The sequence below is a fragment of the Cyclospora cayetanensis genome, unplaced genomic scaffold (assembly GCF_002999335.1).
Source record: "Cyclospora cayetanensis isolate NF1_C8 unplaced genomic scaffold, CcayRef3 CcayRef3_contig_52, whole genome shotgun sequence".
NCBI classification, from domain to species: domain Eukaryota; phylum Apicomplexa; class Conoidasida; order Eucoccidiorida; family Eimeriidae; genus Cyclospora; species Cyclospora cayetanensis.
Window position 1 is genome coordinate 1 of NW_020312503.1, and position 134,281 is coordinate 134,281.

The 134,281-nt window shown below is 51.2% G+C and overlaps 17 protein-coding genes and 2 non-coding genes across 19 annotated transcripts; 9 read left to right on the plus strand and 10 right to left on the minus strand.

Annotated features, from left to right (window-relative positions):
- Positions 1–318: 318 nt before the first annotated feature.
- Positions 319–1,649, minus strand: LOC113146717 (RNA polymerase II degradation factor 1-like; the record flags this gene model as incomplete). Its single annotated transcript, XM_026334908.1, has 3 exons — positions 1,502–1,649; positions 937–1,165; positions 319–509 (listed from the first exon to the last, which is right to left on the minus strand). Coding segments are annotated over exons 1-3 (568 nt in total), but the record flags the coding sequence as incomplete, so codon positions are not given.
- Positions 1,650–2,819: 1,170 nt separating this feature from the next.
- Positions 2,820–8,867, plus strand: LOC34619627. The gene is made up of 17 exons (XM_026334874.1): positions 2,820–2,971; positions 3,082–3,215; positions 3,318–3,565; positions 3,836–4,012; positions 4,122–4,327; positions 4,467–4,857; positions 4,918–5,155; positions 5,372–5,493; positions 5,695–5,885; positions 6,056–6,164; positions 6,287–6,508; positions 6,619–7,010; positions 7,294–7,632; positions 7,771–7,852; positions 8,059–8,248; positions 8,432–8,570; positions 8,666–8,867. Exons 1-17 carry the CDS (start codon positions 2,820–2,822, stop codon positions 8,865–8,867), a joined length of 3,534 nt encoding a protein of 1,177 aa, XP_026190659.1.
- Positions 8,868–13,060: 4,193 nt separating this feature from the next.
- Positions 13,061–16,991, minus strand: LOC34619628 (centrosomal protein of 131 kDa). The gene is made up of 10 exons (XM_026334875.1): positions 16,593–16,991; positions 16,136–16,342; positions 15,722–15,976; positions 15,544–15,678; positions 15,286–15,389; positions 14,909–15,133; positions 14,478–14,640; positions 14,220–14,345; positions 13,638–13,844; positions 13,061–13,330 (listed from the first exon to the last, which is right to left on the minus strand). The coding sequence occupies exons 1-10, from the start codon at positions 16,989–16,991 to the stop codon at positions 13,061–13,063; spliced, it is 2,091 nt and encodes a 696-aa protein (XP_026190660.1).
- Positions 16,992–17,715: 724 nt separating this feature from the next.
- LOC113146716 lies at positions 17,716–19,203 on the minus strand. The gene is made up of 9 exons (XM_026334906.1): positions 19,050–19,203; positions 18,770–18,992; positions 18,607–18,709; positions 18,502–18,547; positions 18,384–18,443; positions 18,149–18,324; positions 17,998–18,089; positions 17,897–17,943; positions 17,716–17,840 (listed from the first exon to the last, which is right to left on the minus strand). The coding sequence occupies exons 1-9, from the start codon at positions 19,201–19,203 to the stop codon at positions 17,716–17,718; spliced, it is 1,026 nt and encodes a 341-aa protein (XP_026190691.1).
- A 1,452-nt stretch (positions 19,204–20,655) lies between these two features.
- LOC34619629 lies at positions 20,656–24,602 on the plus strand. The gene is made up of 7 exons (XM_026334876.1): positions 20,656–21,351; positions 21,480–21,765; positions 21,964–22,349; positions 22,754–23,038; positions 23,284–23,519; positions 23,841–24,108; positions 24,333–24,602. The coding sequence occupies exons 1-7, from the start codon at positions 20,656–20,658 to the stop codon at positions 24,600–24,602; spliced, it is 2,427 nt and encodes an 808-aa protein (XP_026190661.1).
- Positions 24,603–25,977: 1,375 nt separating this feature from the next.
- On the plus strand, positions 25,978–29,773 carry LOC113146707. Its single transcript, XM_026334877.1, has 6 exons — positions 25,978–26,272; positions 26,512–26,947; positions 28,476–28,545; positions 28,661–29,072; positions 29,220–29,292; positions 29,704–29,773. Exons 1-6 carry the CDS (start codon positions 25,978–25,980, stop codon positions 29,771–29,773), a joined length of 1,356 nt encoding a protein of 451 aa, XP_026190662.1.
- Positions 29,774–30,895: 1,122 nt separating this feature from the next.
- Positions 30,896–34,837, plus strand: LOC34619630 (ATP-dependent DNA helicase Q-like 3). Its single transcript, XM_026334878.1, has 7 exons — positions 30,896–31,448; positions 31,655–31,749; positions 31,912–32,246; positions 32,463–32,603; positions 33,008–33,197; positions 33,378–33,477; positions 33,915–34,837. The coding sequence occupies exons 1-7, from the start codon at positions 30,896–30,898 to the stop codon at positions 34,835–34,837; spliced, it is 2,337 nt and encodes a 778-aa protein (XP_026190663.1).
- A 2,959-nt stretch (positions 34,838–37,796) lies between these two features.
- On the minus strand, positions 37,797–42,542 carry LOC34619632 (lipoamide acyltransferase component of branched-chain alpha-keto acid dehydrogenase complex, mitochondrial). The gene is made up of 12 exons (XM_026334879.1): positions 42,393–42,542; positions 41,646–41,712; positions 41,400–41,458; positions 41,082–41,171; positions 40,628–40,783; positions 40,191–40,364; positions 39,872–39,949; positions 39,356–39,571; positions 38,801–38,935; positions 38,496–38,571; positions 38,130–38,331; positions 37,797–37,848 (listed from the first exon to the last, which is right to left on the minus strand). Exons 1-12 carry the CDS (start codon positions 42,540–42,542, stop codon positions 37,797–37,799), a joined length of 1,455 nt encoding a protein of 484 aa, XP_026190664.1.
- A 5,835-nt stretch (positions 42,543–48,377) lies between these two features.
- Positions 48,378–63,627, plus strand: LOC34619633. The gene is given in 9 exon segments (XM_026334880.1): positions 48,378–48,565; positions 48,737–48,797; positions 50,416–52,246; positions 57,972–58,084; positions 58,507–59,353; positions 59,507–60,786; positions 61,522–61,728; positions 62,091–62,621; positions 63,025–63,627. Coding segments are annotated over 9 exon segments (5,661 nt in total).
- Positions 63,628–71,183: 7,556 nt separating this feature from the next.
- Positions 71,184–79,423, plus strand: LOC34619635 (protein transport protein SEC23). The gene is made up of 16 exons (XM_026334905.1): positions 71,184–71,398; positions 71,677–71,755; positions 72,279–72,464; positions 72,844–72,984; positions 73,583–73,776; positions 74,094–74,217; positions 74,635–74,802; positions 75,136–75,259; positions 75,658–75,744; positions 75,990–76,136; positions 76,454–76,573; positions 77,101–77,229; positions 77,703–77,838; positions 78,294–78,417; positions 78,801–78,929; positions 79,172–79,423. The coding sequence occupies exons 1-16, from the start codon at positions 71,184–71,186 to the stop codon at positions 79,421–79,423; spliced, it is 2,355 nt and encodes a 784-aa protein (XP_026190690.1).
- A 954-nt stretch (positions 79,424–80,377) lies between these two features.
- On the minus strand, positions 80,378–80,461 carry Trnal-uaa. The gene has a single exon. It is a non-coding gene; the product is annotated as a tRNA-Leu (tRNA).
- A 417-nt stretch (positions 80,462–80,878) lies between these two features.
- On the minus strand, positions 80,879–81,870 carry LOC113146708 (general transcription and DNA repair factor IIH subunit rtf-1-like). Its single transcript, XM_026334882.1, has 3 exons — positions 81,836–81,870; positions 81,299–81,413; positions 80,879–80,980 (listed from the first exon to the last, which is right to left on the minus strand). Exons 1-3 carry the CDS (start codon positions 81,868–81,870, stop codon positions 80,879–80,881), a joined length of 252 nt encoding a protein of 83 aa, XP_026190667.1.
- Positions 81,871–88,785: 6,915 nt separating this feature from the next.
- On the plus strand, positions 88,786–90,588 carry LOC34619637 (DNA repair protein RAD51 homolog A). Its single transcript, XM_026334907.1, is given in 5 exon segments — positions 88,786–88,842; positions 89,002–89,089; positions 89,195–89,487; positions 89,784–90,039; positions 90,122–90,588. Coding segments are annotated over 5 exon segments (1,161 nt in total).
- Positions 90,589–97,471: 6,883 nt separating this feature from the next.
- LOC34619638 (glycylpeptide N-tetradecanoyltransferase 1) lies at positions 97,472–99,996 on the plus strand. Its single transcript, XM_026334883.1, has 8 exons — positions 97,472–97,567; positions 97,725–97,772; positions 97,905–97,976; positions 98,132–98,281; positions 98,685–98,804; positions 99,490–99,556; positions 99,742–99,815; positions 99,934–99,996. Exons 1-8 carry the CDS (start codon positions 97,472–97,474, stop codon positions 99,994–99,996), a joined length of 690 nt encoding a protein of 229 aa, XP_026190668.1.
- Positions 99,997–102,937: 2,941 nt separating this feature from the next.
- On the minus strand, positions 102,938–104,657 carry LOC34619639 (CDK-activating kinase assembly factor MAT1). The gene is made up of 5 exons (XM_026334884.1): positions 104,389–104,657; positions 104,151–104,224; positions 103,676–103,941; positions 103,252–103,494; positions 102,938–103,111 (listed from the first exon to the last, which is right to left on the minus strand). Exons 1-5 carry the CDS (start codon positions 104,655–104,657, stop codon positions 102,938–102,940), a joined length of 1,026 nt encoding a protein of 341 aa, XP_026190669.1.
- A 1,163-nt stretch (positions 104,658–105,820) lies between these two features.
- Positions 105,821–108,400, minus strand: LOC34619640. Its single transcript, XM_026334885.1, has one exon. It carries the CDS (start codon positions 108,398–108,400, stop codon positions 105,821–105,823), a length of 2,580 nt encoding a protein of 859 aa, XP_026190670.1.
- Positions 108,401–109,660: 1,260 nt separating this feature from the next.
- Trnaq-cug lies at positions 109,661–109,732 on the minus strand. Its single transcript has one exon. It is a non-coding gene; the product is annotated as a tRNA-Gln (tRNA).
- Positions 109,733–120,558: 10,826 nt separating this feature from the next.
- On the minus strand, positions 120,559–123,185 carry LOC34618674. The gene is made up of 8 exons (XM_026334886.1): positions 123,026–123,185; positions 122,974–122,987; positions 122,575–122,797; positions 122,341–122,431; positions 122,041–122,305; positions 121,870–121,924; positions 121,438–121,694; positions 120,559–120,996 (listed from the first exon to the last, which is right to left on the minus strand). The coding sequence occupies exons 1-8, from the start codon at positions 123,183–123,185 to the stop codon at positions 120,559–120,561; spliced, it is 1,503 nt and encodes a 500-aa protein (XP_026190671.1).
- Positions 123,186–125,818: 2,633 nt separating this feature from the next.
- Positions 125,819–127,074, plus strand: LOC113146709 (probable peptide methionine sulfoxide reductase). The gene is made up of 2 exons (XM_026334887.1): positions 125,819–126,138; positions 126,828–127,074. The coding sequence occupies exons 1-2, from the start codon at positions 125,819–125,821 to the stop codon at positions 127,072–127,074; spliced, it is 567 nt and encodes a 188-aa protein (XP_026190672.1).
- Positions 127,075–134,281: the final 7,207 nt, after the last annotated feature.

The window sequence follows — 134,281 nt, forward strand, 5'->3', positions numbered from 1 at the left end:
ACTCACTCCACATCTCCACGACTCACTACCCGACCAAGACACAACAACAACAAAAATTAACAACCACTCAACACGAACACTATCAGTTGTGACACGACGCAGCAACAGACAGACATACACAGAAACACGACGTCAGACGCGTGAACTGGCCTACTCTGATAAAGAAAGAGAGGAAAGCACACAACCGAAACGAAAGACACAGACACACACAAACACAAACACACACAGACACAGACACACACACACATATACACACACAGACACAGCCACACACACACATAGACACACACATAGACACACACACACACACACACATGCCAGCTCTGCCGGCAAGGCCTCCCGCCTCCGCCTGCTTCCCCCTTGATTCTTCCGAAGCTGCTCTGGTATTGCAAAACGCAGCTGCGCGCGTCCTGCTTGCCTCCTCTGGCCTTGTCATGACAGCACCACGGGAGGGCACCCATAAGGCGGCAGTGGCAGCAGAGAGTGCGCTTTTGTCGCATATATAACCGCTTCCAAAGAAGGTGTAGTATCACACTACAGCGTGCCCAATATCCTCCTTCTTCCCCCTTCCCTCCTTGTGCCCCTCCTTCTTCCCCTTCTTTCCCCCTTAACGCTCTCAACGGCAGCCACACCCCCGTCAGTAGCGTCACAGGCAACTCGACACACTGCGCGACCCACCAACGCCTCCCCTGGCAGCTACAGCAAGAGCACTGCCAGCAGGGCAGACAGCAGCACCTGGATTAGACGTACAGCAGCACCGCGCGTGTGTCTGTGCAGGGGAAGCATACCATGCTTGAAAGGTGGCCAAGATCCTTTTGCAGCTCGCTGTCAAAGTCGTCGCTGACCCCTACCCCGAGGCTTCCAGTGCCAGACAGCAGCAACAACTCCCGTTGCTGTTGTTGTCGCTGGTGTTGCTGCTGCTGCTGCGCAAGCGACTGCAGAGGTGTGCGTTGCTGTTGCTGCTGTTGCTGTTGCTGCTGTTGCTGCTGTTGCTGCTGTTGCTGCTGCTGCTGTTGGCGGCTTGCGGAGTTAAAGGACGCCCTGGGAGCTGAGAATATCTGCGCAAACCCCCCCCACCAGCTTTTAAGTCCCTTCAGGAGATAGGCTGAAGCCTCTAGGTTGCCACTGATTTCTTCTGTAGTTTCGGCGATGCGAGTCAGTTGCTCTGCAGCAAACAGCCGCATGCAGAAATCGAACTTCCTGCAGCTTGGCAGTAATCCCTAGACCTTCGAGCCAGCAGCCGCCTCTGCCTCACCTGCCCGGCGAGCAACAGCTAGCCAAGCCTCAGACGGCGACAGTCGAGAGGACAGTCGCGGAAGCCTCGAGGCTCGGCAGAGAAGGCAGCTAGCGTTCACGCGCAGCGGCCTTCTCTGCTGCGCCTTCCTCCGATACACGAGCCGTGCTTTCGCCGTAAAACGACCAAAGCGACGGACTGCAGACAACCGCCGCTTCTCTAGGGCGTCGTGACGAGGAGAAGGATTCAAAAACAGTTTAGACTAACCAGATTGCGCCGCGAGTTGCTCCGCAGTCGCCTGGGAAGTCTGGTTCGTCTCATCCACGATTCGAAGAGAAGCTCGCAGAGACTCCTTGCACTGCTGCTGCAGCTCCTCTATCTCCGAGCCTTTGCGCAGTAGCTGCTGCTGGGGCATTGGCTCCTGCGCCAGCAGCAGCTGCTGATGAGGATTCTGCTGCTGATACTGATGCTGCTGCTGCTGATGATGATACTGCTGATGAGGATTCTGCTGCTGATACTGATGCTGCTGCTGCTGATGATGATGCTGTTGCTGAGAGCCCGTACAGCTCCCCTCCTGCCCAAAGGGTTGCTGGACGACACCGCCACACCCCCCTCCTGAGGTGGAAGCATAGGGAGCCAAGGCTAGGGGTGTGCAATGCCTTTGACGAAGGGGGCTAGAGGCCTCTTGGCGACTATTCCCGAAAGATCCCGTAGAGGCTGCCCCCTCAACACTTTGTCTCTGCGAAGCCTCTTGACAGGGCCCCTCACGGGAGGCCCTTTGCTGTTGCCAGTCGAAAGGCGGCATCCCCGGCTCTAGAAAAGTGCATGCAGCACACAGCCATCCCGTAAGCCTGGCTTTCCTGGATGCCGTGTCATAGCAGCCCCTGAGCTCCCCATACAGTTGAAGGGAGAGGCCTCCTAGAGGTTCTTCAAGAGCCACTCGACGTCCTCGGATGTCGGAGGAAGGCACAAGCAGGCCTTTGGAGGCTTTCCGCACGGATCTTCCTTGCCACGGCGTGGCGCTTCAAGAGAAGCTGAGGCGGCCAAGGCGCAGCGAGCGAGGGAAACTTCGCGCTTTTTTCCCCAAATACGCCACTCACAACAGTTTTTGCGTCCACAATGCAGCAATCAGAGACCACAAAGAGGCCTTGTAAACGGTATGCGCTTCCAGAGCAGCCTATATATGCAGCCGCCGTCGGGCTGCGGCTGAGGGCCCCCCGCTGCTGCTGCAGCCGGGGGCCCCCCCCTTTTCCGAGGGCCCCTGAGATCGCGTGGCTGGGGGCCCCCCGTGTGGGGTTGGCAGCTTCGGCTCCTGTCGCTTCACTCCGAATGGCATTTGTCTTTCAAAGGCCTGCGCTGCGATGTGGCGCTGTTGTCTTTGTTGGAGTCGTTCGTGTGTAGGCGAACTCAGTCTGCCTGCCTTCGCTCCTGAAACACACACGCATCATTCCGAAGATCCAGCAAGCCACGTCCTCACGACTTCGCGACTCTCTTCAAGACTTTGTCGAGGAGGTTTCAGTCAGGGAAGGAGAGAGAACGCCGCCTGCAGAAAGCCTCCGAAAGGTGGTAGCTCCCTCCTCATTGCATGGAGGGGCCCCCCGTTCCCCCTCAGTGGGGGGGGCCCCCAAGGAGCAGATCTCCGACCTGGTCCAGTGGACGGCGGGCCGCACGGCGCTTTGTGGCTTTTGAATTTGCAACACTGCCGCCTCCCCCACCCTCGCCTCCTCTTAGCGAAACGTAAGCACCCTTAGGGCTATGAAGACGTGTCTCCGCTCTACGGCTTTGACCTTACGGTTCAGGTTCAGAAGGAGGGTGTGAATATATGTATATGCGCACGCTGCATGCAGAGATGGCTTAAAGGCGTTTTTGCTGAGTCTCGCCGCGGATGAGGAGCTCGAGAACGGCCTTGAATCGTGTGCGGCAGGGGATGAATGGGCGCCTACAGCATCAGCTCCAGCCTCAGCAGTCGACCGCAACTGTTGCGAGACTGCGTCTATAGAGCCCCCCGCGCAGACTGCGGCAGCAGCAGCGGCAAGGTCGCTGCTGCTGCCGCAGTCTGGTGCCTCGTCTGTGCTGCCCGCAGCCCCTTCCCCTGCACAAGTTCCCCACACTCTGCTACTCCGGAAACAGAACCAACAACAAGCGCAAGGGGAAGGAGTCGACCCTGGAAGTCTTTCACTGGAAAAGCAGCTCGAGCGTCTGCGGCGCTTGGCGAAAGCGAAGGGCCTTATGGCTCCTCTTCCGCAGCATGGAGTGCCTTCTAGCGGCCACCAGGCAGATATCCGTGCCTATATGGGCCCCACTTGGAGGGGCCCCCTGCAGCAGCAGCAGCAGCAGCCTTTGCAGCAGGAGGCGGAAGCAGACGCAGACTCAGACTGGCCGGATTGCCTTCCTGCGGAGGGAAACGGAGGTTTTCCTGGCGCTGCTGTGCACGCAGAGGCCCCTAGGGGGCCCCCAGGGGGGCCCCCTGAGGGGCCTCCGGAGGCGGCGGCGCACGTGGTGTGCCGCTGTGCATCGGAAGACGAGCATCCTGAGGGGGGGCCCTCCAACGCTGCAGCGACGCTACAGCTGCTGCCTTCTCCGGGAGCAGGAAATCCACAGTGTTTCGTAGCAGCTGCTGCCCCGTCGCTGCATGGCCTTAGTGTTTCTTCGATCACTGCGCCTTCTACGCCTGGAGGAGACTCAGCGGGGGATTTTCGAGAGGCGCCTTGTTCCCCGTCAGCCTCCGACAACAGCCCGCAAGAGGCCTTCAACAAAGATCGCAGAGGCGGCCTTAGCGCGAGCTGGGGGGGGGCCCCCTCGGGGGCCCCCCGAGAGACGCCGCCTCCTCTTGGAGAGCTGCCCGCCCCTCAGAGGCCTCCCCCCTCTGTGCTGCGTCGCTCTACAGCGCGAGGCAGCTCTCACGGAGACGAAAAAACAAGGAACTCTTGCGCGGCGGCACTGCCGAGCAAACCTGACAACGGGAGTCGCACGCGGAAAAAAAAAGCCACCCCCGCAAAAGCCAAGGCGAACACCCCCAAAAGAGGCCCTAGTAGGGGTCAAGTCATGTTTAACCCTCTTCTCGCATGGGAGGCCGTCTGTGGGGGCTGGCAAGCTCGCAGAGTGAGCCTGCATGACTCCCGAAAAAGCGCAGATGCCGCCTTTGCGACTTCGGACTGAAAGCGTAAGGGCCATCTTTTTTTCCGAGGGTGTGTATGTGCTCGCAGGACGTGACATTCATAACCTCGCTCAGCGCCTTTGAAACATTTGTTGGCGAGAACTTTCCTGTAGAGGGCGCATCAGTGGAATCCTCGACTTCCTCAGCGACTCCTTCGCAGCACAGCGCCTCGGGAGGCCCCCCTTGCTGGGTATTTTCGGTGTTGTTCGAGGACGGCTCCTCTTCGTCAATGTGCAGCAAGAAACTCGATGCAGCGCGATTCAAGCAAAAGACCTTGCGTGCCCGCTTCCCTCGTCCTGTTGCGATTGTGCTTTCCAGGGGTTCTATGGTTGCCTGCCTGGAAGGCCCTTATCTCGCGTCGAGGAGCTCCGAGGCTTCCACCGAAGAGGCCCTCCAAAGACTCACACAAGGAACTCCAAAGGACTGGCAACACTTTGTCATGCCCGTGGCTGAGTTTGCGTTGAATGTACTAACGCAGCAGCAACAGCAAGAGCAACAACAACAGCAAGAGCAACAACGAAAGCAGCAAGAGCAACAACAACAGCAAGAGCAACAACAACAGCAAGAGCAACAACTACAGCAGCAAGAGCAACAACTACAGCAGCAAGAGCAACAACAGCAGCAAGTATCTCCAGAGGGGGTGTGGGGCTTTGTGCGGGACGTGTTTATTTCGAGGAAGAGGAGTTGCCATTCAGGGGGTCTCTTGCTGATGTGGAGTTGCCAGGAGGCGCTCAGGCCTCTCTTAGCAGAAGAACTTGCGATTCGTCGGCAATCCAACCCTAACCTTAAGCTCTAACTGTGTAGCTTCGAAAGGGAAGCCTCGGGCAAGGCGCAAGAAGCGAGCCGCATTCATGCCTTAGTTGTCTAGCCTTGCACACGAGCGCGTTCGAGAGGCCCCGCTGAAAAGGAGCTTGTGTTTTCCGAGGCGTGTCTCGACCTCCTCGTGCTTTGAACTGTCGGACTTGTGTGTGTTTTTGCAGCGCTCGGGAAGGTGTGCTTCCTGGATGTGTCTCTGATGGTGTGGCTGGCAGCCCCCGACGACTCCCAGAGTGCAGGGGCCCTCAGTGCAGCGGCAGCGCGACTCAAGTTGCCGTATTCCTTGGTAGGCTAGGCTGCTGCATGAAGCTGCTGCATGTTGTGGCACGATTTAGGAGGGGAAAGAAGGGGAGGGAGGCTTGAAGCTTGTCTTTGCGAGGCGGCCATTCTTAATGGCTATAAGCGCAAAGGCTTGCGTTGATCCGCAACCACGCGTTTATTCGCCACCTCGCAGCTCGGGGCGACGCCCTCGTGTTTTTCCGAGGAGTTTCGCGATCAAAGGCCGCCTCGTGGGGATGAAGGCATGTGCATGCGCATGCAGGGGAATTTGTCGAGCACAGACTTGGGGGTGTCTGAGGAGGCAAGCGTGCTGTGGACCTCCTCTATGGAGGGTGCCGCGGCAACGGCTGCGATTGCGAGCATCTTGGGGCAGTCGATCCTCTCGCAAGGCCTTTGCAGGTACTGGAGCTGCGCTGCGCATCCGCAAAGGCTGCAGCGAGCGGCATCAAAGGCAGATTACTCCTTGCATGCACGCAGCCGCATGCGGGGAGTCATTATCCGCAGAGCCTCCCGTCTGTAGCCCCTTGTATCAAGGACGATAAAGCCTATCGTCACGGCTGTGCATGCAGGATTCTGGAGGCGCAGGAGGGGCCTATTGCCTTGCTGCTCGCTGTCATTGAGACTACGGGCATCGCATGCGATCTTTCGCTCATTGAGCCCCTGAAATCCCAACTGCAGGTTCGACTGGACAGCCGTAGCAGTCTGATTGCACAGGCATACAGCTCCTGCGGCCCGTAGGGCTTTTCTGCTTGCAGCTTTGAGAATCCGCATGCCTTGCCTGTGCACGCCTTCCTTGTCAGGAAGTAATGGCGCGACTGACGGCTGCTTGCTCGGAAGCAGCAGGCTTCTCGTTTACGCCGTCCTCCGTGAAGCAGGTCGCCTACGTCCTGTACACCCATCTGAAACTTGGAGTGCCTCCCGCGGAGTCTCCTGGGAGCTTCCAGGGAGGCCCTCAGGGCACCAAAGTCGTAGGAGGAGGAGAAAGGACGAAACAGTTCTGCACGGATGACAACGTCCTTCAGGTAATCCCTAGCTCGCAGCCGCAGCTGTGGTCTAGTTGGAGCAAGGGCTGCATAAGGACCCCTAAGCGCTGAAGTCTACGTTGTGTTTGCATGCGACGTGTTGGCTGCAGGGCCTAAGGGACGCGCACCCCGTGGTTCCCCTGCTGCAGAGTTATCGCCAAATCGCCAAACTCTATTCCACCTACCTCGCCCCACTGACACCCGTAAGCTGCACTTACGCGAGGCGGCTCAAGATGCGCCTCTACGCCGCACGGGCGTGGAGGGAGGACAGCCATCCTGAGCTGTACGGCCTGGGATTGGGTGGGCTGCTGCTGGCGCTGCTGCAGCTCTCTCCAAGAGCCGAAGGATGCCCTGATGCTGTTGCAACCCCCAAAACGGAGGGCCCCGTAGGCTTCCACGTGCCTCAGGAGGGCCCCCTGTCGCTCCACAAGAAGAAGGCCAAAGGCTTTTCAACCCCGTGGGCTGCTGGTCGCAATCCGAAGCAGCCAGCGGAGCTTCCAAGGTCAGTCGCTTCCAGAGCCCCCACCTGCCTGCCTCCATCAGTTCAACTGGGAGAGCTGTTGGACGCAAGGGCTGCTGCGCCTTCCGCATGCAGCAGCAGCAGGACTGCATCTAGAAGGCTGCGGTCGAGAGGGTGGCATTGGCTGTTGGGAGGCGGCCTCTGCGCAAATTGTGCGAACCCCCCGCCGCGCAGGCCTTTGCCTGGGAGCGCTGTATAAGGCTGATTCAGCTCAGAGCTTCTCGTGCTGATCTGCGATTTCGGAGTCTGGGGTGCTGCTGTGCAGGGTATTCTGCCGGTGGAACCAGACGCACACTGTCACTGGCCGCCTTTCTGCTTCTTATTACAACATGCAGACTATCCCAAGAGAAGCCGTGCTAATGCTGCCACAGAGAGGCCCGACGGGGGCCCCCTCTGCAGCGGGAAGCCTCCTGGGGGCGCCCTCTGTTGAAGTGAAGTTGAAATGCCGGGAGGCCTTTGTGCCAACTGACCCGGCGCGACAAGAGCTTGTCTCCGCCGATTTTTCCCAAATCGAAATGCGCGTTTTGGTAAATTTCGAGTCTCTAGACAGGCGTGGGGGGCAGCGCTTGGGAGAGGGGAGAGGAGCGGGGTGGGCATTGTGTCGGTAGAGAGTGCCTTCGAGCTAGTCGCTGTGGAGGCTGTGCTGCATCTTAACATTCGGCAGCTAGATCCACTTTGTCTGATTCGAGGCTCAGGCGCACTTTTGTGCTGGTGGGCGTCTCAGCACTTTGCTGTGCCGGAGCGGTGCTGATCCTTACAAAGAAATGGCTGCGGCTGTTGCTGGGGTTTCTCTGGATGCTGTTTCCGACGAATTGAGGGCACACGTAAGGACTTGGGTGGGATAGAGGAAAATTTGGACCGGTAGTGCTTTTCCTCGTAGAGCAAAAGCCTTGGATTCGGTTGAGGTGTGCAGATGCACAAAGCACGCTTCTGCTGTCTCTTCTTGCCCGCTTGCACTCTCTCTCGCGCAAGTGTGTGCAGCCTCCAGGGTTCGAGCTTTCCATGTCTTGCGTGTCAATTGCGCACATAGGCGAAGGTGGCATGCCTCTCTCTGTTGTACGGCGGAGGTTTGCAGACGGTGGCGCAGCAGTTGGGTATGGGTCTTGAGGCCGCGGTAAAGTGCCGTCAGCAATTCTTGGAGGCTTTTCCGGAAGTCGCTCAGTTCGCGAAGGATTCAACTGCCTTTGCGCAACAGCATGGATACGTTACTACACTGGCAGGTCAGTCGTTCAGTAATGAGCTAGGATTCTAAGATCTGGGGGGCTAGCGACTAGGCCATATTTGCGAGGGCGAGCTCGATTTCGCAGCGTCGCATGTGCACTTTACGGTGCAGCATTCTTTTAGCACTGCTGGGTAGAGGTTCGTAACATGAGGAGACCGTACTGTGGGTGGGTGGCCTTCAGGAAGACGTCGACCTTTGAAATTGGAAAATATGGACAGCGCCGCCCTTTCTCGGCAGGCGGTAAATTCGCGGATCCAAGGCAGTGCAAGCGATATCATCAAGCAAGCAATGCTTGCAGTTCAACGAGCGCTGCAGACGAGGTAAAACCCCCATGATTTTGGCTCTCGATTCGAGGTTTGTAGACTTAGGGGTTGCTGAGACAGTGAAGAACCTTTGGAGTGTGCTGGCCTTGCAGGAAGTTCAAAGGGAGCTTGCCCCCTCGCTTGCTGCTATCGCTGCACGACGAACTGCTCGTAGAGTGCTGCAGGGAAGACACGGAAGCACTGATCTCATTGATGAAAGAGGAAATGCAAGGCGCAGCAACGCTCGCCGTGCCGCTCGTGGTGGTTATTAGGAAAGGAGCTTCCTGGGGCGATCTCGTTGAAACGCGCCACTAATCCCCAATCACTCTGGCAAGACTTTGATCCTCGTGCTTACAGGCCTAAGAGCCCCTCTCAACAGAGGGAAGAGCTGTCACAGTGTGCTCATCTGAATTGCTTAACTTGCAAAGCTCGTCGCAGAGGCTGTAACTGGGCAAAATGCTCCCCGTGGGGTTAGTGTGAATGCCCTAAGGAATTGCACGGTATCCTAAACCACAAAGGCTCACACTTATGGAGGTACTGAAACCTAGAAATGGAGGACTGTTAGGGCCGCTTTTGTGCCTCTTTGGTCCACATAAGATGTAGGGAGTTCTAAGCGCTTCTTAGTGTTGAGGACCCTATATTGGTTCGATAGGGTTTCACTTGGGCAATCGCTTTTTTCTGTTCTGAGGAAGCTGCAGGCGCAACTGGACGTAGCAGGGCGAATTTTTCAGCACAAATTGCCAAAAAGTTCGTGTTTTTCCCCACGTTTTGTTGAGTTCAGCTGCTTCGATATCTGGGATATACAGGACTCGCTACCCGACCCAACCAATCCACACAGAAAGGAGGGTATATGGCGAGTACCAAGAAACTAAGGAAAGGCTCACACCTGCAGGCATCCCTGAAGGTCGGTAGGGTTATCAAGAGCGAAGCGAAGCGAGCAGAAACAAATCCGGAAATCGCCGCTACTTGGCAGTATAATAAAGGAAAGGATATTAGGGGGGCAGTGTAAAAAGAAGAGCAAACGAGTAGATCGTACCGAAACAAGCGTTGTGTTTGCCCTTTAGGTGCACGTTAATACAGTTGCTTGGCCGTGTTTAAGATGCAGCATAGTTTCATGCTAGGCGTGACTGTTCACACTTTATACTCATTAAAGGGCGCTCCAAACGTAGACTTGACGCTTATCCTAGAACATTCTGCTCTGCAGCATGGTAAACCTTCGTAAGCATTGGACTCTGCAGTCTTCGGACATGGTCCAATGCCGACGGAGGCACGTCTTTGGAAGAATGTAGCAGCAACGCTTCTCCCAGGTTTTAGCTCACCGTTAAAGTTGATGCCACGTTTTACTCGAAATCCCCCGAAGGCGTGGACGGACACGACCGAGGACAAAAGAAAGAAGCACCAAGTTTGCCGGGCCGTGCTCCAGCCAGATAGTGAGCTCCTTTTATATCAACTGATGTGTCGAAGATTCATGCAAACCTGCAGGCCCAGTTGTCGAAGGAATACTGCGCTGAGCAACATCGAGACAGACGTGCAAGCAGCTCGTTCCAGTAGTAAATGCTGTTGGCCTCATCTTTTAATTTTCAAAGGCATACTTGCTTATATTTGCAATTATTCCGTAATTGTCAATAGGCTTTCTTTTGATGCGCCAACTTATCCTCAGCAACAAATTCTTATGCTTCATTCGTGCCCGTGCGGTCCATTCTTCCAAATTCTGCGCAAGCTTCTGCTAGGGGGGATGACTCTGGATGCAACGCATAATATTTACTTTCTTGAACGGATGTAAATGCACAAATAGCTAAAGATGAGTGTGAGGCCTACATATTTTGCTAACTAGGAGATCTGGTTATGCATTTCGAGGGGAGGACAACAGCAAAAAACGCAGCACTCGCGACTGCTCAGATTAATCTTGACAGATTCGGATGGAAATTCGGCTGATTCAAGTGGCTAAAATTGAACTTGCAAGTGGTTGCGCCAGTGAGTACATGCGTGTCTGCTGATGTATTCGCTGGACTCAGGAAATTCCCTGTTGTAGGAGCAGTTTCTACTAAAAGTGAGAACCTTGAAACTGCCAAACCGTAGTCATGCTGCATAGAAGGCGGAAGAAACATCTCATATACCCCACCCTTTCCATGTTTCGAAGCGTTCCGGTCCCCTCTGTGTAGGCTTTCTTCTTCTGCTCTGCTATACTCTTATCCGTCTTTTTTCGAATTCAGCATGCTCATGTCTTTGCATCTGTTTAGTGGCTCTGACCGCTGATGGCTGATGGTAGGACGAAAAACGTAAGCACATTTAAAAACCTTTCCTTTACAGACATTAGTGCCTTGCGACTCCCCACGAAGACGAAAGTAGCACACGACTCGATTCACCTTACCTATGCCCCGAAAGTTAAGCTGTAATCTGTCAGAGCACTTCAGGGGACCTATATAAGTCCTTGGTCAGAAGGAGAAGTAAATGTAGAAGTATCATGGTGAGTGACCGAGTGAGGCATGCGGGAGGGAAGTTTATTCATTCACGCACCCAACGGTTAAGCGTAAGAGGGCCAGGCCGGATTGATATTATTCCATGTGGCAGCAGTAGAATGTGGACGTTTATACTTATACGTGCGTGACAATTTAGACTATCGCTGCACTCTGGCCTTTGTGGCTTTTTGTCTCACCCAGTACACCGGTAGTTTCGTAGAGGCGCCACGCGCGCTAAAACTGGATTCGCACAGCTGGATGCTCCGTGCGAGCATTGTCTGTTCTCTTTTTTTCTGATAACGATGTTGTTTCTCAATCCACGTTAAGGCTCGTACTTTGCGTTTCTCATAGCGTGCAAAGGCGATGTTCTCAAAGGGTGTACCGCGTTTCTCACTTTTCCTCTTTCACCGCGATGAATCATTTGATTCTTACACATGACTGCATCCATCTTGGAACGGTTTTAAACAGAAAATTCGCTTGGATGTATGAGTGGCATGCTGCGTGGCCCCTACTTATTTCCGCTATGCAAAAGAATGCTTGACCCTTTATTCGTTCCACGTGTGGAATAAGCCATTTACCGTGAACAGGTCTGCTCGTGTTGTGTATGGTATGCTTTATTTGTTCGTGTACATTTTTGTTTCGTTTTTTTCGTCTATCTGTTGGTTATTGTTTTGGCAGGAAGATCACATATACGGAACCGGCTTCTTAATTGCTTGACTCAATGAGAGAACACCAGACGAAGCTCGCATTACTAGCTGGCGTACTGGGGATTCAGTCGATCTTTCATTTCAACAGGACTGTTACGGAAATCGCTAGACACCAGACGGTACTTGACTTGATTTATGCAAACAAAATAGAAGGCGGGGCTCTGTTGAGAGGAGGCATGTTCAGAAATTCTGGGCTACAGGTTTCACGACAACACTGCATTTGCCCTTCTGGACTTCACTCCATCTAATTTAAGTGCGGGCAGCCTTGAGAACATATATCTCCTGATGTTTGCAACCGCCTAAAGGATCCCCATTGTACATATAACAGCAAATAGCCAACAAAAGTGGATACTAGATGACGAAAAGTTGTCAAGTTCGACTCGATTTCTAGGCCAGTGGCTTACTCCCACACTGCGATTTACTGACGTGGTCCTTGTTGTGCGCGTGTGCTTTTCTCTCTCTCGTCTGTTTTTTGTGGAGCTTAAGTGTCTTTTGTTTTCTCTCCGTGACCGCGTCAAGCTCTATTCCACCCGTTTTACCAACCTGTCCGCTGAAAGTATTCACTTGCATGTATAAGTGCTGATACGATAAGAAAGCACTATATTAGCTGAAGTTTGGTGGTTTTGTGCTGCAGGCCGGAAAATGCTTGCAAAAGAAACATGAGGGACCTAGGTGACCAAAACAATAATGGCGCTTGCTTCTGATCATTCAATTCTTGCTAGGTTATCTATTATTTAGCATGCATAGCTCTGGTCACGCATTTTTCTGATAATAGACAGCTTTTGCCTTCCTTCCTAAAGGGTGACTTTAGACGCTGTCCATAGCCGCTCAAATGCACTTGAGCGCCAGCAATCTGACTCTTGCAGCTGCAGTGTATTGCAACTAATCAACCATTACTGTGTTTCGTATGGTGGTTTGGCGGGGGTCTGCAGTGCCCGATGTAGGTGTTGCTTGTGTGATCATTTTGATTTTATCATTCCGTATTCCACTATTTTCGCCCAACCCTAGCATGTCCCGTCAATGTACTTTCTATGTCGATTATTTGAGCATCGAAAATTTTCTTCCGAAGTGTGAGTATCCACCTAAGTTTTTGTGACATGCAACAACACACACACAGCTGCATAATTTCCAGCTTTTAGTCTATCGTAGATAAGTCACCTTGCTGCTTCGATAAAACAAGCGGTTTTGTTCCAATGTTCGTTGCATCTTTTCCCCACTTAGGAAGCAGAGAAGCTGAGGTGGAAACTGCCGAATATATTGGTTTTGTAAATATATGCAGGAAAATGAGAGGAATTCTTGGTTAGGGTGGGCTTGCTTGGTGAATTGTGCACAAGCCCCTCAATTAGTGAGAGACATTCTTTTTAACTTTTTTCTGCTCTTGAATGATCTTTGCTCCAGATTGACCTCTAATGCATCGTGATCTAAGCTGTACACCTTGCTGCTTAGATAAAACAAGCGATTTTGCACCAATTTCCGTATCCACTTTTTCCAATGAAGGCAGAAGAGAAGCTGAGGTGGAAACCGTCGAGTCTAATGAAAAGGAATCGCACCGAGAAGCCCCCGTAGTCAACTCTGATCGCTGTCTATTCATGAGATCCTTTAGATGCTTCACCTAAGCAGAACACAGGCACTGTAGTATTTTGTGTATTCACCAAGAACACCTAAAACGTTCTGGGTCACTGTTCAGACTCAGATTGCATGGCTGCTTTGACTTGAACACAATGCGCCAAAAACGCTTGACCGTTTCAAACAGTCTAACTCGATGTGGAGCTGTAAATAACGATGTACGACATCGTTAGAGCAAAAAAGCACCAAAATAGTACTTTAACGTCAGTCCGTTCCTAGATACGTTCCCTCGCAGCTCCCCTCCAGTCTGTCGTGCACGTGTTATGCAGTAAAAGCCTCTATTTTTTGCGTACTCTTGTGTTACTGGCTGAGAGCTCATCTTGAAGTCGTTGTATGGATTGATCCTTTGCAAAGAGAGCCTCTTTAACTTTCGCTTCGATGGTCTCGAGCATCAATCCCTCTTTTTGCCTTATTTCCTCCATTTTTGTTTTTGCTTCGCTCAGCTGGGCGCTCATAGACTCAATCAACTCCTTTTGGGCAGCTAAGTCGTGCCGGTGTTGCTATGGATACAGGCAGAAACACAGAGAGGGATAAATTCAGTATAAATGGGTTCCACACAGGTACACAGCAGCATATGGTTGGGAAAGGCAGTGACATAGGAAAAATGTCAAAGAGTTGGGTAATGAAAGACATCGGTACTTCGCATTGCAGTTTTTCTCGTTCCCACTGAGACTTAAGGGCCTGATCTCTTTGGTCTCTCTGAGATATCAACGCCTGTTGTAACCAGGGATCAAAATGGCAAACAAGTACTTGCGCGCAAGCAATTGGGTGTATTGTCTTTTGCGCAGTGCCTCTGTATCGCGCGTGAATAGCGCAGTGCCTACTGCTTCCGCCTTCTATTGTATGCACAGCTGGTCTATTGAGAAGCTTCGCACCTTTGTCCTGCCGCTCACTTCATCGAGGGCCATTTGAAGCTCGGCCCTCACCTTCTCTCTAAGCTCTGCCTCTGTTTCCAACCGCGACACTAGCCTCTCCAGATCCAGCCGTTTTTCGTGAGCGACCTGAATCGCGTTTCACTCGCACCTACGTTCCCTTCTGTGTCATGAGGAGCTTGACTCTGAAGAGATATGTAGGCAGTTAGCAGGCTGAAACCTTGATCCTACACTTGAGCATCAGGGAATAAAAGAAAATACCTTAAGCTCTGATTCCAGCTTGTTGCGTTCCTTAGTAAATTCCTGCCTCAGCCGATCGGCACTGTCTTGAGACGCGGCCACTGCTTCGTTACATTGCCGCTCGAATCGCGTCTGGGCCTCCAGCTGCTCTTGACTTAAACGCTTTAATAGATGATCCAATTTCCTTTATTAAATACACCGGCAGATAGCTCGTAGACCAATGAACTCTGAAATGGTGAGATGCTTTTGAGATAAACTCTGTTTAAACCAGTAGCCAATCCACTCCAGCTCTACAAGTATATGCTCTACAAACGGCTTTGTAAAGCTCTTGCATGACAAAAACAGCTAGCACGGCAAATGAGGACATTTTGCACTATGTCCGTCTATGCGCCACTGCATCCTTTGTCACTTATTTGTTTCATCCAGGACCAGCTGGGTTTTAGCGTACAAACCTGTGGCACTCTTCCTCAACCTCCTTTTTTGTTGCTGCTACGGCTTCCTGTATCGCTGCTGCCTTCGCTGCCTCCATGGCAATGATGGTCTCATTTTGATTTGCTTTTGCTGCTGCGGTAGCCTGACGAAGTTCGGCTTCGTGGGCCTGTCGCATACGCTCAATTTCCGTTATTAGCTCGCTGGTTGCCTCTTTGCAGCGCATTTGCTCCTCCTCACGGGCTTTCCTGCATTTATCACGAATCAGAGGGAACGCATTAGAGCTGACTACAAGATATGAATCGGGGTCTGTGGTGTAAATATGGCTGCCAAACAGGTAACTGAGCAGCCTTTCCAGTGATGCTTTCGTAGATATGCAAAGTAGATGAACACCCCTCACGTGGTAGCAGCCTCCGCCGACATCTTCTCATCTCTCATCTGGGATTCCCACCTAGCCGCCTCTTCTTGATGTTTTGCTTGCAGTATGTGCTTCTCATTCTCCAGCTGAAGCACAAAATGATTTGAACGTGCCCTTAGCGACGAAGCGCGAACCGGTAGGAAAAAGGAACTGCTTCGTAGGTCAGTACTACCGCATTTGCTAGTTTTCCCTCCACGCATAAGCATTGTTTCTCTGACCCACAGTAATGACGCAAATTACCTGAGCCCCAAAGTTTTCCTGCAACAGGCGTATCTCTTGCTTATGCTGGTCCCGTTCGACTTGTAGAGCTTCCTCCATCTGTCGCGTCACAATTGCTTTCTGTGATGAAACCTCTCGCTCTAGTTGTTTCTTCATCTAGTAGCATTCCTCCACACACTCATAGACTATTCCATTAGACATGGTCAGGCTGTATATGCCATACCACGCAGAGCAGAGCTTTTTGTACGAGGGCAAAGAACGACTGACACATGGACGTTTTACAAACCGGTGCAATAGGGCGAACCTCATTCGCTATTCCTTTTAGTTTCTCTTCTAAGCAACGCTTTTCATTACGATGCTTTTCGATCAGCCTCTGTATTTCAGGTTCTAGCCCTCTTATAGTGATTTCCTTGATTTCCTGGGCTCGATCGCGCTCCCAAGCCTCTCGTCGTGCCTGAACGCAAGAGGCTGCTTCTTTGTGAATATAAAGAGGGATTTCGTTTCGAGCAAGGAGCTGTGGTCGGCACTCTCGTAGGGTAGACGCTTGCCTCGATGGCATATATAGGCTCATACATGAGTACTTCAGCTATTAGTCGAACGCAAGTTTTTGTACCTTTTCTCCACAAAGGAACGCCTTTCTCTGCCTCTCCAACTCCCGCCCGTACTGCTTGTGCAGTTCAGCAGTCTTGGCCCCAAACTTTCTTTCTAGTTCCCGCATTTCATCTGCAAGTCTTTGATATCGAGATGCCATGTCTTTCTTCTCATCTTGTAGCTGAACTAGGAGTTGCTGCTGACTCCTGGAGTGTTGCTCGTACTTTTCCTGCGAGAGTCACGAACCCGAGTTTGCACCCTTTGCTAGCGGTTTCTGTAGATTTCACGTTTTACACGCGTTAAGGAAGAATCAAAGCTTCTCAATTTTTGTAAAAAGTGTTGTTCATGGATACTAAGTAGGAAACCCTGACGGCAGCATTTCCACGTTGACAACCATATTATTTACAGTAGTCCACGTGTTGTTTCGCTTGAATGGCGAGCGCAAGTTGTGTTTATTTGCTTGAAATTTAGCTGCGTACAGTAGTTTTTGTTAAGTCATCTCGCAATTGCAGTTGTAGCTGCTTCCTAATGTGTTCCTCTTTAAGCTTTTCTCTCTCTCGTAGCTCTCGTAAGGCTTTCAGGTTATGCTCCTTGTCTTCTAGCTCAACTTCAAGGGCAGATATTCTGGACAATAAATTCGCATTGCTTGCGGTGTTTGCCGGGGGATGAAATGGTGTGTGCGCTGTACTATCGCACATTACAGAACCTGATGTGCTCCGATCCAGGAATGAGAGAAAGTCACGCATTCGGTCTCCCGAGGGCTCTATTGAAGAGGCCTTGTCGTGAAAATGCTTTGGTTTCTGGTGATCCAAGCTTTGTGGCATGCCTGCTGTTGAAACCCCACATGTTGCCGCAGATACAGCTTGAGTGAGGGTCATGGTTCGCAAGGGTGACTAGGAAAGAATCGCCTCTTTTCACCTACCATACCTTGTGAAGTAGTGGCTTAAAGCATTGTGATATTCCCATCGCAATGTATATTTCAATTTTTACGCCCTTCAGTTTCACCGAAGAGTCCTGCAGTCAAATGGCACAGGAAAGAAGCCCCGGAAGACGCACACACGCGGACGGAGATCTAATAGTAAAAAATTCGTAGAACATAGATATAGAGCGCTAATTGCGATAGAATAAATATCTGCCTAATGATTTCGCTCCTTTCTAGCTCGATCTTTAGCTTCTGCTGCGAATGTATTCTGGCGACCCGTATGGTTGAACCGCACGGCATGCCATAAATGTTACTCGGAACTATAGTGATGCAGCCGAAACTGTGCATACATTGCAAGCATTTCGCTTCTTCGTTGAAGGCTTATCCTGTTTGGGGATCAAGCTTAGCGGGGTTTTTCCTCTACCGGCTAGTGACCCTGTAGACGGGGGTTGGTCTTCGTTCCACACAAGAATCACTGCATATCTATGCCTAGTATTTCAGTGCTTGCCATAGTATGATATTCCTATCAAAGCATCAGTACGATTGCTATCTTCCGCAGAAGCGCAAAAACTCAGCGACTTGTGACAGGCTGTGTGTAGTCGATACAAGGTGAGGTTTTCGCGGTATGTTATAAAAAGGAGTCATTGATGTCACACCAGTCAAAAGCTAGCACTTTCGTCTTATGCATCGGTACAGCACAGACCAGTGCCCCTCACTGGAGTCGCGGATCCTGCAGCAACAAGCGCTGCGCCAAGAGATAATTTGCGCGCTACGTGGTAGCCACCATTGTACAGCTCCAATTTGTCTGATGACGCAAAATAGCTCTTCCCCCACTGAGGCGCATATTTGGAAATTACTCACTGCATAGGTGGTATCCATCAGCACATGATTCGGCTGCTTCGTCCTTGCTAAATCATGTGTGTGGACAGAATGTCAAAAGAAGACGACTTAGCTCGACTCACTTGCAGTTGGTGCAACCGATATGAAGGTATGAAGGCTCAATCCCACCCAGGGCGATAGATGCCTCAGCTTGAATATAATCACGGCCGACAGCCTTCGAGGGGATTACTTGCTATATTCGAAGGTTATGGAATCTGTTGGACTGTGGCTCACGTATGAATACATGCGGAATTCATCCAAGAGCATTGGCATATCGCAAACATTTTCTGAGTAGGGGGCGCCGCCAATGAATAGAGGAAGATCATTTGTCTTGGTCGATCCTTCAGTAACAAGAGAGGAGTCGAGAATTCCATCAACGTAGAGTCTCATGCGATTCTGATGCCGGACCACTGTAAGACGATATCAACTAACTGCTGATTCTGAATACTTTCCCCATCAGGACACTTACTGGCAAGGTGGTACCACTGATGAGGACGAAGTCTTGAGTTGCTTTGCATCTCTTGGCCAGCTGTATAGTGACAATGTGCTTCTATTACTAAAGAAGTATTTCTTTATTTGAGCCGTACGTGCTGCAGTGCCAGTTGTACCAAGGACGACTTTGATACGTCCATCCTATTGTAAAGATACGTATTGGAGCTGGCCACAAGTATATTTTATGCAGTATTACTTACACGAGGATTTACAAGGACGGCGGGGGAAGCTTCTTGCACATCTTCACGCATGATGCCCTTATGGATGATAGGGCAGTACTGGTCATGCATATCATTGGTAGATCTGTTCCAGGGAGCGCTAATCCATCTGCTTCTTCTGTAAAAGCACACCAATAGCACTAACCTTGATTTTGAATCCTCGAGTAGGTACAGAAAGAATGTGTACGAGAAGTCGGCAGACTTGAAGCTGTCTGAACTCGGTATATAGACATAGTTGTTACGGAATAAGGCTGAACTGCCTGCACCGCCAACGCCAGATGCTGCCATCACTTCTCCAGAGCCGTGGTTTTTCTTTCCACTTGTGTCTAGGGGACGGGATTCATCAAAGGTCAGGTGGACCTCCATGCCTTCGATCAGAGTGTTTTGAACATTAGGAAATCAAGGTGCAACGGTTACTAGTTTACCATAGGGCCTTGCATCCGGCATTAATATTTTCTCTGCATTGTGCAGACACAACGCAGTCTCGACGGCAACGTCGCAAACTGGGCTGTTGGTTAGCAGAGGCTCAGCATGGACTCCTATCAGGGAAAAACAGACAACTGGTATAAAGTGCCTCATCTGTTTTCGGGATTCGTCAGAATACGAGGCAATTCGCTATGATGTTTCCTTAAGAACGAGGATTCGCACAGCAGGAATGCAACTCATTTCGTTATGATGCGCCTGGTGCGTATGTACACTTCAGTGCACTCCTTCCACCTGCAGGTGTATTGCCAGTACCACTTTCATAATTGAAAAGGAGGCCTTTTCGTACTCCTTAGTTTTCAAAATTTGCCAACGCTGGAGCATGATGAATGCAGGTAGCAAAGGTGGAATGCTTTAATTGTGAAATAGTTGGCGAATGGTGACTTCTACCGTTAGCACTCCAAATAGACCAATTTGATCCCTCAATGACTGCTCGCCATGAAACGGATGGTTTCGAAAGCCACTTCTTCCTAATATCTGTGTGAGTATCGACAAGATTTTGTTTATTAACAAATTTCGGTATCTGCTTACCTGTCACGACGTATTGTGGAGGTGGCGCGACTCTATTGCATACTGGATGACTGTGCATTGCCGAGGTCCAAGTGCAATTGAACGGCTACAGTAAACAAAGTTGGACATTAGTTTTTGCACCTGGCGCTATTCCCGCCGAGTGGTAACAAAAGCTTGCGAATGAGCGTGTGTACTGGTCTATCTTCTATTGCATTGCACAGCACCCAACGTGATGCAGGAGCTTCAGATTGAGAGTTCCAAATCAAAGAGAGTAGTGGACTCGCTGCCTAGACAGACCTCTGTGTGCCTGGAACGCATTATGTCTCCCCAGAAGCTTTGAGTGCAGAATGGAGCGGGCAGATAGTTTCGAGGAAATTACTTCACACGGAGGCGCTCGCATGATGCAGCTCGGTGTTAAAATTTTCATGCTTATGCTGACTGTCTGCTTTGGCGTGCGTGTTAAAGTAAACAGGCATAAAGCTAGAAATGTTACCACTATTTGCGCGTGCAATGGCTGGAGGTGTAGTTGGCAAAACACTTTACCACCCCCACAGCTCTGGATGGGGCTCAGCAGTGAGTTGACACATTCAAGTTCAAAGGATTCTTTCAGGGTCTGTGTCTAGCTCAGCATTTCTACATTTATTATTCCTTCTTTTCCGGCTTATCACAGAGGGAAGACACTTTTCTCCTTTCGTCGTTGTGTTGCGTCTTCGCGCGCATGCTCGAGGACTTAGGAGACTACCAGCTGTTTCCACATATCAATGAGCTTCGAATTTGACTTATTTCCACGCCGCAAAATGTCTTTATAGTCATATGGGCGGGTCGAGGAGGCCCAGCTAACGAGGCGGCCTCCGCTATCTGAGTGCTTCATGCCCTAGCTACACCGGCTTGCACATGGCACCCCGTTGTCTTCAGCCGTCTGGAATACGCAAACAACGGAAGCTGATGCTACGTCGGGTCTTTAGGTACAATTTTTGATAATTGAGTGCTTGGACACGTTTGATTCATCCGGGGACACACGGACCTGGTTCAATAAAGATGGATCCCGTAACAGCAGAAGGAATGAAGCCTGAAGTACCTGAGGTGTCGCACTCAGGATCTCGGCCTTCTGAGGAACCAGTTGGGCCATCGGAGTCACCGCCTGGAGGCAGCGACTCTACACCTGTGAAGGCGGAGGCGGCGCAGGGTGCCCCGCCTCCCGCCCCAGCAGATCAAGCGACGTGTGATGATTTTCACTTGATGTGGAGTGAGCTAGAGGCTTACTTGACGAAACGTTTTTCAGGGTCTCCACGAAACCTGGTTTCTCTGTGTCGAGTGCTGGATCACGTCAAACGCCAGAGACTGCGTGTGGAGGAGCTAGCTTTTCTGATCGGAAATTCGTTTCCAGACGCCCCAGACGTGTCACTTTGTATGTCGCTCTTTCTCCCGGACAGAACGCTGATTCATGCTGGTAGCTCAGCAGCCGCCATGTGCGTCCTAATTCAGAACATGGCTCCTGATAAGTATGCTATTTTCAACAGCATCCTCAAGAGCTGTATGGCACAGAAGACTCAGCGCGGAAGTCGGGACATTCTGCTGCATCGTATGCAGCTCCTATTCAGAGGTCATCCGCTGCTTATACGAGCCATCAGGAAACTACTGGTGCAGCAGTTTTGCATCGAGAAGAACGGTGGAGTTATTCGCAAGGATCAAGCAGTGGAATTGGCGAAGCCCTTTGACGATGAGCCTTTCCAGGTGTTTACCGCACCGTCGTCATCCCTGTTAGACTCCAAGAACATTGTAAAAATTGCACTGCTACCCCTGTGCCATTTTGCACAGCTGTTGACACATAAGCTTTCCTACTATTTTTGATGCGTTCCCAGGTTCACTCCGTGTTTCGTCTGGCTTACCAAGTCGGTCGTTCTGGAGGCTGTGTAGAGCGCGCCAGGGTACTTGCATCGAGTGTATTACATTTGGTGCGGATGCTTATGAAGAAACGGCTGGCCTTTTCTTCCTTCAGCTCTGAACTGGACCGTGCCTTTTCTTCCTTCCCATCATGGTTTCACGTCGCAGGCGACATAAAACGTCTGATTCTTACAGTCGGAGAGGACGATATCCGAATGGCAAAGGAGCTCGAGACGGCCGTCAAACTTATCGCAGGAAGAAACGGTAAGTTGATACAGGAATCTCTACGTCGGTGTGTGTTATCATGAGCCAAAGACCTTTTGGCTCAGTCTCCTTTCCCCCAAGCCAGTGCCTTAAGAGCAGCGACCAACGGAAACTTTAGAAAGCTTATGCCTGTTTACGTACCTCTGTTTATTGGTGAGAATGCTGCTGCACCACGTGCGTGTTACCTTTTGCTTTCAGCGGCGGCCTGTCAAGACCGGGCCGTGTGCCTTCGTTACTTGTGCGACTTGTTTCTACATGGGGTTTTCAATCAGTCTGTCGCTTTGAGGATCGAAATTGATCATCTCATTTCACGAGCACGCAGCGGCGCGATCTCTGCCTCTCTGGCCATGCATCGTATTGCGTTCCTCGTTTCTCGCTTTCCTGATTGCTGCGAGAAACTAGGGATCCTGGCTCGACTGTTTAGGGACTTGGAAAAGCAAAACTGGCAAAACTTAGCCGGACACAGTGAGCCGCCTCAACTGGTAGAGCGAAGTGTCAATAATGAGGCAGGCTCCCAAGATGGCAGACACCTGGCAAGCCCAACAGCCCCTGAGTCGCCAGACGTCGCCACAGGATCCGAACAGGTAAGCAGGCTGACAACCTTTCGCAGAATGTACTGTTCATTTATTTTCGTCGAGCCTTAGTGGGTGTACGTGGATCCTCATTGCTGCTTTTCCGGTCTGTTCGAAGTTCCTCCCAGTGTAACGAACTCTCGTTATAAATGCAGTTGAACAGCGATAGTGTGGGTTACAAATACGTTAAGGGCAACGAACTGGTTTATTTGATGAAGCAAGGTAGTCTCTACTTGCTTGCGCATAAAGAGCCGCATGGGGGTCTGCCTACCGTAAGGGCGCCATATGAAGTAGCAACTCGGGCTGGTGCACAGTGCATTATGTTCCTTATTCAAGAAAAGGCGGTCGCCGTACGCTGATGGCTTAGGATGCGGGTTCTAAGGGCTTTCATGCTTTTGTGGTTTGATCTATTACAGGCGGACGACCACGTTGGTCAGTCGGTTTCACTTCCAACCGCTGCAGATTCTTCGTCATCTGCTACTGCTAGCAGTTCTGGCAAGAATTCTTCGATTGGGCCAATTGTCTGCTCTGCAGAGGCAGAATCTCTCGTGCAAACTACGGCAGACTTGTTATTGCGCCACATAGCGCCATGCCGCTTTAGGAGCCAAGATTTGATGATTCAGCTCATGGGCTGCTCCTGGGTTCAGACGATCTATAGTATCTTGGATGAATGGAATGCGGGGCGACTTTCAAAAGACGATGTACAATTTTGAACGACACGATTTGATTGAATAGCTAGTCAATTGTGATTGTCATAAAGACACTTGGGGAGCGCGCATCTATTTGGGGCTAGACATAGGTTTTCTCTCTGTATCTTGCCACATGTCTTGTAACTTGCTGCAGCCTCGTGGCTCTTCTTCTGTAGATGTGGTCCATATTTGTACACTGCTAGCGATGCTGCTATGTAATTTTTATTTGTATTTGTGCTTTTCGGGATCCTTATCAGGTCATTTCAAGCCTCCGTGCTTCCGTATCTTCATCTCCCGCCGCCGTCGAGTCTCTTCGTCGCTTAGTATTTTTGCTGGAATCCCAGCGATGTGGAGGCCAGGGCCGTTCGGTTTTGACTCGGCAACAGTACGATGCTTTGCCGAGAAACGGGTCTTACCGGAAATTGCCAGACGAATGGCCGGCTTCTGAGTGCAGCGGTAGAGACGCCCTGTCTTGGCAAGTTCTCAATGACAGGTGAGCGAGCAGTGCCTATGTGAAAAATATGGACTAAGTTAATAAGGCACTAGTTGTTTTCTTACTGCGAGTTCCTTTATTCGCGTGAATAGCGCGCAGATGAAAGTTCTCGCAAGCTAAGTTTTTCTTTCAAAAAGTACAGCCTCGATATCGTCTTGTGATGGTCGGGAAGGTGTCCAACAGCTCGTCTTGTGTTGCCTCGCACTCCTCGGTTTACTAGGGACTACTTGTCTTTAGGGTCTCCTATTCCGGTCCAGTCTTCATTGTGTCTGTTGTATATTAAACTTTTTTTCTTGCATATTCTGTTTCTCTTTGGTTCAGGTGGGCCTTGTTCCCAGACAGTTCTGAGAGTCAGGCGCGCTACATGAATCGTCATGAGGAGGCGCTCCTGAGCTTGGCGGACTCCCGCTATGACTGGGACCTTCGAATATCGCGTCTAGAGTCGGTTTTGAAAAAGCTGGAGGCTATTGGGGAGGCGATAATGAAAACACCTGAAGAAGAAAGGAAGTTTTGCACAGTCAGGCCCTCCTTCTTTAGGCAAATTCACATCGCCTGCCTGAGACGCATATTCGGGAGTAACACCGAGCAGGTAACTACCCTCGCTTGTTTCGTTATCGCTGATCGTTTATTTAATCTATGATTTATTTGTGTCTGAATTTCTGCGTGTATTTTTGCGGAGCCTCCTCTCTGTTATACTGTTTTTCTCCTGCATCATATGTACCCCAGCTAGGAATAACACATCTTTTGAGCTTGCGTGTGAAATTTGCGTCATCGCTTCTTTCTGTTTTTTGGTACTTTTGCCTTTATTCCTAGGTTCTCTCTTCCCTATGTGCTGCGCCCATGGCCTCTCTCGAGATAGTGTACAGCACACTGGAGTGCAAGTTGGTTCAATGGAAAGCCATGGGGGAGGTACTGGGCGCTTACTGGACCTCCCAGGAACAGCCGCACTACGCTGGGGCTATCGATTTCAAGAAGAGATATTTGGGGGATAAAAGGGGAGGCATCGACGTTGAGGAGCTAAGAGCTGCGGAGGGTAGAGACGGGCGCACTAAATCAGCAAGGTTTACCAGAAACGAACCCTAACGTCTAATGGTTGGATGAAAGGGGATGCCAGAAACTTTCGCGTACTGTAGATTAGCTCGCAGTATTCCCCAAAACGGAGCACAAAGAAGTTCCTCGAACCAGGGAAAGTTAGGGAATGGGTAAGAGAGACATCCCACTTCAAAAGCTCAAAATGCTGTGTTTCGTAAGTCGCCATGCTGAAGCAAATATTTAGCGACAAACCTAGGGCATAGTATTGTGGTGTGTGGATGAACTGCTGCTGGAGGCGCCCCCAAAGTTGAGCGCTTGTTGATTGCTGGGAACTTGCGGACAGAGTGCGAGGGCATCCTTTGTCTCTTTCGGCGGTGTTTAGCCGCCCATCCCAGCGACACAGCATCACCTGAAGACAGACCTTTTGCTTTTTTTCGCTCGCTTGAAACACTAATGGTTTTCGGCACAGTGGGTGTTCAAGCATTGGGCAAGCGGGAAAGTGGCATGCTAACTAGAATGTGGGTTCAGGCGCGTCCATGAGTGGGAGGCATTACGATTATTCCAGAGAGCGATCGTGCTAGCTTCTTTTGAGTGCAATAACTTAAGCCAAACCGTCCGTCGGGTCGTACAAGTTCATTGTGTTCGTCGACAGCAGGACCCAACCCCTCGAAAAATATTTTGAAGTTTACGCGACATGGTCTGGGGAATCGGCTTCCAGCAGTGACCCGCAAATGGCGAATTCACAATTGTATGCTCAGGAAGAAGCATGCTTTGCCGCATCTAGTGTAGTGTTATGAACCCTGACAAAGAAGGAGCGTTTGCTTTGCGCATCGAGTCGTCAGGGCATACTTTGTGTGTTATCAAGATAGCTAGGTGGCTATTCAACATAAATTACGAGGGGTTTGCCTACTTGCCACTTTATGCTGTACATGTGGAGCTTTGCGTTGCTGCCTATATATGTTTCATATGTGTAGGTGGCGCGCATGTGCGCTAGGAATAAGGAAGAAAGGGATGTGAATTATTGAATTACGCCCATTTCTAAGTTCCAGAGTTCTCGCTTGTTACTTAGTGAGCGTTAAATTAGCCGTGATTCCTATAGGACTGGGAAACAATACTGAATCGCTTGCAGCGAAAGAGCCACGAGGACAGGCAGGGGCCCCCCTCACCAAGAATCCAAAGACGAACAATGAAATGCGTGCACATTACTTCTTACCTTTTATTCCCCTTATTGCCTTCATACCGAATCAGAGTAGCATGTCAATACCACTTTCATGAGTGTGGTATTTGACCTCTTGCTTCTACCGTTGGTGCCTGCTCGTCGTTTCAGCCTCTCTTCTCCTCTTCCCCGTCCCTTCGTCGTCTTCTCCTATTTTGCTTCTCCTCCTTTGGATCTAACTCCGAGTTCGGGTGTACCTTTCTCCCTGCCATGAGTGGCGCTTCTGGCGAGCCATCCCGTGGGGGCTTGTGGGACACCGGCAGACCTTTACAGGCTTCAAATTCTTCCCTAGTTATCCACAGTGCCCCACCACACACCGAACCTTCGGAGGCGATGTTCGTCGAACTGGAGGGTCCTGAAGAGGAAGATCCTGAAGGAGAGGCACGCCCTCCCCCGCTGCAAGGAGATGCCCCCTCCACAAGCTCCAGTATTGAGTCGCCAACGAGTTCCTGTTACTCCCCCGATAGCTCTCTTTCCTCTGTAGCCCTTGCGCTTTATAAAGCAGGTCAGCTCCCAAGACGCAGGCTCACGTATGTCACGTGTGCCTGAGCAGTAGTGCACTACCAGTCGGGCGCAGCAGAGCCTGCGACGTCCATCCAAGGTAGCCGCATGCACCGCAATACCCCAAACTCGCGATTCATTTGGCCTAGATCCTCGGAGAGATGCGGTGACTTGGCTGTCGCGATTGTACTCAAACAAGCTCACTGGCAGAAGGGATTCCTGCTTTGTGGTTTGCCCCTACAGGACTCCGGTTTGAGAATCAGGGGCGCCTCGCTGGAGCCATCGGCCTTTACCGGCAAGCCATTAAGCTTCATCCCGGATTAGAAAAGGGTTTGGTATGTCTAGACTCAGAGGATCCTGCAAAGGAGATAGACAGGGAGGAGGAAAGAGAGACCGACTTGACGGCAGAGAGAAATGCCGGGTACTTGGAAGGGGATGTGCATGTCGATAGGCAGATGCTTCATGGAAGAAGGGCATGGGATGCGGCAAGGCAAGTTGCCGCTGCAGCTGCACACAGCGGCACAAGCCTGAGCCGGAGGAGGGCCTCTATTAAGCGCCAGGACGAGCCAGGAGGAGGGGCAGAAGACGCAGCTAGTGAAGAGACCTGCCCCTTGCTGACGGTTCCTGAGCACGTGCTTGCTAGGGTTCTTCTCTTTCTCGATACTTACGCCATCGCCAAGTAAAGATCAATGGCATACACAGCTGCTGTGGCACAGGCGTAGCTTCATCCCTAGTCTTTTCGTGGTGCATGCTGCTTAGGGTGCTTGACTATCGCAGGCGAGTTTGCAGCTGCTCTTCCCTTTTTTTGCAAATCTCTCACATTTAAGGTCATCCCCCTTCCTCGTTATATGCATTTTCCAGTACAGGCACGGGTGAGGGCTTGTAATTACGAGAGTTGTGCGTTCACGTCCTCCCTCTCTGCCTTTTGCTCTGCTCTGTTGTTCAGCACCTGTTGCAGTGCTGCCTCGACACAGCAGGCCCTCTGCTCATGCGCAGTTGCCTCTTCTCGGTTCTTCGGGGCTGTTTTGTGCTGCAGTTTCTGCATGAGCTGCAAAAGCTTGTACCGCAACCTCTGGTCCTCAGATTATGTGTGGTCGGAAAAGACAAAGGCGGCCTTCAAAGACCCTCCGGAACTGAGCCTCTACGGCGGAAGCTGGAGGCGGTGAGCCCTCATTGAATAGGGGGGGTGGAGTTCGTGTGTTATTCAATAAAGGCTGTGTGCATTACGTGGGGTTCAACGGCTTAGGGCTTGTGGTCTGTTGCATGTCTACGTTTGCATTGATGCGCAGTTATGCCTATCTGCGCAGTGCGTTTTTTCCTTTTGGCATCTTGGTCTGTATAACTTTTTGAAATCGAACTCTTTCCTGATATCCTCTCTCAAATCGGGCATGAATACCTCTTCTTGCTCGTTTCCATCTCTGCTTCCCGGTTGGCTATGCCGGGCGTTTTACGACTTTTCGGGGTGCCCTCGTGTGGGGATTTTCTCTGACTCCCGTCTTTCTTCTGTGTATCGCCACCTACTCTGACTCTTGCCCTTCTGTGGTCGTCCGCTGCTTCTGCTCCCCGCTGCATGCTGCCTTGCCCTGCCTGATTCTTTGGTGTGTACTGTCATGTCCCCTTTACACCGACTCCTTAGCGCCGCTCTTCGACTTCGTGCTTTGCTTTCCGCAGCGCCTTCTTCGAGGCCCCTCGCCTGCGTTTGGACGGGATCTACATCAGCAAGTGTGTGTACTTGCGACGGGTACGAGATGTTGGTAATATCCATTTGGATGACCGTCGCCGGCGGACGCTTCAGCAGCTGCAGCAGCAGTTGCAGCAGCAACTGCAGCAGCCGACTGGCGCCCCTATTAGCCAGGAGCTGATCAACAACCTTGCAGCGAACTCCCCAGTTATCGCCGTTACGTATTACCGATATATTCGCTTCCTACCCGGCAACAAGGTCCTCGTACTTAGGTGTGCTGCTGTGATACCCATTGTCGCTGCTGCCTCTTAAGCAACCCTGTTCGCGTGCTTATAGTTGTGTTGCTGATAGTGTACTTGCCTTTTGGGTCGGTGTCCTGGCTGGCTAGGGGTGCATGCCTGATGCATGCACGGTGCTGCGGCACTGCACGCTTTAGGGAATTGTAAGAAAGCGTTAAGCGCCGCTTTGGGCTAAGGGTCTTGGCGTTGAGAACCTTTCTGTGGAGGTTGGTCTGCGTGTACTACAGATCTGAAGCAGAAAAACATGTGGCCGTGGGAGCACTCAAATGCGTTCAGGCACACCTGGAGGGCAAGCCCGTAAGGATTCGAAGTTTGCAGTTTATGGATTGCGTTCTAGCGATGCCACCATGCGTCACCTTTGAGGACTAGAGTCCAGGTTTGCGGAGTTCAGCTTTTTTCGTGTGTATCTCAGAGTGACGCTTACAAGGCCGCAATGCAACCTGGTAGAGTGCCCGTTCTCCAGGGATCCCCCCTGCCAGATCAGGTGGTACTAGGGTCCTATGCCTTTAACCCTCTCGACAGAATTGTAACTCTTGAGTACACAGGGAAAGCAGCTGTTGTAGCAGGGCGGCCAGTTTCTTCGGGGATGGCCTCGACCCCACCAAGGGCTCGCGGGGCAGCTGGCACGCCTAGCAATGGCCGCAGCAGCAGTACACGAGGAGAGGAATCAGGCATGAGGCGAGGCGTGAGGGCAGGGCATCAACACGGATCTGTTGACGCGTCTGTAGAACCCTTTGACAGCTCTCCGACGCCGCGGCACACTGCAGTACTGCGGCTGACACACATTAAAGGCGGCAGGTGGAACTACAGGCTCAAATGGATCAGTAAGTAGCAGTAAACCCTAAATGTTGGACTCTACGCAGTAGCAGGGAACGCAGCCGCTGAACATGCCAAGCGTGCAGCTGTAGATGCCGGCGGACTCCCTGCGGAGCTGGATTGCCTAGTGCTTCCCAAGGCTTATTTGTGTGCAGGTCTCTCCGTCACGTCAAACACGAACAACGGGCCTGATGAGTCCTTCATTGATGTTGAAAATGAGAACTTCAGGTACTGAACGAACACTTTACCCTTCCTACCCAGATACGGCGTAAAAAGTCTGAAGTCCAGACCCGAGGTTGTATATTGTAAGGGTGACCGGCTTCTTCACGTGCGCGTGTGGGGCGCTCAGGCCTTTTGTATTTCACCGAGTTTTATCTTTCCGGGATTACTTTTAGCGGCTCCGGCTTCATCATAAGCAGGAGAACCCATCCGACCTTCACACAATGATCTGTTGTTTCCGTTTCTGAAATGCATCTTATGATGCGCCTCACCGAGCCATTCATGAAGGGTTGGCCCTAGGTTTGCTTTATATGAAGTCCCTTTCGGGCCCCTAACATCTTGCGGTGTCAGCAAGAAGGTGCTTGGAGTTTTCTCCTGATATTTATCTTTTGTGCATGGAAAACACTATTTAACCTCTAGGAATGTGAATGCAGCATCGAGCGACATTAATCAAAAGACAGCGTCTGAGGGGGCAGAAAGCGGGGTATGAGGTAGATCAAACGAATAGGAGAGGGTGTTCGGAGCGTAAACCAGAGAAAACTTGGCGCAGAGCCATGCAGAGAGTGCCAGATTGAAGTGAAAGGGACATTCCGAGCAAAAGCAGCACACACATTGAGTTAGCAGAGGGAAAATGGATCGTAAAATGTAGGGCAAGAGGGCTGCTAGTTGCACTCAGCAAAAGAAAGGTGACGAAATAAAATACTTAGTAATCTGGCAACTTCTCCTAGATTCATGCGTGCAAGCCTGGTATTTGAACACGAAGTGATGCTTCGATGGAGGCCCATTTTCAGCACCATCCGCCTTTCGCACCCACCCTCAGTTAAAACAGACCTCCAGATTCGGGTTTGTAGGGTTTGAATTCAGTAGCCGTTAGTAGTTCAGCAGGACAAGAGAGGCAGCACACCAAGGAAGCAGTCTCTGCACGGAGCCCACAAAGGCGTTTCCAGCGGAGAGTGTTCTGAGGGCCGGCATGCGTACCCTTCGTCCGGATTTCGGGTTAAGACATTTATAAAGGTCTAGGAAGATCCGCAATAGCTGCAAGAAGTGGCCAGGGATACCCAATACCCCAGCGCGGTCAGTCAGGTCACTTCGGTGCGGTAAGATATTTACTTTGATCTCTGGAAGACTGGCGGTTGCCCGGAAGAAACATGCCCTCGAGACAGCAGCAGGAATTACAAAATGAATAATTCACTAGTTCCTAGAAGACACGGACCGCAATGGTGGGGATGCCTCTCACTACCTCGGCGAGGGCTCCCAGCCGCTTGCCCGGCACTGAGCTTCCCTTCCCCTTCTGCTTAGAGTCGTAAGCCGAGAGGAGGCTGCCCAGAGGCCTTTATTTAAGCCACACTAAACCCAAATTTGTGCTCGCGGATCCCCGTTAGCCTCCCCGAGTCGCCGCCGGTCTGTGTGTTTCTTCACAACCACCAGGGAACCCTCGGGGGGCCTGCGGCATGTGTTGCCGAAAGCATCCTTGAGACTTCGAGGGGCACCGTAGCACAGACTGCTGCTCCCCTGGCTGCGGCAACTAAAGCAGTCGGGGGGTGGAAAACGAAGAAAACTGCAGGCGAGCGACGGCAGCGGGGACCGCAGACAGGCCACATCGACAGAGCAAATGCCCACCAGCCCTGAGGCGCTACACGCCTCATCTGGCATCCCCCTATGTAAGAGGCGAAAGAAGGCTGGGGAAGCAGGAGAGGCTCCTCTGCACGATCAAGCATCTCGCCCTGCTCTTGGCAGCAGCAACGACAGCAGATGCAGCAGCAAAACTAGCAACGCTGATATCAGCAGCTGTCATAAGACACATAGCTCTTTCGCCCCTGCTTCTACGCTGGATGCTCGAAACTGTACACCAGCGGCAGACCCCCCCGGGGAGCCTGGAGGCCCTGCAAGGTCTCAGTCGCCTACGTCTAACACTTCTGCTCCTCCGGCTGCAAAATCAGGTGCCAAGGAGGAAAACGCAGCAACCACTACCGCTCTAGCCAGTGCACCAGCAGCGGCAGCAGCAGAAGTGGTAGATTTCGATGAGGATGAGGATCAAGCGCCTCTCTCTCCCCTACGTGCAGTCCTAAAGAAGTTTTGGGGGTTCGACGGCTTCAGAGAGGGGCAGGAAGAAGCCATACAGGCAGTTCTGAAGGGGAATGACGCTCTAGTTATCATGCCGACGGGTATGCCTCGGTCTACTTAGGGCGTGGGATTCAGGGGGGCGAGTCTCAAGTTCTCATCTATTCTCCGTACATATTAAATCTAGATCTGTGGCCCTCTTCTGCACCACTCCTAGACGGCATACATGCATGCCCGCAATGTGCAAACAGTTGTGCCTAGCTGCTACGCTGTGAAGCCCAACTTTTAAGCCGTGAATGAGTGTTTTTAGGTGGAGGTAAATCGTTAACGTACATGTTGCCTGGGCTCTTATTGGAAGGCGTCGTGCTGATTATCTCGCCGCTCATCGCTCTTATCGAAGACCAAGTAAGGCGCTAGGGCATAGGGGATACGGTCTAGGGCTGAGGCATAAGGAGACTCAGGGAGATACGAACAGAGAACGAAAAGAGGAAGAACGGCCTCCAGCAAGGATATCCGTAAGCAGTTCTTCCATCTCTCGAGCTTCTCGCCTTTTTTGTTGGCTCTCAGTTGCGTCGCATGAAGACACGCGGTCTTTCCGCCTGCTCTTTCAATTCCACCCTTACAGCAAGACAACGGCAAGAGATCATAGCGCAGCTCCTCAGACTCCCCGTCGAAGGGCCGCAGCAGAAGGCCATAAAGTTTTTGTTTGTAACTCCAGAACAAATAGTAACGTCCGCCTTCCAAGGTGTCTTGCGGCAACTGCAGCAGCAAAAGCAGCCAAATGGCCAAGCACAGAGAGGACCACAGCTTCTAAAAGGGGGCGGACGAGGCGTGGCACTTATTGCTGTCGACGAGGCGCACTGCATATCTTCATGGGGTCACGACTTTAGGGCCAGTTACAGGTGCTGCACAACTCCTTCTTTGATGTGTCTATGCATGTATCTGTCTATGTATGTGTGTGTGTGTATACATGTGTGTATGTGTATACATGTGTGTGTGTGAGTTTGTGTGTTCCGCCCTACTGCGGTGGGCTGCTCTTGCATGGCTGCTGCTCTTCTTGGGGGTTTCTGGAAGCCAGCAGGAGTGCTGCTGCTTTGTGGCTGCATTTTTTTGCGCAGGCGTCTAGGCGTACTGCGGAGTTTGCTGCCGGAGACCCCCATCTTGGCTTGCACAGCGACAGCAACTGCTGCCGTCCAGCGCGATATCTGCAGCAGCCTGCTGCTTAAGGACCCCGTAATCGTCCGCCTCTCCTTCAATCGGTCAGCACAACTCCGAGATACACAGATCTGGTTGCATTCGACTGCTGCTTCGCGGCGCAGCCAGTGTGCTCTTACCCGTCTTCCTGCTGATCTGTCGTCGAACGCCACTTCCTCTTTCTGGTGCACCCTGTAGCCCCCTTCTTCTGTCTTCCTTTCTGCCTGTCCTCCCCCCTGAGCTCCGCGTCGGTCTTTCCTTCTAGCGTCTATTCTTGGACCGCCTCGCCCTTTCCCTTTGAGCGTACCAACTCCACTGCAGTTCGTGTGACTGCGTTGCGCTTTTCTCCCTCCCTCTCGCCCTGTACTTCTTGATCTGAACCTTCACCTTCAGCGTTTGAAAATGGCTCTCTCGTGCGTAGAGCCAAACGTCTGTGCTCCCCTGTACAGCTTTTCCTGGTGTGTCAAAGGCCCAACATATATTATGAAGTTCGGCTCAAGTCCCTCCTGCCCTCCTCTGAGTACACGGACGAATCAGAATGCCTTGACCGGGAAGGTGAGACTGAATTTGCTGCGGCAGACCTTGCTCGCGAGATTAAAGAGCATCATCCTAACGACTTGGGAATCGTTTACTGCCTTAAGAAGAAGGACTGCGAAACCGTGAGAGGCGCCCACCCGGAACGCTCCTTTCTTTTTTCCCCTCTGCCGCTGTACGGTTCTCGGCTTTGCCTGCATGCCTGCCTGCCGCCTTTCTGCAAAGAAGCAAGCCAGCAAGTCCTCCAGCCAAAACGCACTTGAGGTCCTCGTCTCTGGCTTCTTTTGTGCTTGCCCCCTGCTCAGCTAGCTGCTTACCTGAGCAGCGTTGGAATACCTGCTGCCGCCTACCATGCCGGTCTGCCAGAGAAGCGAAGACAGTCTCTTCAGCAGAGGTGGATGGAGGGTATAGAGTTTAGGGTTTTTGTTGCCACTGTTGCATTTGGCTTGGGAGTTGATAACTCGTGTGTTCGATTCGTGGTCCACTTCTCAATGACGAAAACCATCGAAGGTAAGTGTGGAAGTCTGCGGTCTAACGTATCGAGCGTAAAGAGCTGGGCGCGTTTGGGGTCTGTCTGTCTGTCTGTCTGACTCTCTCTCTGTCTGTCTGTCTGTCTGACTCTCTCTCTGTCTGTCTGTCCGTCTCTCTCTCTCTCTCTCTCTCTCTCTCTCTCTCTCTCTCTCTATCTATCTATCTATCTATCTATCTCTTTCTTTCTTTCTAGCCTTCTCTTTCTCGCTTTCTCTGTTGCCCTCCCTTAAAAGTGTGCAGATCTTTGTAACTTTGCTTATGGGCTGGACTGGAGAAGTGCGTGGACTTTGTATGTTGGAGTGTCTGTACAGCCTTTTACCAGGAGTCGGGGCGTGCCGGACGCGACGGGTTGCCTGCGCGAAGCATTCTGTACTTTTCAATGCATGACTTCAACTTGTTGGGGTTTGTGCTGCAACAGCAGCACGAGCAGCAGGTGGCTGCTGCTACGGCAAGCGCGACCGCCGCTGCAGGAGCAGACGGGAAGCAGCTGCAGGGCCGCCTCCAACAAATAAGGAAAGAGGCAGCAGAGCAGCACGAGCGCCAGATGGAAAAACTCAAAGCATGCGTGGCCTTCTGCCGTTTGGTTGGGTGCAGGCGCCGCTACCTTTTAGAGCAGTTTGGAGAAGTCTACGCCCCTGCCGCTGCCACCGTCGCTGGTATTCCTTCTGGTCGTTGCTGCGACAACTGCAGCGACCCGGCAGCCGCGAAGAGCAGGGCGAATGCTTTGAGGAGCAGGGAGGTGACTGCGGCCTCGGAAAGAAGGAAACAAAGCTGGCAAAAAGCCTTCGAAGCTCGACCCGCAGCCCTAGAGATAGAGACGCAAGATGTGCCTGATGGCAGCCCCTCCCGAAGCGACAGGGGGGGATCTTTTTTCGCGGGCCGGCTGCAGCGTGGAGGGCGAGTGGTTTATAAGAACACTGCATCATCGGAGAGGCAGAAAATTCCCGAAGACATTCGGAAAAAGGGCCTTTCTGCTGTTATGAGGGAACTGGAACGGAGGGAAGAGCAACAGGAGACCAGCAGCAGTAACAAGAAGCCCCACCACTCCCTTTTCGCTGAGTTTAGATCTGCCGCGAAACTCGGCGGAAGCAACTCGCGGCCTGCTACCGCAGCGTCAACACGACCGGCAGTGCGATCAGACGCGGAAGCCTTGAGGCCTGCAACGCAATCCTTTAAGAAGACGTTGGGCCTGTGTCGTCCGCTAGGGCTACAGCGAACTCGCCCCTCCCCATAACGCAGTGAGCCTTCCCCGTATTGCTGTGGGCATAGCCCTGGGTGTTTTTATACGGCTGATACTGCAGGGTACAATTTCTCTGTTCCACTCCACAACAGTATCCGCTGGTGCAGCAGTGCTGCAGGGTCCGCAGGGTGTCTCGTCCCTCATCATTTACACTCTGTACATTTCTTGGTGGGACTGCACTGTTGTCGCGATGCTCCAAGGATCAAAAATATATACGTAAAGCTGCAACTAATGCATTCAGACACACGGCCACTGTAGGGAGAAGCAGATTAAGCAGCAGCACTGGCAGGACACGCAGCTATATCACGGTAGCGGAGGCAAGTTCCGTCCCGCGACCGACCCTTGCCTTCATCTACCTTGCAGAAACCACTACTGGATCATCTGCTGAATTTCCTGCAGGGCCCTTCTGGAGCCCACTTTAGGCCAGTTGGACGGTTGAGGGCTACACAGTGCCCAGCACTTTTTAGTGTAGCTAGGTATATATCCTACTTGACCCGCAGCGCCCCGCAGAATCCTTCAGCAGACACGGCCTCCTGACCAATAGCTGTTTTAAAGCGGGTTTCACGCTCAGCCTTCATACAACTAACATTTTGGGGAGCCCCAAGCTGAAGCCCGCAAAAGGCCTCTTTCTTAATGGCGCCACTCACGAGGCATCCATATGGAAGAGGAAGATCATTGGGCACACGCGGTTGCCCCAAGGAAGCCGCCGTGGCTCCGAAGTGGAAATTAAAAAGCATACATAGCAGAAAAAGGAACGGGTAGACCCACGGCTTGCGGTTTGAGCGGGTCCCCATACAAATAGAAGCCCTCAGATTTCACTAGATGGCCACTGTCGGGCCCTCTGCGTGGACATGCATAGATTGCTGATTCTTTTTAGAGGCTTCCGGAGAGAACTACAGGACCACTCGATCAAAGTGCATGCCGCATTACCTTGCGACCCCTCAATGGCCCTTGCGCAAGCCTCCAGGGTTGTATGGGCCTCCCGATGGCGCTGTTTGAAAAAATTTAGCGTGACTTTTCAGCTGCTGCCTGCTTGTCCAGGATTTGCACGAGAGGGGGGAAAGGATCCTCCTGAAGGAGTGATGGCGAAACACAGGCGATAATCAAAAAGACAAGAAGGCGGCGAAGGAACGACGGTTTGTCGGTAAAGGGGAACTCTGGAAGAAACCGATCACCACCGCGCAGTGGCCGCGTAAGCTCCCGATGGTTGGTGCCCGTCCGTGGTAATCCGTTAACTGCACTGCCACTAGGAATGCAAGAGGAAACCCTTGGGGGCCCTGTTGCTACTGTCGGTTGCACTGCAGCGCCACCCCGAGGACGCTCTGAAGGGATCTCAGTTGTCCTGAGCGACGCTGCAATAGGTCCTGTTGGGGATCCCCTTGGGGCAAAGTAGCCCCCTGTGGGCCCTCCTCCTCCACTAGATGCGTAGAGTCCAGCTGGTCTAGCCAGTGCAGATCCGTCGGCGCTAGATAGAAAATCAGGCCTCTGAGGGCTTCCCACAGCACCCGCCTGCTTGTGGTACGCCATTACGCAGAAGATCGGTTGTTGGGTTTTAAAGCTTCCACGTTTGCAGCAGATGAAGGGAGGCGGTCGTGAAGACAAAACCGGTTCGTGAACCAGTGGCGCGTTGCTCGGGTGTATGGGCTGAATAGCTCGAGCTTTCTTAGAGTCTTTCTGAGCTGTAAAATCATAAATTGGTTTTTCTGCTCTCCCATTTGCTTCAAACGAAGGGGGATCGACACCCAAGGGGGAAATCAGCGGAAAATTGTTGTGCGCCAGCAGCTCAGCTGGGTGTGATACCCCACAGCCCATAGAGCAGAGGTGACATTTGCGGGGGCATGAATGCGCCGAAATGCAGAAGCCACCACTACAACAGATAAAATAATACGCTTTTAGTTTAGGGCTCCATTTGTTGACGTGTTTAGGCGGGAAGGCGGGTAGGGAGATCTGACTAGCCAAGTCCACCGTGTTCCTCCTTCTGAAAGGTGCTTTAACCAAGAGGAATCTCAAAGCGAATCTTCATGCCTGTACTTCTCATACACTCATTAAGCACCTGTTTCTCGTTAGAAGGCGGGGTACACGGAAAGAATGGCGAGCAGACACGGAGTACTTCCTGCGCAGTCGAGCTTTCAACATTCCAAAGTACAGATATAGGCTATTTCATGCGTCGATAAAAGTATATGCAGCATCAGCGTCCATACTAATAGGTAATCAGATGAGCTACGCGAGAAAATAGGGCCTATCAGAGAGGACGTAAGCCGCGCGCATAAGCCCCCCATGGGACAGTTGATGGCGGCGTACGCGAACGAGATAAGTACCTTTGCTCTTCATCTCTCGAGGCACTAAACCAGAAACATGCCACTTTTTGGTCTATTAGTAACCAGTAAAGCTCAAACCCAAAGCTGGTCCCTGCTACCCAGATCCGCAATAATCAGTATTCCAATCCTACTTAACACCTACGGTAACATACTCAGTGCCTCGCGTCGTCTAGAGGTTAGCCTTCTAAACGCATGTGCAGAAAGAAGGTCTAGAGGTCGAGCAGGTACTGGCCAGGAAATCGGCTTCTACTGACGCTCGACAAGCGCGCTAGCGACTGTCTTCTTTTCTTGCGTGAGAAAAGACTATTGGGGAAAGGTAAACAATTAAACGAACAGAAGGGCAATAGGATGAAGTTTTTATTCGATATGCAGTTGGTCTTCTAGAGAATATTCAAAAGTAACGCATCTGCGTCTATCTTTTGGTCGGCAGATATCGCCTGCCAGCACTTAAACACTCATGTGCTTGTATCCGACTGAATGAATGTCGCGTCTAAATACAAGGTGCGATTAGCTTTCGACATATCTATCCACAGAGATGAAGGGGTGTTTTCTATAAACATATCAACAAGTAGATTATGGGGGAGGAAACGAGGAGCAGGAGACCAAAAAGAATGCGTTGCCTCGCGGAAAGCCGTCTACTTGAGGTAGGCCAGCATCAGTTCGGGGTTCTCCAGCAAATTCTTAATGCTGCGCAAGGATGAACATGACAAGCACACAATATGATTTGGCCATTATCCCTCTGCTCTCGCCAGGCCGCCCTGCCATGGTGCTTGCCCTGGTCTTGCCTCTCTTGCAGGTCTAGGCGTGAGTATCCCCACAATTCGTTCGATTCAGATGCACGCTTCAGCCCAGTGCCTACTAATCATCCAACTAAGAGCAAACATTTCGAGATAAATACAGCGATGTGGAAGAAGAACAGTGACTGATGCACGGTGGCTCATGGTCTACGATGCGTGGTATTCCGTTACCTCTTGCTGAATTTTGTGATCGTGGCCCCATCGCAGTGTCTATGGTCTGCAGAAAAGCTGCAGTTTATGATGTCTCTGCCTTCGAGAGACGTCTCAAAGCCTTCAGAGCTCTCTCTCTCCACCAAACGAGGCAAGCGCTGCACTCTGCCGACGCCAACAATAACTGCCTGGCCGTCAAATAGCAGGGGATGAATGTAGGTGCCTGAAGGCATCGGAGAGGGGAGGATCGGTGAGGAGGCTAGATCCAAGTACCAAATGACACAAGCGTCAACACACAGAAATGCGAGAGGCAACCAAACAAAAAATGGCACCCAGAGCAGCGAGGCAAAGGTAGTGCGCCATCAAGAAATCGCTGCCGTGGCTGACCTGAGATCACACCGACATTCGACAGACTGATCGTCCCGCCAGTCAAATCGGCAGGAGAGAGGCGGTTAGCCTTTGCCTGAGTAAAACATAGAGATTAAGAAACACACACATACACAGTGCAAAAACCTCATTCTCAATGAACCCTATAAGGCCTCCGGAAGGGCTTGAATATTTGGATGCTACGGACAATTAAAGGCCTCATATCAACCCCTTAACTCCTCCACGCTCTTACTAAAGCTATACTAAGACCTAAAATTCAATCCCTCTAACCAAAATGTTCGCAAACTTTGAACCCTCGGCCTTACTAGCCCCTGCAGCCTGATCAACTCCTCTTGAATTTCTACGAGAGTAAGGTCTTGAACGTTCTTGACGCAGGGCACCACCAAGCCACTGGGCGAGTCAATGGCCACGCTGACGTTGTGGGACTCAAATTCTGTGTACTGAGGTTACACAAAGGGTGGTCAACACAGGAACGAGGCAATTGAGGGAGCACAAGCGAGCGGTGTCGTTCGGAGGGCAAAGGCTACCAGGACAGAAAAATGAAGTGAGAGGGGGACAAAAAAATGCAAAACACGGCACAACATGGGATACCTTTGCTACGTTGGTGCCCCAAGAAAAAGTGATGAAAAAGAATACATAACGCTTGGCAGCGGCTCTTCTAAATATTAAAAAAATCTACAAGAGTACTGCCGATCGTAATCCCTGCCATCTCCATCTTTGCCTTGAAATACGAAGCACAGGCTCCAAGCATTCGCTCATCGGTTATTAGCAGTGCACAAATAAGTGAACGCATGATTGAGAGGGCAAGATAGGAGGAATATGAATGGATAGTTAAGTTTGGAATGATTTCAGTAACTTACCGAGCTTTGCGTGGTGGTGTTGAACTTAGAGTTAACAATAGGATACTCATGAATAGCGATACTCATTGCCTTGATTAGGAAAGCAGTCAGAGAGACCTTTACATTCTGCTCTGCTGCAAGCTTTTTGTTCAGGACTTCGCGAACGGCAGTCAGACGTGTGACATCGTATTCGTCACCAATGTTCATGTGGGGGACCTTCAAGCTCTCATTCATCGACTAAATCACAAATACGTAAACTCACAAACCCCACGAGCTCGTAGTAATATGGCCTGCAAGCCTGCCGTCATGTATGCACTGAAAGGACCATGAAACAAGAAGAAAATGGAAGCCTCCAAGAAAGGACATTTATATGAAGGGCAAGCACAATCCCCTTTATTATACAAAACCAGGAATACAAAAACCCCGCTCCTCCAAGCCACATTTCAGATCCTCAAAATTACCCCTTTGGTTTTGCGCAGATTTTAAAATTCTGACTAAAAGATCTGAAATAAAGCATTTCATCGACATAGGCCTCACCTTAACCATGGCCTTGGAAAAGCCTTGCAGTTCAACTTCTCGGCTGCCTTGTGTGCTTCCTCCGGAGGAGGTTGAAGACTGCAGAGAGAAGAGACAAGAGGCTCCTTAGGCGGCTAATTAACTAAAAGATTAGTGGCATGAGTGTTAAATCACGCGATCCTTTTCACGCTACCTTAAGAACCTAAGGTCTGTTTGGGTGTAAATTGAGCTGCAGTTGACGATGTTGCACCACCACTAAGCAGGCCATAGTGAGCGAGAACGCTGCCCATCCCATGAAATTTCCCTAGCCCAACTATAAAGGTCTTACGAAAGTGCATACCGAGGAACGAGTTGGAGAACTTGGAGTAAACGACGTAGATGACGAACTGATATACTTCAAGACGTCGTCCTTAGTTATTGTTCCTCGCGGTCCGCTACCCTTGATATTTTCTAAATCGATTCGGTTCTCCTTCGCAAGGCGGCGCACAGCTGGAGAAACAAGGGCCTGCGCTCCCTGGGAGAAAACAAAAGCAAAATGACATTCATTAATCAAAACTCGCAACACGAGCAGCTTGACAGACGAGTGGGACGATGGGTACAAAATTGCTGTAGCGCAGTGGCTCGATGCCACATAGTTTAGCAGGGCTTTGGGGTCGTACATATATATATATATATATATATATATATACATACAGATACTGTTCCAAGCAAGAAGGCTTGCGCGTGGCTTTGGCGGCGCGCAGCTGCATGCAATATAATACAGCCATCACTGCCCACCTCGGATGAAGAACGCGTTTCCACCCTTGGTTGCACCTTTTCTGACTGCACTTCTTCTGATACAGGTTCCTCAGGAGAAGACGACGATGAGTCTGATTCCACATCCGGCGAATCTATATCCATCAGTGGCCCCCCAATCTTTACCGTGTCTCCTTCCTACACGAAAAAAAGAGCAACGAAGCGACAAAAGAGACCGGATAAAAAGCAGTGCGACTGAAGAAGTCACGAAAGATTATGTGGAATGCAGGATAAAAACGAAGATGAACCAGAAAGCACACGTATTCTTAAAGAGGTGGACAGAGCATATATATGCAACGAGAAGAGACCGATTTTTGCAAAAACCGAAACCTGTCGCGCATTTTCAGCGGGACGCATTAATGGCAGACTAGTGGAGTTTATTTATCAGAAGACAGTCAAATAAATTTTTAAAAAGCAACAAAATAGCAACAATTACCTTCGCGTAAAGCTTGACGATCTTGCCGGTGTACCGGCTAGTGATTTCGACTGCGGCCTTGTCCGACTGCACCTCGCATACCTCATCCATCTGAGAGGTATACAGCAGAAGCGTTGGAGACAAAACACACATGTGCCATCGCCAAAAGAACATCTCCAAACTGCTTTGAACGTGAACCCAGAATCAAAGCATACACAGACAGTATACAAAAAATGAAGAACCTAATCACTAAACTTCAAACGAGAAGAAAAGGAAATGTTTAACTTGTGTACTCATCGGGGAAAGAAGTGTACGGCCACCTGCTTTCTATTTCCTCACCTCCTCGACATCATCTCCCTCGGCTTTATACCACTTTGTCAGTTCAACATGCGCAATACCTAGAACAAACAATTACGTAACGGATGCCTAAGGCAAACACACTCTAGGAACTAAAGGCCCCCGTCTCCAAATCACAAGCCCCCTACCCTATGTTTTGATACCTGGCCCTATAGAAGTATTCCGAGCAGCTTAACAATGTGTTCTAGATCCATGCCCTAGGCTCTCAGCCAGATGAAGGCATTTTACCTTCTCCAATGTCAGCAAGATTAAAACGGACGATGCCTTGGCGCGGCCTGGAAAGGGTGAAGAAACCCTGAAGGAAACAGAAAAACATTATGATCAGAAATTAGCACATGGGGGAACCTACAATAGCAGTAAGCAGCAATCCCTTAGAGAGTCCACACTACAACTCTGTTTCTATTTGCATTCCAATCCTATAATTCAAAAACTGTCACGCATTCTCCTGGAAGGGAGGGCAATTCATACGCTGGAAAAAGGGAAAGCAAGCACTCTTGAATATGTGAACGCTTCGAAGTCAACCAACCCCACAGAGGGCAGCCCTCTGTTGATAATACGACTGAGTCTCCAAGAAACGAGGAGGAGCAAAGCGAATGCAAGTATTTAGTGGACGACTTGCAAGGACTCAACACCTAGATGCTACCCCAGCTCTTTCTGACAAAAATTGGTCAAACGCCTTGCCATTTTCCCACTGAAACCAAACTTAGATCCACGAATGAGCTATGTGATGTACTTTAGTTTACTCATTGCATCGTTCACATGCATATCCTAGGTGCTTCTATTAGGAAACGTAGGAGCTTGTTCTAGCTTCAAGCGAAAACCCCGGCTTAGAATATGAAGTTAATACATTCCAAGTTGCTGCCACGCATCCCAAATTCTATTTCTGTCATATAGTTCTCTTAGGTATCCCTATTCGCCATGTTTGCATTAAAGCCGCTTCTTCGTGGCGTTCATCCTTTCGGAGCTGTTGCCTACCCGACTTAGGGGCTGTACAGTCGAAGCATTCTTCTGCACAGATACTGCGCCAGCAGCCGCTGCTGAGTAAATCCAGTTGCTGCTGCTTACACCTCCAGAAGAACAACCACTGACGGCCAGGCGGCCAACATATCGAGCGAGAGACGCCATAGTTTGGGGCGTAAAGGCACAGTAAGAGGGAGAACGAATGCCCTGGGAGGTTCCAAACCCGAATAAACAATCTAAGTGTACTCGGGAGGAATAATTGAACGTAACGAGAACAATTAATGGTTTCAGGCACCCCTGGCCCTTCAATTGAGTTGCGGGGCTTTGCAACCGTACGAAGAATAAGTTGCTGCTATTCGCAGCGCGATTCCCTAGAAAGCTCTCATTGCCAAAGTACTAATTAATTAAGAAGTTATACTCTTTAATTAAAATATAATGAGAACTCGATATCCGTGGAACCCAATTTATATTCGTGGTCCATCATGCATACCCACAAGCAACGGTGAGAAGCCACTCTAAGTTACCACTCTTATATAAGAGAAAACTCTATATCAACGAAAAGACACCTGGAAGTTTCCAGGAAGATATAGCAGGACAAGAATACCCCACATGCAATAGATGCACGAGGGAGGTAGCCCCCCCTGGGGCCCAAATGTTTGGACAAAGTGCCTTTTATTTCCCTCTTTGTGCTTAGCTAAGAAGCGTGTAGGAGCTGGGCGATCGACTTGGCTGACCGCGCGTACTACTTGCGGTAGAATAAGTATCGCAATGTGCTCTTTCTGTAGCGTTCCAACATGGGCTCCGTAGAAGAACACTTAGCTCCAGGCTCAGTACAAGCTTGGGGAAAAAATCTCGAGTATTTTCCAGAATAAGTCTCTCCTTCCGTTGTGCATGTGTCCGAAAATTCCCGACATGAGGGGCTAGGGACGGCTGGGGTGCACGTCACGTCGCCCTCTGAGCACTTCAGAAAGCGTTCACTGCTACTTGCACGTGGCATCCAGGGAGTGCCCACGCAACCTTGCATCTTCTTGAAACAAGCTAGCAGCACCCTCGAGTTCATAACTTATAAGTACAGACACTGTGCTAGACGACTTTTACAGAACGAAAAGGTCGTGAGGTATTTACTAGTTGCAAAGTGCTGGATTTTAATTTAGCCCGCGAAGTTCCCCGCATTTCAATGACATACCCACGCTTTCCGTACGTGTACGTTGAGACCAACAGCGTGCAATAGAGAGCAAGTGTCTCCGTTTTATCGCCAGTCCCCATGCAGGCAGGAGGGCAAAAACAGTGCAAATGCGAGGAGCAAATGTGTGCACTGACCTCAATGGAAACTCGCTGGAGGGAAAGCACAAACATCAGCCAGCAAGGAAAGCGAGACTCCACAAGAAGGACCGCTTGGCACGTGACTCATTGCCGCCCGAGCGCTGAAATTTGTCAGCCTTGTGCCACGGTAAAAAAGGTGGCAAGCGATTTGATAGGGAATCAAAACATACCCTCGATAAGTAGTGCCTCACACCTCGTACAGTAATGTCTGCAAGCAGCTACAGCCACTGCCTGCAGTGGAATTTATTTTAAAGCTCCAAATGAGGCATAAGTGAGAATCTAGGGAAACCAAACCTAGAGTGCAAGACAGTAAGCTGACTCTACGAAGCACCGGAACAGCAAAAACCAGCAGCTTGTCAAGCAATACCTGTAGATGAGGTTAGCTATTTCAGTGTAAGTATGAGCTGGGGAACAAAAAGGGCAACGCTTAAGGGGTACCGTAATGGCAAGTCGCGTTGCTGATCAAAATAGAGTCGCAAATTCTATCGCAGGCAACGAAGCCCAAACTTGCACCTCCATCAACCACTGCGGTTGGCATTTTTCATCGAAGTTCGCTAGTGACTCCAATCTAGTCAGCTCTTGGCTTTCTACAATCCCAAAATTCAGCACTTCTGTAGTTCGGTGAAAATCGTCTGTCCCAAGACGAGTCACTCGCATGCGAGGTACGACCCGCGAAAAAATTCCGGAAGCTTTGAGACTTCTTAGAGCGCGATCGTTGATCTGTCGCACCTCCAACTTTCGTGGGAAGTCATAAAGTGAAGAAGGACATTATTTCTTTAAGGGTGGCAAGTGCGCTAGCTCCCTGGTAGCAAACTACTTGGTCGCCTTCTGGTGAACCTCGTAAAGCCAGTTGACCTACCAGGTAAAATGCTCTCTGCTCGACAGCCGACCGCCTCTCATCAAAATGCTCTATTTGTAGATCTCGGGCTTTGCGCATACAGTTGCACGCACTATTCGGCTGTTCTTTGCTCCGTGGCTGAGGGTGGCTGCTGACCTGAAGGGACTAGGTCCAGGCTTGGTTCAGACAGGCTTCTCAGTGTAGACAAGGGATGCAGGATTGCAACGGGTACGCGAGTGTACGGTGCATCATAACCTGACTCAGCACAAGGAAAAAGCTTCAGCCAAGCATTTGGATTTCTGTTCACATGGACTCGCAAACACTGCGGAAGAGTGGGGTCTGTGAGCTCTCTCTGTCCATGTGCTAGAGAGTAGTTCAAAGTGTTCATATTATATTCCATGTGCAGGTAGGTCATAAAGTCACACTAATTTGCACTAACGACCTAGGGATCATTTGACGCAGTCACACTCCTGGGGAATCCATAGAGCTCTTAGACATGATTTAAGAATGCACGAGCGACTTTCTGAGCTGACAGAGCTGAATCAAGGGATAAAATGGATACATGTGCTAATCTGGATAATAGCGACATGGATGCTATCCTGATCTTGACCTCTTGGTCTGTTGGGGTGGAGGAAGGCTTTGTAAAGGGCGGGGCTTAAGATAGCACCGCTCTAGCTGTTGCGAGTCGAGGCAGGACCGTGGAAGCGCCTCTGACTTGAGGCGGATCCTAGGTCACCAGAAAGGCTGTGCGAGTGCTTCCACTGTAGTGTGAACCTCAGCGTGAGCTAAAAAGAGCTTGATGATGTGATCTGCGTAAGACAGCACTGCGCATTGAAGGTAGCATATGCGAGCAACGGACGTGTCGTTTTGTTTGGACCACAACAGGCCATTCCCAGCATCATAGCGATCGTCCCCAACTTGCCATTATAAATTTAGTCGGCAGCAGCACATGCATGGGGGTCAAAAAAACAGGGTGCACACAAATTTTGTATAAATCGTGAAACATCACAACAACAGCGGGTGCACTGCATAGAAGCGAACTGCTAAGACGTCGCGAGAATGCATTGGAGGCCACGTTGATGATGCTCTTAACATGCTTCACTGTAGCTTTTTACTGCAGGACATGTTGAATCCAGCGAACATCACTAGAAAGTTCAGAGTTATGAAAACTTTTATGAAGGTACTGCAAGGACTGATGGTGGGTCTGGACTCTGAAATGATGCCCGTAAAAGTGGTGCCAGCATTTTTTCTTGCCCCAAGACACAGCTCAAAGTTCCTCTTTTCGCATTGCATACCGCCACATGGTTGCGGTGAAGCGATAAGAACAAGCAAAATTTCGATGCAATGGAACACCACTAGCGATAGTAGCACCCGTCGCTACTTCAGCAACATCACCTACGTGCCAGTGCGAGTACTGGAAGAGCGGTGAGGCTGCCCAGAAACGTCCTTCCTGCAGTTTCAAAGTCTTCGGTCCAGGTCATAGACTGCGTTTTCTCAGAGATACAAGTCAATGGAACAACAGTCCAAGCAAACTGCGCAAAAAAATTTAGGTAAAAGGATGCAAGCTGATAATGCTTCGGATCGTCGTAACGGGCGTAAGAGTGCAAGGGCCACGCCTTGCTTGCTTCAGTTTCAATTCTCGCTACATCTTGCTCAATTTCTAAAGCCAAAAGCCGACCAACACACCTATTCTTATACAAGCCTCACTTGCGTGACTTCACATAGGTCTGCTTGTGTCCTGCATCTGCTGGAGCGCACGCTATATGTGCTGTAGGAGGTCTTTACTGTTTGTAATAAAGACTATGACGTCGTCCCCGTACACTAACATGCATCCCTCCAAATGAGGCCTTATTAAATCCTGCGCACGTTACCGTTGAGGCTCAGCTGGGGCAATGATAAGTTCGAAGAGCGTAAAGATATTCTTGAATTTGCGAGTGCGAGTGTTGGCATAGCTTTGCGCCTGGTATTATGGTAAACGGGGATTTGTAAGAAACCGTCTGTGGAGTCAAATTTCAAGTAGGCTGGTGGTCCGCGTACTTTGTCATGTATTTCGTCAATAACACGCATCAGGAGTTCCTGCTTCATAGCAATCTTGTGCAGGAGCGTAAGACTAACGCGCATGCGTCACCTTTCTTTGTTCCTCACCAGCACCGGGTTACGCCAAAATCTGCTAGCCTACTCCTACAGCATGGTTTTTTCAACAAATCATCCTCCTGCCTGTCAATTAAATCTTCATAATGAAGGAGATTCCCATACTGCAGAGCGTAGCTCTGCAATAAAGGGGGTTTGGCACAATGTGTCGCTCTGGACGACCAACCGGTTGCCAGACTGCTTTCAACTCATCAATATGTAGCAAATCCGCGCACTCCTACTTGATACCTGCCCATCCATGTTTTTCCCAGCAAAATCTTTAATAGGATTCGGCAATATAGAACCGCTTGCAGAGCCGTTACAAGGAAGTGCATGCTCAAAATCGCCTTCCCTTTCTGCTTTGTCTAGATGCCCACATGAAGACTCTGCCTCATCCTGCTATACTTTCGATGTCAGCTCGCTCATTATAGATGAAATGAGCGTTTCAAGGGAGACCAGGATGCTTGGTTCTAGTTCTTCATGGCACACTAGCCTTCACAGCGTGCACCTGTGAACGAGGCGCGCACTTCGTTGATTCACCTATGGCATACCGGCGATTCTGTCATGGTGCATGAGTCCAGAGTAAAGGCCACAGAACATGCTGATATGCCCCAACACTGATTTGCGATAGGGATTTCCTTCCTTGCCAATGCATGCGCTCTGCTGCCGTTAGCAAACTTGAATCTAAGGGACTGCACATGGCTAAACAGGCAGACTGCACTGCTGCGCCATCTCTGCGGATAGCAGATCCAGTGCCGAGACTGCTGCTGATACTTGGCTGTTATTGCAGCGGACAACTGACCCATTATGAGTCTCCAACTGCGACTCTGCCCTCTGTAACCCCATTCATTTTGCCGCAGCCTGAGCGGGTGGCTCTGTGTTTCCGTGACGCACCTATTTTCTCGCCTCGCAGCCAGCTTTTGCTGCCACTAGTTCCCTTGCTCAAGATCTTTGGGTTTTCGTGGTGCAGTTTCAAATTAAATCTCGTTTTCTATTGTATAATCAAGTGATGCGGGGGCTCTCTGGGGCTGCCAAAGAGTGCAGGGTCCCTCTGGCTCTCCTCTTCGCCTTCGACTATAGGCTACGGCCGCTTGGCACAGATCCGACATCCATAAGTTTTAAATCCAGACTTGATTCTTCCTTTTTAATCAAACGCCCCAAAAGCACCATCCATTCGCGTTCAAATTCTTGGGTAGTTCCACCTTCGAAGAAGCCCAGTCAGTCGGTTGTTTATAGCTGAGTCGCTCTCTGCCTTGTGACCATCTGATGTAAAACTTCTGGTAGGACTGCGATAAACCACTGGCAGCCCAGCTATCCGTCTACGCTACGGGTCTTGCAAGCCAAAGCTTTGTATTTCTAGATATGCCAATACAGTGATAGAATAACCTGCCTCAGCTTTCTGAATTCCCCCAAAGCCTGCTTTCGGGAAGATTTCTGCAATAACTGAAGAGTCAGGTATTGTATATAGTAGTCCCTGCAAAGCAGACACCCGTGCTCATTGATAGTCACAATCGAACTGATTTTTCTATCAATAGTCTGCTGCAAGGAAGAATCGTTTATCTTTATCTGCTGGTAGAAGGAGATGGCGAGCTCCGACCCGGTAAATTGTTCGAGTACCCGCCCACAATATAAGCCGTCGTACTCCTCTGACCAGAATACATCAGCGTCACAACCGTACGCGAAGATCGGCTTCCAAACCATGCCTTTCTATGAGCTGTAGAGCCACTGCATTCACAGTAGCTTGCAGGCCAACCTCTGCCGCCCCAACAGGCGTGGTGCCACTGTCGGCTTTCATAGAGGGCGCATTTTCCGATACTGCTTCCCCAAACTGTATGATTATTCAATCACCAAATAGAATGATCGAAGCCAAAAAGCTTTTGTCGGAAAAGTGCAGCCAGTGGATTAGCCGGGGAGAGCTGCATCCCATTATTGCGATACTAACAACTACGACGCCCACCATAATCTTACGTAGGGAGACACTTCTCTCCAGACACATTACAAACTTGACAGAAACTTGTTGAGTGCTTTCCTAGATAATTGTGCTTTCCCCTTATTTTTTCTGTCAGAGGATTTGGCATGAGGGGAAAGAGACAGCTATGGAACACGTTTCTGCACCCTATATGCAATCGGTGTAGTCACAGCTGGCTGCACGTGGCATCTAGCCAACACATACGCTTACAACACTGCATCTTCTTGTATCAAGCTTTCAGCATTCTAGAATCAAAATGATGTGCCAACAGAGAAGTAAATTAGCAAATTCAGAATAACTTCTTAGGTAATCATAATCGGTGAAAAAGAAAGTGCTAAAGTGTAGGCTACTTGCTACAGTACTGCTTCACAACCTGCCGTGTAAAGGCTTCGAGACGTGGAAACAAAAAAAGCCCTTCAACCTCCAAGCCACACAGACAGCGTGACGCTTTACAAGCGTGTAGGGCCTGAGGTGAGTGTTTCCCCACTAAGCCTCAAGTATCCGCATTCATATGTGCATCATGTGTAGCGGTACCTGACACCGTGGCTTGCCTATGCTGAAAAGTTTTAAATGTCGTATATCCTACAAACATCTAGGACGTAATATCTTGTTGTAAAAAAGGACAATGCATGCCTTAGCCAACTTTACCAAACAGAGCATTGCGCGCAATATATTATTTTCTATTTGCACAGAGCTAATTCCTTCCATTTAGTATGGCGCTGGAGCCCACTATCAGGGATATTCACACAGGTCCATCCATTCTGCAGCAGTCAAAAGGTATAAGATGCTTAAAGAGCATAGCTAATTAGACAGCTTGCAGTTAAATCCGGGATTGTAGTATATAGTAGGCTGCACTAATTCTGTGCTAAGCGCCCTGTTCATTGGCCCCTACTTCTTGAACTGCTAGAGCTTAGAGCACGTGTGCAAAAGCCGAAAAAGTAACTGTGTGTGTGACTTCGCAAAATACAGCGTGCAATCGACGAGCAATTCGAAGCCTATTACTCTAGCTCTCAAATTAAACACTACACAAGCACACCTAATAGACAAGAACCTGCAAGTATCAAATAGCCTGAATATATCTACGGCTTCTACGGCGCTACGGTAGTATTTTGTTAATCTGCAACGAAATGGATCTCCGCCCAAATGGGTGTGACCAGGAGGATGACGATGTTTGCATTGCGACAATAGGTTTTGCAGCTGGTGGCTTCTTCTTTCAGCTGCATGATCGTTTCCCGGAGTTCTAACTTCGTGTATTTGGTGAGCCGGAGCGTAGGATGTGGGCTGGTACACACTGAGCAGCGTCCAGAGGTTAGCGTAGTTGAACCATGAAAAAAGCAACCAGAGCGTGCGACGAGGGAACGTAAGTTCCATAAAAGGATGCAAAGTGGTATGGCTGGAACACAGATTTCTGTGTTTTTTTGCTTAGAGGGCAAAATTTAGGATGAGGGCTTGAGGGTTTGTTGCTTGACTGATCGAGCGAGCCCCCCCAATCGGGGGAAGGGACACTAGGGCATCACTGATTCCCCATGAAAGTGAGGACCTAGAGATTTCTTCATTGACAACTCAAACCTCCCGCCCTCTACCTATGTTGTTTTTGAGAGGCTCCCCTTGTTGCACATATCAGAGTTTATAATTCTTCATGCAAGGTCCAGTGTAAATGGGTGTTTTTTGTTTGTACGGACGGGCCCCAGCGTCTTCCGCCGTTATCGCGGCGCCTTCGTCACGCCTACTTTGTTACGCCATTGTTTATGGCTTTTAATTTTGCGTGTGCCATATAGAGCCTATGCTTTGCTTGTGCAGCGCCCCTTATGGAGTCCACTTGCGTCTGCGGTTCCCTCAACTGTGGCCCCCTCCCTGTGGGCGACCCTGTTCTCTCGGATGCCGTGCTCCACCTAGTGTTCCTCGGCTCCGCATCTCAGGAAGCCCGCGTATTTATTCGTGAACGATCCCCTGTGGCGGCGCCTGAGGAAGCCCCGGAGGGGTCCGCAGGCAAAGATGACTCTTGGGTGTCCTCGCGCCTGGTGGCAGATGCTGTTGAATCTTTATTGAATGAGGCAGCAGCAGCGGCTACTGCCGCTTCAGAACACGCATCCACACAGAGTGTAACAGTCAACAGAAGTAATGGATTCAGTCGGCAGTGGGTACTGGACACTTGGAGGCACCATCTTCTGCAATTTTTTACCCCCGGGAAACAGGGCACTCCCTTCCTGTCATCCGACGCTTCAATAATAGTGCCACAAGGCTGCCGCATAGAGCAGCTAGCGGCTCTACAGGCCCTTGGATCCTCTTTGTTACAGGCAGCAGTGGGCCTAGCCAGGCCGCCGGCAGCACCTCCGGCGCCAAGAGTGGAAAATGATGTTTCTCTAGGAGAGACAGCAGCGCAAACTGCCTCAATACATGAGGCACGCAGATCGGGAGCAGATGCATCAATGGCCGTGGCCACACATGCAGCACTAGCGGTTTTATACGGACAGCTGTGCAGTTGGCTGCTGCAACAACTGCTGCATCAACAACAGCAGCTTCTGCTGCTCGAGCGGCAGCTAAAAGGAGTCGAGGGGCGGCTGCAGAGGCTCTGTCGTCTGCTTCAACGCGCGCTTGCTCTTCTTCAGCCCCTCGTTCGTATCGTGCGGAGTGGCCAGAGTAAGTGCAATGACAGCAGCTATGGCAGCTACACAGGAGCCACAAGTTGCTCTTCAGCCCTCTTTTGTAGCTGCTGGAAAGCCGCTTCGAAGGGAGAACGAGGGCAGCAAGATCAGCGGCAGGAGGCACACCAGCTGGAAGGCCCAGGCTTTGCTGTGGCGCTGTGCTTTGCCCGCCGCCTTCTGCGCGCCTTGGACCACCTTGTTTCTCCTGTTAGTGCAGCCTCTGAAAGCGCTGGGATACCCCTTGCAGTCAAAGGAGTGGCAGCAGAAGTCAGCAATGTAGATAGCAGGTGCACACACCGCCTGAGGCAGTTTGTCGTCTTTGCTGCCGCAGAGATGCCCTCCAAAGCTCTCCTGGACTCCATAGAGAAAGGGAGGGACGAAGATCTTCTGCTTTTAGAAGGGCCCCTGCATCATTGCATTCGCACTTTGCTGCACCCAGAAGTTGACGGTGCTGCAGCTGTAGCAGCAGCTGAGGGCCTCAGCTGGGGCCTTACCTCCCTTGGTACCCTGTTCTGGAGGCTGCCCTGCATGCAGCCGGTGCTCTCTGAGGGTATTTTGCGTAAGCAACAGCAGCAAAAACAGGACCGCCTTATGTGGCATCTGCTGCAACTGATGCAGCACTTCCCTCGTGGGGCGTTTCCCTTCTGCAACCTTTTTGTACAGCTCCTCCTAGACAGGCTCACCCTACACGAAGGGCCTTCTGAGTTTGAAGCGCCTATGGAAGGGTCCAAGCATACCCAAACGCACTTTTGCCGCTCCCAAGTGCTGACAATGCTGCTGCAACTGCTGTCGGAACCAATGCACGAGCAAGAAACAGCAGAGCTGCTGCTTCAGCGCATATGTTCAACAGTAAATACAGGAGCTAATGTCACGGTGAGCAGTTTGTTTGCGAGCCTTGACCCTGGCGCGAAGGTTGCGTTACTGCGGGCTCTACTTCTCCAGCAGCATGAAAGAGCTGCGGACTGCAGCGACAGGGGACGAAAGCGCTGTCAGGCGCAGCAGCAACCGGAACAGGAGAAGTCGTGGGAGGGAGTTTCCTGCTGCAGATACAGCTCCCCGGAGGGGCAGCTGCTGCTGCAGGAGCGCTTCTTCCGTTGCATTTTTGCGCTGCAAGAGGCTAACCCGGAGAAGGATGACCACAGCACCTTGTTAATGTTGCAGCTGTGGCTGCAACGGGCTCCCCATGCAACGCTGCTGCAGGCCCTGCGGCAGAATCAGCAGATGCTGCTTCACCGCGTAGCCAACGAAGCCATGCGCTGGTGGCAGCACCCGCGCCGCGCTGTTCACACTGCTGCTCGGGGTGTATGGGCGCTGCTGCAGCAGCGATGCTCCGAGGATTTGTCTACAGGGGCAGCCCGCAGCAGGAGTAGCATCCACGACCCTAGCGACGGGAGCGGACGCGTGGATTTGCTGGCGGCTCTTTGTAAGCACCTCTTCTGTCTGCCTACGGCGAGTCGCAAGTCCCTTTACCAGGCTTTGGCTACCATAATACGTGCACTGGGAGCGCCCCGTGTACTGCAGCTGCAGCCGCAGCTGCTGGAGCACCTTCTTTCTCAACTGCAAAACCGCCCTTTGCGTTCTGCTGCGATGCTGGCCCTCCGCGCACTCTGCGAAGATCTCAGTGAACAAGACAAGCAGTGTCAGAAGCAGAAAGAGAGCAAGCAAAAGCCTCGCTCGCGGCAAACCTGTTCCCTCGCCTCCAGCGCTCTCCGGGCATCTTTGATGGGTCCCGTACTACACGCCCTCTCTGGGAACAGCTTCCCCGACAAGTCGTCCCTCCGTACCGAGCAACAACAGCAGCAGGAGGAGAAGGTGCATCCCTGGAAGGGCCCTCGCGAGTATCCGTTGCTGGTGCGAGTAGATCTGCAGGCAGCAGGGGATGAGCCGCTTGCAGAGGCGTTGGCCGAAACATTACTTCCACTGCTGTTGAGGCTTGAGCCATCTTCTGCCGCCCCGTTGCTTCTGGCGCTCAGCATGCAGCTGTCTCTTGAGGAGGTGGAAGCAGGAACACCAACCGAACCGGAAGGAGCGCCAGCACTAACGCCCGGGGGGGCAGTACAATTGCCTCCAGTGGGTGATCATGCCGTCAATGCCTTTATTTCTCTGGACGTGACAAGGCCTTGGAGTCCTGGGGAGGCTGCTCTGCTAGCTACAGCAAGGGCTGCCGGCATCGCCACCTGGGAGCATGTAGAGGAGCCTTGCCGCTGCAGCAGCAAGAGAATGAACCCTAGCGATCATTTGACAAGCAGCTTGGGCACCGGCAGGGACTGTGTTGGCTGCAGGGCGAAGTCTTCAGGATTTGTTTGCCTTGTGGTTCGTGGGTGCAGCGGTGGAGGGGCTCCCTTGTGCTACCGGGTGTCTACGCATCGTTTGCGATCTGGTTTAAGCAGTGGTCAGCGGCACTTGAGGCTTCGGCTGCTGGAGGCCTTAACGCAGCAACAGCAGGCAACTGCAGCACCCCGCTGTGAAGAGCTGCAGCTGCTGCTGTTTGCTGCGGCGCAGCAACTGAAGCTCGGCTCGGCTGCAGAGCGGTCACAGGCAAGCATAAAATGCACTGCTGTAGTTTTACAGACACTTGGGACATATACATGTAAAGGCATGGCAATGCGGGGGAAAATAGCTGTGGTCGGAGACTGAGTGTTAAAGGAGAGGTGCAGATATGGCAAGGGGCTTCGGAGGCAGGGACTGCTTGGTAAAACGAGCTTCTCGCGTGCTAAAAATTGCTGCTTACTTCATAGCTTTTCCTGGCATCCTGTCTTCTAGTCTTCTTAATTTTCTGCATATTTCTTCTTGTGTGTCGCTTTTTCTGTATTTGGCCTTCTCCCGTCTGGAAAAACCCTAGTGTATGGCTCATCTCCGCCCTATGCATATCAATTTAGGTTCTGTGTATCTGAGTCTCCCTCGCGTGCGTCTGCCGTTTCTCCGTGTGTGTTTTCTTTGCCCACCTGCTTCTACACACTCATGGTTGTCACACTCTCGCATGTCTCCCCTTGCCCGTTCCATATGCTGTCTGCGTGGTACCGCAGGTGGTCGCAGCATTTGACCGTGTTAATCGGAGGGGGCGTACCGCCTTTCGGCAACAGCTCGCTGTAGCAACCGAAAGCCATATCAATGCACTGGCACGCAAGGGCTGCTGCGTTTGCCGACACGAACAGCACCGTTCACAACCTTGTGTTCGCCATCAGCAGCAGGAGCCGCAGGAGAAAGAGCAAGAGGCTTATGGAGGCGACCTCGCCTGTTTGCTGCTATATTTACAGCGTCTTCACAGCCGCTGCCTCGTTTCCTGTTACCCGGGGGCTCCTCCCGACCGTGTGCTGGTGGCGCTGTCTCTTCTGCTGTCCCTGCATTCTACGTGGGGACCCGATGACGTCTCTCGGCAAAGAAATAAACTGTCCACTGTAGCGAAAGGTGGTACTGCAATGCGTAGCACTAACAGGGGCGCTGAGTATACAGGCTGCACTGTAGCAGCTGCTTTGGGATGGCAGAATGCAGATGTGCGAAGGCAGCTCCTAGCTTTGCTACCTGTTGTCACTGGTCCAGCCCCGCGTACTCTTCTGCAGCGGTTGCTGCACCTGTTTCCACCTGAGAGCTTCTCCGCTGCTGCTGCTGCTCCCGTTTCCCCGCAAAGCCAGGGGGAACTGCACTACCTAGAGCAGCATCAGTGCAAGCAGGCAAAGCAGTATCTGCACTCGAAAGAACAGTCGCACCACCAGACGTTGCTGTCATGTTCTCCCATGGATTACTTAGCTCGCCTTAAGAGGTCCGTGTGGGAAGCGGTGCAAATGGTGCTATCTTTGCGGCAGGACGAAAGCGCTGCGGGGGCTGTTCACCTACAGCTGCTTCTGCAGGAGCTCTTTGCGACCCCGCTGGAGACCCTTGGTGCGGGAAACCAATGCATGCAGCCTGACTCAGCAGCCCCAGCAGCAGTTGCTGCCGCGGCTTCCTCCAGACTAGAGAACTTTGCATTGCAGCCGCAGGCCGCATTCTGCAGCGCACTTGAGGAGTCTCTGCGGGAGCACCTACCAGCAGCGTTCAGGCATCCGCCCTCTACGGCAGCACCGAACGAAGTAGTCAACGAAAGCAGCAGTAACAGTAGCAAGGATTGTAGCTGTCACCCTGCTGTATCGCTGCTTGCTGCGCTGCTCGTGGTAACAGAGGCAGCAGAAGTGCGGCTCGCTGTGATTCAGCAAAACCCTTTGGCCCTCGCTGAGCCGAAACTGGGTTTTCATAATGTTCTGGGGGTACTGGAGATTTGCTTGGCGTCTATTGAGCCCTGGATCCTGCGACTCCCTTGCTGGTGTAGCAGCAGCTGTTCAGGCGGGGTGTGCAGCAAAGCAGCGCGCTCCTGGGAAGAATGGCAGCGGCGGCTGCTTCGTTTGTTGCAGAGCACCTGCTGCTTTCTTACTTCCTTTGCTGCAGTAGAGGCAGAAGAAGACGAAGTCTTGACGCACCGTGATCATGACAGCTGTAATAAAGAGGAAAGTTCAGCACATGCAGCAGAACCGGGAGCGATTTATGAGGTGATAAAGCAGGGCAGAGAAAATCTAGACCCTTCTGGCGCTTTGGAGCGCAGCAGTGACAGCTGCAACGGAATGCAACTAGGACAGCTTAAAGTAGACTGTCGGGGCCACCCGGTGGTTTGCGGAGAAGACATGGGTGAACGAGAGCAACAGCAGCAGCTGCTTGCCTTCTGCTCCTGGAGGGCCGTCAAGGCAGCCACCGAGTGTCTAACTGCATTCTTCCGAGCTGCTGCCTTTGGTGAGGAGTCCACAGAGGCCGCAACGCCACCTTCGGGGCATTTAGACAATGGAAAGCAGGCCGTGCGTCATTATGAACCGGGGCAGCTACAGAAGTGGCAGCAACAGCCGCTGCTGCGCCTCAGCATAGAGGAAGCTACATCTCTGGGGATGAATCTCATTTCTTTCCTTCTATCTTGCAGACATATGGGTGAGCTACACCACAAGGCCCATGTCAGCTCCTTGTTGGCCGTGTTGTGTTTAGGGGCGGGTAAAGGCCAGGGCTAGGGGAGGGAAAGCAATACCACAGTGTAGCAGGGAGTTTACTAGACCTCTCGTCCCGTTCCTACTGTTGCCTCGCTTTTGTTAGAGTCTGGCTCGTTCTCATCTTTGCTTCCGAGTTTGCCCATGTTCTGCCTATCTGCGCTTCTGCACGTGTGTGCGACGCCGGGTCACTCTGTCTAGTTGCGGTCCCGCAGTCCACTCGGTGTTTTTGCGTAGCTGTTGGCGTATCAGCTTGCTGCATGGGGTAGCGCATGCCTATGTACCATCCTACGACCCAGCATCGTGGCTCTCGCTTGTTTTCATGCCTTTCAGGTGCAGTGGAGTTCTTACATGAGGCCCTAGGGGCCCTGTGCTTAAGGGCGCGCCGCGCGGCAAGCAAAACCCTTCAGGGTCTCAACCGACACTGGACAGATGCACTCCTTGGACTACTGCTCCCAACACCGGACGACAGTAGCTGGCAGGAGCAACGGCTTCATGCGCCACTCCAGCAACGTGGACACAAGCAAGAAGTCAGACACCCAAAAGCCCCTTGCAGTGTCGCGGATGTCTCGTCGTCGAAGATCTGTGCTTTGTTGAAGTCCTTGAATTTGCCGCTTCGGCGCTGGAACGGTGCTCCGGGGCTCCCACCGCCTCTGCGGAAAAGCAAAGGCATCGGACTGGCCCTCATAGCTCTCATTGGCTGTAAGGAACAGCACATGGGACAAAAGAGACTGAGATTGCTGTACGAGAATGCTGAGGAACCAAGGGAGCAGAAGGGGCAAGGGAAGGGATCAGAATCAGCTGCAGATATGTACTGAGCGAGAAACAAAAGAATACGGATACGGAGGATTCTTTTGTAGCAATTATGGAGGCAGGACGAAGATGCGCGAGTCGGTTGCTGCCTTCCTTTGTGCTTTATTTCCTTCTTTGCCTCTTCTCAGCGCTCGTTTCACTTCTTGCGCTGTCTGCATGTTTGTGCAGTAGGGCAAGGGACCTTTGGGGGTTCTCACGAAAGAGCTCTCCTATGTCACGTTCTCACTTGTCTCCTACCACTGGCTGAGGGGTGCTTCGAAGGCCTCTTCTTCATACCTGGTGAAGGTAAAGGCGCACATATCGGACAAACTAGAGTCATCTGTTACTTTGGCACCTTCCTGTTGTTTATCTGGGAGTTCCGTCACTGGATTCGATGGGCCATTGCCGCAACGAGGAGCTTTCCCGGGTAGCAGGGAGCCCATCAACTTACTAGGCCTCGTCTCCGGCGTAGTCTGACTACTGTAGCGAGGGCCTTTTACGTGCAACGCGAGTACCTGGATTGCAACTAAACCTTTGTTCAGCAATGCAGCCCTGCTGATGGTCTGCTGCGTTTCTCCATGTTTCGTTTGTGTACAGCTCTTCGGGCTCAAGTACACGCCCTCAACATCTTGAAAAGCCTTATATCAGCCTCCCCGGAAGCCGCTGCCGCCGACATCCGACCAGTGGCAGCCGCAGCCGCGACTGCTCTCTCGGTGGCACAGCTGCCATCTCCAAAGTCTCTTTTAGGGACCTACGTGGGTTCGAAAGAGCATATGGAATCCACAGGACGGGCTGTTGCATTTGGTGCGGAGCATTCCACCACACACGGCGATGAATTTGACACAGAGGGGTTCTCGCGGCAAGAAGAGCGTGAAAGAGGGGTGCCCTTGGCTGTAGGAGCGCTCGCTTTGGCAATAGGGGCGATGGCATCGCGGGAATTTCCGGTGCGCAGCGCTGCCAATTCGTTGCAAGTGGCTGCCACCAAGAGGCTTGCAGGTACAGATGATGAGGTAAGAAGGGAGACATTACGACTGTTTTTCCTCGCGAGACCCTTTGTTGTACGCCGTTGCAATCATGTGCACTCTTACAATATTTGGATCCAGTGGCGCTGTAGCGCCCAGATTAGTTACCTGTGCTCTTCTATGTCAAAGAAACTGACGGGTTCCTGTCAATTGGCTAGCGGGAGGTGTAGAACTGGACAGATGTATGTGCAGATATGGGACTGTTGGAGTAACTTACTTGTATTATTTAGGTATTATTTTAATGCTATATCAGCTCTAGTGACGTTGCAGCCTCGATAACCCCTCGAGGAGACTCAGGGGACACCAACTGCTCTAAGATGCAACTACAGAGAAGATGATTTCCGTAGAACCGGCACATGTATGTAGTGGAGAGTGCTACCGTTCCTGTTTCTGCGGTCGCTTGTGTTCAGGCCCAGCGAGCAACTGCAGCAATGTTCTCGTTCTGTAGCGGCGCTGCGCTTCGTAGCAACGCGGGGGCCGGAAGTGGTCTCTTGTCCATAGATTCTGCCAGTCTGTCTCTCCCGCAAATACGGCCGCTCATCGCCAGGGCCCTCCTTCCTCTCATGAGCAATAAGTTTACGGCAAACGATAGTCTGCAGCAACAAAAGGATTACTATGTTGTCCCGCAGGAAGCAGAGCTCCTTTTGCGAGGCCTGGCTGCGAGGGGCCCACTCAGGACATTAGAGATCGTCAGTAATTCACCTGAAGTGGGCAGTCCCAACCTTTTAGTCTTAAGGGAGGACGTCAGTATGCAGGGGGAGGCAGCAGTGGCAGTGCTGCTGCTGCTGGCGCGGGCAGATCTCACTACTCTGTCCTCTCAGCAGCCTCCGTTCGAGACCCTCCTGAGAGAAAGCTCTGTGGAGACTGTAATTGCCCAGCTAAAGGCTGTTGCAGAGGAAGACACCGGCAGCAGCAACTCCAAGAACAACGGGGAGAGGGCTTTTGCATTGGCATTGCAGCAGCCTATATGTGCTACAACATCAGCAGTGTATCCTGGACCGTGCCCTTATAGCCCTGCGTTGAGGCCTTCGGAGCTCAATGCCGCTTGCTCTGGCAGCAGCACCAGCTGCGGTGCGAACAGTGGATATTGGCTGCGAGTCCTACTCAGAGCTCTCTGCTGCTGCCTAGGCTCCGCTCCCTTCGCCTCAAGGGCCCTCGCAGCACGGGCGCTGGCTTCGTACATCCTACAGAGGGCACAGACCCATGGGCCTCAGAGCCTTGTCAGCGCTTTTCAGACAGTGGCCTCAGCTGTAACTGGTGAAAGCGTTGATCCTTCAACAGAGTGGGATCAGGCGGCGCAGTGGGGCCCGGCGAATCCAGCTGCTGGCTATGCTGAGGCCTTCTCTGCTCCCGCAGCTGCTACCTCTGCCGCCGGTCTGCTGTCTGATGCCTCCAAGACAGAAGGAACAGCGGCAAGGAAGGAGTGGCGTGATGCGAACAGCCGTAGTGGCTTGCTCTTGTTATTATTAGAGCTGCTGCAGCGTCCCGAGGCTCCGGGTCTGCTAGAGGCGCTGAGGGGCCCCCAGGGTCCCCTTCTTTTTTCGCAGCTTAGGCCCTCTGCTATACTGTTGCAGCGTGCTGCTGTCTCACATGTCCCCGCTATGGAACGGGTGCTTGTACTGCAAGTGCTTCGGGCGCTGGCGCATGCTGCACCCAAAGGTCCCCAGCATGTACTGTGGGCCATAGCCTCTGCCGCCAGCGTGGAAGTCATGCGGCTTTTTCCGGAGGGGAAAACAGCAGATTGGATTTTTGGGGGGCCCTCCTTCGTTCGCCATGTGGGTCTTACAGCCCTGCAGGCCGTCTCCTTGCGCATCGTTGTGGAGTGGCACCTTAGGTCTCTATACGTGCCTGCTACAGAAGAAGCGTCAGGAGCAGCAGTGCTCCTGAATGATGATGATCTAGACAGCGTTGCATCAGCGCTGCGTGCGTCCTTGGAGCTATGCGTGCATCCTCAAGTCATTGAGGGAGCCATGCTGGCTGTGGCTGAGGCCGCGTCTGTTTGCCGCCGACTGCAAGAACAGCGCATGCAACTGCCAATGGAGGTTTCGGTGCGTGGCAGTGGATCTGGAGGACTCTCTGTGGTCTTCAGGAGCGAGAGACTCAGGGATACGGTGACGCCGGAGGTCTCTGAGGCGGTTCCACATCGCACGAGGGGGTTCGTAGCGTTGTGGGATATCTGCCTAGGTCTACTGGAGTGCCCCCTAGGTGCTGCTGCTGGCTTTGCCACTTCCTCTGGCAGCAGGAGGTTGAGCTGGCAAGCGTGTTACCTGGTCCCCCTGCAGGTGGCGGCGTGTGAGGCATTAGCATCTTTGGCTGTTATTGCTGCCCCTTTTGAGCGTCTATGTAGTGCTCTTGGAGGAACCCGAACCCAGCGAGCCGCCTCTGCTGCTGCAGCGCTACGTTATACAGATAGCCGCAACGCACGGGCCGGCGCTTCCTGGAGCAAATTGGGAGCAGCCCTCTTGCGCTGTGCTGGAACACAAGCGGCTAGAACAGCAGCAACCGAAGCAAGAAGAGGTATTGTCAGCGGCAAGTTACAAGCAGCCAATTCTGCTCTATGCAGCTCCTCGGCGCAGACGGTTGTTTGCTTTAGCGACCCTCACAACAGGTGGACAGCCACTTGGTCCTCCACTTTGCTGCACTGCGCACAGCCGACACAGGAGCTCTCAATCCGTACACATGCAGCAGAGGTAAGAAGAGGTGGGAGGTCTTCGGAAGGTGTGGGGGGGCCCTTGTGGGAGTTTGCTAGGACGAATCCAAAGGCCCTCCAATGTATACTGTCGAGGTTTGAGTGGATATGCGTGAGTAAAAGGTTCTCTTAGAGGGTCCCTATTCTTCGCACTGCTTGCTGCAGGCCATTCGCATCTCAGGCCTTCCCAGTCCCTGCGCAGCAGCTCCCTCTGAAGCTACCTCGTGCATGGGAGTTTCCTGTGCAAGGGCTAAGCTGCGTGTGTGGCGAGCAGTCCTGCTGCTACTGCAGGTGAGTGCTGGAGATTTGTGCCGCCGTACGTAAAGCCGATTGAATAGAGCAGTGGACTTCCCATGTGCTTACACACTAGTTTATGAAAAGATAAATGTGAACATAGAGATTTAGGTGTCCCTCCAGTAAAACATTGAATACTTCTTGCAGGTATACAATTCTACTCCTCTGCTCTTGACCTCTTGGATATAGGCACCATATCTTGGGCGCCTGGATGTTCAGATCTTTGCACACTACCCCCTAGAACTTTTCGCTCTACATGTAGAGCCGGAGTGGCATCATTCCTTCAGTTTTCTACCCATACTTTTCTGTATTTCGTTTTCAAGCTCATGATGTGTATACGCATGTGGATACCTAAGTATATGGATACGCCTCGGCATAGTTACACCCTAGCTTTACGAGCCATCATGTCAATCTCGTACTGTGGTTCTTAATGGCTGTGCAGGATGAAGACGTCACCGTGCGCGAAGTCGCAGGGACTGCTGCATCAGCTGCCGCTTCTGAGCTACTATCGCTGTTACCGAGTGCTGTTGCTTGCACTGACAACGTGCAGCTCTTACTTGCAGCAGCAGCAATCCCTGCTTTTAGCCAGGAACCACACGGCTTGGAGGCCGGCTGTCTCTATCAGTTGCTGCTGGAGGTAGTATCGAAAGTGCGTGATGTTCTGGCATCTTGATGTCTCCCTTAGGTTTCATGACAACAACCCACTACTTAGCGCTTCCCTAACCCCTCTCCCTTCTGCTTCTCTCTCTGCTCCCTGAGTCTGATAAGTAGCCACGTGGAGCGCACGGCGCAAAAACATGGTCGAGGTTTTTATGGGGAGGAGTCCCTTAATTTTGCTTTTGAGTTGAGTGTTGATCCGACTTTTGCACTTTGGACCTACTGCTGCGCACTGTGTGCCTGTAGGTCTTTCCGCCCTATACTGTCTGCCAGCTGCTCTGGCGACTCCTTACGAAGGAGACCTGCAGCAGTCGCGAATCTACAGGATGTCAACAGAAGCCGCGGCAGCAGCAGGAGGGGGCAGGTGCGAATGAGCAATTATTTGAGGAAGAGCCACCAAATATTTACGCAGATCCAGCCCTTACCGCTCAACTAGCTGCTAGGAACCTTTTATGGTTGCTGCTTGAGTCACAGCACCTGCAGCAGCGGAATAAGACCAGTGAGGGGCACTCATCAGTAAAGCGGCAGAGTGTGGGCCTTCTATCAGCCGACGGGGGAGACTTAGCGGCACAGAGGAGTGAAGGTGTCCGGGATGCTGTGGTTAAGGCCACGCTTGAATCATTTAAAACCAGGGGAGCCTCTGCTGTTGTCTTAGAGGACCTCAGGGGTGCCATAAGCACAGATGGGTGTTGGAGTTCCGGGCGAACAAGCACATCCTGCAGTTCAAGAGATGCTGTAAAAGCCAGGTGCAATACCATTTCCAGCACTAGCAGCGAAGCAGAGGTGCCGAAGGCCTGGTTAAGGAAGGCCAGTGAAGCCGCTGTCGCTGAACTCCACTGCATACTAAGGGATTTAAGGACCTCAACAGCAGCTGCATCTCCAAAGGTAAGCGGAGATTGGCTGGTGATGCTGGTATGTAGACAGCTATTGTTGCAGAATAGACAGCTATTCCTGCGGGACAAGTGACTGTCCGGCAGCAATAAGATCTGGCGTAGTTCCTGCTACACAAGCTTGTTAAGTGAGAGGAGAGGCAGCTTTGGCGGAGGCGTGGGTCACTTGTGCCTCGTGTACTGCTGTCATCGGCAGGTTCACCTGTAATTTCTGTTTCTTAGTGCAATTAATGTTGTTTTCCATAACGAAGTGGCGTGTTGCTCCTGACTATGCGATATCCTTGTTTTGTGCGTGGAAATTCATTCGATTTAATGGGAAAGTAATCAATGCTACTTTGAAGATCCGCAAAAGAGCCCTCTGTTGCGTGTATTTATGCCCATAATGGTTTTTGCTGCAGGAAGTCGGTGCTTGTGCGGTTAGCATCCCTGTCGATGCTGACCTGCGTGAAGGTATTCCACTGATGATACACCCCACGCAGCAGCGCCTGTTCATCAGATCCCACAGAGCACTGCTGTGCAGCTGGGTTTTGCTGTTGTATGAGTTATCCCTAGGGAGGTCGCTGGAAGACACTTCTGGGGATTCCCTTTATGGTGCAGCCTTCGCTCTTTGCTTGGAATTGGGGAATGTGGTTGACGGACGTCAAACTCCCCAGCCACAACTCGCTGCTATTGCAAAGGACCTACTGGAGCTTCTCAACTGCCTTCAAAATTGGAAGGACAGCACAGGAAATGCATGGCTAGGGTGGACTGCAGGATGTAAAACTCATACGTATACATTCACACAATCTCCGAAAGGTACTTTTGCGAAGAGAGCGCTGGAGGAGACAGCACTTACTGACCCACCGTGCTCCCGTGCAGCAGCAGCATTGACAGCCGGAGCCAGTCAGGTACCTGAAAGTGAAAGCAGCTGCTGCTGTGCACCAGGTGCCGCTGCAGAGGCAGCCCGGCGACTGGCTGCCTCTTCTCTATTTTTGCTTATAGAGGTCTCTGCTGCCTCCTGACTCTTGATGTCCTAGTTGGGATGCCCCTCTATCTCTTCACTGCTAGACTCCCGCAGTTCTTGTGACGCCGAAGCTGTCTCATGGTGGTGGTGCCCCTAGGGGCCCAAAGCGACTTCCGTGCTCTTTTCAAGCATGATGCGAAAGGGCCCCAGGATCACCACATTGCAATAAGCATTCTATTACTCACTGACAAAATTATCACTAAATGCTGCCGAATTAAGATCTGACGTGTTTAGAAATTGTGCCGGACAGGAAAGGGACGCCCTGTATAGATGTAACATGATCTTTCGCGACTACCTTGCTTTCCTGTTACAAACATTTGCTCTTTATCAGCTTATAATTTCGCCCTTTGATGCCCAGCGCAACACTGTATATATTTCTTTCCTTGATACCAAATGGACCCGTTTCACACCCAAAGAGTTTTTTATAAAACGAGGAGGCATTGCACTGTAGCTTTCGCTGCGATGCCCGAGATGTTCTGGGCCGCCCTGAATCCATTTCTCCATCGGGAAGAAGCATTACTGGAAGATATCAGGGAAGGCTTCAATGAGTTGACAAATCGTGGGACGGTTTTGTGGGTCTGGTTGCAGCAGGGGGCAAATGATGCAAATCCACGGATCAGGAACATTTCTAGAGTGGAAGTCGAATGCAGGGGATGGGGAGTTCGTGGGTTTGAAATCTTCCTTCAGTATCGGAGGGTCCTCTGCAAATAGCATCCGGGAAAAGGATTTCTCGGCACTCCACGAAAAGCGGGCATCGCCTGGTAGGCACAGAAACGCAGCCATTCCTGCTCCCCACGCCTCCTCTTACTCTGTCCCGGTCATGGGTAAGTCCCCACAGATCTTCTTAGACTGTACGGGAGCCATGTTGGCCTGACTCCACAGAAACCTTTGATCTCCTGTGCATGCGCTGGCCCCGAAGTCTAAGACGAAAGACTCTCCTTCACTCGAGATTAGAACGTTATCCAGCTTGACATCCTTATGCAGCATGCCCACTTCGTGAAGATGACCTAAAGACACTAAAAGCCGCTTCAGCACCAGCAGCTTTGCAGACATGGAGATTCGATTTTTGGAAGCGGGGCTTTTCTTGTGAGAGTAAAAGAGTCACTTGACATGAGCGGGCAAAGCATCACCTTCTGGTGATGCTGAACTTTGGTCGGATCTGACACACTGCCGACCTCCGTCACCAAATTTGCAGCGTGAGAAGCAACCGCAATACCGCGACGCCTTAAAATCTGATGCGCTGAATCTGTGGGATGCTGCAATATTTGTGCGACGGCTTGTTCTGCTTCGACATTCTGCGCTAGAAAATCGTAAATCTTCTCTCTTTCCTTGTTATCGGCGTCGTCTGGTACCAACTTCAATTGCAGCATCATAGCTAAGTGTACCTTGCATCTGGGCCTTGATAGTTTTATCCACACGTTTTACTTCACATAGAGTCCCATGGAACTTACCATTAACACTCTGTGGAAAACGAACGTGCTCTGACCACCCTGTGCGCTATCAGCGATGCACTCGTGAAAGTTGTTCACGGTGAAGCGCTGCGTGCCATCTGCCTCTGCGACGAGCCCCAACAGCGCTTTTGCCTCGTCTATCATTGCCTTCTGATTCTCAAAATAAGGGGGCCGGGAGATCTCTCGGCCTGCTGCAGAACAGCGACAAGGACCTCCTTGGCTGCCTTGCCTTTATTGCTCTGACCTACATCTGTCAACGGTCTCACACGCGCCTTACCACTCACTCCTTCCTTAATCTTTCTGGCGCGCTCGATATACGCTTCCCACTGCTTACTGTTAGCATTGTTGTCTTCTTCTATGCTTTGGACGCTTTAAAAGCTATCAAGATCTTACTCTATTGGCCGCTGCTGCATACCCAGAGCGCACACGCACAAGGGCACACACACACGCATGGCAGTAGATCATACCTCCACCTGCAGCAGTCATGGCTGTGCAATACCACTACAACTGGCAAAGCTACTCAAGGTAGGAACTCTATAAACCAAATATGCATGTACTATACAAAATAATAAGACGGATGCGACAGCTGGGAGGGAGGGACGCAAGGGGAATTGGGGGGAAACTACAGATGTATGTAAAAACATGAAGGTACTGGAGTATCTATCAGCCATACTTGCGCAACCCCTTTATCGTCAGGGACTCGTGGAAGCTCTGCAGCTGCGGAGTCTTTAGGAGTCCTTGTTTCCTCAGAGTCCCCGGGAGCACCTGTGTCTCGTACACCCTAGGGACTTTCAGGAGTTTCTCCGTCCGCAAATGGATCCCCCTTGCCTGAACCCTCAGTCTGCGTATTGCCCCTGCCCTCAGCAATCCCTGTGTCCCCAGTGCCCTCAGCAGTCCGCATACCGCCATCTCTATTGACAGTTCCCTCAGTAATCCCTGTGTCCCCAGTGCCCTCAGCAGTCTCGGTACCGCTTGCACCTTCTGGTGTCTGCGTATCCCCTGTGCCCTCAGCAGCCTTTGTATCAGCTGAACCCTCAGATATCTGCATCACGCCTGTTCCCCCCGAGCCTCCGTATCATCTGAACCCTCAGAAGTCTGCCTCTCGCCTGTTTCCCCAGCAGCCTCCGTTCCATCAAAACCCTCAGAAGTCTGCCTCTCGCCTGTTTCCCCAGCAGCCTCCGTTCCATCAAAACCCTCAGAAGCCTGCGCCTCGCCCATGCCCTCAGCAGCCTCCGTATCTCCTGAAGCCCCTGGATGATCCGGAGCATGTAGTCCTGGGAGCCATCTAATGCTCCATATGGATGTGTCTTTGGATGAAAGTCAGTAGCAGTTCTGGTATGGTAAGGGAATATCCTGCTTAGGACTGATCTCATGGCTGCTGTCCGCTCGAAGCGCGAAAGATGAAGGATCAGCATAAATGGTGCTAGAAGAAAGCCAGCGGCTGCAAAAGCAAGATACTTTCCGTGCCGGTGCTTTTGTGCAGTGCTTAGGTCGGCTCGGCGCCCCTCAAGTAAAACCACAATTTCCTCGAAGGCTTCCTCAGGACTCTCTATGCCGAGTAAGAGTAATTATGGAATTTTTTAAAAGCACAGCATGCATATCCCCATAAATATTTATGTGTGTAGCCATTATTGGAAGCTAAAACGACAATGGGAACGAAGGCAATGACGTGAAAAATTCTGCTGGCGTCGAGCGTGACGCGGCGTGCGGATTAAATCAAAATATGGTTAAACACAAAGATTTCTCCAAGAAAAGCCTCAACCATTAGGCCATATGATCAAACAAAGCTGGTTTTGTCCATTAAATCACGCGCCTTGAATCACGTTCCAATTCCAGTAAACCAAACCCAGCTCGCTCGCTGCACCCGTACCCAACCGAACATCTCGGTGGTACCCCGTAGAACAACATCCTTTCCCCTGATAGTTTAGAATAGCTCCTTATGATTTGAGCTTGCAGATGGTGTAGACTTTTAGGTATTATCCAGTCTGGTGAAGCAGCAACGCTCGCCTCATTTGCACAATTGCTTTAAAGCCCAGTGCACTGCTCTGTCTTTAGTCGATCACAACGATTTCTCCATTTAGATCACGATTTTAGTTGTGGAGTGTACAGCTACTACTGTTCTGCCGTTACCGTATTATCAGATTTTAGTTACGAACGGCAACAGCACGCAGTTTGGTCGGGTATCAACTGTAGAGTTATTCAACCCCTAGAATAGCAGCTAAGCTACACTCAAGCACTTTAGCTGTTGGTCATCTTTGAGAACAAGGGATTGACTTGCTGATTTGGTTGTTCGTGCTCTGTATTTATCGCAGAGTCATGTTAAGCTCGGTACAAGACGTCACAGCGTCGCATGCATAGACGCAAGACCTCTCTGCAACAGTGCATGCCTAGAATGATAGCCGGATGTGCAACTAGGGCTAGCGTAGCTGTAGCTCACCTCTGATATCGGGAATTCTGAGATGCGCTCGAAGGGAGTCAAGTAGATCTTAGAAGGGTGCGGATATGGGAAGGAGGGAGCACTTTTCGTAACCCCTCAATCGTTTTCTCTTGCGTGAGTCCACTCGGGATTTAAGCGCCGCCCTACTGAGATGTTGGATCGAGTGCTAGGGCTGCTATTACTGCATGATTCGATGCAGATGTTTCCCACTAATCCACTAGCTGTGGATGCAGTAGGGTCTCAGTTTTCCTTACAACGGCTACCTGATCCCGATCAAGTTATTTGGCTCTAAAATAGTCTGACTTTTTGGCAACTGTCTGCAAATATCTCTTTTTGGCGATGGAAGCAGCTTGAAGGCCATTCTCTGCCGTCCCAAACGGCTTCGTCTAATGTGAGCACAGGAGCTCCACAGCTGGTACCGAGCCACTAGTTGTTTTTCGACAGAGTCTCACTAAACGAGTTGGTGAGGTTACTGGGACCAGAAAAGTATGACAACCACGAGGATGGACAAGTACTTGAAAATATTCTCTGGCGGTTGAAGATGTGCCTCGCTATGTAAATTCCATATGAGAGAAAGGAACGCTCCTTCGGCAAGGTAACTGGAAGGAGAAGCACTTCACTTGCGGCTTCATGCATGTACACAGAGAAAGTCGCTGATTGTGCAGAGATTACTACAGCCCAAGACTTCATACAAGTCCTGACTCATCGGCTTATGCTGAAATCAGCTAGGCAACAAGCTTTGGAAGAACTGGGAAGGCATAATGGGGGATTCATCACTGGATTGGTACACGGGAACATACGAAACTTTGGCTCGCAAGCACCACAACGGGAATGCACAGCTGCTTATCAAAGCTTTACTTGCAGTGCCATGTCATGGGGTACCAGGAATAAAAGCAGCTTAGCTGTTAAACAGCCTTCTGGTTGCTCTTCCACAAAAGACGGACTGTTTGAGGTCTCAAGAGCACATGGACGCAATTTCTATGTCTTTCATTGAAGATGAAAAGCCATGTCGGGACTTAGAACCTATGAATATTGGGGCTCTCTCAACCGACAGCAGCCTAAAATCTATCCAAGGAAAGAAAAAAGTGTGCCAGAGGGAACCCGCAACTCGTCGTGGCCCCAGAGGGCCCCCCAGCAGCCTATCCTGCTTTTGGATAGGGGACTGGGTCATGTACTCCGGAATTGCAAGCGTATGCAAAGGGGCCAAAGAACTTGAACAAGCAGACTGGTCCCAGCGGAAGCAAGCTGTTTGTCGGGCAAACAGGGATCATCAGGGAAACAGAAAGAGCCGCGCACAGGCTGCGGCGAATTGAAGTTAGCTACAGAGAGTATAGCCGCAGTTGGAGACCCATCGCTGGTCAGTTTTGCGGTGTTACAGGCATGCACTACTGGTTAAGAAATGCTAGTTTCACATGAACCTGGATGTGGAGTAAATCTGCTACCGGGGACGGTGCGGAAGTGCAGTCTTCCTGTTAACTCGCTAGCGCAGTCCCTGAGACTCCATTTTTCTCACGGACAGCAGAGCAGGGAAAACGACAAGGTTACGGCAGTTTCAAGAAGCTAGGAACAGGTTGCGTCAGTGTAGTCCATGGCTTTCATGTTGGACCCGGCACCACTCACCACAACGAAGTCGCGGGTATGGCATGGGTGACTCAACGGAATGGATGCATGCATCTACAGCCGCGCGCTGTGGAGGTTGGTGTGCCATGGCATGCTCTACAAAGCATCTCGTGGCCTCTCTAGCAATGCTCATATCGCCTATATTGAGTGGGGTACAATCGGTACTGTAACAGGGTGTAGCACAGTCTTCATGCGGGTGACTACGCAGAGAGCTGGAAGAGGAGGCGGTGCAGGCCAGCCTCTGCCACCCCAAAAGGCGTCATGCCATGTTCTGCTTCTATCGCCGAGAGGAGCTAGTTTTAGTATGTTGCCAACAAAAATCAGCTTAGTCAAATGCCAAACAACTTGATCGCGACCGTAAGACCGTTATAATGATAGCTGAGACTTTACTGTATCCACAGCCAGTGGATAGGCCGGAAACAACTGCAATGGACCGCGCAGTGTTATTGACTGCAATGCTTTATACAAGTTCTGAATAGGGTGACACTTAGCTCCTGACTCAATACAACGTAGTAGAAAGGTATCGTTCTTTCAAGAAAAAAATCCCTCCTTCCCCAGCCTATGCCCTTTTAGAATTCACTTGATTGCCTTTAAGCCTGTCTGAGACTTCGACATTGGGGGTGAGTGACTGCTAGGGTGCGCTTGGCTGCACCCTTTCGGCACCAAGCATGCACAGCTAGTTGCGCGTGGCATTTAGCGCACACGCACACAACAATGTGTCTTCTTGAAGCAAACCGACAAAACCCTTTAACGAAAAAGACGTACAAACGGAAAATCCATCAAACAGTTCTTCACAAATTCCTTGTGAATACAACTCAAATAGTAGAAAGTGTGTACGTGTAACTTAACTCGTAACAGGGGCAATCCCCAAGCACTAATTGCATGCGTGCTGACTCATACATGGACGTTGCTTTACAGCCATAAATAAAGCTGCCTTCTACAAACCCTAGATTTGGTTTCTCATGGTTCCGCTTGGGTGTATTGGGGGCTCTAAACCCCACACTGGCTGTTTCTCCGCGCTTTTTGCGTCCAAGTGCATCACATGGCTCCGCACAAGATGTAAAACGACAATCTCCCCTAAATAGCTACTGTACCATATGAAGTAACTGACTAATAATCGTTCACAATGTATACAGCACAGAAGCATCTACATACTTCAACGGTTTGAAGAGAGTAATTCTTTTCTACAGTGCGCCATAAGATACTATGCAAGGCAGGAATGCCATGTCTTCTCTCTGGAAGAGGAAGGAAGAAATAAAGATATTTGAGGGAATGATGGGACTCTGCGTTTTGATAGCATATCTTAGAATTGAATAATGCAAGAGGAAGTAACAACCTGTCGCTGCAGCAAGGCCGGCACAGTGCCGCTGAACGATAGGGAAGCTGCATGTGCACTTGACACCATTATGGCTATGTAGTGGGGAAGGGTCATTAAATGTCATTTCCGTCTTTACCCTTGCTGCCCAATTCTTCAGACAGGCCTAGCACATGAAAGACACTGGCAACCGTAGCGCATAAGCAGCTCCTTGTTCATTGCGGCCCCTGATTACTCTCCTTCCTTGTTGTTTATTTCTTCTAACAAACTTCTCTCCGTGTGATTTTCCAGTGTCTGAGTTGTTTCTTCTCCCGCTTCTTCCAAGAGAGCAAGCCTAATATCTCCATAGCGCAAGCGCCAGGCCCCACCCAAAAGACTCCGAAGAATCTCAACGAAAGAGAGGACGCCCAAGGTTACACTGGGCAATTCTCCTCTAAAATTAATATCTCTCCGTGTTTGTGGACTGGCAGGGCTTCGGCACCACAACAGCAGCAGAAAATACCGCACTCTGGTGCAACAGGCACGGTAGCTGCAGCGGCTCGCTCGTCCATCCGCCTACAAGCAGCAGCATTTGAAATCCGGTTCCTTCAGCAGGAAAAAGAGGAAAAGGCTCACAGGGATTTTGTCTCACCTTTCTCCTGCGGCGTAGGCTCGTGCTGCATTCGTGGGGCCGCAACCAACAGGCCACAAGTCGTCAATCCCAACTGTATATTTTAAAGCTTGCATCAGCCATGGATGTGCACGAGTGCGAGGCTGCCACTGGCTGCCGCTTCTCATGGAACATGTGGCCACCTACGCGGGCTGAAGCACAACAGATTGAACTACCGTTGGGTTGCATGTACACTCCTCTGCGCGACTGCACCAAATTGCAGCTCGTAGAGTACGAGCCTGTAAGATGCAGAGTCAGCGGTTGCGTCCTGAACCCCTTCTGCTCTGTTGACTTTAGGTAAATACCCAAGGCCCTACTCCCTATTCCCTAATTTGCATTGCCAGTAATCTAGGTGGCATGTCTCTCCCTTTTGTCTGCTCTCTGGCGTTGTTTACGGTAATCCAAGAGGTTACGTTATGGCCCTTCGCAGTTTTCGGTGCATATCATTTCTTGAATTTGATGCTTTGAATTGGTATACTTTCGTATACTACGTATTGGGGTACGTAGATATTACAGCTGCTGCAGTTGGTCGCTAAGAGGTTTGTTGCTGATGTGTGATGTAATGCAAACTGCAGAAACAAAAGCTGGACGTGCCCATTCTCGCTGCAGCGGAACTCTTTTCCAAGCCATTACGCAGCTCACATCTCCGAACAGGTAATATCCACGTTTTCTCCTATAATGAACATGTATGCATTAATTCTAGATGCAAACGTATGTCTGCGCGCATATCTAGTTTTGCCAGTTAAAAGCTGTGTATATCAAGCTTTGTATGCAACCACTCAATGCCTGTAGCTGTAGGCTCCTCGGCAGGGCCGCGCTTGAGCCAGCCGTTGGGGAATAGCTAGCGACGTTTATAGTGATGGCGGTGGACTAGAGGGGAAATTTGGTGAGGGAAAGGAGGGACGAGGGCATGAGACAGCCAGACAAACGGGCAAAGACGCCAGCGAATAGCACGGGAAAAGTACATTAAGTGTCAGCCTTGCTGAAAGGAGGCGCGTATGTAAAAGCTGTGGTGGCAGATCCCGGGAACGAAACGACTTTGTGGGCAGGGATGAAGAGACGGACGGGGGCTCTCAATTCGAAAATGGGATGAACGACACGCTGGCATGCACTTCCGCCAGTATTGCTGCCCTTCCTCAAGTTTCTGCTGTGTCCTGCTGCTTGTATGCTGTTTCAGAACCTGCCTGCTGAGTTGTTTTACCCGACCATAGAGTACATCCTGCCTGCAAATTTGTCTCTGCCCGGCAACGCCGCCGCTGCAGCTGCGGGGGGCCAAGTGCTGCCACCTCCCCTGTTTGTGCTGGTGCTTGATACATGCGTTATCGAGGAAGAAATCGAGCAGCTTAAAGACTCCCTATTGCAGGTAGGCACTGAAGCTGCAATTAAGAGTGCAGCCGCTGATTTGATGGTGGTGTTCCTGCTACTGCAGTCAATGCTGTAAGATTGTACAGGTTGTTTTTCTGCTGGGCTTGGGGTCCTGTGGGACAACGACAGTACTTTAATTAGAAATGCCGAAGAGGAGCGAGGGAGCTGCACAAAAGGAAAAGGAAACAGACGGAGATTCAGCAAAGCATGGGTGGAGCATTGGCGGAAGAACTGCGCTAGAGATAAACGGATGGGAAGAGAGGCATACAGCAGGAAAAGAGGCAGAGAGTGGGAAATTTACAGTAGTAGAGGTGGAGAAGTATAAGGCGAGGGTCGCGAGCCAGTTGTGTCTCGTGCGTTTCCGTGGCATGCCTCAGGCTTTGGCACTGTTGCCCTCAGACGCCATGGTCTGTCTAATAACGTTCGGGGCAATGTGTATGCTCCACGAGATCGCGGATGCCAGCGAGTATAACAAAGTTCACGTTTTTCATGGATCAAGGGAGCCCTCTTCTTCAAGTGTAAGAGTCCTCTGTTTTGTATGACCCCCAATATCTACGGCGGGGCGAGTCAGAGAGGCACTCTGCACTATTGAACCACTCATTCTAGAGCTTCTGCTTTATCAGTGCTCCATCTATAACCTCTCCACATGCTTCTGTTTTACGTGTTCAACTGTGTTATGTTCCCTGCGTCCAGCTGCGCTGTCTTCACTTGCCGATCTGTGCTGTGTCGTATCTGTATTACCTTCCTGTCTGGCTGCTGCTTTCACATGCTACTCCCTCCTCTCTCTGCAGTTTGTCGTCTTTCTCCTTTCCGAGCTTACTTTTATCCTTCAGTGTCCTCTCATTTGGTTGTTTTTCTCCTTGCTCTCTGTCCGCTTCATTTGTGCTCACACGAACCCTACTTTTGCCTTTTTTTAGCAATGCGCGCTCCAATTCAAGCGTGTTGCCTGGAGGAGCCCTTTCACTCTTCGGATCATTCCTTTTGGGGGTTCTCGTGCCACATGCCTTTTATTGCGTGTGTTGTTCATCCTGTATCTGTATCCCTTCCATCCACTCGCCGCGGCCACTCGTATCAGTTCCGCTAGGTCTGCGTTTCTGTCCCTTGTCTGCCCAACAGATCCAGCAGCAGCTCGGCCTGTTACCTGGTTCTTCGTTTGCTGTGCCGCGCCATGGTAGCACCGGGACGCGCCACCCATTGCTGCAGCCAGCAGCTGCCCGTTTTATTCAGCCTGTAGGAGAGTGCGAAGCGAAGGTTTCTTTCATTCTCGAGTCCCTCACAAAGGAATACTGGCCGGTTCCTGCAGATTCTCGGTGGGATACCCTCGTGTTAATTTGCCCCTCCTGCTTGCACTTGCTCTGTTCAGCTGAGAGTGTTTCTGGGAACTGTCTGGCTTCGTAGTGTTTGCCGAGTGTATTTCGTCTCGTCTCCCTTTGTGTATTCGTCTCATCTGCACCTCCCTGTCTTGTCGACACTGTGCATTTTTCGGCTTTCCTTCTGCGGATTGTCCTGAAAGATATCCAGGTGTCGGAGACTTTGCAGCGGTTGTCAGTTTTTTTCACCCCGCGTGTAGTCTACCCCGTACTTTGGTGCAGAGGAGATAAAGTTGCTGCTGGTGTTTCTGCTGCAGGCCTAAGCGCTGCACCGGCCTCGCATTGTCGGTCGCCATCGCTTTGATTGAAAGCTGCTGGCTTAACTTGCCTTGCCGCATTCTCCTCTTCACGGGAGGCGTTTGCACCACCGGCCCTGGACAGGTGAGGTTTTAGTTCCACTTTCTATTCGTGTATTGGGGGCATCGAAGGCTGAAAGGGGTAGCTCCTAGACTTTATGTGCGCCGCCTGCGAACTCCCCAGTAGAAGGAGTTCTGAGGTACTTGCGCATAAAAACCGCCTTTCTTGATGTATTAAGCACTAGTGTCACAGCATCATCAGCCTAGTGTTTCCATTTTGATAGAACAGTTGGCAGTCAGCTATGCTCGCCTCGAATCAGTCGCCTCCTCTGTTCACGCCTACCTCCCACGCCACCTTCGTTCGCCCTCTTTCTGACTTATGGAGCCTCGATTTGTTTTCATCGTTTGCGCATGCCGTCTAGATGGGCGGCACGTGTTGTGTGCTCTAGTTCACGGTTTGCAGCTCTGGAACCCAGGCCTGTGGTGTGTTATTTTGTTTCAGATTGTTGATTTGCCTCTGGCTGAATCAATTCGCCATCATTTGGATCTACAGAAAGGCAATCAGAATGCGCGTTTCGTGCAAAAGGCTCTGAAGCTGTACACTTCACTAGCAAACAGAGCAGTCCGGGCTGGTTGTGCTGTTGACATCTTTGCCTGCTCGCTCGATCAGGTCAGAACTCCTCTGCAACTTCTAGCTAATTTTTCTTCTCATCGTGCTCACTGATTGCAGACTTTGACCTATATTCCGACTTTATCCTGCTCTTCCCTTCTGCCCATGGTCCCCACACTGTTTTCTGGTGGAAATTTAGCAGAGAGGGAGTGCATTTTACAACAGGGCAAGGGGCTTAGAAGACTTAGGTTTAGCTTTGGAGCTGGAAGGTTGACGGACTCGTAAGCTGGGGAGTCAGTGTGGATTATGGTAGAGGAAGGATGAACTTTCGTAGGAAATTTTTGTCCAGATGCTCAAGATGTGGAAATGAGGGCACCGTGTGCGAATGTTTAGGTGGGGCTGTACGAGATGAAGGTAATGCCAGAAAAGACTGGGGGCTGCGTAGTGATGAGTGACTCCTTTTCTCTAAATGTTTACAAAGACAGCCTCAAAAAGTTTTTGGAAACAGATTCTACAGGTAATATGTTTACACTGCCATTTCTGTATATTCCCTTTACTCCTCCGCTCCTTTTCACTACCTCTGTTTTTCATTGTCGCTTGCAAAGCGCAGGCGCTCAAGCACATGTGCTATGCACAGCAAAAAGATGGTCTGCGTAAATCTGTTGTCTGTTGAGTAGATAATGCATTTAGTGCATGTGGATGTTATTGAAAAGTGCACCAAGTACGCGCGTTTTGTTTTTCTAGAGGCAGGTCTCAACCATTCAACGAGCTCATTCGCTCCCTCAAATGGCCTTTCGGTTGACTTTTCGCCTTTGTTACTTTGGTGTGCATTCAAATTTTGTGTCTAGTGCGAATTTTGTGCACATTCCTATCGTGTCAGCTTTTATTTACCATCTTTCTCATTGCTTCTCGTAGGTTTCCTCAAAATGGGTTTCAACGCCCGAATCGAGGTTTTATGCAGCAAGGAGTTCAAAGTCTGCGGCGCCATCGGACCGTGCACCAGTAAGGGTGACAGTGATCCCCCGATCAAGCAGACCTAAGCCATAAGTTAAAGGCAATTCACTCGTAAATTCAGAGAAAAGGTCTCTAATCGTAAGCAGTGCGCTAGTGAGGTGCATCGTAGTCCGAACAAGGATAAATTGACATTGAAGGGGGCCTACTAAGCTAAAGGGAGTGCAGTTTTTTACCTCACCCCAACATTGCTCCTGCATGCTCTTCTCGTATTTAAGCTTCTTTATTGTGTTTAGGCACGGGGAAAAAAGGAGCTCAGGTTTCAGACATGACCGTTGGAGAGGGCGCCACCTGCGAATGGCAGGCAGCGGCAATGGACAAGGAAACCACAATTGCATTTTATTTTGAAGTGACCAATCAGCACATCTCTAATCTACCGCCTGGTTCGTTTTATTTTGATTAATAGTTGCTGATTGGTATCCATGATAGAGTGCAATAACTAGAATCATGAGGTGCTGTTTCTGGCCATATGTTTCCACATATAGTATGCTGGTCACTGTTATTATACACAGCAGCTTTTCGCAGCTGCACTTATTAGAATAAGTTTTAAAGTGCGCTTGCATCATGGGTAGTCTTTGCAATAAATTAGGATTTGTTAATTCTATATCCTTGTGCACAAACCTTGCTTCACGTTGTGTGAGTAGTCCTAGACTAGTTGCTAGGCCTGGTGTAAATGCAAATTTAAACTATTTTGATGCAGGTAAACAATCTTTCTTGCAGTTCCAGACTTCGTACATGCATCCTAGTGGCCGTCGCCGCCTGCGCGTCACCACGCTTTCCTACGAATTCGCTGACCAGAGTCCTTTGGATATAGCACCTGGTAAAGATTTTGTCTTTCTGCCCTTGACCATAGTTTGCATGATATGTGTATTTTTTTGGTATTATTTGACTTGCTCTAATTTAGTGCATTGCACAGTGTCCTGTTATAATCGATTCGTGCATGATATACATTGCTTATCTTGGTTCAGCTGCTACATTATTATATGTGCTCCCTCGAACATAATATTTAATACCTAGGTTTACGTTCAATAAGTTTTCATTTATCTGTGTGTAGGCATTTGTCTTGGTCTCTATGGCTCATTTTTGACCTAATAATTGTAGTATCCATCTGAAGTATGTGGGGCTACCCATATCTTAACTTGTATTACTCTAGCATACGTATGATTCGAATGGCATCACCAATGTTTACTGGTAAAACCACAATCCTTTTTCACTCACCTGCGAAATTTTTTACTATCGTACCCGCCCAGTGGCAATATCCTTGAAATGGTCTTCTTTTTCCTAATGCAGCATCTTCCCATGTGGTCCTCGGTCATTGGCTTCCCCCTACCTGTTTGTGTGCCTTAGGGTTTGACCAAGAGGCAGCAGCCGTTTTAATGGCACGCTTGGCGGTCTTCAAGACGGAGACGGAGGATACTTTGGACGTTTTGCGATGGCTGGACACAAAGCTCATCAGACTTGTCGCTAGATTTGCAGGTCCGTTTCTTCAAGAGGTGTTCAAATTCATGCTTGCGTAAGGGACGCATTCACCGTGCAAAAGATTCGTACAGTTCATCTTCCCGTATGTCTTGTTACGTGGATGTATGGGATACGCTCTGTAATTACATGTGAAACATTAGCATGTTATGTGTTCTCCTCCATGTGCGAACATATTTAAGACCAAACGCTGCATCTTGTGCTCTATAAACTTAGTTCTGAGTATGCACTAGATTAAATATTCAAGCACATGGAATATTAGAGAAATTAGATATTTGTTGCATGCGTTTACCAGACTAAACGGTTGCCCTCCTAAATTTCCTTCGTGCTTTGACAGTGGATCGAGAAAGCTTCCCATGTGGTCACCGGTTATTTTGCCTGCTTATTATTAATAATCCGCCGCAACTCTTCCATGGAAAAGCCATGTGTGTATTGTGACCCGAGCATGTTGTTTCTTGACTGGAAAACTGCAGACTACCAGAAGGACGACCCTAACTCGTTCCATCTGTCCACCGACTTCGCAATCTACCCCCAGTTCATGTACCACTTAAGGCGTAGCCACTTCCTCCAGACTTTCAATGCCAGTCCAGACGAAACAGCATATTACCGGTGAGTTCCAGCTAAGTAAACGCCCAATTGAAAAAACCCTAAATACTGCAAAACCGAGCGTACTAGTCAATCTGTTTCGTTGCCTGAAGCTATAAAAGTTTGTTTAGCCTACTCTTACTGGCTGAGGAAGGTATAATTTTGGATGCAAAGTTTACATGGGATCCTAGCATACGCCGTAGCTCAAAACCCTGTAGGTGAACAGAATTCTTGTTGTAGACTGCGCGAAATATGAAAGACTTTGGTGAGAGTGTAAATTAGCCTCAAGAGGCTTTGCTTTGTACCAGAGCAGCAGCGGTACTGCATCGTTCCTTGAAAGTTTGTGCCCTTCACCGGGTTGGTTTGTACCGCCTTCAGACCATTTTACAGAGTAGAATATGAACACGTAGGCTTTCGTAGGCTGGCCTGTTCTGAACCCCGTCTTCTGCGTTTCTCTGTTCCTCCATGCATTTTTGCAGTTCCGTCCTTCTGCGAGCTAGCGTAATAAATGCTCTGGTTATGATTCAGCCAGCTCTGCTCTCCTACTCCATCAACCAGCAGGGGCCTCCTCAGCCTGTGCTGCTAGATGCCCAAGCTCTCAAGGTGAGAGGAGAGTGCAGATGGAATTCTGTTTTTCTCATAATTACTTCGTTTGTAGGGTTGTTATGATGCATTGAAGCGAAATGCATCCGTGTGTACTGTAGAAGCGTAACAGCCTCTCGAGGGCATATGTCTACCGTCATGGATCTAATTAACGTTGGGGATGCATTTTCATTTTTGTTATGTAGCTCTTTCCAAACATCGTATATTTGCGTATTTGTATAAGAATGTTATGTGTATCACATTTTATGTCTTCACGCGCATGTTGATGCATCCAATTCTACTTGTACATACACGCGTGCAAGGATCTACTGAGGGAGAGACGTGTGCTGTACAGATACGAATGTGTCTGCGTCTTGCAATCTGTCTGATTCACTTCGTTTCAGCCAGACGTCATTCTGCTGATGGATTCATTCTTTCACGTTGTCGTGTGGCATGGCGAACTCATTCACCAATGGAGGGAACAGGGATACCACAATCTGCCGCAGTATGGAAACCTGCGGCAACTTCTGCAGGTAAAATGGCAGTTAGGGGGAACAGGGGGCGGTGCTGCTGTTACTGTAATTTTATCGTTTATTTTTGCTGAGGATATTCATTGGTCAGCTGAACATCGGATTCTTGAGAACCCGACTTCAGTGGAGGTGCGCCTTGTAGGGAGGCGTAGGGTAGACGTGTTGACTTGGGACGAGCAATATTGTGTAGTTGGTGCCTATAGGCAATTATTTCTTTTGCTTGCGTGCACTTTCGGTCCCTTCAGGCACCGGTTGATGATGCAAGTGTTGTGTTAAGTGATCGCTTCCCGGCGCCGAAATATGTACAATGCAACAGCGGGGGCTCTCAGGCTCGTTTCCTTCTGGCCAAGGTGAACCCCTCAACCTCTTATACACAGTCTGGGGGTGCCCAGCCACTGGGATTAACTGATGGAGGTGGCGATTGGTTCATCAACACAGACGACGTGAGTCTCAAGGAATTTATGGAACATTTAATCAGATTGGCAGTGCAAAGTTGATCCGAATACACAGCAAGCGACACGGTCATTATATGCAATTCTGAGACCGAATGATCTCAATCAGGCCATTTGGGGTAGAGGAAGTGTATGCTTTATCCGTGACCAGCTGTTGGTGCAAGCACAGGTATCACAGCTCGTGGTAATGGGCCACTACTGTGAACCGACTCATTTATCGCCTTTATACCTAAATCATTCCAAGTCAGTACTGCAGAGGAAACTCGCATGTATGGAATTACACAGTGTACAGATTTTCTAAGGGGCCATAGGTGATCTGTACAACTTTGGCGTCAATGTGTAAATCGAGCTTTTCAAACTGCCAACATTACGGCATCTGGATGCGCGTACATAATGAACGCTAGGAGTGGTAGTCTCATTGCTAGGTTCATACTGTACAATTCATGACACGTATTAACTGGGAATATTACGCGCTTGTTCTAGGCGTCCAATCCTTGGAGTAGCGGAAAAAGTGACCTAGGGAGTTGTCGGGTGCCGACATTGCCGGCTTTCGGGATTAAATGCGCCCAGAAGTCCAGCACAGAGGCTAGGAAAGTTGCTTTTTGGTTTGCCATGGAGTTCATAATTCCCATTTAGGTGTGATGTATGCGTTACCAAGCGGACGAGGCAACTGCGTCTCCCACCTTCACAGCGACTCCACCCACGCGACATAGAGAGCCTGACACCATGTTTCCCAAATGTTCGCCGGAGAGGGTTTTGCATCATCGCAAAGTATCTTGAATAAAATATAGTCACTTTAAAGGATATCTTAGTTGTCCTTTTATATTCTCCGCTTTCTGAAGACTTCGGAGGGCGCCCGAATAAGCCAGCCCCAGAATTCTTGTGTGCACGTGCAAGGGTAACCTCTTTAAGTCCCTAGCGGTAATTGGAACTGTTCCTCAGCGCAGCTTCATGAAAAACTGGTGACAAAAGGGCCAAAAAACGCCGAAGCACCAGTAATGCACGGAGTGGGGTTCGAACCCACGCGGTCTTCACGACCAGGGGAACTTAAGTCCACCCCCTTAACCACTCGGGCATCCGTGCTACGCCGCTGCCTCACTGTATTCTTCTAAATTACACTTGACCATCCCCAACGACACCCCCTTCAGAAAGGCTTTCAGGCAGCCGCTTGAATTGTAATGCAGACGCTTATTGAAATGCTATAGAACAGCCCCTTCCATCGACCGTCATGCCGTCAGCAGGGGAATGCAAAATTGCAACCGGTAGCCACACACAAAACTCTTTCGAATATTGCGAACCTGAACAGCTTCTTCTGGCCTGCACAGTCTGGGATAATGTGCCTGTCGAATCTTATGTCGCAATAGCGGGAATCCGACAAATACACGAAAATATCGAAGCGCCGAAGGAGTTAACAAAGGCAATGGATAAATGGATGGGACCCGCTTGCTACACCGGGCTCAGTTATCCAATGTGATGTATGTTCAATATCCGCTAACAACCCTATGACTCCGCAACCTCCTCAGTTGTGCCCTGCCTCTGCTTTTCCTTCACCATATCCACCAAGGGCCGTTCTGCAAGCTCAAGACGGCGAGTTACTTCTTCCTGCGCAACCCCACAAGGGATACAATGCCGCAGCAAACCGTCTGCAAAGGGCCTATTCCCGGTGGTATTTCACCATTGGAAAGTCAGAGGTCAAGTTCTACCGATAGCCGAATTCTGTCGTTTGACCCCTTGCAGCTAATCTGAAGAGCATATGGCATCAAGAATAGAAGCTTCAAGGATACGTTGAAGTCACGGCTCTCCGCAGAGGTACCAGAAAACGCACTGTTTTCATGCTCATAGAAAGGCAGCAGTTCTTTTGCCCTGTGTACTGCAGGCACTCAAATTGCTGGCTAGGTCCATAGCATTCATTGTACGTACCTCGAGAAATTCACAAACGTTTTCTGAACAGAGAACGAATTCGCCACTGAGAACTTCAATGACAAATCCGCGTGTCTCATTCAGTTGTAGCAAAATTTCCATCGTTGGTGGGTCGCTGTGCAGAAAAAAAGTCAAAATCGATAGGGTCAGAATGACACAGCCTTACTTTACCAGCTCTTGCTTTACGGCCTGCCTCTGCATCTGGCGTAATAGCTATTCCTGAAGCTGCGCGCCATTCCATGCGGTGCCTGCAGCTTTCCAGAACGACCTGATTCACGGCTAGATATCACTACGCATATCACAAACTAGCAAGGCTAGATGCAGTGCAAGCCGTAGTCTGAGTGTAGCTCATAATGTTTCTTCAGCAAATTGCCTAAGGGCGAACCGCCAGCATGTTTCCAGTTGTCAAAGACAGCACAAAGTAATGAGTTCACGCCGTATAGGTACGCAATATGGATACTTCCAGCACAGAAGCACTATTTGGCTAAGAAAAGCAGAGGCGCTCAGTTTACATGCTACATCGGATCTCCAACTTACCATTGCACGACGACACCCTTAATGGCGACCACCATCCTTATCAGACGTTCCCCTCTTTAAATCAGCAATCAGAAGAAGTACCTAAAAACTAGAGAATACTGGGAAAATGACTGCGAGTGAACCGCCGGCGGCGCCAGGAGCCCCCACTCCACTTGACGACTGGATGACAGAAGGGTACATAGCACGCCACCAAATTATACAAACACCACAGCCACAGCACTTCTAGAGGGCAGTACGCTTGGAATCTGGAAAAGAATCCGGCAGAGATACCTTGCTTTCTTTCCGGAGGAGGGCCAACTAGAAATGTGCGGCCACATAAGCCGAGCCCTTTTATGCAATAAGGGGAACGTCAATAACTTAGCAATTGAATCAAATTCGTGATTAAAGAACAAACGGAAGTATTAACGAGGCCTTGCTGAGATTGGGTGCTGAAGCTGGGGCTGGCTCTGGACAGACCTGCATGGCAACAGATCAACACGCAATCCCTTTGTGCATTCGTCTCATGAGTCCATTTCTTTCTAGTTAATATACTGTTTAGCTCACGTATTTGAGTGTGGTCATCAAGTTTTCGACTTCGTTATATGCATGCTCGTGTCCCTCCAAAATTTGCTCGATGCTCCTCGTAAGTAAGCTTGTAACAATCATCAAGTATACTGCGAATTACGTGGCTCGATGAAACCCACTGGACTTGGACAGAACTACACTAGCTGCAAGCTACTGTAAGAGGTGCATACGATGCGATGAATGATGACAATGACGCAAAACTGGCGGTATCACGAATGGGTGATGCTGCGGGGTCAGCTAGGCTTAGGGACTTTATACTGCACTAAGTGTATCGAACAACGAATTGGTGAGGAGCTGACTGATTTATGTGTGTGTTACTTAACCTGATTTAGTGCAGGGTAGTGTTAGCTGGATACAAAAAGGCTCCACGTTGGGTGCGGTAGATATAGCGCCCCATGTAAGGTCTGCTTAGAAATACACATAAGTTCCGACTCAACACGAACTCCGTTAGAATTTATTCAGTACTTACCAAAAACGTTCCCTCCTTCCCGTACCCGCACCCCTCAGAGTCCCTCTCACGAACGTAAAAGGCTAGTTAAGATGTGCGCAAGTGCATCCTTTAAGCACTCTATGTATTCAGGGCTAGCTGCACATAGTTTCTACCGCACAGCAACAATGCGCCTCTTTGTATTTATCTAGCAGTACTCTGCAGTAACTGATAGAAACCATCCATTAGTCAATACCCTACTAATTCCTAGGTAAGTATAACTAATGTATGATTGACTGTTTGCACGTATCTTAGCCTGCACAGCTAAACGCTATGCGTATCTAGCTCTGAATACTGGGAGTGCTCAGAGGGTGCACCTACGCGCACCCTAGTTGGCCCTCTCCAGTCGTGTTGGGAAATCCGAGGGGCGCGAGAAGGGGATGCAGGGAGTTCTTTTTAAAGCAATAATTATTTTTATACTATGTTTTCATTTAGTCAAGTGCTCAGTGTGTCCATAGTAAGACTGTAAAGCGTTAGAGCTTGCAGCACCACATTTTTCGATGCAGCTCTTCCCCGCTCATTCACCTGGATGTGGATGCAGTAAAATTTCAGCTTTCCCTACCATAGTTGTCTGGCATCGAGAAAGCTTTTCGGCAATTCAACGGTCTGATATATCTGGCGAAAGTCTGGAAAAGCTCCTCTTGTCGATGGAAGCAAACGATGACACGACACATCTTGGGGCGGCACAGGCACGTGCAAGCTGAGGAGAAAGCAGAAAGTTACCAGCCGGCGTATCATCATTGGTATCGGCCGAATATTGTCACTAACTGTGACATTGATACAGCGCTGACCCAAAATGTACGACGGTGGCTAGAATGGATGAGAAATCGAAGGCTTAAGTATCCAGTGGGGATGCGCCTCACTTTGTACACCAAGATGAAGGGCAACGCGTGCTTTTCGTGGCATGTTACTAGAGAAGGAAACGATTTGAAAAGGGCTCTATTCATCTGAAAAGAATTCACCTGCCTGCGATCATCACTACAGTTCAAGCCCTCATACACACATTGACCCATCCATTTATTTCGATAAGCTCAGCAGCAAACTTTGGGCGAATTGAGAATATCAAAGCAGGGAGCTCCATCAATATAGCGGTAGATCGGGAAGCACAAAACTTTGGCTTATAAATGCCATAGCGCAAAAACTTAGCTGCTTTTTCAAATGCATTATCTCAGGTTCACCTGAAATGTCAAATCAGATGGCTGCAGGATGTCCGACCAACGTGGCTTCCTAAAGCTGTAAGAAATTCGAGGCTTCAAAAGCAAATGAGCCTAGCCCCTGTCTCTCTGGCTGAAAACGAACAGTGGAATCGGTACTTAGAACTCACCGATGTCCGAGTTGTGTCAAGTAGCCGTGACCCGAAGAAGAAAGCCAAAGGGAAGCTGTGCTCTCTGACAGCCTCAGAGACCCCATCAACGTGCCTGCTTCTGGTATGGTATATTGGATACATGATCCGAAGCTGCAAGCGCGTGTTAAATGGAATAAACGTGAATAAAGGACTAGGTCCGGCGGAAGTGGTTTGTCTGGGCAGGAAGCAAGGTGAGAAAAGAAAATGGAAAGCCCCGACGCAGGTTGCGGCACAGTGAAGGAAGCTGTAAGTGATAGTCACAGTTGGCGGGCCACCACGAGTGAATTCTGCGCAGGTAAAAGCTCACAGGATTCGTCAAGAAATTTCTGGCTTTACTGTAGGCTTCTATGTAAAGTGCCTGTTATCCAAGGAAACGGCACAAAGCTGCAATTCGCCTACTCACTCTTTAGCCCAGTGCGTAAAGCTCAGGCTTGCAGAAGGACAATGTAATGCGAGCATTCGAAAGCCCGCTGCAGTTAAATGCTTTTCATATCGAATTCAAAGTCCTATAAGCTTCCAGGACTACGTTGTTGGATCCATGCACATTGATGTAATCCTAGGCGTGTTAGGGCTGACCCAGTGGGGGGGGCGCGGGTTACTGTTGCTGCGCCTTGTAGAGGTACGTGTGTCAATAAATGCTAGGAGGAGGCAATTCATGGTCCCGTCCGCAGCGCTGACTCCACCTATGGTTAGCAGGGTGAAGTCAGTGCCAGAGTGCTCACCAGGGCTGCCTCGTCCAGTTGTCCTAGTGCCTCTGCGACTGACTAATCATGAGCAACCTCTTTTGTAACAGAAACTTTGAGTGAATATACATATGAGGAGCAGCAAAAATGGGTAAACGAGGAATTCGTGGTTGTGCTAAATGATGACAAGCTGCCAGTTAGCTTGTCACATGTCGGGCGTCCAGCGCATCATATCGAGCTCATCCCTGGATCAGCCCCAAAATATGTTTCGCGGTATCAAAAGGCATCCACAGCATCAATACCCGATTGAGCTGCAGGCAGATGATATGTTGGAATGGTCAGTGGCAGGAATCGACCAGTGTCCTAGAGTATCACCCAGTGTTGGTGTCGAAAAAGAATGGGCGGTGCGGCATGTGAGCTGTCTTCCAATTCCTAAACAAGATCGCTCTGAAGCGAGGAGCTTACGATGCTAAGCGAACTACTTGTCACACTACACAGATCAACAGTCTACTCGTCATTCGACTTCACAGAAGCCATCTTGACAGATCCCCATTCACCCAGATGCTATATACAAAACTGAGCTCTACACTCGCACTCGCAAATCTAGTATGCTTCTGTGCCGTTGAGACCGTTGAGACCCCGGTCACACTGCAAGGCCAAGTGAATAAGGACCTACATAGGTATTTTAAGGTGGACTGGATGGTCGTATGCATGAAGACGTCTAGATATTTAGCCAAAGCCCCCAAGAGCACCTCCAACAGCAGCGGTGGATGCCTCATCTCTTTTGGAACAGGCAGTGGCATGTACACGCAAGTATTTGCTTTATGGAAGACCCTCAATTGTTCCATGCCTCTCAGCTGCAGGAATTGACCCAGATTCACACGGTGATCAAGATGTGACCTCGACTATTCTGCACCTGCAAGGACGTTGCGAGGTTTTTGTGGGGCTTCATCCTATTACCAAATCTGCTATTCCTTTATTCGCTCGTAGCATGGCACACTTGACTGATCCGCCTAAAAGTACAGCTATAATGAGTGACTTGGAGAGGGAAGGCTGATGCCCCAGCAAAGGAAGCTGGCCACCCGCCTTTGAACTCCTGATATACTAGCGCTGCCCGTTAATGCGCGTCACTTCTTCCTTTCAAGCAACTTTGGGCGTAATGGCTGGTGCTTATCTCTATTAACAGCTTAAGGGTTTCTTCTGAACACAATATTGCCTGACGGTCCCATCGCTTTACAAAAGCCCAGCAGAGGTGTCCAATGTGGAAAAGGAAACTCTATAGGGTGTGATAGACAGAGGAAAAGTCTTCCACACTATTTAAATGGACGCCGTTTTACTGTCAAGACTGACTAACAGTTGTTATTGCACCTTATCAAGAGTTTCCATGACTTAGATAATCCTAGACATGCTCGCTCCATTGGGCCCCTTTGTGCAGCGCGCCTTCAGAGTGAAGCGTGTTAACGATATAGCCAAGGTGGTGTCCGACCCGATCCCGCGACGATTCAGCGTTTGAGTGTTGTGCTTCGCAGCCGCCCTCTCTGTGATGAGTCACGCTATCTAACAAAATTGCATGCATCATTTGCCCTGGAAGTCTAGATAGTACTACGGCAGCATTGCAGCTCTAAACTACAAATGGAGCTACCTTCATGAAGCAAACTTTTTGCCAACTGATTGAGGGCGCAGCACTTTGTATCCTGAAAGTTCACGCAGCACAAAAGACCTGAGCCAGCAAGAACCTCAGAAAAGAGGAACTTGCTGGCGGTGTACTGCTTTGTGTGTCCCCTCACTTCATGCAGCCGCACGAAACAGACAGGCTTCAGGCGCTGTAAACGTCGATTGGTGCAGAGGCAACCTCAGGTATGTTGTCCTTACACATGGCTTCTGCGCCTATAAGGCAAAGAAATCGAATATGCTGCATGCGCCGGCTGTATCGATATGCGGGCGTTGCTCTACGAATGTTGAATGCACTGGCTAGTAATTAGCTAGTGTGTACTTAACTGTCCATTACACATTTTGTTTTCAAGATGTAACGGGCCAAGCTACACATAACCATTTTCTACCGTACTGGTTAAACTTAATCAAGATTTAGTCGAGCGTTGATTACTTGGAATTTGTGTTCATGTATCTTATGTATTGCAGAGTCCTATAAGCTAGATGAAAATGTCAACGTCTTGTGCGTGTGCGCTAGGCGCCATGTGCATCTAGCTGTGGATGCCCGGGGTGCTTCGTGGGTGAAGCAACGCGCATCCTATCTCTCCCTCTTTTTTCTAGAGACTCTTAGGGGCGTGGACAGGGGCAGAAGAGAGCTATTTTGAATACGCTCAACAGATCGCGATTTCTGTATTGACTCTGGAGGCAATCGCGGAGCGTGGTGAAGCAGGCCACTCCTCAAAGAAGGCTGCTTGTAGCGAGCGTTAGCTGTTTTGACACTGGTGATAGTTCCGCGAATGAATTTGAAAGCCGCTTTTCGTTTGGCATGTCCTGATATCTTCTGCGGCGTCAGTCAGTTCTTCCAGAGGTTGTATTCTCTCCAACACCACTCGAGTTGACGGAGTGGGAAGCGCAGCAAACCAGTAAAAACGAGTACATAGTAGCGTGGCTTCAAAGGATGCTCACTCTTCTATGAAAAGAGTTGGAGCCTGAAATGTGGCTAAATATTTTTTTGAATGTTTCTTTTGCTTTTCCGAGGGAGAAATCGGACGCGATTTGCCCCGAGATCACAAGGTTGTGAGCGTTCGCTTAACAGAGATAGATCAAGTGCTATTACGTGGACTCTCATATTAGTTCATGCATTGGCAAACAGCTGGTTCTAGTTAGACACACACAAAAACCTACACCTTGCGTGGTAAAATGAAGCGTTTCATCACGCAAATTGTTGTTTTATTCGCCTACATCCTAAGAAAATACAACAATATGCAGAATAATCAAAGACTTAATCGTCCAAAGGTACAACAGTCCTTTACAATTCACATTCCAGTGTAGGGAAGCCTTGCTCATCGGGGGGGAACCTGGCACGAGATTACCAAATCGGACTTTGTTAGCTTTGGATTCACCTTTACTCCAGATGCTTTCTCTACAGAAGGCAACCATAAAACAAGTATATGGCATATTAACCGAGCTTTGGTGGCTTAAAGTCTTCCATCAAAGCAGTATTGTGCCCAGCAGGCAAAGGAACGCTGCACTGCACCCCTCACATGCATATCTACTAGTTGAAGTAGCGATTTTTAAAGTAAAAATAGTTCATGAAGGAAGAACCAGTGTGTCAAGAGGACCACTGCCATAGAAGGCTCCAAGCTTGTCTTGGTGTTTCCTCCCGGTGGGGTTGGTGTTACAACGTGCAAGCGCCCTCCTGAGGAGGGCTTACACTACTGTACCGATTCTTTGCAGATTTTTTATAGCTATAAGGGTGCACCCCGCACGAATGAGGGGAATGCTATTTTGCGGATGAATCGCCATGAGCAGGGGTGTCATGAGCTTTTCACTGCCGACGGGCGGACAGGCTGTAGAGTTATCAAACGGTCCTGTTGTTTCGTGATACGATCCAGGCCATATTTCGTGATGCAGTCCCCTTCACTGTTAAAAAAATATAATTGAGTCTTCTCAAACGGTGAAAGAGGCACGCGGCTTACAGTGGAAACATGCTTATATCATTCTCTCAAAATACATTCTGTTCTCGACGCACCGGCCCCACGCCCTAGAGGCATGAGAAAGAAGCTTGCCCACGGTGGTAAATCTTCCGTGACAGCGCCGCACTGGGGGTTCCTGGACCCCCGCATTGAGCCGAGTTCTAGTGGTTCTGGGCAGCCGCTTTCGCGTCAGTTAGGGTTCCCAGCAGCCAGGTTTCTGGCTGCGTCACTGTTCAATCCGAGCAATGAGCTCTACTATACAGCAGTCCAGACCAGTCCAAGAGCAGCAGCTTCAAGATGCGGTAAGAGCAGAAATTTGAGACAGTACTTCGACTGATCAATGCGGTATCTTTTCGGGTGTTGCCAGGTCATTTCGGTGGCGGGAAACTTCAAACCTTCATGTCTGAGGAGTGAAAGATATGGAAACTTCGGATATCCTTTTTGCTGCGAATTGCTCTCAGGGCGAAGATCTTCAGTCGGGCCCGCTCAAGCTTGAGCACTTGCTGGCCAAGGGACTTACAAAAAAGGACTTAGAACTCTTGAAGGAAGGTGTGCAGTTGTAGAGGGGGAATGTATGATAAATGAATTCATGCATTGCATCCGTTTGGTGTTCGCACATGCAGGTATTTGGATGGGTGGGATAATGCGGCTCAGGAGGTCTGCACACAGTGGAATGTGTCGCCTTTGCTCCTGTGAAGGTGCTTCTGGGCATTAAGGGCATTAGCGAGCAAAAGGCGGCAAAGTTAAAGCAGGCAAGCAAGGAGCTTTGCAGCCTTGGATTTTGCTCGGCACAGGAGTACCTGGAAGCACGATCTAACCTGATTCGCTTCACGACTGGCAGCGTGCAGCTTGATGCCCTTTTGAAAGGTGGCGTTGAGACTGGAAACCTGACGGAGCTGTTCGGCGAATTCAGGACTGGAAAGACTCAGCTATGCCACACATTAGCGGTAACTTGGCGGTCTTGCCCACGGAAATGTTCATAGTCTCTAGTGTCCTTAGCTCTAGTTCATGTTTTTTTTCTGAACAGCTCGATGCTTCTGCCAAGAGGCCATTACCCTTGCGCCGCATCAAAGGCATCCAGCGCCCTTCCACAAATTTCAATGTCCAGATTTGCTGAGGTCTAAAGCTCTTCATACACTGATAATGACACTTCCTGATTTGGGGTCTCGAGTTGCTTCCTGCTCAAATCCTTTCGGGTTACTCTGCTCAGTGGAATCTCTCAGGATGTTTGGTTTACTCTCAGGTGTCTTGCCAGTTGCCGGTAGAGCAAAGCGGTGGAGAAGGTAAATGTCTATGGATAGATACGGAAGGAACTTTCAGACCCGAGCGCATCGTGGCCATTGCCAAGCGTTTCGGGCTGGACCCTAGCGACTGTCTTGATAACATCGCTTATGCTCGAGCTTACAATTGTGGTAAAGCAGGTTACACTTCTAACAAAAAAGATTTAAAACAGGAATAGCAGGCAGCAAAGTGCCTTGAAGGCTCAACGAACAACACTAATTGCCCCGCCCTCCCCGGTTTTATCTACGCTGACGTGAATAGGATGTGCACCAGTACGTGTTAACTAGAAAATGATAAAACGTGGTGTATATCGTCTCTGTTTTGTGCAATCAGATCATCAGCTGGAGTTGTTGACCCAGGCAGGCGCCATGATGGCGGAGTCTCGCTTCGCCTTGCTGATTGTGGACAGTGCGACGGCATTGTATCGGTCCGAGTTTGCTGGTCGTGGGGAGCTGGCAAACAGACAAATGCACCTATGCCGCTTCATGCGGTGCCTGCAGCGAGTTGCCGACACGTACGGAGTGGCGGTGGTAGTAAGCAACCAAGTCGTTGCTAAAGTAGACGCAGGCCCCTCCATGTTCAACGCCAACGAGAAGCTCCCTATCGGGGGCAATATAATGGCGCATGCTAGTCAGACACGTCTGTACCTCAGAAAGGGCAGAGGCGAAAGCAGAATCTGTAAAATATACGACAGTCCCAGCCTTCCAGAGGGAGAGGCTGTCTTTGCCATTGGGGAAGGTGGCATTGGTGACTATGAGGACAACTGACTTGACTGTGAGCGACAGCTGCTCGTAATATGTTCTCCATGTAGCAATCCCAGAAGCTGCTGCTGTCGTATAATGTTCGAGACTTTGTAGACTGCTGCTTGTAATAAAAGGTGTACCCGGTAGCTCGAACGCCACTACGCTGTTGGCGAACAACTTCGGGGCGCGGGAAATTGATGGCATTACTGGCACAAGGCTACTGATTAATCCCTTTGCAGTTGGATTTGGCTAATAGTTGATCCCGGTGACTATGGAGTCTATAGCAGCTGTACAAAGGATCTGCTTCGGAGCCTAGGACCTGCCGTTGCTTGTTAGGCGAATTTAGTTGTACAGGACCTTCGACAGTTTGAGCCCACTAAGAACCGTGCAACGTTTGGTAAAGGCACAAAGAATGGTATTTTTGATAGGTAGGGGCACCTCACGCGGGCTCGGGGGAGGGAGAAAGTTGAGCCAAGGCAAGCAATGTACAGATCGGTGTTTCGCAATATATTAAATTCTGGTTTGAAAAGCTGCAAGACAGACAAATGTCTGCTTCCCAGTAGCTTACATTAGGCTACCCAACTTGCCCCATCAGGTAGTCACAGGATGGATAGGTGGATTTAACAACCTACCCGGGGGGCTTCCACACGCGATGGATTAACTGAATATTCAGCGGCATCTGCACGCATAATCTGCGTCTTTGATTGGGAATAACCAAGTCAAGATCAGAACTTAGACATCAAGGATGTTGGGGCTGTGTCAAGTCGCCCAAGCCTGCAGCCTATGTGAAATACACAATAAATGAAAGCCAGAGGGAACCCACGCTCCTTGGCAGCTCCAGCCAGCTCCCAACAACTCACTTGCTTCGATAATTGGGTGTCCGGATGTAGATTTCAGAAGATCAAGTGCATACAGAAAAGCATAGAACTTGAGCGAAGGGACTAAGCTGAGCAGAAGCAGGTTGCTTGACAAGCAAGTATGGCGCAGCAGGGAAACAGTAAGCCGCCATGTAGGCTGCGGTACAGTGAAGCGAGCAACGGAAAAATACAGCCGCATTCAAAGACCTATCGTGATACCATTCTATGCACGTACAAGTTCACATTAACGGTCAAGAATTGTTAGCGTTTCTTTACACCGGAGGATGTAAAGCGGACCTTGTCTCCAAGGAAGTGGCACAGAAGTGTAATCTGCCTGTTCAGTGTTGGCGCAGTCTTTAATACTTTGCTTTGCTGGCAGGAAACAGGAAGCAAGGATTGCCAAGGCTCTTTCACGTCACTTCAAATCGGAGACGGATCCTATCAGCAGAGTCCAGGACTTCTCTAGACTCGTGTACCATGGCTAGATATGCCACAGTTGCCCCAATAGAAGGCGCTCATGCTGCACAGCTGTGTTTGTGGAGTTTAGAGCTCCTGAAAGCATCAGGAAGCAGCAGCTCCTGAGCACCTCAACAGCGTTCATTTCATTAATGGTGAACGGGGTGGAGTCGGTGCCCTAACAAGCTGAGGCACTGACTTCGTATGGGTGGCGGGGCGGAGCAGTAAGATGAGACGATAAGATGGTTCGGAGCATGTATCCTGTCTTCCTGGCTTTAGAACTAGCTCTTTACTAGAAATTAGGTTGAACATTTAGCCGAAGGAAAAGGAGGAACAGGCAAATCTCGAGGAGTTTGCTTATGTGCTAAGAAGGGATGAGCTGCCAGTAGACTGGCCACCGACTTGTCGTCCAGCTCACCAGATTTAGCAGCTTACAGACATGCTACACAGATCAGCAGCACTCAAAATTCGATTTCACAGACGCTTTATCACATACCCCTACTCTCACTCTAGCACATAACATGCACGAAAATGCGTCTCACACTCGCGCTCGCAACTTAAGTACGCCGGTGTGCCGTTTAGACTGGTTGATGCCACAACTAACCAGAAACGGCGAGTTTATTTGTATCTTTATGGATTTGTCAAGGAAGACTGGGTTGTTGCTTACATGGGGACATCGTAGTATTTAGCCAAAATGTTCAAGAGCATCTCCAGCACCCATGGGGTGCGCTAGAGCTGCTGGGAAATAAGAACGAGACGCGAGTTCGCGCATGTGTTTGTTTTTGTAAAGGATAGTTGCGTTTCCGGATATCTTAGCTTTAGGAGCTTAGTCAGATTTGGCAAAAAATAAAACAATTAGCGTGTGGCCTTCACGCACTCGCAAGAGCGTTGAGAATTTCTTAGGGGTCTTTATCACATTACCAAAATTTCTTTCCGGGATATGCCCGGATCTATGCTAATTCTGTTTTTCATCTGTTATTCAAACAGTCAGAGGTTGCCGATACCTCAGCAAGGGTGCTTATTTCCCATCTTTGACCCCTCCGATACTTACTCTGCCAAACTATGAGCCCTACTTCTTCCAAAGAACAAGCTCTGCTGATGAAGCGATGGCTGCTAGTCTCTCTCAAGAGGGTAGTGCCCTTCATAAACTTCACTGTGAGCTTGTACGTACTGGAGCAACTCACTATTGAGCAGCGTAGCCGCTCTTTTCTGCGATGGTTCACGGTTGAACGCTTGTACGCCCAATGCTTTTGGCACCCATGGATCTGCTAGTATTGCCAATACCCAGAATGGCACAACGCTCCAGCACCATCACGTCAAGAATGACATGTTCTAACATAAAACAAGATGGGGACTCTATCATTTGTATATCCTGACTTGTCTTCGCGATATTACTTGCGGAGCTCAGACTATCATCTTCTTGCGGATCATGGTGGAATTCAAGCGACAGTGGACACGCACTCACAGTCTTTCTGGTGGCCATGAATGTGTACTGCCGCAGGAGTGTAGGTTATGACCAGATTGTGAGGAGCTAGAGCTGCATATTTCTTCTAGCCCCCACTTTTTAAAAGCCTTTCGGCCTCTCAAAGGACTTAGTCTGATCTGACTATGGACATTATTGTGGGTTGTCGGAGGTCAAGGGTCAGGATAGCATCTACTTTCTCTACAGAATTAGCAAACTTGCCCATTTTATCACTTGATCCGGCCCTATCGCGGATCAGGAATAGGCTCAATTATTCGCAGCTCATGTGTGGAGGTTTCACCAGTTCCTCAGGAATAACACTGCAAATAGGAATCCAAAGTTTGTTTTCTCGCATTCTGGCTTGCCTTGATGACCCTCTTACACATTGACCTGGACATGACTACCACGAAACACCCTGAGGCAGTCCGACATGTAGAGCGCACCGGCTGCACGCTTCTGCAGTGTTTCACCTCCTTGCTCACAAACAAATGATTTCTTAGCTTGCTTTCTTTCGTGTGCCGAGTAACTTTACAGTGCAAAAGTACCCTCATCTGTCCTTGGCTCTCCCGCATCCCTAGTCTACGATGAGGATGCCCATTCGGTGAGAAGCCCTTGTTCCTATCCAAGCCTGAACCTGGTGCTGAGAGGTCAGCAGCCACCCGTAGCGGTGGAGGCATTGAGAAAGCAGCTGGCTAGTGCACGCGAATGTAAATGTGAATTTCAAAAGGGGCAAAAACGGAGCCATTATGAGTGGCGTTCACTTGTGTGTTTCGAGCCTGTATAGTTGAGCCTGGAGGATAGCATATTTTACAAGTTGCATCTGGAGGTAAGCCGACAAAGGCGTTTGCATCCAGGTCTCTAGGAGCATTTGCTATCCTCTTGTGCGACAATGTTTTCCTTCTTACTCTACTGATTTCTCTGAGAGTGAGAGTTGATGATTTCACAGGACAATAAATGGTGGCTGCTCTCAAAAATTTTGAGACATTCTGACCTATTAGCCGACTTTGCCGTGCAAAAAATTGAGGCAGATAGATGCGGGGATACCATAGGGAGCAGGAGAAGTGCTGGATTCTAGGACTTTTGAGCGCTGACAAAAGCAAGCGGGACTTTCTAGTGATATGGAGTAGGAAAAGCCAACTTCTGTAGTTGACAAGGAAACAGGTGCAAGCTTCGTTACCTGCGGGTGGCGGAACTCTGTGGCTCATAACACTAGTCACCATGGACGGTATTCCTCGCATGCCTCACTGCTTGTGCCACCTCAGCATATGTTCTGCCTGAAATAGCTGGCCTCACCTACGGTCGATGATTCTTTTGTTGCCGATTATCAGTATTAAGGTGCCCTCTCAGCTCAGATCTATGCGGAGGTACTCCCAGGTACGTTTTCTTTACATTAATCTTTTTGTCGCTTTTGAGACTTGAAATCCGAGCATGCTGCATGCGCCGGCTGTACTAACATGCAGACATTGAAATGAGGCTGAAAGATCCTTTTTATGGAATGTGGGTTTTTCCTCTTCCCACACTATATTTAATTTCTGCTTCGCCGTAGCAGAGGGCTCACGCATATCAATGTTCCAACGGCAATCAGCCATCGAGCCCCCGCAGTCGTTCGGGTTTCTTCAGTCATCCGTGGTTGGCTAGTGCTTGTGCCTTTCTTTCCGTCGACTTTTCTCCAGCGGTCGATGCTCACTTTGCCATTTTCGCTGGCATGGTTCTCGTGTTTTTGTCAGCCTGGAGAGTGGCGACAGGGCGGTAATTCATCCGCTCTCTTGCATGCAGATAGTCTCTGAAGGACAAGTACGGAACTTGAGGACGTGCGTGTTTCAAGGTTGCAGGGGAAAACGTAGCGGGCTGAGCTATACACATTCACTTTCCAGTATATTAATCACGTTTCGCTAAGAAAAGCTACAGAATATAGTGATTGGCTTGTTTCTTCGTGTATCGATTACGTCACTTATTGCAGGTTACAATTTGCTCGATTATAGAAGACAAAAATGAACTATCCCTATACACTAGATACTATCTGAAGCTAGCTGTGGATGCTCGTAGTGTATAGAGCATGCAACAACATGCATTTAGATGTCCCTATCTCTTCATGTCTGGAACTCTGGGGTGTGTGGAGGGGAAGGATAAGGCTCTTTTGAAAGCGCTGTAACTTTCTATAGATTTTGTTTGAATCTGGGGATGAGTGTATCCCTGCGGGGTCCTTAGATGGAGCGATATACACATTAGCCTCTGCCGCACCAGCGAGCTTGCACTACCGCTAGTTCCCATCGCTATAGCGTGTCTCAAGGGCTGTCGTAAAACGAAATCAAATTATTGAACTCCTAGAGAACGTGATCGAAACCAGAAAAATGATGTGGGGAAACTTGGCAACCCCATGCGTACACAGCCAATGAGTGAGAGGGGGACACCCTGCATTGAGCCATGCGGCGCTGCCAACTGTAAGCCTTCATCTAAGGTTTTCCTAGGGCGACACGTGATTCCAAACTCAACACAGTAGTCCAAAGCTATCGAATGTTCTCAGAAAAGTTCTCTTCTTCCCCTGCCCGCACTTTTCACGGTTCCCGTGATGAAGAGAGCGGTTCGGGTAGGGCCTGCCTTGCTGCACCCTCCAGGCACTCCGAACATTCACAGCTAGTTACCCAGCGCATCCAGCGCATGCGTACAGAACATTGCGTTTTTGTGTATCGAGCCGAGACCACTGTGGAACAGATATTACATACAGACAAAAACCAAATGGTCAACTGTTTGCTAAATATGACGTGTACTAGAACGTGCATGGATGCGTACTAGCCCGCTACCGAAGCAGACAGAGCGCTACAAGATGCTTTCTACACTTAGTTGGCTGTTCTTCACCCAACTGGAACAGTGTGCATAAGTGAGCATCGGCGGCTGATAATCCTCACTTTGCTACAGAGCTCACGCAAGTTGATAAAAGTTTTCTAGCAGTGCTTTCTGTCCACCTTATACACGGCAGGGAGCTCTAAAGTTGAATGACCGTGCAGGAAGACGCTGAAGAGACCCGCTGATTTCCAAATTATGTACTTCATACCTCAAAGTAAGCTATACTACCAGTCTTGCGCGCTCTCTTACCTGATTGTTGTATGTACTGCTATGGTACATCAGCTGGGCCGAGGGAAGCCCGCAGCGCATTTAGCCGGGCTGCGCCCAAACTTTATTCAAGACCTCACCGCTCAACAGGAATGCACAGTTGTTGCTGCTGGCTTTACAGGAGAGCATCAGGGAAAGAATTTCCACCCTTTGTCAGGAGGGTTGCTTCTCGTTGTCTGCGGCGCCGACGACAGCCTACTCGCGCCAGCCCCAGACCGAACCGAGAGCATGCAATCCTTGTGCTGGAAAAAGTGTTCGTAATCGGACTAAAACCTTTTCTATCGTCGCATTCTTGTTTTGGTGTTATCTGTTTTGCCTAATGCCCTGTCTGGCTCATGCTAGTTGAGCAGACAGCGGCATTTCCATTTTGATGTCGTGGTGGTGGTGGCTCTTGAACGACATACCTCAAGCAACCGCTATAGTCTATTGCAGTTTGATTGCCCGCGCCCTCGGTTGAGCTCAAAATATCTGCCTACGCGTTTCGCTGAAGGAGTGGCCGCTTTTGTGGAGGGCTTCCCGGGGTCGTTGAGTGAAGATATGCTAGGATTACACTACTGAGGGAGAGGGTTTTACTCTGTAGGAAAGCAAGATGCCTGCTAATTCAAATACAGGGGAGAGGGGCATGGCCCATAAAGATGGGCTGGAATCTAAGGAGGCAGATACCCCGACCACCGCTGCATCGGCTTCACCTGCTGGCCGGCAGGCCGTTCCAGCCCAACCCGCCGCCCCTGTAGCCTCGATAGGACCAACTGCGCCATCGGCAGCTGAGCTGGCGAAGATGCTACGAGGCAAGCTGATAGAATTCCTTACCCTTCATAGCAGTGTTATTCACCGGGTACAGCACCCGCACGTTAAGACGATTTTTGATGACACAAGTGGTCAAGTGGTTGGGCGGGTCGGCCATTAGTGTCTTTTCAGGACACGCCTTCATGACGTAGATCGAGAATATTCCCTATGCATATGATCAAGCTAGCTATTCTCACTACGGGTTATCTAAGTAGCTTTTTTCCTGTTTGTAGACATGCGGGTTTCGGACCGCAAGGCGAACAGTGCGCATTTGTTCTGGGACACCCAACCTGTACTGAAGGCATCAGAGCTTAACAGCCTTACGCCAGCTGTAAGGCACAGGCCGTGGGCCACGGATTAAAGTTATTTAGATGATAAATCACACTTAGATGGTGGCGCGCTCGCCCCCTTCCGTGCAGCATAGGGAAGGATCACTGATATGACTGCATGCTACCGTGTGCCGTCGCTGCTGCGTTCGTTCGCCTCAGGACGAAGGTCCCATTGATGCAGCCAAGACCATTGACGACGTGCGCAAGGTGAGTTTATCACTGTTGCCCTCTTAGCCCTTTTCGCACCTTTTTGCACGTCAAGAGACCTAAGCACACCGAATTGCGGTTCCCCCATTTGTTCCATCTTTTTTGCTTTTCTTTCAACTGATGTCCCTTTAGGAGCCTTACAACCTACCCAGTGGATTTATATGGTCCGAATGTCCAGTTAATGATCCGGCGGTCGTAGATGAGGCAAGTCGCGAAGAGAAATCACTCCATCGTGCATTCCGCGGGAGTATTCGGTTTTCTCTAAAAGGCATAGGGTCTGCCAGTCGTGACGTACAGTCCAGTACTCATGATTTAAAGCGGAAAGTACTTTCTTCGCAATGTGCTTGTGTATGTTTTAGCTGTATCACCTGCTGGCGCTGCACTACGTGGAAGATGACGACAATCTGTTTCGCTTTAATTACGGTCGGGAGTTTCTTCCATGGGCTCTGGATCCCCCCGGAGCCATTAAGGAGTGGATAATCGGCGTGAGAGTCGAGTCCACTAAAAAGGTAAAATTCGCATTTCACGCCATTCACTTATCTCCCTTTCGGAACCTGCAGAAAACATTTTCACCAGCGATCTTTTTCCACTTCGCACCTCTTACTTGTGTATAAGCGGAAGGACAAAACACTGACTGCCATCCCGATCGGTTCCGCGCTGTAATTCAAACGCAAAAGAGATTTCATATCACAAATGTATGCACGAATGCACGTAAATTTGGAGGAACTCTGGACATGTATATGTATATATCCCATGACAAGGTAATGCACACGTCTGTTGAATGGACTTCTTTCTGCACTGCAAGGCATAAGATCTTTCTTTTTCGTGGTGTCATTTGGTGTGCGGCTTCGTCAATAAGCTTCCTTCGATTGTTTATTGCCTTCGGACCCTCCATTAATTCTTTTCGTTCAGCTGGTTGGTTTTATTACGGCGATCCCAACAGCATTACAGTGCAACGGCAAGAGAGTCCAGGTGGCCGAGGTGAACTTTCTGTGCGTTCATAAGAAACTTCGCAGCAAACGCCTCGCCCCCGTGAGTCCCTCCATTTAGAGGAACGTACTGCAGAGCATTACAACTCACGCAACGCGCTAGCTTTATCTGCTTTGTACAGTTTGACAAATGTACAAGTGTTGTGTGCATGTCTGCTGGGTAGTTGTGTCGCATCTTGCACACCTACTATTATGCATACTGATAAAGACTGTGCTCAAGTTTTGTGCATGAGTGTGGGAAAATAGCAGTGCTCTTGCTATTAAATGTGCATATCGCCACCAACGTGTATGTATGAATATATTTGGCTACATAATGTGTAAATACCTGTAAAGTATACAGTTTGAGCAACGCTAGCCGAAAGGAGAAGTGCTTCTGTGGCTCGTTTCACAATTTCGTATTATTGATGGGCCTAAGGGGTCAGTTTGGGGGCAGCCATAATCCATCGCGAGGGATGCTGCGTGAATAATCAAAGTCATTTGATACGGTTGCATCTTTTCGACGTATGTACAATGGGATCGAGCCCGATAATTATAGCGGTAGCCTTTTATTATGATAGCCAAGGAAGTTCTTTTGTGCTATGTTCAAACAAGGGATAAGCCTGATAGGGGGTAGGTGCTGCGCTTTTCTGTCATGTTCACCTTGACACGTTTGAGAGTGCTTTTCAATGGGATCCGTCGAGGGAATCTTTATTGCGCTCTATGTGCCTCCGCTGGTTTTACTGAAACAGGTGCTGATCAAGGAAATTACTCGGCGGGTTAACCTGAAGGGGATCTGGCAGGCGGTGTATACAGCAGGTAAAAAGGAACACATCCCCCCTTTCGTTGGCCTCTCAATGGCGACTCTCGCCGGTAGCACGGAGCGGCATCTTTTTTTCTTCTTCTGGTGACTGCTGTTTTGCGTCCTGGAAGCAACCCTGCGTTGCACTGACGTGCCTATAGTGACTCTGTGGGATCTTTTTGCGTTTGCTGCCGTTTGTTAGGCGTTGTATTGCCGACCCCAGTTGCCGAATGCCGCTACTGGCATCGGTTGTTAAATCCAAAGAAGCTCGTGGAAGTAGGATTCAGCGGCCTTGGACAGCGGATGACAATTAGCCGGAGTATAAAACTGTACAAGGCAAGACGAAGTATCAGGCCCCAGTCACACCGCCTTAGACTCATTGTGCACCCGACAGCTTGTTGCCGCTTCCTGGAGAGCTGTTGACGAGGCTTTGACGGACTTGTCATTAAAAGTGTGATGGGGGTCGGTGTTCGTAGGTGCGCGAAGAGCCCGCAACTGAGGGTCTGCGCCCGATGAAGGAGTCAGATACACCTCAGGTGCACAAACTGCTGATGGCTTACCTGCGGTGCGTTTTCTTTGGGCTGGGTCTGGGGTTTCATTGCTTCCATGTGGCTAGAGACCATTAAAGCATATATAATGCTGTTTCAAGCAGGATTTCGACTGGCGCACAAAGACTTGCTGGTGACTATGACGCGTCAGGAATTTCAAACTACATCCGGACTTCACGGAGGAGGAAGTACGACACTGGTTAACCCCACGAGAAAATGTGGTGTATGTATACGTTCGACAGCACGAAGGTGAGTTGGTGCCACTAGATGTGCCATTCTTAGGCACCTCAAGAGGTGCCTAAGAATGGCAGGGGAGCATTCCTTGTCATGGCTGGCGAATAACTGAAGCGTCCTCGCCATTTGGCTCACAGGCTCCAAGTTTTATGGCCCGTCTACTGCACGTGGCTCGTTCAAGAGATTCACAGCAAACGCCATACTTTGTTTGGCGCCAGTAGCACAGTTCGGTCCTTACATAACGTTATTTTGAAGGGAGCTGCAAACTGCCTAATGGCCCAGGGTCCATCACGTATCTCCTCGTCTCCTTGGTGCTCAGGAAAAATAACGGATCTTACTTCTTTCTACCAGCTGCCATCTTCTGTCATTGGGCATCCGAAACACAAGGAAGTAAAGGTGAGATCCAATACCGAGGACTAGGCATACCACATCAGCTCGTCGTACCTGTATTCCAGGATTGGGCTTTTTCTGTTCTCTCAGCATTGATAGAGGAGGCGGACCAGTAAGTCAGTTTGCTCTGCCGCCCTCTCAGATGCAGTACTTTTGGTGTATAGGTGACTCTTCGCAGGCAGCGTACTCTTTTTACAACGTTGCCACCACCGTTCCGCTTAAGGACCTTATGCAAGATGCTCTTTGCTTGGCCAAGCAGAAGTAAGAGCCGTAGCCTATGAAACCCTTCAGCACCAGGCCACGCTTGCATGCACATCCATGTCAGACTGCTTCTTCGGCTCTCGTTGTTCTCAGGGACTTCGATGTTTTTAATGCATTAGATGTCATGGATAATAAGACATTTGTAGAGGTGAGTTGCATGGCTCATCAGGATGGGTGCGAACTGCTCCGAAGTACCCACTTTTTGGACGAAACGATGAGTTCCATAGCATGAATTTTCAATTTGTTTTCTGCGTCCGCATCAGGACCTGAAATTTGGAGTTGGTGATGGCTTCCTACGCTACTATTTGTACAACTGGAGGTGCCCTCAGGTAAGTATTTGGTGCTTGGGTAGGTAGAGCAGTGTTTTGGCCGCTTCCTGTCCTTCAAGAGCGTTCTAATGCACTGACATGTAGTGGGGATACTGTGAACTCTGCAATCGAGGCTGGTTGTCGTTTCATATGTGCTTGACAGGTGCAGCATAACGATATTGGTCTGGTACTCCTTTGAGTCTGGAAAGAAGGCGTGCACCTCTTTGCGCGTATTACTGCCGAGACCAATTTGCTGATGGGGTCTCGTAAGCGGCTCGACAGGGCTAAGTCGGCAATGTGCAAGGTACAATAGACACTGTCAGCACAGGACTCTAGCAAATCAAAGGACTGCAGGCGCCTAAATGACTGAAGTGACGTCCACTTACTTCAGCGGTTTTGTCTGCTTGGCTCCATTGAACTATCAGAATCCGACGCATTTTACAAACTAGCAGCGTACATGTTTGGTTGAGAACGGGGGTCCCGTCAGTGCTACACTTGTTCTGCAAAGTTTCATTCAACTTGTTCAAGTGGACATCGCAATAGTGGATAAGCAGTACCTCTAGCTCATCTGGGCAATATTTTGGTTTTCTTCTCGTGTCGAGCAGAGGTCTCACTTTTTCCTTCTGTTTGGCACGGCACGATAGAGCTGAAGTAAGGGACACATTGCTTACATTTTGATCTGCTCTATGGGCACCGCAAGCACTTTCGGGTAGCGCGAATGTCTAGCCATGCCTAGTGCCGTGTAGCATTCTGCAAGACAGGTAGGCATGCACGCGCAGGTCTGGACGGTAGAAAGATTAGATAATGCCTCTGGCTGATCTACCTCACTGGCATTCTGAGCGAATGCGTCCCTTGGTTACCACCAATGTAAAACAAATACCAATGAAGGCCAAAGATTTTGCCCTTTGACTCATGTTAATTTTTATTCGGACAACCCTTAAAAGTCCGAGTGGCAGCATAGGACTAACAAACTATGCGCCGGCACACAGCCTACAGGAATATTCCTTTGCACTCGTCTCGAGCGTGCGTTTTAAATCAGACGCATACAAATCAAAGGCTTCTATAAACAACCTGAGCCTGTTATGAATTATTTGCCTAAACTGCCCATTAAACTACCCTGCCTCTGACCATCTCCTTTCTCCTTTGCAGACCCGTGTACCTTGAATTGGTGCCAAAGCAAGAAGATTCGTCATTTATGGATGTTCCAATGTTCTTTATAGAGTTGCCAACTTTACGAGCACAAGCTTAATTATGTGCGTATGTTTCCCCTCGCTACAAACCAAAGCACGTGACTTACTGTGCCTGGAACTGCAGGCCTGCAGTGGCAGATGACCAAGTGTTGCAGGCCCAAGTCGGCCTTTTGTCAGGCGTCCATTAGAAAATGCTTCTGACTTTCGCTGATTATTTTTGCCTAGCTGTGCTCCTCTGCATCGCTACATATGCATGACTTTGTTCGATTATAGTGCTCAGCTACGCACCAAAAACAAATACACCGTAGCTAAAGGAATTTCGCCTTCCACGATATTCGAACAGATAACGTGACACGCTACCCCTAGCACCAAGCTCACCAGCATACACGAACACAGCTCGTCGTTTGCAGGTACTTAGCTGAAGCATCAGACTCAAACACGGGCTGGTTGAGCGAACCCCAGCGTTTCTAGGGTCCCGCCGGTGGGAGGCACCCGTATGCTAACGTAGCGGCACCCACCTTAGGAGAATCACCGTCTGCTTCACGTTCTAGCTCATGCTTTCGCAATGGAACGAAAATACCGAAGCTACTACACAGAACGCCTAAGGCAGCACGTGCACTACAGTTGATGGGGCTGGAAAGCTATATGTGGCCAAAAAGCTTATCATTTGTGGTTCACAAAGGCAACACTGCATTGCATCATTGTGGATGGGTCAGCAAGCAGCTTTCACGGCAAAACGAAGCAAGCTGCTAATTCTTATTGTCAGTGCTCACTGTAGCACCAGCAACATCCCGCACAGCTCTTGCCTACCGCGACCCCTGACGAGCTCGGGAACATATCCGGCTGCCACCCCTGCCGCATCGAAGTCAGCCACACTGGTGTAGCGCCTCCTTGGGATATGTTGGTCCTCTCTTATTGACGCGTCGATGGGACGCGCGCAGTCTGCAGTTCCTGCTGCGGCCGTCAAGTGGCTAACCCCGGCGGAGTCTCCATGGAATAGCGAGGAGTACTGCCGCTCTAGCACCTGTGCATTCCACGCAACAACACGAAACACACAATCCGGTGGACACTCGCCGCACGAATATAAAGACGGTACGTCACATCAACTGATGCTACTGCTACTGATTCAGCATAAAGTGCTGCTCATGGCAAGTAAGCAGCTGTTGCACCGTGCATGGAGGGCATCCGCAAAGGGGAAAGCCCACATGTAGGTACGGTTCGTCGTTAAATTTCAGGTTTTTGCCCAAAGGCTTGTATTTGACGATTTCGTAAAAGTTGCCTTCCTTCTTCACTATCTCCTTTATCTTCCTGACTCTCAGGGCGGCCCGTGCGTCGGAATTCTGCTGCTGCTGCTGCTGCTGCTTCTGCTGGTGGTGCTGCGACTGAGTACGTCCATGGCCCTCAATGTCTCGCAATCGGTTCTCGAGCCTTCGCTTCAGCTGATCGTCCGTGCCATAGACCAACTCGTAAACTGCAATCGGCAAAATGCCCACACAGGCCATTTTGTGTTGCCCGCTGCGATGATGGCCAGAGAGCTCAGTGAACCCAAGCCGTACACACAGTCCATGTACCAGGAGAAAAAGTGACACGTTTCAATGTGCCAAGACTAGGCGCCGATAGGGGCACCAGTGCCTCGATAGGGTAAAACGGTCATGGAAAACTTCCGGCTAAAACACGTACTGGTCTCTTCTTTGTCTTCTAAATAATCATTGTAGGCGGGGGTGCTGTCGAAGTTGTCCCGAAGGGCGTTCAAGCTGATACAGCTCACACGCAAACGGCATAAACTGGTGTTATAAGTATGCCAATCGCAGTACGTTTCTCCGAAATGCAGTGCGCGGAGTATGATTTAGCACTCGACAGAGAAGGGTAGCCCAGTTAAAGAGATGCTAGGAATAATGCACAAGAGTGCATGACTTACGCGTTGTTGACACGCTTTCTGACTTCCTTCTCTACACTAAAGAGATCCACTTCTGGCTCGGTTAGCACGTAATTCCCCCGAGTGAGTGCCCGACGGCATACGGGACAGGAACCTTTGGCGCTTGCAGCCACCCCAACAGGCGCATCAGCAAACTGCAACTGAATGCAGGAGTCACAGAGCCGGTGCGAACACACGTCAGAGTAGTACAACTTCTTCTCTGGATTGTAGCAGCAGTTCTCATAGCAGACAGGGCATTGGTATTGGTCCATCGTGGATCTTCGCCAGTAATGAAGTCATCTCTTATATCCCCTTTTCCGTACGGATACAGAAAGAATATTACGTTAAACAGTCAGTCTTTCCTCGTAGTCTCCAATTCTGGAAGGGCCCGACCCAAACGATGATGCGGAGGGTGAGGTAGGCCTCCCTAGCCCGGCGGCACTCTATTACTCAAAGCCATAAAGTTACATTTTACCAACATTAAGTTTTGTCATGCCAGGCGACTAGAGTATAGAAAATTGGGCACTCAGGGTCCCATCTCGCAGCCAACGTAACAGGAATCGCAGGGCCCCTCACCACTGACCTGCTACATACCTACCATCATGAATGGAATCACGATGGTTCTCCCCACTACTGCCTTTTTAAATGCTCTAAAGTGAGTTATTGTGGCCGACATCGACGAAGTTTGGCCTCGTTAGGACTCCGCCTTGGTTTCTGGGATGCTCTCTTTTGGCTTCCGCGTTGCTCAGAAAAATGATTCTCTCCTGTGAAGCCAAGACAAGTTTCAGCGACCAATTTGTATCGTAGGAAAGCATTTCAAAATAGTGTAGGGCCCCAACCAGGTGCTTATGAGAGGCGATCAGCGTAAAAGGCGGGTTCTCCGTTGTACTAGTCGAGAACCTAAAGAATCAGAAGGTAGTGCTTGATAGTGCCTTCACAAGCAAGCTCCATTTATACGGAGCAGAGGTCCCCGAACCAAGCGGGAGCTGTAGCTCTGTTGTTCTTGCGAAAGCAGGTGGCAGGACGGGCATCTGCCCTTTCCGCTGTCTCAGCGAAGTGCCACCGGACAACACCACACTTGTAACAGACTGCCCCTACAACGGAATTGGGGGACAGAGCGATCCCATACCTCTGAAACTAATAAGCGCATCTTTACGTGCCCCATGGGCGGCGTCCACAGCTCAAGTTTGCTGGGCGCAGGGCACTTCTGGTTTGCAGCGTCCCGTGTTCTATCTACTACGCGTATTTCGCTGTCTTACGGTGGGCAGCGATGGCAGAAGCTGCCGTGTGTGTGTGCGCGCCTCGAGACGTGGCATTCTACACCTGGAAGCACCGGCCCCTGGCCTTCCAACCAGTGCTGCGCGGTCACGCAGGTACTGCAGCTAGAGGGGGGGTGTGACGTTCTGCAGCAGCAGGCGCTCTACTGCGCTTCTTTTTACACATAGTCATTACCAAGAGTAGGATATAGGGATGGCTGGGACATGCACGGACTGAACCCCGCCTCGGTCCGTGGTGTTCCTGTGGTGCTTTCTGTGGCGGGAGACAGCCAAGCCTCTTCTGCCTTGTCTTGTTGTTCCTCCTCATGACGAAGCGGGAGACGATGTGCAAAGCCACTTAATAAGTCTCGAGGTTCTGCTGCCGACTCACTTCCTGCCCAGCTCACGCGCTTTGGAGGCCGAGAGTTCCCATTACGGCCGGCAACACGAGGCGCCATCTGTTGCGACCCCGAAGGTTGTTGCAGCTGGTCTCGTGTGGCTGCAGCTCCTGAAGCGAGGGGAGTCTCTCCCTCTGGTGCCGTGTCATCCTGGGGAGCAGCAGAGGCAGCAATGCGGGAAACTGTAGGCCGCATAGTTCTAAGAAGCGGGTCCGGAGGGCCAGCAAACACACCCGCGGGAACTGCGGAGACATTATAAGAAAAGGGCTTCACACGTGGAGCCTTGAGCTGCTGCTGCTGCTGCCAAAGCTGGTGCTTCTGCGTCTCAAGTAGTTGCTGCTGGTACAGCAGCAACTGCTGCTGGTGCTGCAGCTGCTGTTGCAGCACCTCAGTGGACATGAGTAGCTGTTGGGTCTCTTGCTGGTGCCGCATCTCTTCCTCGATCCCAAATGGAAACTGGCTCGCATGTTGCTGCTGTATAAGAAACTCGGTAGGGAACAGAAAGGGCTGCGAGGATCCGTCCACCTGAGGTGGTTGTGTGACTGGCAAGAACGAGGGGAGTAGCGAAGGGGCAACAAAACTATATACGCTATTTCCCTCCACGCAAGGTCCAACGCACTGTGCAGGCGCGTCCCCCTGCAGCATGTGCTGCTGCATGCAGGGTACGTTCGGATGGGGAGGCTGCATGAGCTGCTGCAGCGTTGGCGGCATCGGCCGCTGGTCGGGAGCATCCAGAGGAATTGGTATGGATGCACTGTCAGCATTCTTCTGTTGCAATGCAGAGAAGTCTCCCACGTAATCCGTTGTCGGGGAGGATTCTTTCTGCTGGTCTTGCTGCTCGTGAGAGACTTGCGGGGGCTGTTCGATCTCGCGCTTGTCCACTTGAGGGGACGCCAAGGTTGACGTCTCGTGTGCAATCGTGCTGATTGTTGGACTCTCTGGAAGGGATACCTCTGGCTGCTTATCGTGCTGCTGCTCTAGCTTATCTGTCTCAGCTTCTGTGTAGTCTAATTCTTCCACTTTGGGCACGATTTGCTCGCTGATGTCAACGGACTCCGGGCAGGTTGTAGTGCATGCCTTGCTGCTGCTGCTGCTTCCAAAACTCCAGTGTTGCTGCAACTCGTCTACTGTGCACTCAGCGCTACTGCGCACAACCCTGTTGACCCCCGCTTCGGGCTGCGCAGTGATAGTGGTGATGGTGGTTATCTGGGTGGTTATCCTCTCCACAACCATCACTTCCTCCGTAGAAGGACCCCTCTTTGGGGAACTGCCAGTGTTGCTGGCGCTTGCGTCTGTTGATGCCGCAGCTCCGAGTCCAAAATCTTTGTTTTCATCAGCTCTTAGCCCGTCACTGCTGCCCCCACCAAAAGACGGCTCCTCCTCAGAAATTGCAGACTGCCGTGGTGTCTCCACGCTGCTGTGACGCCTAGCCCTACTTATTCTCCCACTTCTGCCTTTCCTCCTGTTGCTACTGCTCCTGCCGCACGCTTTGTCTTCTGGTTTGCCGCTCGCACCAGCGAAAGCAAAGGACTCACTCTCAAGAGCCACCGGCATGCAGGTGCTGCCTTTGCGACGGGCGCTGTGTTGCTGAAATACAGGAGCCTCATCGCCAGTACACTCCTGGTGCCTGTTCGAGTGGTTGCTCGTTGGCTTCGGTCCCAACGACTGGTGTGGCAGCGCAGAAGCACTCAACTGCCCTCTACCAGCTCTGTCGTTGCATGCACCCCCCCGATTCTCAGGCACAGCAGCGTTCTTCGTTGTTGGACGCGCTTGAACTCCGGAATCGACGCAGCCCGTTGGCTTTCCCCCGAGTCCCCACCGCTGCTGGCTTCTTCCACGAGGTGTCGCTTGTTTTACTTTCTGGCACTGCTCCCTCTGCCGATCTCCCCGGTTCATATTCGAGCTCTCAAAAGCAGCGGAAGAAGCGTTGGCGGACTCTTGCCGACGGTGCGCCTTCACTGCTGCCGAAGAGGAGAGCAGCCGGCGGAGAAACTGCTCGACAGAGCGAGATCTACCTTGTGGACGTGCAGCCCTCTCTTCTCCAGCGTGTTCCGACGCATGGGCTAGAGGGAATGAGGGGACTGTTGCAGCCGCTGTAGAGGGATGGCTCTCATGAGGGCACGCGGAAACAGAAGCCGCCTTTTGAGGGCTACTTGAGGGGCCCATGATTTTCCTGAAGATATCGCCGACGCGGCGCAAGCTGGGAGACCTACCCCTAGAGCCTTGCCGGCTTTCTTGTTGGGGTGGCTGCTCCTCATCCCCCTCTGGGTGCTTCGGAGTGCAACTCCGATCAGCGCTCAGGGTGGTGTAAAGCCTAGTTCCCCAGCCATGTTTTACGGCAGAATCACGACTGCTTTCCATTTTAGAGGCTGTATTTGCAAGCGCGTTGCGCTTGTGGCTTTCCGGTGCGCACTGACGGGCTGGTGGTCACGGTCGCCGCTAGAGAACGCCTTGTGCTGCAATGCGCCAGGCGTACCAACAGCCGTTGTCAGTAGATCCAAAGAGAGTTTGGTGGCCTTCGGTAGCTAAGGGGCCCCTCCCGTGGCCACCGATTTACTGAATACGGTAAGAGGGATAAGTTTTGCAGAGACTTCGACTCCTTGCGTCCACTACGCGCTACGAGTGAGAGCCTGTTCCTGGGAGCGTCAGGGCAAAAACGACGCTGAATTCGGCCAAGTGCCGACACCTGTCTACCGTATTTCAAAATTTAAACAAAATAAAAATGGAAAGAAGGAGCGCAAACCATTCCCAGTTCGACACCGAACGCCAAGTATGGAGAAATCGGCTGTTGTGCGTATGCACAAAAGCCCAAGCACGCACGCAAACACACGAAGACACGGACCTTCGCAAGTCGGAGAAACTTTAAATGCCAATGAATAGGGGAAGTACTAGTAATTCCCCGGGAGCTAAGGAAGTTCCTCGCCTGCAGTTCGGCGCCGTACTGCTTACAGCCGCAGCCTTGACCACCAAAGGACCACAACGCGGAAGAACCACCTGATCCATATGGTACACCTCCAACAATGCCCTTTAATACTCACATGCCTCTAAATGCATCTAATCATTTACCACCAGGTATCTATGCCGTAGTGTGCATTATGTCAACAATTCGGGTTAGGGCCCTCCGTTCATGTCTTCTGTATTGCGTCACGTGTGGCATGTGTTGTAGGTGGGCGGAACAACCGTGTTCGTGCAGCATCTGCTAAAATCCATGAAGTTTTCTTGTTAAGCTAGACGAGTGCAAAAGTGTCTTCCAGAAGTTCGCTTTCTCGAGTAGAGACTGTATGGAAGGCACATCGGCTCTGGCCGTCCACTTCAGCAAAGTGTGGGGCGAAACAAATTGCGTGTTTCTTCACTAAACTCGCAGGTATTTCAAAAGCGTCTTCCACTATGTATTATCTTTGGACACTTTAATTACGAACGGAGTGCATTGGCCAGAGAACCCATTTAAACAGAACATTTTATGTTATCTTTGCCACTTCATTTGCAGATGAGCCCTGAACACCCCATATATCAACTGCATAACCCCTTCGGTGAACAAACAATTGTCGTTAAAGAGTGAGCTAAGTAAGCCTCCTATCAGCAAATGCCTCTCCAAAATATAGCCGGTAGCAGGTCTGCAAAAGGTCCTACTGGGATTTGAACCCAGGTCGGCGGATTCAGAGTCCGCAGTGCTAACCACTACACCATAGAACCGTCAGCGGGGAGCAGTAAACTTGGGCAGCATGTTAATACGCAATGAGTACACGCAAGCGCTGCACGCATTTCTGTTTTAGATGAGACGCTCCTACGGAAGGAAGACCCTTATCTTGAGTGAAACCATGGCTATCTCTTGCATTCACCATGACGATGCCCAGCTGCATCTCATCATATGGTAGACTCTTTCTATCAAAGCCCTTCCTGCCCCGCTGTGTATTAAAACTGAGGCCAGTCCGGAGCTTCAGCACCAAGAAAGTTACAATTGTGGTATCCGTAGGGACGTCGTTGGTTCTAGGGTGTAGTAGTAGTATGTACTCTGAATCCTTCACGATAGGTTCAAGTCGCAGAGGAGCCCAGATGAAGTTCTTCTAACGCATGAGTATCTACCTCCCCTCAGTGGCTGATATACCCAAAAGCCCTCGCTGCCATTGTAGCTACTTCACGTATAGAAGCCAAAACCGAACACTCATTTGGGCTCTCAAGAAGTTCGCTAACGCTCTTTTGTGGTAAGCCATACACAACGCCTTTTAGAGCAGCAATGCCACATTACCCTTCTGGATCTTGATACTGTTAAGTTCCGTATACTAAGAACCGGAAATGCGCGTTTTTTCCACCGTGCAAATGCTTTTGGTGCCAGCAACCTCCCACCGTTTGAATGTGTCACTCAATGTGGTGGTCTGCTTTGCGTTAGAATTGCTTAAAGGGCCTCGGCCTCCCTGTCTTAGATCATACACTTTTGGAGGCTTGTTTAAGGCAAAGCAAAAAAGAAAAACCTGTCTAAAAGGCACTGTTGCGTCTATCAGGAGACAGAAGACAGACGGCGACCCCATGCCGGTGCAGCTCGAATTTTAAAAATCCATCTCCATCGGAGGTTTAAAGGCGTTCTTCGAATCTAATGCACCCAGCTTCTTCCGGCCTGGCCTTGGGGAAGGAACTTGCCTAGCCTGGCTTTTCTACATCATTGCTGAATTTGCTACCTTGCCTGGTTTGGTGTAAATATTCCAGTCTGCTACAGGGGCCTCTCGACGACACAATATCCTAAAGCAGCTGTGTAGGGGGCAAAGCTAGACCTCAGCACCTTCTACTGCATCAATTGAATCAACGCGTGATAACAAACTGACTGATAGGCTTGCCTGTTCTTTTAGTACACTTCATGCAGAGTACTTTCTGAACGATACAAGATGGCGGAATCTTATATGCGTGTGTGTTAAAGGAAACGCGCAGCCAGCTGTGAATTCTCAGATTGCTGAAATAGTACAGCAACGCGCATATAGCTGTCCCTGTCCTCTCACACCGGAGCCCATAGGGGCTCAGATAGAGGAAGGCAGGAAGCTTTTTGAAAACCTTCAATGTTAGTGTATTAAGTTTGCGCTGATTCTGGAGTGAAGTCTATCCGCAAGAATCCTTCTATGGAGTGCAACACGGCAGGTACTGAGTACTGATGGGGAGCGGAGTGGCGCTTGCAGAGGAAAGCGCGTTATCAGAGCAGCAGCCGTCCGAAGAGCCATTTTACCAGAATGAGCGCGGTAAGCGAAACACCTCACCGCATACCGTTCCTACGAACACACCCTTTCCAGCAACAACCCAACGGTTCCTTTGCCCTCTCCGTCCTTTTCCCTCTCTACTAGAGCGGCTATCACCCGTAAGGCAAATATATGATGCATGCGCGTCAATAATTTCAGGAGGAAACAGCGGTTGGCCCTGAAACGGGCCGACTGTGAACTGGTACATTTAGCAGTTTTGCGTAACCACTACAGCACGTACACGGGGCTCATGTGGCACGGGCCGCAACAAGACATATCAAAATGCCATTTGAAGCCTTTTCGCCTGCACTATGCTACTGACGAGCCCTTCTGCGACTCGCTTGTGTGCCCTCAAAAAGTGAGAACAGGCACCCTACAAACCATCCCAAGCAGTGGCTAGTCCCGGCTTTCGGGCCCTGGAAGGGTAAGCAGGAGCACCTACGGCAGGCTTTAAAAGATACTGGCTTCGATCAGTCCAAAAACAATGCTTCTTTACGGGTTTGGCATGCAGCAGACACACGGGCATGAAGGCACGACCACCCCAGCGGCAGCTGCTGCTGAGCCCCTTCTGAAAGGAGAGGATACGGAGGATTCAGCCAGAAAGAATAATAATGGCCTGCTAACTAAAATTATAAAACACTCCAGAAGTAAATTTAGAGCCAACCAGGACAAGGAAGGAGAAGCACTGGAAGAGCCACAGCAGGAACCCAAGAGTCGGCAGTGGTCGCGGCCCCCCAATGCTGGAGGGTGGTTTGTTTCGAACACAGAGTGTACATCCTCCTGTCGATGTCTTTCCTTTTAGATGGCTTTCGATCTTATTAGGTCCTCAGAAGGCTTTGCATGGAGGACTTGTGAGCGCGCGCAGAGAAACCGCCGCAGCAACGCGCCTTCAGCCAAACGTTGAGGGCACCTCTGCAGATCTAGGTGGGGGGAGGAGAGCCTTAAGTCACCAACAGCCTCCATATCTAGCCCTCTCTCAGCTCTGTCAGACCCCCTGTCCTTAGCTGCGCTAAAAGCCCCTCGTTGCAGCGGTAGCCTTAAGCCCCCTCAGCGGCCAACAGCAGCAGTCGCCTCGCTGAAGTCTGCAGGAGCGAGCCTCTCCCTCGGAGTACCCTTCTAAGGAGCACAGATTTTTTGCACAGCGAGAGTCATCAACGCAGAGAGACACCACGCCACAAAGTAGCAGCATCCCACCATCGCTCCTCCATCGGCTGCCCACCCACAGCATCCCCAGTGGCAGCAACGGTAGCATAGCAACGCATGCACGACCGCAAGAGTGAGGAGCTATCAGCTCCTCTGTGTTTCGCACTCCCTCAAGAAACCTCATAAGAACGACACCCAGCATGCTGCCCCCTCACGGCAACAACCCACAGCAAGAACAAGCGCTGGTTCACAGCCAGCAGTCAGGCTCACGACAGTGTTTGGTGGACTCTGTATTGCGGCTTGGAGGCATTTATTCGGCGCGCGAAGGGCAGCAGCCCCCTCCAGCCTCCCGTCAGCAGCAGCAGCAGTCGGCGTTGCCTCGGCTGCTGGACCCTGAAGCAGAAGGAATGCCACTACAGCCACCTGAAGGGCATGCAGCAAAGGCGCCGTCGTGTGAGAAGCCGCGCGCCGACTCTGCACTGAGTGGACAGCTGCGGCAGAACGCTTGGATCCAACAACCGCAGCCTCTAATTGTCGTTCGTGAAAGCGCGAAGCCGAGGGCCTTACAGCGCGAGCCTCAGAGTCTAATGCAAATGGAGGGTGCACTAGGTCTTGCAGCAAGCCTTGCTACCCACAGCAGCAGCAGTAGCAGCAGCAGCAGCAGCAGCAGCACCATCACGACCACAACCACGACGGCTAGTCTCACCCCCACCCCTACCCCCAGCCTCCCCGACGGCGTGAAGTTTTGGACTGCCCCTCGTTCTTCAAGCACACTTATCTCTAGGCCTTCTTCCTCCACCACGCTGTCTCCCCAGCTGCTGCAGACATCGTCTTCTCTGCAGCAGCGACAGAGCTTGCTTCTTCAGCTGCCGCAATACCAGCCAGCCTCTCCCTTTGCACGCCGCAGTTCCTCTGGCTCCCGAACACAGCCAGACGACAGCCTTCTTCAGAGCAGCAACGGCAGCAACTACAGCAAGAACACCCTCACGAACTCCATCAGCTGCGCAGCGGCTGCCTCTGCACTTAAAGCCTCCCCCTCACTGCTGCTACAGCCTCCCCAAATGCTACAGAGAAACTTGCGACTGCTGCAGGAGGCCGACGAGCAGTACGCGCAAAAAAGGGAAATCCAGCTACCGACCTCCGTCAGCTTCCTGGGTTGCAGCAGCGGGTGCTCGCAGCTCGATGAGGTCAAGACAGCCTCAGCTAGCGGTAACGTCGAGCCAGCAGCAAGTGCAAGACCAAGCACTGTTGCTGCTCCCTCTGCTGCTGCCGCCCCGCAGACTCGCGCTGTTGCTGCACTGACTCAAGAGGACTCGTGCTCTCGACTTTTCCGGGCAGAAGCCTCTGATGTGGCACTCGTTCTGCCAGAGCAGCCGCTGCGAGTGGCTGTCTGTACTGCAGCAGCATCGACAGCAGCTGCAGAGGCAGCAGAGGACTTGCAAGGAGACGGCCGCACACGCGCAGCAGCTGCAGCAGCCCTTGTTTCTGCTGCCGCTGCTGCTGCTGCACCTCAGGTACAGCAGCAGCAGCAGCGACAGCGACAACAGCACTTGAGTTCATCGGGAGAAGGGGCCGTTGCTCCCGCCCTCCCCCCCCAAACAAACGGTCCATCGCTTCAAGGCTTTCTGGATCTGCAGCAGCCGCTGCTCCAAGAGCAGCACCAACGCACAGACAAACGTCCTCAGCAGTCAGATGGCACCCGAACATTCCTTCTGCCAGCCGCTCTCGTGCCTTCAGCAGATGCGGCGACACCGTCAGAGACATTCTGCGAGATGTCGGACTGCAGAGGCGCCATTCAAACTGGTGACAGCAATTCGCTGATACGGATAAACGCTTACCCTGCCTCCCCCAAGTCTCCCCCTACAGACAGACACGAGGAAACAAGGCGGCTCCTCGACGCAGCTCCCCGCTGCAAAGAGGGACCATCGGTTAGACCTGTGGAAGCTTCGCCAGCTGTCTCTCCAGCTGCTCCGCCTCCTGAGACGCACAAGAGCGCCAGTGAACGTGACGTGGACGGCAGCAGCCGCAGCGGCAGTGAGGTCTGCGAGCTGCGTTCGACTGAGTGCAGTTGCGCGAGCGTCAGCGACAGCGAGGCTGACACACGCATACCGGATAGCCGCACTGCTTCTTGTCTTACTCGTGGACGACCCCTGCGTGAGCAGGAGGAGAAGGCTTCAGAGGCGCTGGATGCAGCACAGGGGGGAGTGGCTCGGGAGGCAGACCGCGGCAGCAACTGCAGCAGCAGCAGCCAGAGTGCCAGCAAGAGAGCCACACCCGCCGTGATGTCTCCGACGAGCGGCCTCTACAAGGGCACTCTGCCGCCTCAAGAAGCTGGTTCCAGCTTTGCGGTGCAACCGGACAGAGCAGCAGCAGCTGCAGCTGCTGTCGCATCTGCAGCAGCAGCTGCTGCTTCTCCAGAAGTCTTGGCGAATAATGTCAGGCTGGCACTCGCGTTGCCACAGGAAGAGCAGCTGCTGGATGCTTGCTGCACTGCGGCAAGCCGTGCTTCGGAGAAATGTGCAGCTCTTTTTTCTACGTCAGAGGAGGCAGCTGCGGCAGCAGCTACACGCGCAGGCGAAGCGGCAACTGTGCCAGCCACGCTGGACGCCGCGCTGACTGCTGTTGCGCCTTCAAGAAGAGGAAGCGCTGAAGCAGGTGCTTCTAGAAACCAGACGGAGCTGTTGCACTACACGAACGGCTCAGAGGCAGCAAAAAAGGAAGGACTGGACGTGCAGCAGGAGGGGTTGCTCTCTCTATCGACCTGGCTGGAGCTGTTGCCTTCCAGCGAAGCCGAAGTAGCAGCCGCACGGCACGCGATTTCTCTCATGCAGCAAGAGCACGAACAGTCCGAGAAAGACAAGGGCCCACAGTCTACCAGCGACGCAGCGGAGGTGAGCGCCAGTCATAGGATGGACTCTTGTTGCTTCTGTTTGCGCCTCCTGAGCCTGGCTACTGCCACCCAGAGAGTCAAGGGCCCTTAGGCGGCGTTCCTTTGCTGCCGCTGAAGAGGGAGCAGGGATAGCTGAGCCTCGGCGGGCAGAAGCAGTGCTCCATGCGCTTGCTAAGTTGACATACGTACGCTTGCGCGGACAGACTTCTTCACGTTCGAGGAAGAAAGGGTGGTCCGTGTGCGTTGTGCTGCGGCTCCTGCAGCACTGGCTGGACATACACCTCATAGACGGAGACATGCAGCGCCAGCGCTGGCTTCAGCCGGGTGGAGAAGACGCGCATTGCGACTTGGAGTTTGCGCAGCTCCCCACAGAGAATACTGCTGGAACGCGTGGGCTTCAAGCCAGCCTTCATCAAGCAGCATGCCTCACCCCACCGACCTTCCCGACAGAAGCTGCTGCTGCGACAGAGGCACTGCAGCAGCAGCGGCGACAGCTTGCCGCTTCGGCGCTGCGGTGCTTCTGCACGATGCGTTCCGTGTGCTATTGGCAAGGCCTACACGATACTGCAGCGGCGTTGACCTTTTTGCAGCCAGTGCCTTCGTTGCTGCAGCTCGTCTTGCTGCTGCAGCAGCTGCTGCAGCGCATGGCGCCGTGGCTGCTGCTGGAGCCTCACGAGGCGCTCGAAGCCTCAGGAGCGGCTGCAAGACTCTGGAGGTAGGAGTCTCACGGGCAGCGTGCAGCAGCCTTCCCAGGAGACATGTGCCTTCTATCCCTTCAGCTGCTGCACATCTGCTGCACATCTGCTGCACATCTGCTGCGCATCTGCTGCGGGGGAGACAGGGGGAGGAGGAACGTCATGCACCGCACCGTCGAAGTGTATGCGGTCTGTGTTTTGCAGCCACTTGCTGCAATTCTTCTTACCCGCGGTGTCTACTGCTCTAGAAAGCCTTGGCGGGGAAGGCTGCTGGCCTCATCTCCCGCTTGTTCACTCGCTTGCCTTGGGTCGATTCTCTTCCGCGGAGTCTGCCCTCCTCTCCTGCGAATGTCTTCTCAGACTGACGGTAAGAAAGCCGTCTTGCTTGCGCCTTTCCTCTCAGCCAGCTTGTCACTGGGGTTGCTTTGCGGGGGGGGGCAGTACACATGTAGCCTCGACGCGTTTGGCAGCCCTTCCTCTTTTCGCGGGTGCTGCTGCGGCTCTGCGCTACAGGCTGCATGCAAAGACAGCGCACTCGGATACCTCTACTTCATGCTCGCCCACGCGTCTCTGCACCGGCGCGACTTCGCTGCAGCTCCCCAGCACCTTCTCAATGCTCACGAACCGCTAGATCACTGCCTCTTCAGGCCGTGCCCACACTGCCTGCTCCATTCTCTTCGCCAGCAGCAGCAAGAAGACGCAGGTTCGTGCTGCGCTTCTTACCCATTCACGCCTTGTTGCAGCGGATGCACAGCGCACTCCCTTGCAGCTACCCCACACTGGCACGAAGAGCTTCGAAGGAAGCTCGAAACGCCTCTCGCCACCACCAAGACGCATGCGTGCTCTCTGTGCTGCAGATATACGCGACTGCCTGCGCATGCGCAGCAGCAGCACATGCAGCAGGAAAGACGAACTCTTTCGGCTCCGTCGCTTTCTACACGCTCACGTTGGACGCATTTTCATGCTGCTCGGAAAGACTCCTGCACCTATTCGTGCTGAGCTGCAGCAGCTGCTCGACGCCTGCAGGATGGCGGGAGAAGCTCGATTTCTGCTGCTGTTGCAGCATCAACAGCAACAACAGCAGCAACAAGAGCAGCCGCAAGCACAAGACAAATTGCAATACCTTGAAACAAGGCAAAAACAGGCAGAGCAGCGGCTGAAGCAGATGCGCATCTCGCTGAATAAGCGTTTCTGTCTGCACATCTCTCCAGAGGACCTACTAGAGTGTTTGGCAGCAAAGGGTAACAGTGCTGCCTCCACAGCACATCTTGAGCGCCTCTCGTCTCTCGTTGCAGAGAACGAGTATCCAAGCGCCTCCGAAGGGGGGCTGTCGCATGCAGATGCAGGCACCGCCGCTGCAGAACTGCAGGAAGTTACCCTATTGCATGGTTTTCTCAGACAGCTTCATGGGCAACTCACAGTACCTCCTTACAGAGGAGCATGTGACAGCAGCGCAGACACCCCAGATGGCAGTCCTCTGCGCAGCCGTGGCATAAACAGCCCATCCGCGGGGAGCAGCCGCAGTGCCTTCAGCAGCAACAGCACAAACAGCTCCTGGCTGGAAGGCTGCTCGCTCCAAGTGCTTGATCTGCGGGGGTCCAAGGCGAAGACAATCCCAGAGGAGGCAGCTGTTCTCTTGCTGCAGCGTCTTGGATGCTGTATCAGCAAGCACAGTATGCTGGTGCAGCAGCAGCAGCAGCAGCAGCAGCCCTCGACTGGCATCCTGAGGAGGAGGCACCCCAATTATGCCCCTGCAAGCAGCAGCAGCAGCAGCGACGGAGCGGAGTCTCGCCTCCAGCAGCAGAGGGGGCAGCAGCGGCCTCCTCCAGCAGCTGCCATCGGCCTTGCGAATGGCGTATCAGCGCTCCAGAATCCTTCTACCCCGACCGACAGGAGTAGCAAAGATGCCTTATCCCCATTGGCTTCTGAGGCAGCTGGCTGCAAGGACAGTAACTCCAGGTGCACTGAGCTCGCAAGACACTGACACCCTAGCCGTCCGATGCGATAGAGCTTTCCTGAGAAGCTCGAAGAGCCGTGTGCTTGCCACACACACATACACGCCTTGCGGGTAAGGCTGCTGTTGTTGCAGGTTCCGCATTGTCGTACTCTTAGGATCTGGCGCTGAGCTAGCCTCGAAAAGAAAAACGAGCGCTCGAACGGGGGCAGAAGACACTCAGGAAATCCCGGAGGAAGCGGCCTTCCGCGGTCTGCTGCAACGTAACATCACCGGTCCGTTTTCGCTGGCGATGAGATACTGATTGTGCTGCCGTTCCGCTCTCTACAGCTAGCTGCTGCTCCCTACAGCTGGCTGCTGCTTGCGGAGTGTGCTGGTTAGCCCCATGCACACCCTGTGTCGGTTGCACTCGCCTGAGCTCCCGTCTCGCCACAATGGATGTCGCGGCTTCGAGAGACTCCCTGTGTTGCATGTGCAGGCGTGCTGCTGCTGGAGGGAGGGACGTTCGCGCTGGCAGCTGCAGCTACAGGAGCAGATCTGCTGCACCAGAAGGCCCTGCATGCACTGCCTGCCGCTTGGAGCGGTGGTGGGAGCAGCAAGGACGAGTCCGCTGTGGCTGCTGCGTACAGCAGCTGCACCGATGCAGCAGCAGCAGCGCCAACGGAGGACGAGAGTGCAGCCGCACGCGGCTTCTCGAAAAGCACAGGGATCTTCGCCGAATGGGCTATAGGCCTTGGCAAACGCGCTAAAGATTCCTTTCTGGATGCTAGGGGAGCTACAAAATGCGTCACAGAGAAAGCAGCACGACGAAGGAGCCCGCAGACTATGAGGCCTCTGCCGCTACACGCACAAGCCAGTGGCATGCAGCGGAAAGACCAGCAGCAGCAGCAAGCTCACCGGCTTGTGCAACTGCAGCAGCTGCAGCACCAGCAGCAGCAGATCTTGCACCAGAAGGAGCAGGCAAAGTCAGAGTCACAGCAGCAGCAGCAGCAGCAGCAGCAAGGCCATCCACCGCTAGAGATAGATCGCCATAAATATGCTGTCCGACTCGTTCCGCGTGCAAGCCCTTCTTCACCGACTGCTTCTGTGCGCGAGGACCTCCCTGCAAGCCGCCAGGTTCCTGCCCTCTCATTTCTGCTGACGCTGCTGGGGGGCGACTCGCCGCAGCAGCAGCAGCCGCAAGGAGTCCAAGGAGCCGACTCCCCAGTGCCTCTGCAACGTCGGCGCCAGACTGCCCAGTCCTCGAGTGCAGGGGCAGCAGGCTCTAGCCAGCCGGAACGTGGATCAGCAGCAGCAGCTGCTGCTGCAGAGCTGCGCTGGAACGCCGCTGGAAGCTCTCTCCGCAGAGACATCGCCGCTTCGGGCGAGAAGCAAATGCTGCTAGTGCAGCAGATTTTAGAACGCCTTGAGACCACCGCAAATCAGAAGGAGCCCGTAGCGCCACAACAAGCAGAGCAACAACAAAAACAGCAGCAGCATCTTCGCCGGCCTGCAGGAAGAGGCACGAGTCTTATTGTTTTTCCCCTCCAGGAGACTGCCAGCGCAGGATTTCAGAGGCGCATGCAGCTCCCCAGCAGTGGCGGCAGCAGCAGGCCCATTGTGAGCGTACGGAAGCCCCTGCCAATTCGATCCATGCGGCAGAGGCGGCTGGCTAGTGGTGCCGCCTCAAGACTTCAGCTCTCGCCTCGTCACGCAGCAGCAGCAGCAGGCACTGCCCTTCGGGCTCCATGGGCAGCCATGCGTCGGTGCAGGAGCAGCAGCAGCAGCCTTGCTGGGGATGTGCGCAACAGCGGCAGCAAAAAGCTTGTAGCAGGATGCAATTTCAATGGAGAGTCCATGTCTTTGCGCGGGCAGCGTAAGAGTGCAGCAAGGGTATTGATGCAGCCTCCATCAGGACCCTTGTCCGAATGCGAAGCCAAACAGCAGCAGCAGCAACAACACCCAAGACTTTTTAGGAGGCGGAGCATGCTTCCCTCCTCCCCGGCTGTAGCAGAAGTGCGAAATAGCGACTCATGAAAAAGGTGCTATCGGAGGGTGTAGGGAAATGGTAGCTACGCAGAAAGAGCTCCTGATTGCGCCTGTGCGAGGCAGCAGCAGCAAGGCAGGCGGAAGAAACTTAAGAGCAACAAGTGCAGTTGCCGCTCGCCTATGCAGTAGTGGCTGCTCGCTTTGATCGTTTTAAAATATCTGAGTCAAAGGCGCTGCTGTACGCACAGCTTGGGAGGCAGTAGCAGCAGCAGTACCGACGACTGCTCTCTGCTCTGCCACCTCCCGTCCTCTCTCGCGCTCTCTCTCTTTGCAGTGTTGCCAGTGTTTGTATCAGCTAAAGCAATGTCTGCTTCCTTTTAGCTTGGTAGTACTGGATCGATCCTTAAGACCCCTTAACATGGCTCCCCGCCCCCTCCTCAGCAGCACCCGCTTCTTCCTTTCCCCCCTTACCACCAGCAGCAGTAGGGGCCACAGCCGGCTTGCAAGTGTGTCTATGCACCGACCAGTCAGCTTGCTGGCACTCCTTGGAGCAGTAGGCCTCGAAGCGGCAGCGGCTACAGCGTTTAGTTGCCTGAGACACTCATAGGAGCTCGGCTATAGAGTCCGCAGCTTCTCCCTGACGCCGCGAACTAACCATAAGTCGCCCCCAATGTAGCAATAGGACAACTTTTTAGTGCACAATTAGCTACGCCAGCCAGCCACATATCCCGGTGGGCTTGGCTGCCACTAGCCCCACACCCTCCCTGCCCCCACAGCTCCAATCCAGTACTGACCAGAGAGCAGGCGGTACCAGCTGGCTTTTTGTGAGGCCAATAAAACAGGCATGAAGAAGCTGCTTTTCGCTGGCCGCTGTCATTTCGTGGCAAAGTGTGACATACCTTGCGGCCGCATCGCCTGCACTTGGCGATGACCATCTCTATTTTTGCTTGTATTACGTCTGCTATGCCACGTAGCGCCTGCTGCTGATCTTCAGTCCTGTTGCTGCAAAGGTGCCTTCTTGCTGTGGCGGCTAGAGCCTCCCACTCGTGGCTGTGCTCTTGCAGCAGATGCTCTCGCATTTCGGGTTGCTGTAGCAGCAACACCAGGATTCCAGGCACGAATAGTCGGCCATTATCAGAGCACCACATAAAAATGTGCGGACAGTGCTCTAGGGTTCGCACTCTCTCCCTTTGGCTCCCCTGTTAAGCCGGTGCTGAGCTCTGGGCGAAAGGTCTTTAGCAACCGTCATTTAGGCCATACCACAGAAATCAAAAGGGCACTCTTGGGAGTAGTGAAAAGGCTGCCGGTGCAACCCAGAGACAGCTCCTGAAGAAACGGATTGTAGTGGAGATATCGGAAAGAAGCAAAGAGCGAGGCACACGGGGTGGTGAAAAGGCTGCAGTTGTCGAGAAGCGGCGTAGTGGAGCCGAGAGAGCAAGACGCAAGGGTCTAGAGAAAATGAACGCGATGCCAACTTGGGAAGACGGAATGTGGACGTGCAGCAGAGAATTGCAAAGAAACGCACGCACTTCTAAATATCGGTGCAAATCTCTGAGTGGAGGAATTTGGTCGTATAGCACTTCGTTCAGGTGCCTCCTAAGCTGCAAGCAGTAGCACTCACACACGGTTCTGCAGCGGCTGCTCTTCCCGAGCTGTGATACGCGTGCAGTCGATATCTGCTGTGCGCCCCACCGCAGATGACCGTAGAAAGGCCCCTCCCCAGAAGCAGCGGCAAGCTGACTGGTGACACCTGCATCAGCAGCAGCGGCCCCCCTGTCTCCGGCCACTACAAAGAGAACAGACTTTTACCCTTAGGAGGTTTTCCTTTCTGAAGTTCGTCAGTTCGTAGCTGCACAGAGAAGACGCCCACAGCAGGTGCTGTTGTTGATTCCAGCTGTTGCAGTTACTTTATCTATCCCATGCCACTATTTCTGTTGCGAAAAGAAGGACTCATATTGGACCGCACCGTTGTCTGCAATCCGGATCCATAATAAGTCCGTAAATAGTCAGCCACACCTAAAAGGACATGCCCATTAGCGCCCTCAGTCGGTTCTCAGTCGCAGTCGCAGTGGCGGCTATCAGTAGTTCGCGTGGTGATTCCTCCACCATGGGGAATGCTGGTAGGGAGCTACAGCTTCATCGGCAGCGGCGTCAGCCACAAAGCAGCACAACAAACCATCAGGCGCAACAAAAGCTCTAGGACTTACTTGCGCTTCTGCTTTGCTGATCCGCACATCCCCTCGCTCAACAGTCTTCCAGCTGAAAAATGCAGCAACAGCATCAGCAGCAGCCAAACTGGCGGCAAATGATCCCCATTGGTGCTTGTCTACGTCTCCTCGATGCCCTTCAGCATCATCGACACCGGAAGCCGCAATAAGACAGACAACAGTGGCGACCCTAGTACAGGGATAGCAGGCAACGCTGGGGCATACTGCTGTTCCTCATATACTTCATGCTCTCCCGTGGAGGTCTGTCGTCTCCATGGCTGGTGCTCCAAAAGAGCAATAAGCGTCAAGAGGACATCTACGGCAGCATTCAAGATGCGGAAGGAGGCACTGTTGCCTGACGCAGCTACCGCTAGTGCCACTCCTGCACTTGTGCGTGGTGCTGCGCAGCTGACAGGGTTTGTTTGCTCCATCGCCACTCATGCTGTGGCGGCTTCTTACCGTACTGATCCAGCATAAGGGTCATGATTGTCATTTGAAGGCTTTTGCGGTTGTCAAAAATGAAGCGTAGCAACGTGAGCGCGCACATTTCAGCGGCGAAGGAAGCTTCTGACTCCTGTCGTTCCTGGAGATCGGATAAATCCTCAGGTGTTCTCTTCGCAGCAGCGAGTGGTGCTGCTTCCAAAGCCGCTGATCTTCTCCCGAAATCTGCAGCAGTAGATGTCTTGCTGCACCGCCCATAAACACACGCAGCCAGCAAGCCGATAGATGGCGCGGAGTCAATCTGGACCTGCAACAGCAAGGCTAGCGGCACTGAAGACCACACGCCATATTGTGAGGGTAGACCCAACACGGACACGACAACAGAAGAGCAGTGGCAACAGCAGCAGCAACTGTAACTGCCGATTTGGCAGCTTTTCCTTTTGCTACTGCTGTAGTTGCAACAGAGCACACCGCAGCAGCAACTTCTGCAGCTTCCTGTTGCAGTACTCCACAAGGTCCGGCAGCTGCGCATCCGCAGCGTGAGCCGCAGCCGAGTGAAAAAGCAGTGTCTCCAAGATGGAGGCGAGGAGACCTTCATGGTACACCTGAACAGAAGAGCCACAGGCCATTTTGCAGAGTATCTACGGCGACGCTTGCGCAGTTCAAAGGCCTCAACCAGCAGATCGGTGCAACGGCAGCACCAGCTGTAAGAGGACGGCAACGGGCCTACTGGGAGGTACGCTGTGACAGATGAGAGATTTGCGGTTCCCCGGAGGAGCGGTAGGACTTTTTCTTTCCACACATCCAAAGTAATTAACTCTTCAATCAGCACGCTAACCTGAAAAGGAGGCACCGCGAGACGAACAGTATTTTGCGAGGGTATCAGGACCGCCAGCAACAGCGGCGGCGACACCAAGTTCAGGACACGGAGTTTAGCGTTTTCACATACCGAAGCAGACTGTACAAGCCTTGCAGCCTCAGACTGTGTTTAAGGCACAGTTTTGTGTCGCAGCGTGGTCATCATTATTAACCGCATTAACGACTGCAGCTGACCTTGCCTGCCTCACAAAACAGCCGCTGTGTCTTTTCTGGGCCCCCATTCACAGCCTCCTCATGAAGCAGTACAGAAAGACGCTCCAACGCAGCGTGCTGCTGGAGCCACCTGTGCATTCACCCTAACAGGCTCCTAGAGTCTACCGCAGCTGCCACTGCCACTTACGATGCATGTGCCACAATCTGGCTCCTTGCGTAGCCTCGGCCACAATGCAGCATAGAAAAAGGCATGCGAGATGAGTGCTGAGATATTCATCGGTACTTACTTAGCCACAGCCCCTGAGGCCCGTAACAGAAATATGTGGCTCGCAGTAAAGATCATTTGGCAAACCAGGTAATATAAACACATCAACGTATATGCGCATGCACACAAAGTAAGGTGGTTAACTAGAAAGATGTCTTGATGTTCATGCATATATGTGTATATACAGATAAACTACCAGATTAATGGAAGGGTGTGTCCGCATTCGTTGACTCGAAAATACCGCTAGGGAGGTAATTCATCAAAAGACATAGAAAACAAACGAGCTACTCGAACTTTTACGAGTGCCGTTTTTAATTGCTGCAGTGCTATGTACGCAGAGGGTGGCTTTGTACGCCCCTCACAGACCGTTTCTACTGCAAAGATAATGGTAAATATCAAAAAAATTCGACTATAATTGAGGAAATAACTACTGTATAAGATAATGCACAAGTGTGAACTTAAATAGCTGCATGATGCCAAGGCATACACGGAATATATACAATATAGGGAATATATTCTAACTAGAGACTATTTTGAAATTGTGCAGAGGCGTCTTTTGCCCCTCACTCTTTGCTTCCGATGCTCTCCAAAGGAAACTTCTGCAGTTTGGAGATCAGGGGCTCCGCAATATCTTCATTGCCTCTCCCAACCGACAGTAAGCGCGTGCAGCACTCTGTTGCAGTTGTGGTCATTTTTGACGGCACTTGGAGTGGCTGCAGCCTTTGATGAGAAAGGGGAAGGAACACGTGTCTCTGCCTTCTTTTGGCTTGCTTTCAAGCTCTGAGGCAACGAGTAGATCTGCTTGGTGATTCGGTGCTGCTTCACCAATGTGCAGACGTGGGCGTCCAGATGTACAGGCCCCCGTGAATCAGCACCTCCACGCGGGTGGCTACCGCCGGTGCTGCACACATTTGGATCACTAATATTGATGATGCTGTATTGCGACACAGTTACCCATGCTCTTCAGGGCCATCGCATAAGTAGCTCCCTTGCTTCCTTTGCCTGTGTTTCCTTCCCTTTATATTGGGCAGCACAGCTCTCTGCGTTCTGTTTAATAGAGTTTTTGTCATTTGATCTCTTGATCCCCTTGTGCTTTTCAGCTGCTACTCGCGCTGTAGCGCCTCTGCCTACCACTCCGTTTCCTCTGCCTCCTATTCCTCTCCTCTTGCAGGTGCAATGTCTCCGTGCATATACTTCAGAAGCTTCATGAGGAGCTTTGTGGAGATACAATGGAGTGGTGCTGCGGTCAGAAATCCCCACAGCGCTATGCGCAAGCGACTCCTTGTCAACACGGGGTTTGCGCGCTGCCTTCAATTCACCCCAGAAGTTGAATACAATCCAAACTAAACTAAAACATACTCTACCTGCTATGACTTTATCCTTTAGAGCTATGTATTTTGACAAACTATGCACAAAGAATGTAAATTTATACTCGTATTCAATGAAATGCTTGGGGTCTTCCTTCGCAGGGCGTGACGTTCGACAGCCTCTAAAGAGCGCAAAGTGCAGCAACAGCTGCGGCATATCGAGCGTCTCCGACAGCCGAAGAGGCGAAATTGGACCTGAAATTGATTTTTGGAAGTACAGTGCATAAAAATTGCCTGACGACAGCACGACGATTTCGACACAGCAGAACACACTAGCTGGACTTCTCAACGCCTGCAGTAGCCGCCTCCTCAGCAAGGGCACGGCTTCCTTCTGTGCAGCTCGCAAATTACTGCGGAACTACCTGCTCCTTACTACGATGTGAGACGGCTTCCATTTTATAGTTTTTTTGCTCTTATCAGCTGTCTCCTTGGATTTTATTCTCAGGACGTGTGTAGGCACCCCACATGAAGATCTGCTGTGACCCCGCGAAGTGTTGCGGCTATGAAAGGAATCCGTCAGTTCATGACATATGCATCTTTTAGGTTCGTACCGCAGAGACGATTATTTCCACGTGTCTTCACGCTATATTCTTTATCGATGGCTCACCTTGGGAGTGCCGCGCCGCCCAATTACATGCCAGGCGTCTGTCGGGAGGACCCTCATGCGTGCATCGTTTTAGGAGGTGGCTGCTTTTGGGGTCTAGAGATGCTCTTTAGAGAGCACTTTAGATCCAAGCTGCTAAGTACGCAAGTGGGCTACGCAGGAGGCCACACACAAAACCCTACATACGAAGACGTCTGCTCGGGTACCACTGGTCACTTTGAGGCCTTACGAGTTTGCTATTTCACTGACAAAACCACCCCTGAAGAAATACTCGAGTTTTTCTGGTCAGTTCATGACCCGACAACAAAAGACAGGTACATCTGCACGTGGGCAGTCAGCAGAGGCTAAGCTGTCTCATGCGTACGGAGATTTGTAGGTGGCCGTTGATGGTGCCTCTCTAGACGGTACCACTAATACAAAGGTGCCACATAAGGGTCTTAAAGCCGACCTGCTCAAAAAGGGGGCCCTGAGGGAAGCGACAAAGAGAGTGGCTGGCGTCCGACACACGGGGGCTGACGCAGACAAGTGTACGAGATTGAAGGAAGTGTTCAGCAGATGGTGGCACGCAGACGCACGCAGTTAGAGGGAGAGCGGAAAGAGCAGAAACTACGGGCGCAGGGTGAAGCAGCTGCCAGCTCTGATTTACAGCAGCGTTTTGGCCTGGAGATTAGGGTGTTCGTGCGAACTGCACGAGGGCGCACTCATCAGGCTGATAACTAGAAGGGGGCAATGGACGAATCAAAGGGGTAGATAGGGTGATCGAAGCGGTTGCAACTTAGAAAACGCATCCGCCTTCCAGCGGTGCTCGTGTAAGGGGAAACCTTCCCTTTGTGAAGGCGTAAAACACGGTTCACAGAAGCGGGGTTGATTTAGGGGGCGCAGACAGCACAATCTTCGGAAATTTCAGCAATTGGACTGCTTTTAAATGTTGCCTAGCATCACACGGTGAGGTGTGTGTGTGTGTGTGTGTGCGCATCCACCTGTGGCGTTTTGCCGTCGTCAGACAAGGACCAGATGTAGGACCACAATATCGTTCTGCTGTCTGTGTAAGTTCTCCCGAGGAGCAGGCAGCAGCAGAAAAGGTCTTCTCCTTAATGGAGGAGAAATGGGGGAAGCCTCTGCAGACACAAATACTTCAGGGCAAATGCGCATTCTGGCCGGCAGAGACAAAGCACCAGCTGTATCTGGAAAAACATCCGGGGGGCTACTGCACCCATAGAAACCATTTTACCAAAGGCAACAAAACCTAGAGACGGAGTATCTTGGCCTCCTCTCCGCACCCTCGAAATATTTTCACCACTTCAACTGTTGCTTGTGCCTTCTTCTTCCGTGCTTTGCCCTCCTCTACCCGCATGCAACTTTTTCAGTGCCTCTGACTTTGCTTCGGCAAATCAAGGGGGAACAGGGCAGTCGCTCACCAAGTTGGCCTCCTGATGCGAAGACTCTGCACTCAACATGCGATGGGCAGTAGAAAACACATGATCGATATGATGTTTCCTGGATTCCAACCAGGAAGGCATGCTTTTCATGCATCGCAGCTTCAGAACTTCCACGATTGCAGAATGCAGCTTCTCACAAAGTGAGTGTTGGCTTCAAAGCCTTTTGCTATACAGGACTTTTGGTTATTATTGCACAAAGTGGAAAGCTGAGGGCTCAGAATTATGTTGGTTGCCTTAGACAGGGGAAGTGCAGAACTCTTCTGGCGTAAAAGTCACATTATTTTGGGGACTAGTGTTTGGCGTTTAAAGCCTTTCGCAGTTCGAGACTTTTGGCTATCAATGACCACTGAAGATAGTAATACTCAAATAGAAGATGGCTGCTTAGGTTTTACAGGAAGATAGGTAGTATAATATAAGGGCCGATACCACAGGCTCCCCAGGGTGCATAATACTAATGCGGCTTAAGCGGCTCTGCGGGCAGTTGAACGCCCCTGCAGGTAGACTGATGAAGTCAGCTGCTGCCTTTTAAAATTGCTACTGAGGAATTTGTAATTGGCAGGGCTACTGCCGTAGCGCTGCAAAACAACATAAACGAAGCCCAGCGACAGTGCAGATCCAGCTTGTCAGTGGCACCCATAACAGACAGCACCAACTGGTACCAGGCGAGAGAAGCGAAGCGATGCACCTACAATATCGCAAGTTCAGATACCAGATATTTTTGTGGCATTCACCCGCCCGCTTCCGACAAAAGGAAGGGCTAGATGCAGTAGCCAAGTATAGCCCTCTCGGTCTTGACGAAAGATGCAGTTTTAACAGCCACCCCAAACTCAGAAGTGACGGATGCTACTGTTGCATCTCGTAATGGAAAGACGATTAGCAAGGGAGCAGATGCATAACAAATGGATGCCTTGCAACCCAACGGGCTCACGGAAAGCGCATCACTTCCCAAAGCCGCTCCCACTTTTATGCGCGTCCTCCCCTGGCAGCCAAAGTTTCCCGACTGCCCCCGCCACTGGAGCCCCTCGCAGCCGACCCCTTGGGCGCCACCCTGCAGCCAATGCGCCGTTCACTGTGGCTGCCCACTTGATGCTGATGTCTACTCCATTTTCACCTATCAGCGCAGCTCGTTGCTGCCAGCACGAAGGGATATACGCGGGGTTAGGCGGTGCCGCCGCGTGTGTGCTGTGTGCACTTACTCTTACGAGCAGGCCCCCCCTCGAAAAGCAAAAATGCAGCGGCAGCGCACCGTGCTCGCCATGCGAGAAACAACTACCGTGAGCTGCAACTGACTCCTTCTGCCCCCTAGGCACGGAACAGACTGTCAACCACTGCCCATACACCCAACAGCGCACCACTAATCAGGCCTGCCCAAAACTTTTCTCCAGCGCAACCCCAGCAGGATGAAGTACCCCTAGGGTAGCACGAGCGCCCCCGTACTACGCCTCTTCCAACGCTCATCGCTCCTCTACCAGAAGCTCTACCCGGTGGCTCTCGCATACTCTGCCATCTAGACAAGTTTGTGCGTTAAAAACTACAAGCCGCCGCAAAAAAGGCAAAACTTGCAAATAAAGCAGTTCCCCCGCATTTCTGCAAACGGGTGGTTTATAAGCACGCATCCTCCACCACCACAGCAGCAAGAAAAACCAACCATCAGCACAGCCCTAAACATCCTGCGCACAACCCCTGTCAGCAGCACGCCTCCACACACACACAGCAGCAGCAGAAAACCCCCTAGTTCCTGCTAGACGTGTAGCAGTCAGCAGAAGTCCATCTACCTGCAAGGCGAGAAGGCATTATATTTATGCAGCGTCTTGGGCAGCAGTGGCAGCGGCAGAGAAAAGAACCTTCGGCAGTCTCTCTCTTCCTTCTTTGCGGACTGCGGAGGAGAGGAGCCCCCAGCCTCGCTCCTCCCGGTGACGTTCCACCCCGCGATCGACAATTTCATGAAAAATTCATAAGGATGCCTCTGGAAGGCGCGTGGGGTGAGCACACAGCAGCCGTCTCTTTCCCAGCGTGTTCTCGCGTGCTATTACTCCCTTCTCCTCGCCTACCGTTGCACAAGAGAAATCTGAGAGGCTATGTGAAGACTGCGAGGGGGCCAGCCGGAGGAGGGCTGTCGTGTCTCAACCAAGCACCCCGACAAGCTGCAGAACCGCCACGGAGCACGGCGAGGCATGGAGTGGCAGTGATGGTGGATGTTGTGTGTAGAGCTTCCTAGGGTGCGCGACACAGCACACACCACACCTTCCTAGTGTCGTCGTTCGAGACACCGCGCCACGAAGAAGCAACACGGCTAGCAGCTCTGGGAGGAGTAGTAGTAGACTCCCTAATTGCTTCCGGGTGGTCTACCCATGGCAAGGGGGTCTCTGTCTTTTTTGCCTCGGCATCCTCCAAGCACGACGGCGCCGTCGGGGTGTCGCGGCGCTCCAGCGTTTGTCTGCGTACTTGCCCTTCAATCTGCCTACGCCTGTGCACGCCGCCTTCTCCCCTCCCCTCTCCCCCCTCTGCCCTGTCGCTCGTCGCATTGCCACGATGAACAGGCGAGGTAGGGGAGAAGAAAAGGAGAGGCACGGGAGCACAAGCAGCTGAGAGGAGGAGCAGCGTACATACACCACCATCCAGACACGGCCCGGAGCGCGCACGACAACACACCGAGGCTTCCCTGTGCATGCAGACAGACCAAAGCCCCCTTTCCTCCTCTCAAGGCTGCCCAGCATGGCAACACTGGCCCTGAGACGGGAGGAGAGGTCCTGCTGGGGAGAAGGGATCTGGCAGAGCGACATACGTCTCGGAAACTCCTTCGCGCCTGTGCCCCCTCCCCCCAGCAGCCCTCACCATGAACAGAACAACCCACCCCCTCTCTCTTATAGCATAATAAACCACTCAGAGGCGTTTTTTGTTTCGATTATTTTCCTGACGCATCATACTGAACACGCAGGGCGAGAGAGAGGACATAAAACGGTCGGCCTGATCGTATTTCGTCTTTGAGGAATCGCAGTTCGCACACGTGTCATATTATGCTGGCAGTCTCCACCGTCGCGCCAAGATATTCGCATTTCGTGAGACAACCGGCCACCCCCACTCTCTATGCCGCCATCTCCCCGCTGTCTAGAGGCGTGTGTGTGCGCAACGCACTGAGGGAGGAGGAGGCCCCTCGAGTGTACAGACAGGCCTCCTGAGGATGACTGAAAAGCATGCGGCTTCATGCATTCAAATCCTCCTCCTCCCCCCGCCCTTTTGATGGATTGGGCTCCACTCCACAACGGCCCTCTAGACAAGCGCTCCGCAGCCGCTGCACGTAATACTTCTTAACGCTTCGAAGGAAGAGAGATGCCGCTTCAGATCCTTTCTCTGCCGCCGCTGCCACGCTGCTGCTGCCTCTTCCTGTGCAAGCAAGAAACGCCTCAGGAGCCACCCACAGCAGCAAAACCAGCGAGACGCGATCCGCAAGAAGAAGCACCACACAGCCTAGGAGTGACCGCAAGGCCAAAAGCGACAAAATGGAGAAGAGGCGCGCTAGAAGACGGCGTAGGTAGGTGAAGAAGAAGGACGGGGAAGAACAAGGGGAAGATGGGAGAAGGGCAGTAGTTTTGCGCCTATAGACCGATGATAAAATACGCAGTGCACGTGTCGTGTGTGCCAGTGTGTGTCAAGAGGCCTCGATAATAGAAGCACGAATATCCGTCTACATGAACCGCCGAACAACCGCTGGTACCACTTTGATGATGCCGCCGTCGCAGCTCTGGCTGCCGTTCCTGTTGTCGCTACCCCTACTACACCTGAAGGCCAACAACGAGGCAAGCAGATAAAGCACCCCACGAAGAAAAGCAGAAATACGCACGCATCAGGCACATCACCACCGCGGAGAAGACATCGCGCCTAAGATCGAGATGTGCATTCTAATTAGCATTCCTCGCCTCTCGCTCGCTCGAAAAAGGAACTGCCCTCTCCAGCCTGCGGGCTCTTTATTTATTTGCACCTTCCCACTCCCTCGAGCCACAACGCAATAAAGGATGCAGACAACCAAACGATCATCACCGACAACTGCTGCATCGCTGGCTCCTCGCCTCTCCGTAACTGCCTCAAGAACGCTCGTTGGAACGCGTGAAACCACCGCAGAAACAAATTCCTCGTTACTTCCACTCGCCTCCATCCAGCTACTCATCTCTGAAGCCTCCTCTCGCACCTCGCACCTTCATCTACCATCTTCGAAACCGCACAAATCAAACAAACCGAGAGAAGAGAAGCGCCGGCCACTGTGCCAGTCGCGCAGAACGGAAGAAAGGAGGAGTGCACCATCCGCAGAAATCCACCGCTACGCCAGCAAAACAGGCGCCTTCCAGAACGACCCGCTTTTCGAATGTGCGAATAGATATATTTTATCAAAGGACGTGTACCACAGGAGGCACGAGACAGCACCCCTACAACAGACCGAATGATTGGGATGATCGATACGTAAATCCATGATGCGGACAAGCACACACACACAGACACACACACAAGCACACGCAGACAGGCAAGCAAAACACAGGGAAACACAAAACACACATACATCACGCAGGGGAAGCAAGAAATCGCAAAGGGCCCTTCTCCGCTTTTTGAACGTATACAAAATGTATATTTCTTCCTTCGCTAGTACAATGAGCTCGCCGTGTGGACACGGAAACAAGTTGCGTAGCAGAAGAAGCGCAGTGGTTCCATCCAATTCTCTAGAGTCGCATCTCTCGCCTCTTAATTCTGCCGTCTAGTGTGGCAATTCCTCGCCATATTATCCGTCGGGTGTAAGATCCACGTGATGACTGATGAGACTTCACGCCACAGGAGGAAGAACAACAAGCGAAAAACACGCAAGCAAAAACAACCGAACAGAGGAAGGGCGGGCGGGACTGGAGAAGGGAGAACCGAGGATACACCGAGCAGCTCAGCCAGGGGAAGCCGACCGCGTGCTTTCTTAGACGCCGCTGCTGGCAATGGCATGATAGCATCGCTGCTGCAACGCTCCGCGCAAAACACACGGATAAACGGCAAGGGCACACGCGAGCACCCCATCGCTCCGCGAGGCCAGAAGGAAACGCAAAAAGACGCCACAAAAAATCGACTGAGAACTGAGCGCGACCACCCTAGGACGCTGAAGAAAAAGTGGAACGACAGCAACAACCCCACCCTCTGCTCTAATCCTCATCACGAGGGGGAGGAAACCGAGAAGGACGACTTCTCATGACTGCAGCACAGCAGGCCGACACGATGAGCAAGAAGCGCGCGCAGCCAACGGGAAGGCAAGCGCGTAGAACGGCAACCAGGGGGGGAGGGGGAAATCGCGGGATGGGGAGATAGGAGGCTGGCGCAACAGCGAATGTGCAGATAAATGGTCGTACACGACCAGGAAGAAGGCGCGTGCAACACCAAAAAGTCTGCAAAAGCGACAAGAACTCCGCCTCAAAAGACAGGAGAGGACAAGGCAAATCCACCGTGGAAGGCACGAGCTCCTCTTCACCAAACAGCAAGGGCGTAGGAGTGCACCACTGCCTCGGCCGTCGCTTCATTCAAACAAAATACGGGAAGCCGCGCGACAGAACAAAAAGCAACGGAGGGAAAATGCAAGGGCAGCAGTTGCCGCTGCTGCAGCGCGAAGAAGCAAACTAGCGCGACTAGGAAACAACGCGGAAGGGCAGACGAGTGCCAAGAGGTCCAGTCTACGCCGCCAATCCAAAGAAAACGAAAAAAAGGAAACGAAACTGTGGGACGCAGCAGGTGGTGCGCTGTGCAAAAGCATGTCTCAGATGGACAATACCCCCTCTCGACAATCTGGAAACGCTAAATAAATTAGCCTCTCTTCCTTCCCCAGGATCCGCAAAGTTCCCGATGGCGTTTTCCGCCGCTACCTGTATAATTTCACTGATGCTAACACCCAACTTCCACCTGTACGGTCACCGCATGGCGAGTTCTGCCTATACACCGCAAGACATCATGGTTGGTCGTGGATACCTCTCTGCTGCAACTCTGTCCTTCCTAGATACACTCTTTATAAAGCACTTTACGAGCCTTGGCCTTTGCCTGCCTGTACGGATGGGGTGGCATGACCAACACTTCCCACATCTCTGCTGTACGTACGCCTGTATACCGTAGCCTGACCGCTCTCGGTGCTGTGCACCGTATAGTGTGCTCTGCAGCACTCGCTGCCGCCGTTCCCGCAGCACTCGTAGCTGTCGCCGTATCGCGTGTCTGTGTCGTACAGTACCGCCGCTTCTCCCGTGTGCATTGGTGTGATCGTGGTGTGGTTGCACGAGTAGACTTGCAAGATGCGTGTGCAGTGCACATATACGCCTGAAGAGGAGCCACAGCGGCTGCCGCTGCGCCCTTGACGCTTGCTCTTCACGCCGATCAACGCAGACAGATTACCCCCTCCGGGGTCCTCTAGACGACTCTGCTGGCAACAAAGACGAAGAAGGCAACCCCAAAGCAGCAGAAACAGGCACGAAAGCCACTCCACATGCAGCGCGTGTGAATACAGATGGGTACCAAACAGATTCTAGCCAGCGCGCGGTTAATCCTCTTCGACGAGCTAATGCTGCAACTTTAACAGAACCACGGCTTAGCCTCTGTCGCCGTGAATCCTAGCGCTCTTCGCGTAACGATCTGAATGCCTCTCCTGAGTAAGAAACTCGTCGTCTCTTTGTCTAACTGCATCTCGTGCTCTTGTCGGAAGAAGGGAACGTGGCGCTGCCGAGGTTCCAGCCGTGAGTAGTGCGAAGTAGTAGCGAGTGCTATGCAGCTCGAGAATCACCATCTGAAAGACCTCGCCGAAAAAGCAGAGAACAAGGTGCCACCAAACCGACAAGTGAAGAAGAACCGTCATCGTGCCAACTGTGTGCAGATGAGGTGTGGCAAAGGGGCCTAGTGGTGGAAGTAGTAGTGCCCCTTAAAACTCCCTCTGGGGCTCTTGCGATGTGCCACTATCATAAGCTCCTGCTTCCTGCGTGGTAGCGCGTTGCCGTTGCTCGTTCATTCTAGGACGTTA

Excerpts from the sequence above, each read along its gene's own strand:
- LOC34619627 (XM_026334874.1), top strand. The coding sequence starts at position 2,820 with ATGGAGGGGCCCCCCGTTCCCCCTCAGTGGGGGGGGCCCCCAAGGAGC. Across the intron at positions 4,013-4,121 it reads ATCGCAGAGGCGGCCTTAGC|CGCGAGGCAGCTCTCACGGA; the intron begins GCGAGCTGGGGG and ends GTCGCTCTACAG. Across the intron at positions 4,328-4,466 it reads CCGTCTGTGGGGGCTGGCAA|CGCCTTTGAAACATTTGTTG; the intron begins GCTCGCAGAGTG and ends AACCTCGCTCAG.
- LOC34619628 (XM_026334875.1), bottom strand. The coding sequence starts at position 16,991 with ATGACCCTCACTCAAGCTGTATCTGCGGCAACATGTGGGGTTTCAACA. Across the intron at positions 15,134-15,285 it reads TCGGCGGAGGCTGCTACCAC|GAAAGCCCGTGAGGAGGAGC; the intron begins GTGAGGGGTGTT and ends TGATAAATGCAG. Across the intron at positions 14,346-14,477 it reads AGCTGGAATCAGAGCTTAAG|GTCGCTCACGAAAAACGGCT; the intron begins GTATTTTCTTTT and ends AACGCGATTCAG.
- LOC113146716 (XM_026334906.1), bottom strand. The coding sequence starts at position 19,203 with ATGAGGCACTTTATACCAGTTGTCTGTTTTTCCCTGATAGGAGTCCAT. Across the intron at positions 18,090-18,148 it reads AATTCCGCATGTATTCATAC|GCTGTCGGCCGTGATTATAT; the intron begins GTGAGCCACAGT and ends ATCCCCTCGAAG. Across the intron at positions 17,944-17,997 it reads ATCGGTTGCACCAACTGCAA|CAAGGACGAAGCAGCCGAAT; the intron begins GTGAGTCGAGCT and ends CACATGATTTAG.
- LOC34619629 (XM_026334876.1), top strand. The coding sequence starts at position 20,656 with ATGGATCCCGTAACAGCAGAAGGAATGAAGCCTGAAGTACCTGAGGTG. Across the intron at positions 21,766-21,963 it reads ACTTATCGCAGGAAGAAACG|CGGCGGCCTGTCAAGACCGG; the intron begins GTAAGTTGATAC and ends TTTTGCTTTCAG. Across the intron at positions 23,039-23,283 it reads GGCGACTTTCAAAAGACGAT|GTCATTTCAAGCCTCCGTGC; the intron begins GTACAATTTTGA and ends GATCCTTATCAG.
- LOC113146707 (XM_026334877.1), top strand. The coding sequence starts at position 25,978 with ATGAGTGGCGCTTCTGGCGAGCCATCCCGTGGGGGCTTGTGGGACACC. Across the intron at positions 26,948-28,475 it reads GATACTTACGCCATCGCCAA|ATCTGAAGCAGAAAAACATG; the intron begins GTAAAGATCAAT and ends CGTGTACTACAG. Across the intron at positions 29,073-29,219 it reads CTACAGGCTCAAATGGATCA|GTCTCTCCGTCACGTCAAAC; the intron begins GTAAGTAGCAGT and ends ATTTGTGTGCAG.
- LOC34619630 (XM_026334878.1), top strand. The coding sequence starts at position 30,896 with ATGCCCACCAGCCCTGAGGCGCTACACGCCTCATCTGGCATCCCCCTA. Across the intron at positions 32,247-32,462 it reads GACTTTAGGGCCAGTTACAG|GCGTCTAGGCGTACTGCGGA; the intron begins GTGCTGCACAAC and ends TTTTTTGCGCAG. Across the intron at positions 33,478-33,914 it reads TCAGCAGAGGTGGATGGAGG|CCTTTTACCAGGAGTCGGGG; the intron begins GTATAGAGTTTA and ends GTGTCTGTACAG.
- LOC34619632 (XM_026334879.1), bottom strand. The coding sequence starts at position 42,542 with ATGGCGTCTCTCGCTCGATATGTTGGCCGCCTGGCCGTCAGTGGTTGT. Across the intron at positions 41,459-41,645 it reads TCTTGCTGACATTGGAGAAG|GTATTGCGCATGTTGAACTG; the intron begins GTAAAATGCCTT and ends TGTTTGTTCTAG. Across the intron at positions 38,936-39,355 it reads ACACCACCACGCAAAGCTCG|TACACAGAATTTGAGTCCCA; the intron begins GTAAGTTACTGA and ends GTGTAACCTCAG.
- LOC34619635 (XM_026334905.1), top strand. The coding sequence starts at position 71,184 with ATGGATGTGCACGAGTGCGAGGCTGCCACTGGCTGCCGCTTCTCATGG. Across the intron at positions 74,218-74,634 it reads GCACCACCGGCCCTGGACAG|ATTGTTGATTTGCCTCTGGC; the intron begins GTGAGGTTTTAG and ends ATTTTGTTTCAG. Across the intron at positions 76,137-76,453 it reads CATCTCTAATCTACCGCCTG|GTAAACAATCTTTCTTGCAG; the intron begins GTTCGTTTTATT and ends ATTTTGATGCAG.
- LOC113146708 (XM_026334882.1), bottom strand. The coding sequence starts at position 81,870 with ATGGTGGTCGCCATTAAGGGTGTCGTCGTGCAATG. Across the intron at positions 81,414-81,835 it reads AAGGGTGTCGTCGTGCAATG|CGACCCACCAACGATGGAAA; the intron begins GTAAGTTGGAGA and ends TTTTCTGCACAG. Across the intron at positions 80,981-81,298 it reads ACGTTTGTGAATTTCTCGAG|GAAGAAGTAACTCGCCGTCT; the intron begins GTACGTACAATG and ends GGGGTTGCGCAG.
- LOC34619638 (XM_026334883.1), top strand. The coding sequence starts at position 97,472 with ATGCGGGTTTCGGACCGCAAGGCGAACAGTGCGCATTTGTTCTGGGAC. Across the intron at positions 97,977-98,131 it reads ATCCGGCGGTCGTAGATGAG|CTGTATCACCTGCTGGCGCT; the intron begins GCAAGTCGCGAA and ends TGTATGTTTTAG. Across the intron at positions 99,816-99,933 it reads ATCCAAAGAAGCTCGTGGAA|CTTGTTGCCGCTTCCTGGAG; the intron begins GTAGGATTCAGC and ends TGCACCCGACAG.
- LOC34619639 (XM_026334884.1), bottom strand. The coding sequence starts at position 104,657 with ATGGACCAATACCAATGCCCTGTCTGCTATGAGAACTGCTGCTACAAT. Across the intron at positions 104,225-104,388 it reads AGAAAGCGTGTCAACAACGC|CTTGAACGCCCTTCGGGACA; the intron begins GTAAGTCATGCA and ends GAGCTGTATCAG. Across the intron at positions 103,495-103,675 it reads ACGACGAACCGTACCTACAT|GTGCTAGAGCGGCAGTACTC; the intron begins GTGGGCTTTCCC and ends TGGAATGCACAG.
- LOC34619640 (XM_026334885.1), bottom strand. The coding sequence starts at position 108,400 with ATGGAAAGCAGTCGTGATTCTGCCGTAAAACATGGCTGGGGAACTAGG.
- LOC34618674 (XM_026334886.1), bottom strand. The coding sequence starts at position 123,185 with ATGGCCTGTGGCTCTTCTGTTCAGGTGTACCATGAAGGTCTCCTCGCC. Across the intron at positions 122,432-122,574 it reads CCTTATGCTGGATCAGTACG|ATGTCCTCTTGACGCTTATT; the intron begins GTAAGAAGCCGC and ends ATGCTGCCGTAG. Across the intron at positions 121,925-122,040 it reads ACGCCGCTGCCGATGAAGCT|GTGTGGCTGACTATTTACGG; the intron begins GTAGCTCCCTAC and ends ATGTCCTTTTAG.
- LOC113146709 (XM_026334887.1), top strand. The coding sequence starts at position 125,819 with ATGGCTCACCTTGGGAGTGCCGCGCCGCCCAATTACATGCCAGGCGTC. Across the intron at positions 126,139-126,827 it reads GACCCGACAACAAAAGACAG|ACAAGGACCAGATGTAGGAC; the intron begins GTACATCTGCAC and ends TGCCGTCGTCAG.